This window comes from Hyla sarda, chromosome 9 (genome assembly GCF_029499605.1).
Source record: "Hyla sarda isolate aHylSar1 chromosome 9, aHylSar1.hap1, whole genome shotgun sequence".
Lineage (NCBI taxonomy): Eukaryota > Metazoa > Chordata > Amphibia > Anura > Hylidae > Hyla > Hyla sarda.
Window position 1 is genome coordinate 173,552,840 of NC_079197.1, and position 113,231 is coordinate 173,666,070.

Here is a 113,231-nt window from a genome sequence, read left to right on the forward strand (position 1 = left end):
CCACCTGTGGACATCGGGCCCTCATACCACCCTCATGGAGTCTGTTTCTGACCGTTTGAGTGGACACATGCACATTTGTGGCCTGCTGGAGGCCATTTTGCAGGGCTCTGGCAGTGCTCTTCCTGCTCCTCCTTGCACAAAGTCAGAGGTAGCGGTCCTGCTGCTGAGTTGTTGCCCTTTTAAGGCCTCCTCCACATCTCCTGGTAGCGCCTCCATGCTCTGGACACTACACTGACAGACACACCAAAACTTCTTGCCACAGCTCGCATTGATGTGCCATCCTGGATGAGGTGCACTACCTGAGCCACTTGTGTGGGTTGTAGACTCCGTCTCATGCTACCACTAGAGTGAAAGCACCGCCAGCATTCAAAAGTGACCAAAACATCAGCCAGGAAGCATAGGAACTGAGAAGTGGTCTGTGGTCACCACCTGCAGAACCACTCCTTTATTGGGGGGGGGTGTCATAATTATAATCATGTATGGTATCGTCGTGTGCAAGTGTCTGAACTATTAAAATATAACATTTATTAATCTGCAAGCTCAATGGCGTAAATATAAAAAAATAATAAATAAATAAAAAACACGTTTAGAATTGCGGCACTTTATATTAGACAACAATATATAGAGAGTAACCTAAAAGTCGCATTAAAAACAAAAAAGCTCCCAAGAAAAATCATGGCGCAAAAACTGACCCTCATACAGCCGCGTATACATAAAAATAAGAAGTTATAGGGGTCAGATTTTAAACCAAATTTAAACCTAAATTGTTTCGTCCAAAAAGTTGGACTCTTTAACCCCTAAGGACACAGGAAATTTTCATTTTCGAGTTTTCCTCCCCACACAACAAACTTAATATATTCAAAGATTTCCCTATATCTTTCTTATTTTTCCATATATGGTGCTGTATGCGCAGTGTTTTGCACGGTGATCTGTTGGTACCACTTTTGCATATATGTGACTTTTTGATCACTTTTTATTCCCTTTCTTTCAGGGATGTGATGTGACCAAAAAAAAAAAATTTAGACTTATTTTTGGACATTTTTTTTATTTATTTATTTTTTTTATACATTTTTCACCGTATGGGATCATTACATTATATTAACATTATATTTTAATAGTTCGAACAGTTGTGCATTCGGCAATACTAAATACATTTAGTTATTTTTTTTACATTGTTTTGTTATATGGAAAAAAGAAGGGGGGGGGGGGGCTTATACACTTTTTGAAAAAAAACATTCCTTTTTTAATTTTTTTATTTTACAGGGGACTATTTATAGCAATTGATTGCTATTACAGTTCAGTGCTATGCAGAGGTATAACACTGATCAGTAATATTGGCGATCTGCTTGTATAGCAGAACTTTGGCCGCCATTTTGACCCATCGGTCCCCCCGCAATTGTGCTGCGGGTGGTCCGACGAGTCTCTCAAAGTTCCAAATGTTTTAGATGCCGTGATCAGTATTGATCATGGCATCTAAAGGGTTAATGGGGGGGGGGGAGAAAGGACATCAGTGGGACCCCCTGATGTCCACCATTATCCCATGAGCTTGTTCTGCTCACCGCGTCGGGAGAAGTCCCGTGTCCTTCAGGGGTTAAAGGGGTATTCCAGGCAAAAACTTTTTTATATATATCAACTAGCTCCAGAAAGTTACAGATTTGTAAATTACTTCTATTAAAAAATCTTAATCCTTCCAGTAGTTATTAGCTTCTGAAGTTTTCTGTCTAACTGCTCTATGATGATGTCACGTCCCGGGAGCTGTGCATGATGGGAAAATATCCCCATAGGAACTGCACAGCTCCCGAGACGTGAGTCTTCATTGAGCAGTTAGACAGAAAACAACAACACAACTTCATAAGCTAATAACTATTGGAAGGATTAAGATTTTTTTAATAGAAGTAATTTACAAATCTGGAAAAAACTATGTAGGTGTGTGCAGCTAACAACTATTACGCACCGAGGTCAAACTGGGCAAGCAACTATACCTTAATTGCTAGAAAAGGAAAACCAAAAAATACAGTGTAGCCCGGACCTTCTAGGTGAGTATAAAATGGATAAACGTGGATCGTGCTTCAATAATAATTATCATTTATTTATAAAATATAGATAAGATTTCGACACTTCTCACAGGGCCCTTGTGAGAAGAACATACATATAAAAAGGCAACCTAACAATGTATTAGGCAATAGTATAAAATTATATTAAAGTTATAAACTTGGCATAGAGTAATAGAATGAAATAGTAAAGTAAGATCTGTACCATGCAAATATATTAGAGAGTTGCTCTTCTAAATATTTAGGGTAAATATGTCCCTTTTAAATACAGTAGCAAACAGTCTGTGTTATTAGAAATTGTTACCGGTCTGTAAATGGTAACTCAGGCGATGGGTGTTGTTCCCGCAATGGCTGAGTGTCCGTGGTGTGCACAGTTCTCTGTGCGGTGCTTCCAATTGTGAGCCTGGTCCAGTAGGATCTGAGCGTGGTGGCAGTCGCTGTCGGCTAAGGCGCTGGCAGGCGCCGAAGATCGTAGTGATGTCCGGGGACTGCTGGCGCTGGCGTGCGCTGGAGTTGGTATTCCTCACTGCTTTGTTAGTTGGTAGACAGGACCATATACTGGATGGCTGGAAGTTCACCTCGTGGTGCCGGCGTCTGACGTCAGAGCCGGGATGGCTACACCAGGATAGTTGCACCGGGATGGATCTGAACTGCTGAACCGGGTGGGTAGCAGAGTGAGAGCGCTAATGATGGTACAGTTCATGAAGGGTAACTGGCCATAAAATTTGGGCACAGTTCAAATACTACTATGCCAGTAGATAACGACTAGACGCGTTTCAGGGTTGTATAATATAACCCTTTCCTCAGTAGTCATGATGACTACTGAGGAAAGGGTTATATTATACAACCCTAAAACGCGTCTAGTCGTTATCTACTGGCATAGTAGTATTTGAACTGTGCCCAAATTTTATGGCCAGTTACCCTTCATGAACTGTACCATCATTAGCGCTCTCACTCTGCTACCCACCCGGTTCAGCAGTTCAGATCCATCCCGGTGCAACTATCCTGGTGTAGCCATCCCGGCTCTGACGTCAGACGCCGGCACCACGAGGTGAACTTCCAGCCATCCAGTATATGGTCCTGTCTACCAACTAACAAAGCAGTGAGGAATACCAACTCCAGCGCACGCCAGCGCCAGCAGTCCCCGGACATCACTACGATCTTCGGCGCCTGCCAGCGCCTTAGCCGACAGCGACTGCCACCACGCTCAGATCCTACTGGACCAGGCTCACGATTGGAAGCACCGCACAGAGAACTGTGCACACCACGGACACTCAGCCATTGCGGGAACAACACCCATCGCCTGAGTTACAATTTACAGACCGGTAACAATTTCTAATAACACAGACTGTTTGCTACTGTATTTAAAAGGGACATATCTACCCTAAATATTTAGAAGAGCAACTCTCTAATATATTTGCATGGTACAGATCTTACTTTACTATTTCATTCTATTACTCTATGCCAAGTTTATAACTTTAATATAATTTTAATACTATTGCCTAATACATTGTTAGGTTGCCTTTTTATATGTATGTTCTTCTCACAAGGGCCCTGTGAGAAGTGTCGAAATCTTATCTATATTTTATAAATAAATGATAATTATTATTGAAGCACGATCCACGTTTATCCATTTTATACTCACCTAGAAGGTCCGGGCTACACTGTATTTTTTAATTTACAAATCTGTTTAACTTTCCGGAGCCAGTTGATATATAAAAAAAAAAGTTTTTGCCTGGAATACCCCTTTAAAGCAGTACAATAACAGAAAAGCACGTACATATGGGTTACGTTGTAATCGTATTGACCCACAGAATAAAGGTCACATGTCTGTTTACCCGTAAAGCGCCCTGCGTTAAAACAAAACCCTCCAAAAGTTACAAAATTGCATGTTTTTTTTTTTCCTTAAATTTCTGGCCATAAATATTTTTTTTTTGTTGCGTCGTACATTTTATGTTAAAATGAAAGGTGTATTTACAAAGTACAAATGGTTGCGCAAAAAAAATTAAAAAAATTTAAAAATAAAAATCCCTCATATGGGTCTGCGGATGGAAAAAAAAAAAATTGAGTTTTAGCTCTTAAAAAGCTAAGAGAAAAAAAAAAAACGAAAAAAAAAAAGTTAAATCAATCATCATCCCACATTTTCATATGACACATTTCCTTTAATACATACGACCTTTGTGCAGTGTTTTCCAACCAGGGTGCCTCCAGCTGTTGCAAAACTACAACTCCCAGCATGCCCGGACAACCAACGGCTGTCCGGGCATGCCGGGAGTTGTAGTTTTGCAACAGCTGGAGGCGCCCTGGTTGGGAAACACTGACCTATACTATATACTACTATATAGTCCAACATGCTGGGAGTTGTAGTTTTGCAACAGCTGGAGGCACCCCTGGTTGGGAAACACTGACCTATACTATATACTATTATATAGTCCAACATGCTGGGAGTTGTAGTTTTGCAACAGCTGGAGGCGCCCTGGTTGGGAAACACTGACCTATACTATATATTCCAACATACTGGGAGTTGTAGTTTTGCAACAGCTGGAGGCACCCTGGTTGGAAAACACTGATCTATACTATATACTACTATATAGTCCAACATGCTGGGAGTTGTAGTTTTGCAACAGCTGGAGGCACCCCTGGTTGGGAAACACTGACCTATACTATATACTATTATATAGTCCAACATGCTGGGAGTTGTAGTTTTGCAACAGCTGGAGGCGCCCTGGTTGGGAAACACTGACCTATACTATATATTCCAACATACTGGGAGTTGTAGTTTTGCAACAGCTGGAGGCACCCTGGTTGGAAAACACTGATCTATACTATATACTACTATATAGTCCAACATGCTGGGAGTTGTAGTTTTGCAACAGCTGGAGGCACCCTGGTTGGGAAACACTGACCTATACTTTATACTACTATATAGTGCAACATGCTGGGAGTTGTAGTTTTGCAACAGCTGGAGGCGCTCTGGTTGGGTAACACCAGTCTTTTGGATGCCCAAACACTCAGTGTGTATAAATCGTTTTTTATACCGCACTATACTAGACAGATTTTAGTCATCGACCAAAATAGAAGCAGCGCTATTAACCCTCTGGTTGCCAGTAATTTTTGAAAATCTCCTACCTCCAGTGGCCAGGAACGATTTCCAAATGCACAAGGAAAACTGAAAATTATAAGATTAAAAATAAATAAATAAATAAAAATTTGCAATAAAACTCCGTACCCATATATTTTCTAAAATTAGACGCCTGGCGCATTCTTACTTCGCAACTCAACATCAATCCGCAGCCTATTTTTAAAATTCCTATGGAATAATGAACACCCTGGTCTAGACTACTCCCAAAGCGAGAGGCGGATTCGCTCTACCAGACGTCTCTCTGCTTATTAGACGATAAACCATCTCTGGCGTTGGCTTCAATTAGTCTCCAGGGCTGCGCCCAGTACTGAGGGGGAGGAGCACCTTCTGGGACAAGATCATCGACATCACACAGTTCCCCCATATAGACATGATGACATCACACAGTTCCCCCATATGGACATTATGACATCACACAGTTCCCCCATATGGACATGATGACATCACACAGTTCCTCCATATGGACATGATGACATCACACAGTTCCCCCATATGGACATGATGACATCACCCAGTTCCCCCATATGGACATGATGACATCACACAGTTCCTCCATATAGACATGATGACATCACACAGTTCCTCCATATAGACATGATGACATCACATAGTTCTTCCATATGGACATGATGACATCACACAGTTCCTCCATATGGACATGATGACATCACACAGTTCCCCCATATGGACATGATGACATCACACAGTTCCCCCATATAGACATGATGACATCACACAGTTCCCCCATATAGACATGATGACATCACACAGTTCCCCCATATAGACATGACGACATCACACAGTTCTTCCATATGGACATGACGACATCACACAGTTACCCCATATAGACATGACGACATCACACAGTTCCCCCATATAGACATGATGACATCACACAGTTCCTCCATATAGACATGATGACATCACACAGTTCCTCCATATGGACATGACGACATCACACAGTTCCTCCATATGGACATGACGACTAGTGTTGCTTGCGAATATTCGCAATGCGAATTTTATTTGCGAATATCGCATATTCGCGAATTCGCGAATATAGCACTATATATTCGTAATTACGAATATTCGTTTTTTTTTTTCACAGTACACGTGATGTACTGTGAAAAAAGTGATCACCCCTCTCTGCTTCCAGCTTGTATGGTGTAAAGAAGGCTCTAATACTACTGTGTGAGACTGGTGTGCGAATTTTCACATATGCTAATTTTTGCTTATGCTAATTTTTTTATATGCTACTTTTCGCATATGCTAATTTTCGCATACGCAAATTTTCACATATGCGAAAATAAAATGTGAATATTTCAAATATGCGAATATTCGTCCATATATTCACGAATATTCGCGAATTCGAATATGGCCTATGCCGCTCAACACTAATGACGACATCACACAGTTCCTCCATATGGACATGACGACATCACACAGTTCCTCCATATGGACATGACGACATCACACAGTTCCTCCATATGGACATGATGACATCACACAGTTCCTCCATATGGACATGATGACATCACACAGTTCCTCCATATGGACATGATGACATCACACAGTTCCTCCATATGGACATGATGACATCACACAGTTCCTCCATATAGACATGATGACATCACACAGTTCCTCCATATAGACATGATGACATCACACAGTTCCTCCATATAGACATGATGACATCACACAGTTCCTCCATATGGACATGACGACATCACACAGTTCCCCATATGGACATGATGACATCACACAGTTCCCCATATGGACATGATGACATCACACAGTTCCTCCATATAGACATGACGACATCACACAGTTCCCCCATATGGACATGATGACATCACACAGTTCCCCCATATGGACATGATGACATCACACAGTTCCCCCATATGGACATGACGACATCACACAGTTCTCCATATGGACATGATGACATCACACAGTTCCCCCATATGGACATGATGACATCACACAGTTCCCCCATATGGACATGACGACATCACACAGTTCTCCATATGGACATGATGACATCACACAGTTCCCCCATATGGACATGATGACATCACACAGTTCCCCCATATGGACATGATGACATCACACAGTTCCCCCATATGGACATGATGACATCACACAGTTCCCCCATATAGACATGATGACATCACACAGTTCTTCCATATAGACATGATGACATCACACAGTTCCTCCATATAGACATGATGACATCACACAGTTCCTCCATATGGACATGATGACATCACATAGTTCTTCCACATGGACATGATGGTCATCTACATCCCTCACGTCATCCATATTACTATGATGTACAGTCCTATCATGTTGTATGGTCCTTAGTATGTTGTATGTGTGGTGTCCCGGTACTGTATTGCATACCGTACGTAGTGTAGAGGTCCCCAAAGTCAGAGTAACTACATTCAGGTAGGGTTCCTCAGGTGGGACAGCCCCTAGTCGCCTCTCCTTAAGTCTAACTCATTTATTAATATTAATAAATGTATATATTTAATAATTATATATATTCTATAGGAATGTATAGTACTTACCTTGTTCGGCATCGCAGGACCTTCGGTCATGTGACCATGCTAGTAACTTCTATGGTATGTTGCAGGACCTTTGGAGGTACTTGGGTCACGTGTTACCCACAATTCTCTGTAATGGTGATTGACATCCGTATGGACCAATTATAGTTAGTCCAGCCCCTGCCCATATAAGGGAGCTGCGTCCAATTATCGCTCTCTTGGGTTGCTGCTCTCGTGGATGCCGGACTAACAGGATGGTGCTACGCAACTTTCAATGACACGCTAGGCCTCAAAACCTACGGCCTCAGCAGAACCAAAACCGTGAGTCTTATACTAATTCCTGCTAATACTAGTCTGACTACTGGACCGCAACTAATTCCCCTAAATCCAGTGGAACAGCGCAATAGACTAAAAGACTCTTAATGCTAAAGTCCCAACCATTGTCAATCTCCAAAAGAAACGGTTGTTATGCTTAGAGACTTATGTTAATGAAGTGTACAGAAAATCTTCAGTAAAAGTTAACGCAGTTTACAGAAACTCTCCGGATGTGGACAATCCATTATTATCTACCTCTACTCTATTATCAAATACCTCCCTATCATTCCTGGGAAGGGCAGCGGTAGGAAAAGCTTTGAGGAGACCTCACCCTGGCGTCACGAATAGCAAGGAATGATCAATTTCCCCCAATATTACTATGACATATGATCTGGAGTAGAGATGAGCGAACTTACAGTAAATTCGATTCGTCACAAACTTCTCGGCTCGGCAGTTGATGACTTTTCCTGCATAAATTAGTTCAGCTTTCAGGTGCTCCCGTGGGCTGGAAAAGGTGGATACAGTCCTAGGAGACTCTTTCCTAGAAATGTATCCACCTTTTCCAGCCCATCGGAGCACCTGAAAGCTGAACTAATTTATGCAGGATAAGTCATCAACTGCCGAGCCGAGTAGTTCGTGACGAATCGAATTTACTGTAAATCCGCTCATCTCTAATCTGGAGCCCTGCGTGGGACTGTTTTCTTAAAGGGGTACTCCACTGGAAAAATATTTATTAAAATAAACTGGTGCCAGAAAGTTAAAACAGATTTGTATATTACTTCTATTAGAAAAAAAAATCTTAATCCGTCCAGTACTTATCAGCTGCTGTTACGATCCACAGGAAGTTCTTTTCCTTTTTGAATTTCCTTTCTGTCTGAACACAGTGCTCTCTGCTGACATCTCTGTCCATTTTAGGAACTGTCCAGAGCAGGAGAGGTTTTCTATGGGGATTTGCTCCTGCTCTGGACAGTTCGTAAAATGGACAGAGGTGTCAGCAGAGAGCACTGTGGTCAGACAGAAAGGAAATTCAAAAAGGAAAAGAACTTCCTGTGGATCATAACAGCAGCTGATAAGTACCGGAAGGATTAAGATTTTTAAAAGAAGTTATTTACAAATCTGATTAATTTTCTGGCACCAGTTGATTTAAAAAAAAAAAAAAGTGTTCCAGCGGAGTCCCCCTTTAATTCCGCTCCCGCTGGATTTATGATCATTACCGCCCACTCCCGCAACACCTGTGTCTAAATCCCGCAACACCTGTGTTTCTCCAGATCTGAGCCTCCACACAATCCTGTTTCTGATCTCTACAGGCAGTTCTTTCCACCTCATGCCTTGGCTTTTGTTCTGATATACAATGTCAGCTGTGAGACCTTATATCAGTTTCCCAAACAGGGCACCTCCAGCTGTTGCAAAACTACAACTCCCAGCATGCCCGGACAGCCTTCGGCTGTCCGGGCATGCTGGGAGTTGTAGTTTTGCAACAGCTGGAGGCCCCTGGTTGGGAAACACTGGTGTAGAATTTTGTAGGACCCGCAGGATCCCAATCCCATTGCAGCTCTCTAGTGTGGCCCTTGTCTGTATCCCTCATCTATGTTACAATGATGTATAACTGTAGGATTAGATACAGTGGCTCGGCAGCTAGTATGACACATAACAGGATTAGATACAGTGGCTGAGTAGTCAGTATTACAGGATAAGATTAGATACAATGGCTCTGTAATCAGTATCACACATGATAGGATTAGATACAGTGGCTCAACACTGGGAATCACACGGTAGGCTTAGATACAGGGGCTCAGCAGTCAGTATCACACGTAGGATTAGATGCAGTGGATCTACAGTCAGTATCATATATGATAAGCTTAGATACAGTGACCCAGCAGTCAGGATCACACATTGTAGGATTAGATACAGCGGTTCTGCAGTCAGTATCACATTGTAGGATTAGATACAGTGGTTCTGCAGTCAGTATCACACATTGTAGGATTAGATACAGCAGTTATGCAGTCAGTTTCACACATTGTAGGATTAGATACAGCGGTTCTGCAGTCAGTATCACCTTGTAGGATTAGATATAGCGGTTCTGCAGTCAGTATCACACATTGTAGGATTAGATACAGCGGTTATGCAGTCAGTATCACACATTATAGGATTAGATACAGCGGTTCTGCAGTCAGTATCACACATTGTAGGATTAGATACAGCGGTTCTGCAGTCAGTATCACACATTGTAGGATTAGATACAGCGGTTCTACAGTCAGTATCACACATTGTAGGATTAGATACAGTGGTTCTGCAGTCAGTTTCACACATTGTAGGATTAGATACAGCGGTTCTGCAGTCAGTATCACCTTGTAGGATTAGATACAGTGGTTCTGCAGTCAGTTTCACACATTGTAGGATTAGATACAGTGGTTCTGCAGTCAGTATCACATTGTAGGATTAGATACAGCGGTTATGCAGTCAGTATCACATTGTAGGATTAGATACAGTGGTTATGCAGTCAGTATCACATTGTAGGATTAGATACAGTGGTTATGCAGTCAGTATCACATTGTAGGATTAGATACATCACATCTATGGTAGATGGTATCACACAAGTTTAGATACTGCAGCTCAGCAAGCAGTTTCACACAACAGGATTAAATGCACCACAGTTCATCACAGTATCACTCACGACAAGAGCGATTCTATCGTGATACAACATAGGATTAGATACATAAACCTGCAGTATAAACACACGATACAATATTCCTGAGTACAATCGCCCAAACCTTTCAGTAATTATCGTTCAGAGATTGTTGTTACAAGATTCAAAAATTGTTACGTATAAATAAATGGTCGTGCTGCCACACTGAAGCATTCCTTGCACACACCCCTCCTTCAATCATGGTACTTTCCACTCAGCTGCTGTTTTCCGATGCCTAATTTTTCTCGGGTCATTCCAACAGGCATAAAGGAGGGGGGCGTCACTGTCCTATATGCATATATTACCCTTCGCTTTTACGTATGCGCAAACATAACTCCTCCCCTGTGGGCGGGATTACCAGGCTTCACTCACTCGAGGGCTCCAGACAGTTTAGCCCCGCCTGCTGTTCATGATTGGGTCAAGGGCTGTCGCTAGGACCATCCTATAACCAATCATAGGCTACGGCTGTCTCTGGCCCCTCCCACATCACAATGACTTGAACCAAAACTGAGGTAACCCCTTCTCTGCCAAATCCATGAAAACAGATACAGAACTGGGCACAGGAGTGTAGTGTATGTCTACAGATTAACCCCTCCTGTGCCAGGCTCTCTGTGTCCCCAGATTAACTCCTCCTGTGCCAGGCTCTAGGTTCTCTCAGATTGGCAGACTATATCTATCCCCCAATCATCCCCACCTGTGCCAGGCTCTGTGTACGCAGATTAACCCCTCTTGTGCTAGAATATATGTGTCCCCAGATTAACCCCTCCTGTGCCAGGCTCTCTGTGTCCCCAGATTAACCCCTCGTGTGTCAGGTGCCACATGTCCCCAGATTAACTCCTTCTGTGCTAGGCTCTGTGGTCCCAATTTAACCCCTCCTGTGCTAGGCTCTGTGTCCCTATATTAACCCCTCCTGTGCCAGGCTCTATGTGTCCCCATATTAACCCCTCCTGTGCCAGGCTCTATGTGTCCCTATATTAACCCCTCCTGTGCCAGGCTCTATGTGTCCCCCATATTAACCCCTCCTGTGCCAGGCTGTATATGTCCCAAGATTAAACTCTTCTGTGTCAGATTCTATATGTTGTCCACAGATTAACCCCTCCTGTGCTAGGCTCTGTGTCCCCATATTAACTCCTTCTGTGTCAGATTCTATGTGTGCCCAGATTAACTCCTCCTGTGCCAGGCTCTAGGTTCTCTCAGATTGGCAGACTATATCTATCCCCCAATCATCCCCACCTGTGCCAGGCTCTGTGTACGCAGATTAACCCATCTTGTGCTAGAATATGTGTCCCCACATTAACCCCTTCTGTGCCAGGCTCTATGTATTCCTAAAATAACCCCTTCTGTGCCAAGCTGTATCTATAACGCATCATGTGTCAGGCTCTAGGTGTCCCCACTTTGTGCCAGGCTCTATTTATGCCAGATAACCCTTGATGTGCCAGGCTCTATTTATGCCAGATAACCCTTGATGTGCCAGGCTCTATGGTTGCCATATTCACCGCTATTGTAGTGTCCCCACATTAACTCCATTAACCCCTCTTGTGCCAGACTCTGTCTTACATGAACCCCTCTTTACCAGGCTCTGTATGTCTTAATAAATAAATATATATATATATATATATATATATATATATATAAACTTCTCCTGTGATAGGTCCGAAAAGAAACCTCTGTGTCCCATATTAACCTCATCTTTAGCCAAGATCTATGTATTGGCAGATTAACCCCTCCTGTGCCTAGACCCACTTTGCCTCACTTTCCTGTTATTACCAGGAATTGACCCTTTCCTTCCCCTTCTGCTCCCCCCACCTTCCCTGCACTGCACCCGCCTCCCATTCATTGTCAGTGGTGAGGGGGGACTGTCTGTTTAAGAGGCAGGAGGGGGGAGGGAGCAGTCGGAGAGCTGACCCCGCCCAGAGAGACAGCTGCCAGGACACCATGGAGAGACAGCTAGAGACAGCCTGAGACTGAAGGTCCAGGTGGGAGAGCTCAGGCCTCTGAGACATCCACAGACAGGGAGGAGAAGACTGCAGGGCCTGAGCTGGCGAGAGGGCGGACGATGGGGCGAGCTGCCTGCTGCTGCTGAGAAAAAACCACCCCCATCCTCCTTCATTATACCCCCATCTTCCTCTCTATACCCTCACCTCCATCCTTCTCATCCTCACCCCCATCATCCTCCTTCTGTACACCCCCACCCTCCTTCATTTTACCCCCCATCACCCTCCTGGCAGACCCCTCTAGAGTGCAGAGGAATGCTGTGAGGGCGCTGGGCAGACCACCATAGGGGAGCAGGATGTCTCATTGACACTGGGCTGGAGCTGTCTCTTCTGGCCTGAACATGTCTCGTGCTTCCACCGGCAGCGAGAGGATAAATGACACGGTGAGTGGTCTCGACCCTAATTCATGTTCGTGTGCTGTCTTATTGGTGGGGGTCACATTTGTGGGTGTCATTCTTTTTCTCCGCACCTTTCCGCCTTGGCGACACATTTGCGCCGGTGCAGTGGGTGTGATCCATTGATGTTGCCGGTTGGTCTGGCTTTCTGCGCTCCCAGACATTAATCAATGTTTTACTGTCTCTTTAATTAGGGCGGGGGGCTTCTATCACCTTGGGGTCTCTATCTGTCTGTCTATCTGTCTAAATATCTATTAACCGAGATCTAGGCCGTAGTCATTCTCATTGAGGACCTGACAGGAGGCCTTACTGTCACCTGGTCTGGGGTCCCTCATATTGGTATTGTAGGGTGGGGGGCCTATATCTCTTTGGGATCTATCTATCTATCTATCTATCTATCTATCTACCTACCTATCTATTGTATAGTGTTATAGGAGATCTAGGCCGTATTCATTCTTACCGAGAACCTGACAGGAGGAGGAGGCCTTACTGTCACCTGGTCTGGGGTCCCTCATATTGGTATTGTAGGGTGGGGGGCCTATATCTCGTTGGGATCTCTCTATCTATCTATCTACCTACCTATCTATTGTATAGTGTTATAGGAGATCTAGGCCGTATTCATTCTTACCAAGAACCTGACAGGAGGAGGAGGCCTTACTGTCACCTGGTCGGGGGTCCCTCATATTGGTATTGTGGGGGTCATGTACTTGTGGCGTCTCTCTTGTTTATCAGAAATTTCCTATTCAATGAACATTTTGTGAGGGGGAGGCCAGGGTGTTAATTGATAAGCGGCGGCGGAGGAGGATCTCGCTTGGGCTGGCGCCATTGTCAAAGCAGTCGGGGGAGGATAATTTGCGAAGGGAAGTTTTTAATTCAGCATCTTATTTATAGCGACTCCATTCATAGCCGATAACGTAAGACGCCGTTTGCTTTCTTCTTCTTCTTTATTTTTTTTAAAATTCTATTTCAGACCGGTTCTACCCGCTCCGAGAAAGGCTCGACCACCTCCTCTTCCTCTGCCTCCTGGCCGTCCCGCCCCCCAGGAGCTCGATCACGGAGCTCCGCCCCCGATGAGCCTCATGTAGGCAATTACAGACTCCTGAGGACCATTGGCAAGGGCAACTTTGCTAAAGTCAAGCTGGCGAGACATGTCCTGACCGGGAGAGAGGTGAGAGTCCCAAAGCGTGTGCTTGTCTACACGTATGTTTTGGTTTGTCACATGATCACAGTTTTTTATTTACATTTGTTTCTTTCACTTTCAGGTTGCTATAAAAATCATTGATAAAACTCAGCTGAACCCCAGCAGCCTCCAAAAGGTGAGATGTGTGTGGGGTTGTGCCAGCTTCTGATGTTTTAGATGTGGGGGAACAGCTGCACAGAGTGAAGGATTATGGGAAACTCAGCTGTTGACCCTATAGAGCAGTGTTTCCTAAGCAAGGTGCCTCCAGCTGTTGCAAAACTACAATTTCCAGCGTGCCCGGACACCCGCTGTCCGATCATGCTAGGAGTTGTCATTTTTTAACAGCTGGAGGCACCCTGGTTGGGAAACACTGCATTAAGGCATCATGACTGATCGCTTAGGACTGTCCCCTGTGGTGCAGAGCATGCTGAGAGTTGTAGTACCACAGCTAAGCACATTGTAGCGGGTACATTGTGATGAATTTCTGCATGGCGGCATGCTTACTGCTGGGCTATAACTCGCCACGGGATCCTACCACAGCTCACGTGACCGCCCATAATAACCGGGAGACTTGTGCATGCGGTGGATTGTCTCCATGTAGCCGGCAGGAAGTGCTCTTCAATGAGATTCCTGACAGGAAGCCTGCCGTGTCCTCCCCGTCTTGGAGGGTGCAGCCTATGGCGGTGGGGGTTCTTTGTAGCTGCGGGGCCCCACTGTACACGGTAACCGCACCACCTCCTGTGGGACCCGTATGCCAGTGTCCAGGTGGGTCAGTCCCTTGTTGTCAGACCAATCCTGAAGGTGTCGGCTTGGATCCTAACATATACTGAGGAGACGTTAATCCGCACTGTCGCACCTGTGACCAGAGACATGGACTCTTTTGGTTCCGCAAAACGCAGCCTGAAGTGACTGCCATACGTTTGGCCCATAAAAGTCTATAGATACCATATAGTTCGCAGATCTCCAGCTGTTGCAAAATTACAACTCCCAGCATGCCCGAACAATTTTGCAACAAATGGAGGTTCGAAGTTTGGAGACCACTGCTGTACAGGATACGTACAGTCACGGCCGTAAATGTTTGCACCCTTGACATTTTTCTAATAAATGAAGTATTTCTCCCAGAAAAGGATTGCAGTAACACAGGTTTTGCTATACACATGTTTATTCCCTTTGTGTGTATTGGAACTAAACCAAAAAAGGGAGGAAAAAAAAAAAGGAAATTGGACATAATGTCACCAAACTCCAAAAATGGGCTGGACAAAATTATTGGCACCCTTTCCAAATTGTGGAAAAATAAGATTGTTGCAAGCATGTGATGCTCCTTTAAACTCAACTGGAGCAAGTAACAGGTGTGGGCAATATAAAAATCACACCTGAAAGCAGATATAAAGGAGAGAAGTTCACTTAGTCTTTGCATTGTGTGTCTGTGTGTGCCACACTAAGCATGGACAACAGAAAGAGGAGAAGAGAACTGTCTGAGGACTTGAGAACCAAAATTGGTAAAAAATATCAACAATCTCCAGGTTACAAGTCCATCTCCAGAGATCTAGATTTGCCTTTGTCCACAGTGCGCAACATTATCAAGACGTTTACAACCCATGGCACTGTAGATAATCTCCCTGGGCGTGGACAAAAGAGAAAAATTGATGAAAGGTGTCAACGCAGGATACTCCAGATGGTGGATAAGCAGCCCCAAACAAGTTCCAAAGATATTCAAGCTGTCCTGCAGGTTCAGGGAGCATCAGCGTCGGCACCAACTATCTGTCGGCATTTAAATGAAATGAAACGCTATGGAGGAGACCCAGGAGGACCCCACTATGGAGGAGACCCAGGAGGACCCCACTATGGAGGAGACCCAGGAGGACCCCACTATGGAGGAGACCCAGGAGGACCCCACTATGGAGGAGACCCGGGAGGACCCCACTGCTCACACGGACATAATAAAGCAAGACTACATTTTGCCAAAATGAACTTGAGTAACCAAAATCCTTCTGGGAAAACGTCTTGTGGACAGATGAGACCAAGATAGAGCTTTTTGGTAAAGCACATCATTCTACTGTTTACCGAAAACGGAATGAGGTCTACGAAGAAAAGAATACAGTACCGACAGTGAAATATGGTGGAGGTCAATGTTTTGGGTTGTTTTGCTGCCTCTGGCACTGGGGGCCTTGAATGTGTACAAGTCATTGTGAAATCTGAGGATTACCAATGGATTTTGGGTCGCACTGTACAGCCCAGTATCAGAAAGCTGTGTTTGTGTCCGACATCTTGGATCTTCCAGCAGGACAATGACCCCAAACATACGCCAAAAAGCACCCAGAAATGGATGGCAACAAAGAACTGGAGAGTTCTGAAGTGGCAGCAATGAGTCCAGATCTAAATCCCATTGATCACCTGTGGAGAGATCTTAAAATTGCTGTTGGGAAAAAGGCGCCTTCCAATAAGAGAGACCTGGAGCAGTTTGCAAAGTAAGAGTGCTTTTTTTCCTTTCATTTTTGGTTACTGCAATCCCTTTTCTGTGAGAAATACTTCATTTTCTGGAAAAATTTCAGGGGTGCCAACATTAACGGCCATGACTGTAAGAGCCTATAGATACTGGAAAGCATAGGTGCCTAACCTTTTGTCCCTTGTAAGCCACAGTCAACGTTGAGCAATGGTAGGGCACCATGTTAAACTAAAAAATTGAGGAAATATCATGAATTTGGAAACATTTGCTTAATCGATGTTCTGCACTAGCATTATACCATTTAAGATGACATGTTCGGTGGGTAGCATATGTCTGCAATAATGTATATCGCCAGTAAAAATGATCATAAGTCCAGACTAATATAGGGAGAAATCCTTGACTCTTGGTGGCCTTGAGGACTGTATTGGGGCCCTTTTCTCTATAGTACCTGTGCTATAGAGAGCACCATAGTTGGATCTGGTTGTCTAGACTGTCTCTATAGCAGTGCTCCTCAACCCAGGTCTCAAGGCCCACCAACGTTCCTGTTTTTTTTTAAAGCTACTCCATTGAAAGGTTGGTTGACTTTGAGAACTTGGTTGGGGATCACTGCTATAGAGGCAGTCTCGACAACTGAGTCTACCTATGGTGGTCTCCCTAGCACAGGTACTGAAAAGCAAAGGTCCACAAGGTCCCCAGGAGTCCAGAATTTGGACTTTTCCCTCTTGTATTCCAATGAAGTAACTGAAAAACCTGAAATGTTTGTGGACATTGAGAACTGAGTTGAGGACCTCTGCTCTATAGAACCTGTGCTCTGGCGAGCACCATAGATAGATGCAGTTGTCTAGGCTGCCTCTATAGCAGTGTTTCCCAACCCAGTCCTCAAGGCACACAAACATTCTGGGTTTTTTCAATTAATCCATTGGAGTTGAAAGGGAAAAATAAAAAACCCGGAATGTTGGTGGGTTGAGAACTGGGTTGCAGAACACTGCTGTAGAGGCAGTGTAGACAACCAGATCTAACTATGGTGCTCTCCATAGCATGGGTACGGGTAGAGAAGAGGGCCCCAATCCAGTCCTCAAGGCCACCAAGAGTCCAGGATTTGGACTTTTCCCTGTTGTATTCCAATGGAGTAACTGAAAAAACCCGGAGCATTGGTGGACTTTGACGACTTGGTTGGGCAACACTGCTATAGAGGCAGTCTCGACAACTCTGTCTACTTATGGACGTCTCCATAGCACAAGTACTATAGAGCAAAGGTCCGCAAGGCCCACCACAAGTCCTCTATTTGGGCTTTTCCCTGTGCCCTATTCCAATAGAGTAACTGAAAAAAAAGGAATGTTGGTAGGCCTTGAGAACTGTGTTGGGGAACACTGGTATAGAGGCAGCCTTTACAACTGGATCTAACTATGGTGGTTTCCATGGCATTGGTACTATAGAGTGGAGGTCCCCAACCCAGTCCTTAAGGTTCACCAACATTCCAGGATTAGAATTGTTCCCTGTTCTCTTAGAATGGGTAACTGAGAAAACCAGAAATGTTGGTGGACCTTGAGGACCAGGTTGGGGACCTCTGTTCTATAGTACCTGTGCTATAGAGCTCACTATAGGTGTATCCAGATGTCGAGGCTGCTTCTATAACCTTGTTCCTAAACCCATTCCAGTCAAGGAGGTCCATCAACATTCCCTGTGTCTGAGTACTCTGAGTAGTCTGAGTACTCTGTTAGAATAGAATAGGGAAAAAGGCATATCGCGAAATGATGGTGGTCTTGAGGACTGGGTTGGGGATACTTACTGCTTAAGGAAATCTTTTAGTCCACAAAAGTCTATAGATGGTGTATTGTATACATCTGATCCATAGAAATCTAAAGATACTGTACAAATGACATTTTCTCCATAATATATTGTACAGGATCTGTCTGGTCCTTAGCTGTCTAGAGCTATTGTAAAGTTTACACATATCTTATAGAAGCCTATAGTGCTGTATAGGATACATCTACCTCTGAGAAGAGTAAAGATACCCTATACAGTATGTCGGCTCTAAGGGTATCCTATAGATACTGTAATCTATAGAACAGACCTATTCTGTACAGTATATATAAGCTTCTGAGGGGTAGACTTATCCTGTACAATATCTATAAAGCAGACATATCGTACACAATCTATAGGCTTCTAGAGAACAAATAAATCCTGCAGGATACGTCTACTCCTTACAAGCTTATATATTCTGTACAGGATATACTGTACAGTACATAGATGTGAGCCCTATAAAAGCCCTTAGATACTGTACAGGATACATGTGTCCTGTAGAAGCCTATAGATACTGTATATATGTTTGCCTGTGAAAGTCCATAGACATTGTAGAGAAAGTATCTTCCATTATAGGAGCCTAAAGATACTGTATAAAGCATATAACAATGTAGAGAATATACAGGGAATGGTGCGATTGAGGGAAAACATCCAGAGCAAGGGGTCAGAGGAGGATGTCAGGAATCGTGTACAGCTAGGAAACTGCAGCCGAATAAAACCCTGGTGTCCAACTATTGTGTCTGAAACCACAACTTGCCACTCCTTTGCATTGATGGAATATAACAGCAGAAGACCAGCTCCAGCACCACTGTGTCTAAGGGAAAGAGGCAAGACTTCAAGGGGCAAAAGAATGAAAATGTTATCACTGATCAGTGGAGAAACATGTCCTGGTCAGATGGATCCAGATCTCTATAGAGAAACATGTCCTGGTCAGATGGATCCAGATCTCTATAGATAAACATGGTCTGTTCAAATCCAGATCTCTATATAGAAACATGGTCTGGTCAGATGGATCCAGATCTCTGTGGAGAAACCATGGCCTGGTCAGATGGATCCAGATCTCTGTGGAGAAACCATGGCCTGGTCAGATGGATCCAGATCTCTGTGGAGAAACATGACCTGGTCAGATGGATCCAGATCTCTGTGGAGAAACATGGCCTGGTCAGATGGATCCAGATTTCTGTGGAGAAACATGGCCTGGTCAGATGGATCCAGATCTCTGTGGAAAAACATGGCCTGGTCAGATGGATCCAGATCTCTATATAGAAACATGGTCTGGTCAGATGGATCTAGATCTCTGTGGAGAAACATGGCCTGGTCAGATGTATCCAGATCTCTATATAGAAACATGGCCTGGTCAGATGGATCCAGATCTCTGTGGAGAAACATGGCCTGGTCAGATGGATCCCACTTTCTGTGAAGAAACATGGCCTGGACAGATGGATCCAGATTTCTGTGAAGAAACATGGCCTGGTCAGATAGATCCAGATCTCTGTGGAGAAACATGGCCTGGTCAGATGGATCCAGATCTCTGTGAAGAAACATGGCCTGGTCAGATAGATCCAGATCTCTGTGGAGAAACATGGCCTGGTCAGATGGATCCAGCTTTCTGTGAAGAAACATGGCCTGGACAGATGGATCCAGATTTCTGGGAAGAAACATGGCCTGGTCAGATGGATCCAGATCTCTATAGAGAAACATGGCCTGGTACGATGGATCCAGATCTCTGTGGAGAAACATGGCCTTTCAGATGGATCCAGATCTCTGTGGAGAAACATGGCCTTTCAGATGGATCCAGATCTCTATAGAGAAACATGTCCTGGTCAGATGGATCCAAACCTCTATTGAGAAACCTGGCCTGGTCAGATGGATCCAAACCTCTATTGAGAAACCTGGCCTGGTCAGATGGATCCAGATCTCTGTGAGAGAAACATGGCCTGGTTAGATGGATCCAGATCTCTGTGGCACCATGCTGATGAGGAGGTCAGAAGTTGGCACAAGACTGGATCTGTCTGTCCTATTGTAGCTCTTATATAAAAAATAGTATAGAGATGTGCAGGTCGTCTCCTCTCCATAGAAACAATTATTGTTTAGGATCCATATTCTCTATAGGAGCCTATAGATACTATACAGAACAAATCACTCTCATAGATTCCCATAGATGTCTATAGATACTGTATGGCAAACATCTACCCTATGAAAGTCTTAGGATTCTTTTCAGGATCTGTCTGCCCCATAGAAGCCTATAGATACAGTACAGGATTCTTCTGCAACATATAAGCCTATAGATACTGTATGGGATATGTCTCTCCCTTCTGTAGAAGTCTACAAATACTTTACAGAATACATCTCCCCTATAGATATTGAAAATGACACATCTGAACGATAGAAATGTATAGACACTGTATATTGTTCTTCGGCCGGAAAGGAACTTGTAGATGTTGATTGGGATTTGCCCCACAAAGCTTACACAATGCATTCAGAAGGTTTCAGACCCTTTTCACTTTCTTCACATTTTGTTCTGTTGCGCCTCGTTTTCCCCATCATTCTGCCCTCAACATCCCATAATGACAAATCATGATCACAGAATTTTACAAATCTTTACTAATTTATTGAAAAGAAAAAACTATAATCTTGCAGTGACATAAGTATTCATACCCTTTACTCAGGACTTAGGTAAAGCCCCTTTTGAGAATGGTTCCCACCTCCAGTCTTCTTGAGGATTTTCTGCCATTTTTCTCTGTAGATCCTTTCAGCTCTGTCAGGTTGGATGGGAACCGTCAGTGGAAGCCATTTTCAGGTCTCTCCAGAGATGTTTCATTTGGTTCGGGCTCTAGCTGGGCCACTCAATGACATTCCCAGAGTTGTCCTTAAGCTGCTCCTGTGATGTCTTGGCCATGTGCTTATGGTCATTGTCTTGTCATTGACATGATGCTGCCCTCACCATGCTTCACTGTAGGGATGGTATTGGGCAGGTGATGGGCAGTGCCTGGTTTCCTCCAGACATGATGCTGCCTCCACCATGATCACTGTAGGGATGGTATTGGGCAGATGATGGGCAGTGCCTGGTTTCCTCCAGACATGATGCTGCCCCCACCATGATCAATGTAGGGATGGTATTGGGCAGGTGAAGGGCATGTACCTGGTTTCCCACTGACATGATGCTGCCCCCACCATGATCACTGTAGGGATGGTATTGGGCAGGTGATGGGCAGTGCCTGGTTTCCTCTAGGCATAACACCTAAAATTGAGTTTACAAAGTTCCATTTTGGTTTCCTCAGACCAGAGAATCTTGTTCCTTTCCATCTGATCCTTTAGATCCTTCTATGTAATCTCTGGAATCTTCCATGTGTTATTACTTCGGAGGCTTCTATCTGCCATAAAGCCCAGATTGTGGAGGCTGCAGTGATGGTTCTGGACCTTCTGGAAGTTTCTCTCATCTGCACACAGGATCTTAGGAACTCAGCCAGAGTGACCATTGGGTTCTTGTCCCCTTTCTTACCAAGTCCCTTCTCCCCCCCCCCCCCCCCCCCCCCCATTACTTAGTTTGGTGGGCGGCAGCTCTTGGAACAGTCCTGGTTGTTCTTCTTCTTCCATATAAGAATGATGGAGGCCACTGAGCTCCTGGGAACTTTCAGTGCAGCAGATTGTCCCCTTCTCCAGACCTGTGGCTCCACACAATCCTGTCTCTGAGCTCTACAGGCAGTTCTTTCTATCTCATGGCTTTGTTTTTTGCCCTGATATACATTGTTCAGCTGTGAGACCTTTTTATATAGACAGAGCTCTGTCCTTCCAAATCCTGTCCAATCAGATGAATTTACCACAGGTGACTCCAATCAAGGTGGAGAAACATTTCAGAGATAATCAAGAAAATTAGGAGAAGCCAGAGCTAAATATCATGTGTCATAGTAAAGGGCCTGAATACATAATAAAAAATAAAATGTTTTCCTTTTTAATTTGCAAAAACTATATTCTGCTTTTGCTTTGTCATTATGGGATAGTGAGTGCAGAATGTGAAAAAAGTGATCCTAAAGGGTCCTAAAATTTTCGAATGTATTGTAAATAGTAATGCATTAGAAGGTATTGTACTGGATAAATCTGCCCTATAGAAGGCTATAGATGTTCTACTGGATTAGTTCCTTCCTGAGCTCTTTCCATTCCAGCATTGTTGAATTGGTCCAGTTTTAAATGGCTCTGCCTTTAGGAGCATTTCTACTATATAAAACATAGTCAGATGTGGCTCTCTCTTTGTGGCCCTCCCCTAGTTGTTAACTTCTGTCAGTCACTCGTGGCATCATGGAAGTCTCAGAATTTACAGTGGGGATCAAAAGTTTGGGCACCCCTCGTAAAAATTTGTATTAATGTGCATAAAGAAGCCAAGGAAAGATGGAAAAATCTCCTAAAGGCATCAAATTACAGATTAGACATTCTTATAATATGTCAACAAAAGTTAGATTTTATTTCCATCATTTACACTTTCAAAATAACAGAAAACAAAAAAATGGTGTCTGCAAAAGTTTGGGCACCCTGCAGAATTTATAGCATGCACTGCCCCCTTTGCAAAGTTGAGACCTGCCAGTGTCATGGATTGTTCTCAGTCATCATCTGGGAAGACCGGGTGATGTCAATCTCAAAGGTTTTAAATGCCCAGACTCATCTGACCTTGCCCCAACAATCAGCACCATGGGTTCTTCTAAGCAGTTGTCTAGAAATCTGAAACTGAAAATAGTTGACACTCACAAAGCTGGAGAAGGCTATAAGAAGATAGCAAAACGTTTTCAGATGTCAATATCCTCTGTTCAGAATGTAATTAAGAAATGGCAGTCATCAGGAACAGTGGAAGTTAAAGCAAGATCTGGAAGACCAAGAAAAATATCAGACAGAACAGCTTGCAGGATTGTGAGAAAAACAATTGCAAACCCATGTTTGACTGCACAATCCCTCCAGAAAGATCTGGCAGACAGTGGAGTTGTGGTCCACTATTCCACTATAAAGAGATACATGTACAAATATGGTCTTCATGGAAGAGTCATCAGAAGAAAACCTCTTCTACGTCCTCGCCACAAAAATCAGCGTTTGAACTTTGCAAATGAACATATACACAAGCCTGATTCAATTTTTACCTCATCGCTCCACAGAACTTGTTTCCAAAATGCACTTTTTGGCCGGAATGAGCAAAGGTATGTTTGGAGAAGAAGGGGAACAGAATTTAATGAAAAGAACCTCTGTCCAACTGTTAAGCATGGGGGTGGATCAATCATGCTTTGGGGTTGTATTGGTCTTCCCAGATGATGATTGAGAACCATCCATGACACTGGCAGGTCTCATGCTATAAATTCTGCAGGGTGCCCAAACTTTTGCAGACGCCATTTTTTTAATGTTATTTTGAAAGTGTAAATGATGGAAATAAAATCTAACTTTTGTTGACATATTATAAGAATGTCTAATCTGTAATTTGATGCCTTTTGGAGATTTTTTCCATCTTTCCTTGGCTTCTTTGGGCACCCCAGGTAAAAATTTGCATTAATGTGCATAAACTTTTGATCCCCACTGTATATATCTTGTTATACGGCAAGAACTTGAAAGCTCAGAAGAGAGAGGTGAGGCTTTGAGGTATTCAGATGAAGGATCGATCAATACTTGTGTCTAACAACGCATCGAACAATAACAAGGTAAAAATAGCTGAACACGGCTTATAAGTGGTATCTGCAGATTCAACACAAAATGCCACTTTTAATGCTGCTGCAGCCTAAGAATTATTCAGTCCCTTCATGACAAGAGTCTTTCGTACTTAGAAGAGCCCCTTCTAAAAATGTGATGTGTGGACAGATTCCAGCTTCTGTCCTCTTCCTCATGGCCAATGGCCTCCAGTTTCTTCAAAACCCACAAACATTTTTTTTGCATGGAGTTCAGTTGTGATGGGCACTCCGGAGCACTCCAGGAGTTCTTCTGAAATAATGCCTGGGTGGACATGGAGATATGCTGGGGTCACTATCCTGTTGGAAGGTCGAGATTTATCAAAACTTGTCCAGAGGAAAAGTTGCCCATAGCAACCAATCAGATTTCTTCTTTCATTTTTAACAAGGCCTCTGCAAAATGAAAGCAGCAATCTGATTGGTTGCTATGGGCAACTCGACAACTTTTCCTCTGGACAGGTTTTGATAAATCCCCCCCCCCCCCCCCCCCCCTTTGAGTCAACACACAAAGGGCGTATATATAGGAAATGTACCATCATTGTCACAATTAAACTGTGTTCTGCCCATTGAACTTAACTAAAGGGGTATTCCAGTGTGGGGGGGGGGGGAAATATATATATAATATGGATTATTATTATTTTTTATTCAACTGGTGCCAGAAAGTTAAAGGGCTACTCTGCTGCTCAGCGTTTGGAACAAACTGTTCTGAATGCTGGAGCCGGGAGCTTGTGACGTCATGGCCCCGCCCCTTATGACATCACGACCCGCCCCCTCAATGCAAGTCTATGGGAGGGGGCGTGACGGCTGTCGCGCCCCCTCCCATAGACTTGCATTGAGGGGGCGGGGCGTGATGTCATGAGGGGCAGGGCTATAACGTTACCAGCTCCCGGCTCCAGCATTCAGAACAGTTTGTTCCAAGGGTTGAGCAGCAAAGTAGCCCTTTTTAAACAGATTTGTAAATTACTTCTATATGAAAATCTTAATCCTTCCAGTACTTATCAGCTGCTGTATGCTCCACAGAAAGTTGTGTGGTTCTTTCCAGTCTGACCACAGTGCTCTCTACTGCCATCTCTGTCCGTGTCAGGAACTGTCCAGAGCAGGAGCAAATCGCCATAGCAAACCTATGCTGCTCTGGATAGTTCTTGACATGGACAGAGGGGTCAGCAGAGAGCACTGTGGACAGACTGGAAAGAACTACTCAACTTCCTCTGCAGCATACAGCAGCTGATAAGTACTGGAAGGATTAAGATTTTTAAATAGAAGTCATTTACAAATCTAGGTATAATAAAATTAAACTGTCTGCGCATATAGGGACTTTGCAAAGGGGTCTATTATACTAAAAAGAATAAAGTTGTTGTTGTTGTACCTTAAAGGATAATAGATGGATGAACTGATTAGAATGAAGTAGTGTCACTAGTTATTACAGGCTTGATGGCTGGTACTGAATTGGAATCCAAAAAACTAAAATGATACCAAAATAGAATTATTCCTTATATGTTGAATTGACTTTACATAAAATAGTACGCTTCAATACAGTATACGCTACCTATATTGCTTTACGTGATGTACTTTCTTCTAGGTATGGGTTTTTCCAATGAATTAGTTGGATACACGCGTTTAGTCTATTCAGGAGTCAGTGTTTAGTATTGCAGTTGAAATTAACGATAATCGTTACAATCTTATTATTTTGTATAAACGGTACCTTTTCCGGAGAGTTTCATAAAAGTGGATATTGAACCGCAGAGGTCCGGTGTCCAGATCAATAAGTGTCCTGGTGAGGTTTTTCGGGAGAACGCCCCGGCCGGTGGCGTCTCAACCGTAATCGCCTCCGTTCCCGGCTCTTTCGATGGTGGTAAGTTCCGGTTTGTGACATCACAGTGGAACTAGCTACGGATGAAGCAGAGGTCCAAAATTCCTCTTTTGGACCTCTGCTGCATCCGTAGCTAGTTCCCCTGTGACTTACCACCATCGAAAGAGCCGGGAACGGAGGCGATTACGGTTGAGACGCCACCGGCCGGGGCGTTCTCCCGAAAAACCTCACCAGGACACTTATTGATCTGGACACCGGACCTCTGCTGTTCAATATCGACTTTTATGAAACTCTCCGGAAAAGGTACCGTTTATACAAAATAATAAGATTGTAACGATTATCGTTAATTTCAACTGCAATACTAAACACTGACTCCTGAATAGACTCAACGCGTGTATCCAACTTATTCATTGGAAAAACCCATACCTAGAAGAAAGTACATCACGTAAAGCAATATAGGTAGCGTATACTGTATTGAAGCGTACTATTTTATGTAAAGTCAATTCAACATATAAGGAATAATTCTATTTGGTATCATTTTAGTTTTTTGGATTCCAATACAGTACCAACCATCAAGCCTGTAATAACTAGTGACACTACTTCATTCTAATCAGTTCATCCATCTATTATCCTTTAAGGTACGACAACAACTTTATTCTTTTTAGTATAATAGACCCCTATATGCGCAGACAGTTTAATTTTCTTATACCTATCTTTACACAGGAGCCACATTAACTGTATTGCAGCTTGGGCATACCACTCTGCTTTTTCCTATTGCAACGTGCTTTTTTTCTCTAATAAATCATATAATTTACAAATCTGTTTAACTTTCTAGCACCAGCTGTTTTCCACCGGAGGACCCCTTTTTAAATGTTCTGTCGGTAAAACGTGTGTTCATTAGCAACAGGCAGCCCGACGTAGACCTAAAAACGCGGTCTGAATGCAGCCTAACTTTAAGCTTGCAAACTGCATTTGGAACTGTATCTCTAGGAACATTATTCCTGGGCATCCTCAGGGTTTTCAGGGTTTTTAATGCTGGGAGTTGATTTGCCAGCTTGAGGTGATCACACTCCATGTAAATAGTTTGGTGCCAGGACGGGTGTCCACTGGTCCAGAGATTTCACCAGTCAAAAGATGTATTACAGTCCCTATTGTCCCCATTGATCACATCCTTATGGCTGACTGCTTCAGTTTTCCTCTCCTACAATGTCTTCCAATGTGTGTGGTGGCCCAGTACAGGAGGTGTTACCCCGTACCCTCTCTGTCCTGTCAGGCAGCCTCCCTTCAGTGTCCCCTGGGCCCCTTGTACTTGTTTCCCCCCTGTGTGTGTGTGTGTGTATATATAATATATATAGTGTGTGTGTGTGTTATATGCTTTGCTATGTATTATAAGATATAATGTGTTGTTGCGTCAAGAAATGTACCATGTGATTGTGACCCAGGAGGTACCAGTGATCAGGATATCCCAGAGTGACCTATGGGCTCCCTGCTAGTCTCCCCTATATAAGCCCTGGGTGGAGCTTCTCTCTTGTTGCTGAGGTCCAGTGCAGTGAAGTCGTGTTGTAGTGTGAGTGTCCAGAGTCATTGGAGGCCTCAGGTCCAGTCTGCAGCCACAGTCAATTGCAAGCAATCTACAGTCATAGCTTTGTCAGTCGTCAGTCAAGTCAGTCCTTGTCAGCAACTGTCGAATCACGTGGTCTGCATTAAATTGTCCAATCCTACTACAAGTCCCAGCAAGCCCTTAAGGTCTCTGAGTCACTGGTCACCTCCTTGGGCCCTGGCTGAACTGTATATACTTTACCATCTGTCTACCCTCAGTAAAGCTTCCATTGTCTGTAACTTGGCGTCAGAGTCATTATTTGCCCCCCGTGCCTAGCCCAGGATCTAGCGATATACTTTCGGGTGGTATTGAGGATAAACCACACCCTGGCGTCACAAACACAAGGGGTTAATGCCATCTGCGCCTAGGGTAATTCCTTCTGCCCTCATCACACCACGATACCACATGTAGATTCTACAGGATAGATGATGGAATAGCTGGTGACAGCAGGTGGATGATCGAGGTTTTGGATGTGTAGCTAGGGGCAGGTGGATGTTGGAGAGGATGAATATTTAGTTTAAGCAGGTGGATGATAGAGCTGCCGAATATGTAGCTGGGGGCAGGTGGATGATGGAGGTGCTGAATATGTAGCTGGGGGCAGGTGGATGATGCTGCTGGATGTGTAGCTGAGGGCAGGTGGATGATGGAGGTTCTGGGTGTGGAGCTGGGGGCAGGTGGATGATGGAGGTGCTGGATGTGTAGCTGGGGGCAGGTGGATGATGGAGGTGCTGGGTGTGTAGCTGAGGGCAGGTAGGTGCTGGATGTGTAGCTGAGGGCAGGTGGATGATGGAGGTGCTGGATGTGTAGCTGGGGGCAAGTGGATGATGGAGGTGCTGGATGTGTATCTGAGGGCAGGTGGATGATGGAGGGTATTTGGATGTGGAGCTGAGGGCAGGTGGATGATGGAGGTGATGGGTGTGTAGCTGAGGGCAGGTGGATGATGGAGGGTATTTGGATGTGGAGCTGAGGGCAGGTGGATGATGGAGGTGCTGGGTGTGTAGCTGAGGGCAGGTGGATGATGGAGGTGCTGGATGTGTATCTGAGGGCAGGTGGATGATGGAGGGTATTTGAATGTGGAGCTGAGGGCAGGTGGATGATGGAGGTGATGGGTGTGTAGCTGAGGGCAGGTGGATGATGGAGGTGCTGGATGTGTAGCTGGGGCAGGTGGATGATGGAGGTGATGGGTGTGTAGCTGAGGGCAGGTGGATGATGGAGGTGATGGGTGTGTAGCTGAGGGCAGGTGGATGATGGAGGTGCTGAATGTGTAGCTTGGGGGCAGGTAGGTGATGGAGGTGCTGGATGTGTAGCTGAGTGCAGGTGGATGATGGAGGTGCTGGATGTGTAGCTGGAGCAGGTGGATGATGGAGGTGATGGGTGTGTAGCTGGGGCAGGTGGATGATGGAGGTGCTGGGTGTGTAGCTGGGGGCAGGTGGATGATGGAGGTGCTGGGTGTGTAGCTGGGGGCAGGTGGATGATGGAGGTGCTGGGTGTGTAGCTGGGGGCAGGTGAATGATGGAGGTGATGGATGTGTAGCTGGGGGCAGGTGGATGATGGAGGTGCTGGATGTTTAGCTGGGGGCAGGTGGATGATGGAGGTGCTGGATGTGTAGCTGAGGGCAGGTGGATGATGGAGGTGCTGGGTGTGTAGCTGAGGGCAGGTGGATGATGGAGGTGCTGGGTGTGTAGCTGGGGCAGGTGGATGATGGAGGTGCTGGGTGTGTAGCTGGGGCAGGTGGATGATGGAGGTGCTAGATGTGTAGCTGGGGCAGGTGGATGATGGAGGTGATGGGTGTGTAGCTGGGGGCAGGTGGATGATGGAGGTGCTGGATGTGTAGCTGGGGGCAGGTGGATGATGGAGGTGCTGGATGTGTAGCTGGGGGCAGGTGGATGATGGAGGTGCTGGATGTGTAGCTGGGGGCAGGTGGATGATGGAGGTGCTGGATGTGTAGCTGGGGGCAGGTGAATGATGGGGGTGCTGGGTGTGTAGCTGAGGGCAGGTGGATGATGGAGGTGCTGGGTGTGTAGCTGGGGCAGGTGAATGATGGAGGTGCTGGGTGTTAGCTGGGGGCAGGTGGATGATGGAGGTGCTGGATGTGTAGCTGGGGGCAGGTGAATGATGGAGGTGCTGGGTGTGTAGCTGGGGCAGGTGGATGATGGAGGTGATGGGTGTGTAGCTGGGGGCAGGTGGATGATGGAGGTGCTGGATGTGTAGCTGGAGCAGGTGGATGATGGAGGTGCTGGATGTGTAGCTGGGGGCAGGTGGATGATGGAGGTGCTGGATGTGTAGCTGGGGGCAGGTGGATGATGGAGGTGCTGGATGTGTAGCTGGGGGCAGGTGAATGATGGAGGTGCTGGGTGTGTAGCTGAGGGCAGGTGGATGATGGAGGTGCTGGGTGTGTAGCTGGGGCAGGTGGATGATGGAGGTGCTGGGTGTTAGCTGGGGGCAGGTGGATGATGGAGGTGCTGGATGTGTAGCTGGGGGCAGGTGAATGATGGAGGTGCTGGGTGTGTAGCTGGGGCAGGTGGATGATGGAGGTGCTGGATGTGTAGCTGGAGCAGGTGGATGATGGAGGTGCTGGATGTGTAGCTGGAGCAGGTGGATGATGGAGGTGCTGGGTGTGTAGCTGGGGGCAGGTGGATGATGGAGGTGCTGGATGTGTAGCTGGGGGCAGGTGAATGATGGAGGTGCTGAATGTGTAGCTGGGGGCAGGTGGATGATGGAGGTGCTGGATGTGTAGCTGGGGGCAGGTGGATGATGGAGGTGCTGGATGTGTAGCTGGGGGCAGGTGGATGATGGAGGTGCTGGGTGTGTAGCTGAGGGCAGGTGGATGATGGAGGTGCTGGATGTGTATCTGGGGGCAGGTGGATGATGGAGGTGATGGATGTGTAGCTGGGGGCAGGTGGATGATGGAGGTGCTGGATGTGTAGCTGGGGGCAGGTGAATGATGGAGGTGCTGAATGTGTAGCTGGGGGCAGGTGGATGATGGAGGTGCTGAATGTGTAGCTGGGGGCAGGTGGATGATGGAGGTGCTGGATGTGTAGCTGGGGGCAGGTGGATGATGGAGGTGCTGGGTGTGTAGCTGGGGCAGGTGGATGATGGAGGTGCTGGATGTGTAGCTGGGGGCAGGTGGATGATGGAGGTGCTGGGTGTGTAGCTGGGGGCAGGTGGATGATGGAGGTGCTGGGTGTGTAGCTGAGGGCAGGTAGATGATGGAGGTGCTGGGTGTGTAGTTGGAGCAGGTGGATGATGGAGGTGATGGGTGTGTAGCTGAGGGCAGGTGGATGATGGAGGTGCTGGGTGTGTAGCTGGGGCAGGTGGATGATGGAGGTGCTAGATGTGTAGTTGGAGCAGGTGGATGATGGAGGTGCTGGGTGTGTAGCTGGGGGCAGGTGGATGATGGAGGTGCTGGGTGTGTAGCTGAGGGCAGGTAGATGATGGAGGTGCTGGGTGTGTAGTTGGAGCAGGTGGATGATGGAGGTGATGGGTGTGTAGCTGAGGGCAGGTGGATGATGGAGGTGCTGGGTGTGTAGCTGGGGCAGGTGGATGATGGAGGTGCTAGATGTGTAGTTGGAGCAGGTGGATGATGGAGGTGCTGGGTGTGTAGCTGGGGGCAGGTGGATGATGGAGGTGCTGGGTGTGTAGCTGAGGGCAGGTAGATGATGGAGGTGCTGGGTGTGTAGTTGGAGCAGGTGGATGATGGAGGTGATGGGTGTGTAGCTGAGGGCAGGTGGATGATGGAGGTGCTGGGTGTGTAGCTGGGGCAGGTGGATGATGGAGGTGCTAGATGTGTAGTTGGAGCAGGTGGATGATGGAGGTGCTGGGTGTGTAGCTGGGGGCAGGTGGATGATGGAGGTGCTGGGTGTGTAGCTGAGGGCAGGTAGATGATGGAGGTGCTGGGTGTGTAGTTGGAGCAGGTGGATGATGGAGGTGATGGGTGTGTAGCTGAGGGCAGGTGGATGATGGAGGTGCTGGGTGTGTAGCTGGGGCAGGTGGATGATGGAGGTGCTAGATGTGTAGTTGGAGCAGGTGGATGATGGAGGTGCTGGGTGTGTAGCTGGGGGCAGGTGGATGATGGAGGTGCTGGATGTGTAGCTGGGGGCAGGTGGATGATGGAGGTGCTGGATGTGTAGCTGGGGGCAGGTGGATGATGGAGGTGCTGGGTGTGTAGCTGGGGCAGGTGGATGATGGAGGTGCTGGATGTGTAGCTGGGGGCAGGTGGATGATGGAGGTGCTGGAACAGGTAGATAATGGGTAATATTTGGATGTGTATCTGGAGCAGAAGGGCTGTCCCATCTCTCTGTAATGGTCATGGACTCTCTCGTGCGTGCGGCTCGTTTCCGGCCCGGACACCATGTGCTTTATTGAACATCAATTGTAAATATCTGGGACGTGATCCGGGATCTTTGCTCCATGATGAACTAGGTCAAGGTCTTGTGCTCTGTCCCAGCGATCAGAATCTGTCAGCACTTGTTACCACACGGGCCGTACTGAGTGAGGGGAGACCTCGCAGCCCCCCTGAAAGAAATGATAGCCTGGAGTTAAGAATAATCCGTATTTAGATTGTGCAGCATCGTACAACATGGAGGAGCATTGAGAGGCCTAGTCACAGGAGCTTACAACCCATTAGGACAGGGTTTCCCAACCAGGGTGCCTCCAGCTGTTGCAAAACTACAACTCCCAGCATGTTGGACTATATAGTAGTATATAGTATAGGTCCGTGTTTCCCAACAGAGCGCCTTCAGCTGTTGCAAAACTACAACTCCCAGCATGTTGGACTATATAGTAGTATATAGTATAGGACAGTGTTTCCCAACCAGAGCGCCTCCAGCTGTTGCAAAACTACAACTCCCAGCATGCTGGACTATATAGTAGTATATAGTACAAGTCAGTGTTTCCCAACCAGGGTGCCTCCAGCTGTTGCAAAACTACAACTCCCAGCATGTTGGACTATATAGTGGTATATAGTATAGGTCAGTGTTTCCCAACCAGGGGTGCCTCCAGCTGTTGCAAAACTACAACTCCCAGCATGTTGGACTATATAGTAGTATATAGTACAGGTCAGTGTTTCCCAACCAGGGTGCCTCCAGCTGTTGCAAAACTACATCTCCCAGCATGTTGGACTATATAGTACTATATAGTATAGGTCAGTGTTTCCCAACCTGAGCGCCTCCAGCTGTTGCAAAACTACAACTCCCAGCATGTTGGACTATATAGTACTATATAGTATAGGTCAGTGTTTCCCAACCAGAGCGCCTCCAGCTGTTGCAAAACTACAACTCCCAGCATGTTGGACTATATAGTACTATATAGTATAGGTCAGTGTTTCCCAACCAGAGCGCCTCCAGCTGTTGCAAAACTACAACTCCCAGCATGTTGGACTATATAGTAGTATATAGTACAGGTCAGTGTTTCCTAACCAGAGCGCCTCCAGCTGTTGCAAAACTACAACTCCCAGCATGCCCGGACAGCCGTTGGCTGTCCGGGCATGCTGGGAGTTGTAGTTTTGCAACAGCTGGAGGCAGCCTGATTGGGAAACAATGTATTAGGAGATGTGGGGGCACAGGACCTAAAATACTTGCTCTGTACAATGGTCTGGTCATCTGTTATACTATATAATGTAGTGCACATAGAGGTGGGTGAGGCTGTCACCAACCAGGGTCTATAGGGGTGATTTATCAAAACCTGTGTAGAGGAACAATGGCGCAGTTGCCCATAGCAACCAATCAGATTGCTTCTTTCATTTTTCACAGGCTTCTTTAAAGGGGTATTCCAGGCCAAAACTTGTTTTTATATATCAACTGGCTCCGTAAAGTTAGACAGATTTGTAAATTACTTCTATTAAAAAATCTTAATCCTTCCAATAGTTATTAGCGTCTGAAGTTGAGTTGTTGTTTTCTGTCTAACTGCTTTCTGATGACTCACGGCCCGGATGTGACATCATCATTGAGCAGTTAGACAGAAAACTTCAGAAGCTAATAACTATTGGAAGGATTAAGATTTTTTTAATAGAAGTAATTTACAAATCTGTTTAACTTTCCGGAGCCAGTTGATAGATAAATAAGTTTTTTCCCGGATAACCCATTTAATTCTACTTCTCTGAATTCCACTTGAAAATGATGTCAGGCGGAACATTTTTTTTTTACCATGGACTTCTATTGGATTTTGCTCGCGGATTCCGCTTGAAGAATGAACATGTTCTTTCTTCAAGTGGAAAGGAATTTAGCGTTGGAATTCCGCTAGCAGTGGGAACAGGACAGCAGAAAAAAACATTAAAGGGGTATTCCAGGCAAAACCTTTTTTTTTTATATATCAACTGGCTCCGGAAAGTTAAACAGATTTGTAAATTACTTCTATTAAAAAATCTTAATCCTTCCAATAGTTATTAGCTTCTGAAGTTTTCTGTGTAACTGCTCAATGATGATGTCACGTCACGGGAGCTGTGCATGATGGGAGAATATCCCCATAGGAACTGCACAGCTCCCGGGACGTGAGTCAGAGAGCAGTTAGACAGAAAACAACAACTCAACTTCAGAAGCTAATAACTATTGGAAGGATTAAGATTTTTTAATAGAAGTAATTTACAAATCTGTTTAACTTTCCGGAGCCAGTTGATATATATAAAAAAAAGTTTTTGCCTGGAATACCCCTTTAAAGTCAATGGGCAGAGGAGATTGCATTTATTTGGAGCGGAGAATTCAAGAGGAATTACTCAAGTAAATTCCTCTTGAATTGCTCAATGTGAACGCACCGAAAAAATGAAAGAAGCGATCTGATTGGTTGCTATGGGCAACTGCACCGCTCTTACTCTACACAGGTTTTCATAAATCTCCCCCTAGGTGTACAGGTATGAATATAGGGCAGTGTTTCCCAACCAGGGTGCCTCCAGCTGTTGCAAAACTACAACTCCCAACATGCCCGGACAGCCGTTGGCTGTCTGGGCATACTGTGAGTTGTAGTTTTGCAACAGCTGGAGGCACCCTGGTTGGGAAACACTTATATAGGGGGAGATTTATCAAAACCTGTCCAGAGGAAAAGTTGCCGAGTTGCCCATAGCAACCAATCAGGTGGCTTCTTTCATTTTTCAGACTCCTTTTCAAAAATGAAAGTAGCGATCTGATTGGTTGCTATGGGCAACTTGGCAACTTTTACTCTAGACAGGTTTTGATAAATCTCCCCCATAGTGTCTGGAGGAGCCTCAGGATGTGATTTCCGCAGGACGTTATGGGGGAGATTTATCAAAAACTGTGCAGAGAAAAACTTGCCCAGTTGTCCTTAGCAACCAATCAGCTTGCTCCTTACAGGCCTGTCAAAAATAAAAGAAGCGATCTGATTGGTTGCTATGGGCAACTGCACCGCTCTTCCTCTATACAGGTTTTCATAAATCTCCCCCTATGTGTACAGGTATGAATATAGGGCAGTGTTTCCCAACCAGGGAGCCTCCAGCTGTTGCAAAACTACAACTCCCAGCATGCCCGGACAGCCAACGGCTGTCCGGGCATGCTGGGAGTTGTAGTTTTGCATCAGCTGGAGGCTCCCTGGTTGGGAAACATCTATATACCTATCCAGAGGAAAAGTTGCCGAGTTGCCCGTAGCAACCAATTTGCCCATAGCAACCAATCAGATGGCTTCTTTCATTTTTCAGACTCGTTTTCAAATATGAAAGTAGCGATCTGATTGGTTGCTATGGGCAACTCGGCAACTTTTACTCTAGACAGGTTTTGATAAATCTCCCCCATAGTGTCTGGAGGAGCCTCAGGATGTGATTTCCGCAGGACGTTATGGGGGAGATTTATCAAAAACTGTGCAGAGAAAAACTTGCCCAGTTTGTCCATAGCAACCAATCAGCTTGCTCCTTACAGGCCTGTCAAAAATGAAAGCAGCGATCTGATTGGTTGCTATGGGCAACTGGACAACTTTTTCCTCTGCACAGGTTTTAATAAATCTCTCCCATTACTTGTATAGGAGAACTTTGGGCGGAGGGTCAGTATATACAAAGTACAGGCTCTCCGGTGTATCCTTCTCTTCTATATCCCGTATTTGGGGGATCTTCTTCAGCTGTGGGTGTAGAATGGACCTTCCATGTTGCAGGTGGAGTCTAAACTCTGCGCCGGTTGTCATCACTCTTTATAATATGGTCGCTGCTTTATCAGTTATTTATGGGGCCCCTGCAGCTGCACGGATGGAACACGCTCCGCAATGAATAAATCATACAAGCAGCTTCTTCCCTCGAGTCAGACTCATCGGACGCACCACCATTCATGGATCCCCCCCCCCACTTGGCATGAGTGAATGTTCTGTATTAACCATAGTAATAATCATAGGATACTGGTGTCCAAAGAGCGTCCATGTGAGATGAGGCGGTATCTTCTCCAATGTCCTCTGATCTGTTCACTGCAAGTAAATAAAAATAAAAAAACAGATTTTTTCTGCAGTGTTGGACCAAGTGGATTAAAAGAGACCAAGCTCTTAAAAAGTATATCGGATATCGTTTATTTAAAGCACCTCAACGCGTTTCTAGTCCAGAGTGGGCCCTTCATCAGGACAAGGTGCTAGCCCTTTCACCTATAAAATAAATCTCCAGATGATCAACCACGGTTTTGACCATACTGCAACCGCATACGTTTTTTATAACATGGAAGTCAATGGGAAACGCACATGTATACAGTGCCATACGGGAAAACGTGTACGGTTTTTACTTTGCACATGCGAATTTGCATCCTAAAGTCCCCACCCAAAACCCCTCCCATTAAAAATGGACAAAATTATCAAAAACGTATCTTTTTTTTTTTTTTTTAAATAAAAATGGACGGAACTGTATGCACTTTTAAAAACTGTATACAGTTTAAAAACGCATACGGTTTACTTTTGGCCATACTGTTCCATCCGTTTTTTTGCCATACGGTTTTCTTTAGAAAAACTGATTGAAAGCAGTATGGCAAAAACTCGATGGGAACCCAGCCTAAGGCTGCATTCACACCTCGTTTTTCAGCCTTCAGTTGCCGGATCCGGCTGGGGGAGGAGAAAACAGGGCGCTACTGTACCCTAGCCGGACCAGTGCTGAAATCCATTTACTTTATTGAGCAGGCCGTAGTGAGACGGTGACTCCGGTCGGCTCATTTTTGACCCAGATCCGGTTTCCTGACCGGACCTAAAACCGTTGTATACTACGGTTTTAGGTCCGGTCACAAAACCGGATATGGGTAAAAAATGAGCCGACCGGAGTCACCGTTTGATTCCGGTCGGCTCATTAAAGTAAATGGATTTCAGCGCTGGTCCGGCTGGGGTGCGGGAGTGCCCGGTTTTCCCCTCCCCCAGCCAGATTCGGCAACCATAGGCTGAAAACGAGGTGTGAATGCAGCCTACGGCTTGGTTCACACCATGTTTTTGCAATACAGTTCCCGTATCAGGTTTTTGATTAAAAAAAACAAAACAGATTCCTCAAAACCTGACTAAACTGTGTCAAACCCTGTGTACAAATTTGAATCCGTATACGGTTGAAAACTGTATACAGTTTGAAGAATGATGTCCTGTTGCATCCATTTTTTTAAGAAAAAAACTTTTCATTCCATTATGAATAAAGTTTCACTTGTTTGATTGAAAAAACCGTATGGTGAAACCCGGATGGAACCGTACGCACATATCCGTTACAATACGGTTTTTCACCCGGAGCAAAAACCATGGTAGGCTACGGTTTTGGGTCCGGGAAAAAAACGGACAAAACTGTACAGGGTGCAAAACGGACACAACCAGATGCATCTTTTGGCGTATGGTTTTCAGTGGAGAGTCAATGCATACTGTTTGCAATACGGTTCTGTACGGTTTTCAAATTGAAAACGTATACGGGAACTAAATGGCAAAAACGTGGTATGAACCCAGCCTAATCCTTCTTCCTTTTCACTTTTTGGCTCTTTTTTTAATGGGCATTGGCCAGGATCCTTCCTGTCTTCCCTTCCCCTCCCGATATGCAAGTTTCCCCATTATCCTTCAGTGCTTAAAGGAAATCTGTCATAAGAATCACCCGCACTAAACCTGTTACACAGGCTTGTAGTGCGGGTGATCCTGATTAAAACGCTTCTTACCCGGTTAAAAATGGTTCAGCGGTTCTTAAGATATCTATATTTTTAGTTTTCTGTTATTCCCTGGCTTGGGACTCAGTGGGAGGAGTTATCATCTCGGACTCGGCTACACGTCATTCTAGTTGGGTGGAGCGGCCGCCCGCTCATGAATATTCATGAACTTATCCTCGTGGTCTAACTCCTTTTTCTAGGTCTGGTGGGGAGGGCCGCACATGCGCCGCGTTCCGTACACCCGGAAGTGGCGTTCTCCCCCCGGCTTTTCACTCATGCAGCCCGTCTTCTTACTTGTATAGGGCCGCAGCTCGAGTGAAGCCGGGGGGAGAACGCCGCTTCCGGGTGTACGGAACGCGGCGCATGTGCGGCCCTCCCCACCAGACCTAGAAAAAGGAGTTAGACCACGAGGATAAGTTCATGAATATTCATGAGCCGGGCAGCCGCTCCACCCAGCTAGAATGACGTGTAGCCGAGTCCGAGATGATAACACCTCCCACTGAGTCCCAAGCCAGGGAATAACAGAAAACTAAAGATATAGAGATCTTAAGAACCGCTGAACCATTTTTAACTGGGTAAGAAGCGTTTTAATCAGGATCACCCGCACTACAAGCCCGTGTAACAGGTTTAGTGCGGGTGATTCTGATGACAGATTTCCTTTAATCCTGGCACAGTTGGTCAACCCGCTTCCTAATCCCCTTCATATACTGTGTATAAACAACATATGGCTTAAAGTATGTGCCCCTCCTCTATGTAACAAGTGGGGATCATCCTCACCGGAAGATAAGCTGCAGCTATCACCCAACCTTCATCCACCCATTACCCCCTGGTCTCTTATAAAAGCTGATACTTCTGAGAAGTCCAAGAGTAACAAGAGGTGACCAGACAGAGCATATTACTGACAAGACTTGAAACGCGTAGGACATGAGATTACTATGACAATCCATCAGCACCAGGACTGTTCATCTGGGACATCAGCACCAGGACTGTTCATCTGGGTCATCAGCACCAGGACTGTTCATCTGGGTCATCAGCACCAGGACTGTTCATCTGGGACATCAGCACCAGGACTGTTCATCTGGGGCATCAGCACCAGGACTGTTCATCTGGGTCATCAGCACCAGGACTGTTCATCTGGGGCATCAGCACCAGGACTGTTCATCTGGGGCATCAGCACCAGGACTGTTCATCTAGGGCAGTGTTTTCCAACCAGGCTGCCCCTAGCTGTTGCAAAACTACAACTCCCAGCATGCCCGGACAACCGAAGGTGTTTCCCAACCAGGGTGCCTCTAGCTGTTGCAAAACTACAACTCCCAGTCTGCCTGGACAGCCGAAGGCTGTATATCCTTGACTTGTAGTTTTGCTAAAGCTGGAGGCACCCTGGTTGGCAAAGACTGATCTAGGGCATTAACACCAGGACTGTTCATCAGGGGATTTGAACCCAAGACCCCAGTGTTGGAAGACAACAATGCTAGCCACTGAGCCACTGTGCTGCCCCACATGCTATATAGTGGCATCCATTACTCATTGGCCAATATGGGTTCTGTGTGATAGGAATATTTCTGTAGTGACTTCACCTGTCCATGTTTTGCATGTTGGGCTTTGGTCAGTGAGGAATTACAGGCCTGGACCAATCAGCAGCCGAGGTGGGGTATTTAATTCCTCCTCAGCCTTCTGGCTCTTGCTCTTAATTTTTAGCTTTGTTAGTTTTTTCTGTGTTAGTTCTGACTTGTTAGCTTGCCATAGCTTTGCTGTCCTGACCCATTTATCTAGTTTTTCGTATTGTCCTGTCTCTCTTGTGATCTGTCTGTACTATTGGTTGGTTTTATCCTGTCTAGTTTGCATCTGTTACACGAACCTGTATCCAGACTTGTATTCTGACCTGTTTGTGTTTTGTACATCCATTCCTTTTTGCCTTGTGCGTTGTACTTCTTGTGTGATCCTGTTCCTGTGTTTCCTGATCTGTATAGTGTCCTTACTTCAGTTACCTGTTCACTCACCTTCATTCCTGGTAAACCTGCAGCTATGTCTTTCTGGTTAACCTGTTTGTCATTACTCTCCTACCTGCCATATTATTTTGGTCCTGAATCTGTTAATCAGTACTCTATATACCCGTTATTATATTTTCCTGATTACCTGCTTTTTTTTACTAATTTGCATATTTTCTGATATATATTACCTTGCTCCCCTATTTGTGTGTTCTTGCCTGTTAATCTTTTGTGTCCTGACCTGATCTCCGACCTCCGTACAGTTCTGTTTGTTATTTTGACTAGTGTTGCCCCTGCACCTTATATATATCGCAGGGACCGCCGTCCAGTTGTGGATCTGTTGTCTAGTGTCATTTCATCAATGTTGTCACAGGAAAAGATAGAATTAGATATTTACAAAAAATGTGAGGGGTGGACTTGCTTATGGGAGATACAATATATATAATGTGAAGGATGTATTCACTTATGGAAGATAATATAAAATATAGGATGTATAGGGGGGACCCGCTTATGGGAAATTATATAAATAAATAAATATATATATATATATATATATATATATATATATATATATTATAGTGAGGGGTGGACTCACTTATGGGAGATACCGTATATATAATGTGAGGGGTGGACTCAGTTATGGGAGATACTGTATATATAATGTGAGGGGTGGACTCACTTATGGGATATACTGTATATATAATGTGAGGGGTGGACTCACTTATGGGATATACTGTATATATAATGTGAGGGGTGGACTCACTTATGGGATATACTGTATATATAATGTGAGGGGTGGAGTCACTTATGGGATATACTGTATATATAATGTGAGGGGTGGACTCACTTATGGGATATACTGTATATATAATGTGAGGGGTGGACTCACTTATGGGAGATACTGTATATATAATGTGAGGGGTGGAGTCACTTATGGGATACACTGTATATAATGTGAGGGGTGGACTCACTTATGGGAGATACTGTATATAATGTGAGGGGTGGACTCACTTATGGGAGATGCTGTATATATAATGTGAGGGGTGGACTCTCTTATGGGAGATACTGTATATATAATGTGAGGGGTGGACTCACTTATGGGAGATACTGTATATATAATGTGAGGGGTGGACTCACTTATGGGATATACTGTATATATAATGTGAGGGGTGGAGTCACTTATGGGAGATACTGTATATATAATGTGAGGGGTGGACTCCCTTATGGGATATACTGTATATATAATGTGAGGGGTGGACTCACTTATGGGATATACTGTATATATAATGTGAGGGGTGGACTCACTTATGGGATATACTGTATATATAATGTGAGGGGTGGAGTCACTTATGGGATATACTGTATATATAATGTGAGGGGTGGACTCACTTATGGGATATACTGTATATATAATGTGAGGGGTGGACTCACTTATTGGATATACTGTATATATAATGTGAGGGGTGGACTCACTTATGGGAGATACTGTATATAATGTGAGGGGTGGACTCACTTATGGGATATACTGTATATATAATGTGAGGGTGGAATCACTTATGGGATATACTGTATATATAATGTGAGGGGTGGACTCACTTATGGGATATACTGTTTATAATGTGAGGGGTGGAGTCACTTATGGGATATACTGTATATATAATGTGAGGGGTGGAATCACTTATGGGATATACTGTATATATAATGTGAGGGGTGGACTCACTTATTGGATATACTGTATATAATGTGAGGGGTGGACTCACTTATGGGAGATACTGTATATATAATGTGAGGGGTGGAATCACTTATGGGATATACTGTATATATAATGTGAGGGGTGGACTCACTTATGGGATATACTGTATATAATGTGAGGGGTGGAATCACTTATGGGATATACTGTATATATATAATGTGAGGGGTGGACTCACTTATGGGATATACTGTATATATAATGTGAGGGGTGGAGTCACTTATGGGAGATACTGTATATATAATGTGAGGGGTGGACTCACTTATGGGATATACTGTATATATAATGTGAGGGGTGGACACACTTATGGGATATACTGTATATATAATGTGAGGGGTGGAGTCCCTTATGGGATATACTGTATATATAATGTGAGGGGTGGACTCACTTATGGGATATACTATATATAAGGTGAGGGGTGGACTCACTTATGGGATATACTGTATATATAATGTGAGGGGTGGACTCACTTATGGGATATACTGTATATAATGTGAGGGGTGGAGTCACTTATGGGATATACTGTATATATAATGTGAGGGGTGGACTCACTTATGGGAGATACTGTATATATAATGTGGGGGTGGACTCACTTATGGGATATACTGTATATATAATGTGAGGGGTGGACTCACTTATGGGAGATACTGTATATATAATGTGAGGGGTGGACTCACTTATGGGAGATACTGTATATATAATGTGAGGGATGGACTCACTTATGGGATATACTGTATATATAATGTGAGAGGTGGACTCACTTATGGGATATACTGTATATATAATGTGAGGGGTGGACTCACTTATGGGAGATACTGTATATATAATGTGAGGGGTGGACTCACTTATGGGATATACTGTATATATAATGTGAGGGATGGACTCACTTATGGGATATACTGTATATAATGTGAGGGGTGGAGTCACTTATGGGATATACTGTATATATAATGTGAGGGGTGGACTCACTTATGGGAGATACTGTATATATAATGTGAGGGATGGACTCACTTATGGGATATACTGTATATATAATGTGAGGGGTGGACTCACTTATGGGATATACTGTATATAATGTGAGGGGTGGAGTCACTTATGGGATATACTGTATATATAATGTGAGGGGTTGGCTCACTTATGGGATATACTGTATATATAATGTGAGGGGTGGACTCACTTATGGGAGATACTGTATATATAATGTGAGGGGTGGACTCACTTATGGGATATACTGTATATATAATGTGAGGGATGGACTCACTTATGGGATATACTGTATATATAATGTGAGGGGTGGACTCACTTATGGGATATACTGTATATAATGTGAGGGGTGGAGTCACTTATGGGATATACTGTATATATAATGTGAGGGGTGGACTCACTTATGGGATATACTGTATATATAATGTGAGGGGTGGAGTCACTTATGGGAGATACTGTATATATAATGTGAGGGGTGGAGTCACTTATGGGATATACTGTATATATAATGTGAGGGGTGGACTCACTTATAGGATATACTGTAAATATAATGTGAGGGGTGGAATCACTTATGGGATATACTGTATATAATGTGAGGGGTGGACTCACTTATGGGATATACTGTATATATAATGTGAGGGGTGGAGTCACTTATGGGAGATACTGTATATATAATGTGAGGGGTGGACTCACTTATGGGAGATACTGTATATATAATGTGAGGGGTGGACTCACTTATGGGATATACTATATATATGATGTGAGGGGTGGAGTCACTTATGGGATATACTGTATATATAATGTGAGGGGTGGACTCACTTATAGGAGATACTGTATATATAATGTGAGGGGTGGACTCACTTATGGGATATACTGTATATATAATGTGGGGGGTGGAGTCACTTATAGGAGATACTGTATATATAATGTGAGGGGTGGACTCTCTTATAAGAGTGGCTTTATGTATGATATCAATGCCATCTCCTCACTGCTCTCATTATGATGTCACATCACTGCTTCCTCTCTATGTCATGTCACTGCTGGGTGATATCTGACATCACTTCCTGATCTTTTAGATTTGAGTAATTTACTAAAATATCAGATATAGTGACAACCATAAAACTATTTTTTTTAATGAGATCATGGATGTAGAATCTGATCTGTTATGAGATCATGGATGTAGAATGTGATCTGTTATGAGATCATGGATGTAGAATCTGATCTGTTATGAGATCATGGATGTAGAATCTGATCTGTTATGAGATCATGGATGTAGAATCTGATCTGTTATGCATGGGGTGTGCCTGGGCACACCCTAATCAAGCCCAGGGAGGGGATCCGCGGCCACCATTGAGCAGCCCGCAGGGGGCCCCTGTCTCATTCTGGACATCCCTGTGTCCCGAAAGATCTTTTCAAGACAAAAGGATGTCTTGGTTACCTTTCTGCAGTGGCCCCCACGTTAACTTTAAAAACGCAGGTTCCACCGGGAGGTAGCGCACGCAGAGACGTCACTGACTTCCCGTACGTGCGCCCATAGCAACAGGAGCGGAGCATAGACGAGGAGGACGCGCCGGCTGGCATGGTAAGGCACCAGCTGGCAGCACGTCATCTTAAGTTTTACGACTATCGCTCCTCAGACCTACTGCTATGGTCTATAGGCCATAGCAGTAGATCGTGACCCCGGACCGGAGGAGCGGTGGTCGGAACACTGAAGTGGGGTAGTACACAGGCATACAACCTCCAGCCATATGCTGTATATGGCTGAAGGCTGTATGTCTGTGGGGGAACTATACTGCACCTAATGTGGGGAACTATACTGCACCTAATATGGAGAACAACTATACTGCACATAATGTGGGGGAACTATAATGCACCTAATGTGGGGGAACTATACTGCACCTAATGTGGGGGAACTATACTGCACCTAATGATGGAGAACTGTACTGCACCTAATGTGGGGGAACTATACTGCACCTAATGTGGGGGAACTATACTGCCAACCTAATGTGGGGGAACTATACTGCCAACCTAATGTGGGGGAACTATACTGCACCTAATGTGGAGAACTATACTGTACTTAATGTGGGGGAACTGTACTGCACCTAATGTGGGGGAACTGTGCTGCACCAGTACAGTTCCCCCATGTTAGGTGCAGTATAGTCCCCCCACTTTAGGTGCAGTACAGATCCCATACATTAGGTGCAGTACAGATCCCATACATTAGGTGCAGTACAGTTCCCCCACATTAGGTGCAGTACAGATCCCATACATTAGGTAAAGTACAGTTCCCCCATGTTAGGTGCAGTACAGTTCCCCCAAATTAGGTGCAGTATAGTTCCCCCACATTAGGGGCAGTACAGATCCCATACATTAGGTGCAGTACAGTTCCCCCACATTAGGTGCAGTACAGTTCCCTCACATTAAGTGGCACCTAATTTGGGGGAACTGTACTGCACCTAATGTGGTGGGAACTGTACTGCACCTAATGTGGTGGGAACTGTACTGCACCTAATGTGGGGGAACTGTACTGCACCTAATGTGGGGGAACTGTGCTGCACCTAATGTGGGGGAACTGTACTGCCAACCTAATGTGGGGGAGACTGTACTGCCAACCTAATGTGGGGGAGACTGTACTGCCAACCTAATGTGGGTGGGAACTGTACTGCCAACCTAATGTGGGTGGGAACTGTACTTCCAACCTAATGTGGGGGGAACTGTACTGCAAACCTAATGTGGGGGAACTGTACTGCAAACCTAATGTGGGGGAACTGTACTGCACCTAATGTGGGGGAACTGTACTGCACCTAATGTGGGGGAACTGTACGGCACCTAATGTAGGGGAACTGTACTGCCAACCTAATGTGGGGGAACTGTACTGCCAACCTAATGTGGGGGAACTGTACTGCCAACCTAATGTGGGGGAACTATACTGCACCTAATGTGGGGGAACTGTACTGCACCTAATGTGGGGGAACTGTACAGCACCTAATGTAGGGGAACTGTACTGCCAACCTAATGTGGGGAAACTGTACTGCCAACCTAATGTGGGGGGAACTGTACTGCACTTAATGTGGGGAAACTGTACTGCCAATATAATGTGGGGGGAACTGTACTCCCAACCTAATGTGGGGGACTTATACTGCAACTATATGAGTGAAGGTCTGTTTATGTATGTGTGCATGCAAGCAAGAGTGTATTTGTGTGTGTGTGAATTTATATAGATATATACGCACGCGCGCGGCGTGAGTTTGTGCTTTAGGGTGCACACCCTAATGCAATAGGCTGCGCACGCCTATGCTGTTATGAGGTCATGTATGTGGAATCTGATCTGTTATGAGATCATGGATGTAGAATCTGATCTGTTATGAGATCATGTATGTAGAATCTGATCTGTTATGAGATCATGGATGTAGAATCTGATCTGTTATGAGATTATGTGGCGATTGCTCTATAATTTTTTTTTCTCTTAAACTTGTGTCTCTTCAGCTTTTTCGTGAAGTTCGAATCATGAAAGGATTGAACCATCCGAATATTGGTAAGTGAAGAATACTATGGGCGCAGCCTCCGTCCTCCACTTCTCGCCTCCTTACTCTCTTGTCTCTTCCTTACAGTGAAGCTCTTTGAGGTGATAGAGACAGAGAAGACGCTCTACCTGATCATGGAGTACGCCAGTGGAGGTACAGAGTGTCTTCTTTGCCTGTCCCATAGATCAGCCCCTCCATACTTTGTGTAATCGTCTTCCTCCTACTCCCTCATGTTAAGGGGCACCTAATGTGGGGGAACTGTACTGCACCTAATGTGGGGGGAACTGTACTGCCAACCTAATGTGGGGGGAACTGTACTGCCAACCTAATGTGGGGGGAACTGTACTGCCAACCTAATGTGGGGAACTGTACTGCACCTAATGTGGGGGAACTGTACTGCACCTAATGTGGGGAAACTGTACTGCACACCTAATGTGGGGGGAACTGTACTGCCAACCTAATGTGGGGGGAACTGTACTTCTCCTAATGTGGGGGGGGGGGAACTGTACTGCACCTAATGTGAGGGGAACTGTACTGCACCTAATGTGGGGGGAATTGTATTGCCAACCTAATGTGGGGGGGACTGTACTGCCAACCTAATGTGGGGGAACTGTTCTGCACCTAATGTGGGGGAAACTGTACTGCCAACCTAATGTGGGGGGAACTGTACTGCCAACCTAATGTGGGGGAACTGTACTGCCAACCTAATGTGGGGGGAACTGTACTGCCAACCTAATGTGGGGGGAACTGTACTGCCAACCTAATGTGGGGGGAACTGTACTACCAACCTAATGTGGGGGGACTATACTGGCAACCTAATGTGGGGAACTATACTGGCAACCTAATGTGGGGGACTTATACTGCACCTATATGAGTGAAGGTCTGTTTATGTATGTGTGCATGCAAGCAAGAGTGTATTTGTGTGTGTGTGTATTTATATAGATATATACGCACACGCGCGGCGTGAGTTTGTGCTTTAGGGTGCACACCCTGATGCAGTAGGCTGCGCACGCCTATGCTGTTATGAGATCATGTATGTAGAATCTGATCTGTTATGAGATCATGGATGTAGAATGTGATCTGTTATGAGATCATGGATGTAGAATCTGATCTGTTATGAGATCATGGATGTAGAATGTGATCTGTTATGAGATCATGGATGTAGAATGTGATCTGTTATGAGATCATGTATGTAGAATCTGATCTGTTATGAGGTCATGTATGTAGAATCTGATCTGTTATGAGATCATGTATGTAGAATCTGATCTGTTATGAGGTCATGGATGTAGAATCTGATCTGTTATGAGATCATGGATGTAGAATCTGATCTGTTATGAGATCATGTATGTAGAATCTGATCTGTTATGAGATCATGGATGTAGAATCTGAAGGTGTAATCGTCTTCCTCCTGCTCCCTCAGGTGAAGTCTTCGATTACCTGGTATCTCACGGCCGGATGAAGGAGAAGGAAGCACGCGCTAAATTTCGTCAGGTAAGTAGTTGTAGTAGCACCTCTTATGTGTTCATATGTCTCCTGTGTGACATCTGCTCAGATCAGTCAGATATAGGGACATATTATACAGGACAATTAAGACCAATATTTCGACTGCAATGAGCTGATGATCAGGCACGTGCTCGGGTCGTGGGGACCGGTCAAGGAATTATTGGTTGTTGGTCGCTCATCTCCCCCGTCACGCCCCCTCCCACAGACTTGCATTGAGGGGGCGTGGCTGTGATCTCACGAGCCTCCTGGCCTGCACCTGACTCTCTTAACAAACGCCGGGTGCGGCAGGGAGATCGCGGGGGATCCCAAGCGGCAGGATCCCCACGATCAGCCATCTTATCCCCTATCATTTGGATAGGGAATAACATGTCTAGGGGACGGAGTACCCCTTTAAGTCATATAAAGGCATTGTAAATGGGCACCCAGTTTGTGTCCATCCAAGTGTGACCTAGTTTTACCCTTCTTTCCTTCCTGAGTCCCACCATCAAGTCAAGCCAAGTCTAACACTCCTTGTCTCCCAGTCAGCCCTCCCCCCCCCATCCAACCCAGCCAGATCCAGTCCCACCATCCTTTCCTCCCAGTTAGGCCCAGACTTGGCCTCCATCCCTCCCAGTCAGATCCTTCTTTCCTCCCAGTCAGACCAAGTCTCACCACCCTTGCCTCCCATTTAGACCCAGACCCACCCTCAATCCCTCCCAGTCAGGTCTAGTCCCACTATTCTTCCCTCCCAGTCAGATTTAGTCTTCTTCCCTTTTAGTCAGACCCAGTCCCACCCTCCTTCCTGTACAGTATGAATGAGCTACATATTGTAATGCATTAAGTGACAGACTGGAGCCATCTTGCTTTTGGGGACTGGGAGGCCTCTTTCTAACCCGCTTCCAGATGCCACCACTAGTGCGATCAATTTCTGGCATAGCAACTGTGCTCCCATATGCCACTGGCCCACATCCCTGTTAGGTGCATCATTGATGAGGGAGTTTCTTCTTTCTCTTTGTCACTCCATTTTATCCATTGGCTTATTATCTTATCTCCACATGATGCCTGAACTTGGCTTGGCACATAATAATACCCACTGTGGGAAACACTGCTCTAGGCAATGTCAACCAGGGCGCCTCCAGCTGTTGCAAAACTACAACTCCCAACATGCCCGGACAGCCTTCGGCTCATGGAGGATTGCAGAGGCTATGACATTGATTCACTCCAACCATTAACATGGGGGGGAGTAATCTAATGACCCCAGTGGATCGGGGGTGAACTCTCTCTACATATAATATTATACGTTGGGTTGACGTACCCTATTGGCGAAGGGAGCACATATTTATTTATTATCTATTAATATAAAAAAAAAATTCTATCACTATTTTATTTTTTTAAATTTATTTTTTATTTTCACAGTATTTCTGTATCTATGATAATTTGATTATATAGTTGTTTTTCTTTTTTTCCCCCCTTCTTTTTCTTATTATAATTCATTATTATTTTCTATTTTTGGTTATACACATTTAATCAGTGAGTTGGTTCATTACCGTTTCTCCTTTACTCCATCATTTATTATACTTACACTTTAGGGCTAGGCTATCTTGGAATGGTTAATATAGTGTTAATGTCAGGATCCGGAGTGGTATGCAGGGATGACACAGGTAGTGGATCCTCTATGTCAGTGAGGTGATGGCGTGGGCCGTACCAGGGGAACGGAATCTAAGGGGTTACAAGGCGGGATGGACTTGCTGTGGCAGGTAACCCCCAGGTCGTTCCACCCAATAGCGACTCAACCTCACTGACTGCTGAGTCAGGCGCGGTACACAAGGACTAGGCAAAAGGCAAGGTCAGACGTAGCAGAAGGTCAAGGCAGGCAGCAACGGTTCGTGGTCAAGGGCAACGGCAAAGGTCTGGATACACAGGCAATGGACACACGGGAACGCTTTCACTGGCACAAGGCAACAAGATCCGGCAAGGACAGGAAGAGGAAGTGGGTTTTTATGTGTTTGGGCGTGATTAGCACTGATTGGGCCAGGCACCAGAGAGCGGGGCCGTGCGCGCCGGGACCTGACAGCAGGGGAACGGGGCAGGTGAGAGGACTGGGATGCGACCCGCGGGCGGGCACGTCCCGCCACGTGGATCGCATCCCCACCGGTGACAGCAGAGCAGCGCTCCCGGTCAGCGGGTCTTACCGGGGCGCTGCGAGCAGACAAGCGCCGCAAGCATTCCGGGAGGGAGCAGGGACCCGGAGCGCTCGGCGTGACAGTACCCCCCCCCCCCCCCTTGGATCCCCCCTTCTTTTTGGAACCGAGGAATCTGTAGATGAGTTTCTTGTCTAAAATATTGGCCTTGGGTTCCCATGATCTTTCTTCAGGACCAATATTCTCCCAATCCACCCCAAATTTTTTTTTACCTCGGACGATCTTGGAGGCGAGGATTTCCTTGACTGAGAAGACATGAGAGGAGCCAGAGATAGGAACAGGAACAGTGACCTTGGGAGAAAAGCGGTTAAGTACGAGAGGTTTGAGAAGAGAAACATGGAAAGAGTTAGGAATACGAAGAGAAGGGGGAAGATGAAGCTTGAAGGAGGCAGAATTGATTTGATTCTTGATTTTAAAAGGCCCGAGGTACCGAAGACAAAGCTTGAAGCTAGGGACACGGAAACGTATGTATTTGGCGGAGAGCCATACTTTGTCACCGGGGGGCAGGAACAGGAGGAATTCTTCTCTTTTTATCGGCATGTCTCTTCATGCGAGATGAGGCCAGTAGGAGCGACTTTTGAGTCTCCTTCCAGAGGGAGGAGAAATCTTGTGTCAGTTCATCCACGGCAGGAACTCCAGATGAAGTGGGAATGGGGAGGGGGGGAAGCGGGTAACGGCCGTAAACCACAAAAAATGGAGATTTGGAGGAAGACTCAGAATTCTTGAAGTTGTACGAGAATTCAGCCCAGGACAGAAGGTCGACCCAATAATCTTGACGGGAGGAGACAAAATGCCGTAAGTAGTCGCCAAGAATCCGGTTTACTCTTTCCACTTGTCCATTGGATTGGGGGTGATAGGAGGAAGAGAAATTCAATTTGATCTTTAATTGACTGCAGAGTGCTCTCCAAAATTTTGAAACAAATTGAACACCTCTATCAGAGACAATATGCGTGGGAAGCCCGTGGAGACGAAAAATTTATAGAAAAAATTGTTTCGCCAATTGTGGCGCAGAAGGTAGACCCGGAAGCGGGACAAAATGAGCCATTTTGGAAAAGCGATCAATGACCACCCAAATGACAGTGTTGCCATGAGATGAAGGTAGGTTAGTTATAAAGTCCATAGCTATATGAGACCATGGCTGTTCAGGCACAGGCAGGAAGGAGAAGACCAGCCGGCTTCTGGCGTGGAGTCTTGTCACGTGCGCACGCTGTACAGGCCCGTACGAAATCGGTCACATCTTTCTCCAAGGAAGACCACCAATAGTGTCTGGCAATTAGCTGTATGGACTTTTTGATTCCAGCATGAACCGCCAGGTGGGAGTAAGGACCCCATTTGAGAGTCTGGAGGCGAAGACGTGGAGGAACATATATCTTTCCGGGAGAAATTGGTACCAAAGAAGCTGGGGCGGAGACGACCAGACACTCAGGAGGTATGATGTGTTGAGGAAGAATTTCTGATTCCGAGGCATCGGTGGTACGTGATAGAGCATCAGCCCTGACATTCTTATCTGCAGGACGAAAATGAATTTGAAAATTGAAACGGGCAAAGAACAATGACCATCTAGCTTGGCAAAGATTTAAAGGGGCATTCCAGGCAAAACCTTTTTTTAGATATATCAACTGGCTCCGGAAAGTTAAACAGATTTGTAAATTACTTCTATTAAAAAATCTTAATCCTTCCAATAGTTATTAGCTTCTGAAGTTGAGTTGCTGTTTTCTGTCTAACTGCTCAATGATGATGTCACGTCCCAGGAGCTGTGCATGATGGGAGAATATCCCCATAGGAACTGCACAGCTCCCGGGACATGAGTCATCAGAGAGCAGTTAGACAGAAAACAACAACTCAACTTCAGAAGCTAATAACTATTGGAAGGAGTAAGATTTTTTTAATAGAAGTAATTTACAAATCTGTTTAACTTTCCGGAGCCAGTTGATATATAAAAAAAAGTTTTTACCTGGAATACCCCTTTAACCGCTGGGCGGATTGAAGGTAAGACACATTTTTGTGGTCAGTGTAGATGGTGATGGGATGCAAGGATCCTTCTAGAAGATGTCTCCACTCCTCAAGTGCCAACTTAATGGCCAATAGTTCCCGGTCTCCAATGGAATAGTTATTTTCAGGAGAGAAAGTCTTGGAGAAAAATCTGCAAGTGATATTTTTTCCTTTAGCGGTTTTTTGAAGAAGGACAGCTCCGGCACCAACTGAGGAGGTGTCAACCTCAGGGAAGAAGGGCTTCAGAGGATCTGGCCTGGACAGGACTGGAGCAGAAGTGAAGGCGGCTTTGAGGTGTTTAAAGGCCTCCTCCGCCTGCGGAGGCCAGGATTTCGGATTAGCATTTTTCTTGGTCAAGGCCACAATAAGCACAACAATGGTGGAGAATTGGGGAATGAATTGACGATAATAATTAGCAAATCCGAGAAATCATTGGATGGCTCGCAAACCAGTGGGACGTGGCCAATCTACTACTGCTGATAGTTTATCAGGGTGCATTTAAAGACCTTGACCTGAGACTATGTACCCCAAGAAGGGAAGACTGCTGCGCTCAAAAAGACATTTCTCAATCTTGGCATAAAGATGATTTTTGCGTAGGCGCTGAAGCACTTGATGGACATGGAGCCGATGTTCCTCTAGGTTGGAAGAAAAAATGAGAATGTCATCAAGATAGACCACCACACAGGAATACAGCATGTCCCAGAAAATCTCGTTGACAAAGTCCTGGAAGACTACTGGGGCGTTGCACAGACCAAAGGGCATGACAATATATTCAAAGTGTCCATCTCTGGTATTGAAGGCGGTTTTCCATTCATCACCTTCACGAATACGGATGAGATTATAGGCGCCCCTTAGATCAAGTTTGGTGAAGATCTTAGCTCCACGCAATCGATCAAATAGTTCAGAGATGAGTGGTAGAGGATAGCGGTTTTTCACTGTGATCTTATTAGGACCGCGGTAGTCAATACAAGGGCGTAGAGAGCCGTCCTTCTTGGCAACGAAGAAGAATCCAGCTCCGGCTGGAGAAGAAGATTTCTGGATAAACCCTCTTTTGAGGTTTTCCTGAATGTACTCTGTCATGGCTTGTGTTTCCGGGGCAGAAAGTGGGTAAATCCTACCACGGAGCGGTGTGGTACCAGGGAGAAAATCGATAGGGCAGTCATAAGGTCTATGTGGAGGTAAGACCTCTGCTTGCTTTTTACAAAAGATGTCAGAATAGTTCTGATAGGCCTTAGGAAGACCTGGCAATGGAGTAGCAATGGAGACTTGGCAGGAAGGAACTGGTTGGAGACATCGCTTGTGGCAAGAAGATCCCCAACTCTTAATGTCCCCGGTGGCCCAGTCAAGGCTAGGCGAGTGACGTTGGAGCCAGGGCAAGCACAGAAGAATTTCTGAAGTACAGTTGGGCAGCACAAAAAATTCAATATGTTCATGATGGTGAACCCCAACACTCATGAGTAGCGGTTGAGTGCGGTAACGCACAGTGCAGACCAGCCTCTCTCCATTGACGGATGAAGTGAAGAGAGGTTTGACAAGACAGGTAACTGGAATATTGAATCTGTTAATTAGGGAGGCTTCAATGAAACTTCCTGCTGAACCAGAGTTCAAGAAGGCCACAGCGTAGAAGGAAGTATTAGTATTAGCGGGTATAGCAATCCGCACAGGTATAGTCAGTCGTGGAGAGGAAGAATTCACACCTAGCAACGCCTCTCCTACGTAAACTAGGTGCGAGTGTTTCCCTGACGTGGAGGACGAATAGGACAGTCCTTTAGGAAATGTTCGGTGCTAGCACAGTACAGGCACAGGTTTTCATTCCTACGGCTAGTCCTCTCTTGTTGGGTCAGACGAGACCGATCCACTTGCATAGCCTCCTCGGCGGAAGGCACAGGAACAGATTGCAAAGGACGCTGGAAGAGAGGTGCCAGGGGAGGAAACCGCCTTGTGCGAACATGATCCTTTTCCTGACGAAGCTCCAGGCGTCTTTCAGTGAAACGCATATCGATGCGGGTGGCCAAATGGATGAGTTCAGACAGGGTAGCAGGAATTTCTCGTGCGGCCAGAACATCTTTGATGTGACTGGATAAGCCTTTCTTGAAGGTCACGCAGAGGGCCTAATTATTCCAGGATAGCTCAGAGGCGAGGGTGCGGAACTGAATGGCGTATTCGCCCACTGAAGAACTCCCTTGGACAAGATTCAATAGGGCTGTCTCGGCTGAGGAAGCCCGGGCTGGCTCCTCAAAGACACTGCGTACTTCTGTGAAGAAGGACTGGATAGTAGCAGTGGCAGGATCGTTGTGGTCCCAAAGCGGTGTGGCCCAGGACAAAGCCTTTCCAGACAGCAGGCTGACCACGAACGCCACCTTAGACCGTTCTGTAAGAAATTGGTCTGACCTCATCTCCAGGTGTAGGGAACACTGGGACAGGAAACCACGGCACAGTTTAGAGTCCCCATCAAACTTGTCAGGTAGGGACAGGCGGAGTCTGGGAGCGGCCACTCGCTGCGGAGGTGATGCAGGAGCTGGCGGAGGAGATGGTTGCTGTTGTTGAGGCAGAAGCTGTTGTGGCATAGCAGTCAACTGAGTCAACTGCTGTCCTTGTAGCGCGATCTGCTGTGATTGCTGGGCGATCACGGAGGTTAGGTCAGCGACACTGGGCAGCGGGACCTCAGCGGGATCCATGGTCGGATCTACTGTCAGGATCCGGAGTGGTATGCAGGGATGACACAGGTAGTGGATCCTCTGTCAGTGAGGTGATGGTGTGGGCCGTACCAGGGGAACGGAATCTACTGGTTACTGGTTTTTACCAGAGCCCGCCGCAAGGCAGGATGGACTTGCTGCGGCAGGTAACCCCCAGGTCGTTCCACCCAATGGCGACTCAACCTCACTGACTGCTGAGTCAGGCGTGGTACACAAGGACTAGGCAAAAGGCAAGGTCAGACATAGCAGAAGGTCAGGGCAGGCAGCAACGGTTAGTAGTCAAGGGCAACGGCAAAGGTCTGGATACACAGGCAATGGACACACGGGAATGCTTTCACTGGCACAAGGCAACAAGATCCGGCAAGGACAGGAAGGGGAAGGGGTTTTTTATGTGTTTGGGAGTGATTAGCACTGATTGGGCCAGGCACCAATTAGTGGTGCACTGGCCCTTTAAATTTCAGAGAGCCGGCGCTCTGAATGAGAAGGTGTCCAAACTTTTGGTCTGTACTGTGTGTATGTATACATATATATATATTATATAGAAATTTGCAGCACTACTTATCCAATGTCCAGTGTGGTCCAGCGCCCTGGACTTGATCAAGGTCCCATTAATAGTAGAAGACAACAATGGCACAGCTCTCTCAAAAGTAGTGAAAAAAATAAGTTGTGGATTTATTGGCTCACATCACAGCAGCAATATGTCAGTCCTACTATAGGACCATTTTCAAGCTTAGTGACCAATACAAAGTAGGGGGTATTTATATCCAGAACACATCAGTGCAAACAATAAAGTGCTCATAATCATCAATTAATTCATTATATATATACATAGTGTAATAATACAAAGTACTGACAAAGTATTGTGCATAAAAATCCATACATTAAGTGCATATATTGATATTCCATACATAAAAGAAAGTGCCAAATGCATAATGGTAGAAACCAGCTTGAAAATAAATATCACCAATTTAATAGGTGAAATGATCACAAGTATACAGCACCTGTTTATGTATAATTAATAACCTGAGTGAACATACCAGAGAAGGCACGTATCCGCTCTGTATAATACTGTCATGGCGCCTGAGGCGTGGGACGCCTAACACTGCCTGTATCACTAGTGTGTGTGTGTGTGTGTGTGTGTGTGTGTGTATGTGTATATATATATACTGTATATGCCGAGTTTTTCAGCACGATTTTTCGTGCTGAAAACACCCCCCTCGGCTTATACTCGAGTGAACAAAAAAAAAAGTTTCTGGCTTTAGCTGTGAGGGGATGGTCCCGGCTGTCCATCTCCGCCTGTCAATCCCTTCTCAGTGGTCTTCAACCTGTGGACCTCCAGATGTTGCAAAACTACAACTCCCAGCATGCCCGGACAGCATGCTGGGAGTTGTAGTTTTGAAACATCTGGAGGTCCACAGGTTGAAGACCACTGTGGCCTTCGTCATCATCCAGACCCCCCTTTTGTTTTCTTCTCACCTCCCCTCGGTGGGACGTTAGGGTGAGCTGGTCCGGGTAATCTATGCTGCAGGGACCATCCGGTGGGGAGGGTTAGTCGTTCCGGGCTGTCCATCTTCACCGGGAGGCCCTCTTCTCCGCTCCGGGCCGGCGCCGGATTAGTGACGTTGCCTTGACGATGACGCGCAGGAACGATGGCTGTCCGGGCATGCTGGGAGTTGTAGTTTTGCAACATCTGGAGGTCCGCAGGTTGAAGACCACTGAGAAGGGATTGACAGGCGGTGATGATGAAGGTGGGGGGTGATGATAAAGGGGGGGGTGAGTGATGATGAAGGGGGGGGGGTGATGATGAAGGGGGTCTGGATGATGACGGGGGGATGATGTATTTCCCACCCTAGGCTTATAGTCGAGTCAATAACTTTTCCTGTGTTTTTGGGGTGAAATTAGGGGGCTCATATTCGGGACGGCTAATACTCGAGTATATACGGTGTGTGTGTGTGTGTGTGTGTGTGTTTGTGTGTGTGTGTGTATATAAATATATATATATATATATATATATATATATATATTATGCTCAGTTAGTTATTGTGACCATGTGTCTCTTCTTCCTTCAGATTGTATCCGCCGTCCATTACTGTCATCAGAAGAACATCGTCCACCGAGATCTGAAGGTGAGGAGGTCTCCTGGGCCCGGGTCTGCTCCTCTGCTGACTCTGCCCTCTCTATTATATGATGCCCGTTTGGTCCCATCATCCCGCTTGTTCTTTTAGGCTGAGAACCTCCTGCTTGACGCTGAGGCCAATATAAAGATTGCGGACTTTGGGTTCAGTAATGAATTCACACCTGGGGGAAAACTGGACACGTTTTGCGGGAGCCCTCCGTATGCCGCACCCGAACTGTTCCAAGGCAAGAGATACAATGGTCCCGAGGTGGATGTATGGAGCCTGGGGGTCATTCTCTACACGCTGGTCAGTGGGTCGCTGCCGTTTGATGGACAGAACCTCAAGGTAAGACTGTGTGATGGGGTTTTGAGATCTTTTGTGGGTGGAGAATGAGGAAGGTGCTATAAGCATGGGCACTTCATCCCCCAGGACTCTACGATGCGTGTGGATAATTTTCAGACCCTTTTATTTCCCCCCCCCCCCCCCCCCATTTTGTTCTGCACTTAGTACCGCAATGACAAAGGGAAACGTTTTGCTCATTTATTAGAAAGGAAAAAATTTTAAAAAAAAATTCACATGTACATAAGTATTCAGACCCTTTACTATGACACGTGACATTTATCTCTGGCTCCTCCCATTTCTTCTGATCATCTCTGAGATGTTTCTCCACCTTGATTGGAGTCACCTGTGGTAAATTTACCTGATTGGACAAGACTCAGCCCGGTCTATATAGGTGACAATGTATATCAGAGCCAAGACATGAGGGGAAAGAACTGACTGTAGAGCTCAGAGACAGGATTGTATGGAGCCACATATGGAGCCACAGATCTGGAGAAGGGGACAAAATCCTATCTGCTGCACTGAAAGTTCCCAAGAGCTCAGAGGCCTCCATAATTCTTATATGGAAGAAGGAACAACCAGGACTCTTCCTTGAGATGCTGCCCACCAAACTAAGTAATAGGGGAGAAGGGACTTGGTAAGAGAGGAGACCAAGAACCCAATGGTCACTCTGGCTGAGCTCCAAAGCTCCTGTGTGCAGATGAGAGAAACTTCTAGAAGGTCCAGAACCATCTCTGCAGCCTCCACAATCTGGGCTTTATGGCAGAAAGAAGCCTCCTAAGTAATAACACATGGAAGATGCTGGAGGTTAAAAAAAACACATCTGAAGGATCAGACGGAGAGGAACAAGATTGTCTGGTCTAATGAAACAAGGTACTGCCCATCACCTGTCCAATACCAACCCTACAGTGATCATGGTGGGGGCAGCATCATATCTGGAGGAAACCAAGCACTGCCCATCACCTGCCCAATACCATCCCTACAGTGATCATGGTGGGGACAGCATCATGTCTGGAGGAAACCAGGTACTGCCCAATACCATCCCTACAGTGATCATGGTGGGGGCAGCATCATGTCTGGGGGAAACCAGGTACTGTCCATCACCTGCCCAATACCATCCCTACAGTGATCATGGTGGGGACAGCATCATGTCTGGAGGAAACCAGGCACTGCCCATCACCTGCCCAATACCATCCCTACAGTGATCATGGTGGGGCAGCATCATGTCTGGAGGAAACCAGGCACTGCCCATCACCTGCCCAATACCATCCCTACAGTGATCATGGTGGGGGCCGCATCATGTCTGGAGGAAACCAGTCACTGCCCATCACCCTTGCCCAATACCATCCCTACAGTGATCATGGTGGGGACAGCATCATGTCTGGAGGAAACCAGGCACTGCCCATCACCTGCCCAATACCATCCCTACAGTGATCATGGTGTGGGCAGCATCATGTCTGGAGGAGACCGGTACTGCCCATCACCTGCCCAATACCATCCCTACAGTGATCATGGTGGGGGCAGCATCATATCTGGGGGAAACCAGGCACTGCCCATCACCTGCCCAATACCATCCCTACAGTGATCATGGTGGGGGCAGCATCATGTCTGGGGGAAACCAGGCACTGCCCATCACCTGCCCAATACCATCCCTACAGTGATCATGGTGGGGGCAGCATCATGTCTGGAGGAAACCAGGCACTGCCCATCACCTGCCCAATACCATCCCTACAGTGATCACGGTGGGGGCAGCATCATGTCTGGGGGAAACCAGGCACTGCCCATCACCTGCCCAATACCATCCCCTACAGTGATCATGGTGGGGGCAGCATCATGTCTGGAGGAAACCAGGCACTGCCCATCATCTGCCCAATACCATCCCTACAGTGATCATGGTGGGGGCAGCATCATGTCTGGGGGAAACCAGGTACTGCCCATCACTGCCAAAGGGGCTTCACCTCAGCCCTGAGTAAAGGGTATGAATACTTATGTCACATGTGATAGTAAAGGGTATGAATACTTATGTCACTGAGATTGTAGTTTTCCCTTTTTAATACATTAGTAAAGATTTGTAACATTTTGTTATCACTTTGTTATTATGGGGTGTCGGGGCAGAATAATGGGAGAACTTAGGTGTTTTTTTGTTTTAGCAGAAGGAGCAACAACAGAATGTGAAAATGTAGAAGGATCTGAAGACTTTGTGAATATATTGTATAAAGCAGTGTTCCCAAACCAGGGTGCCTCCAGCTGTTGTTTGGCAACAGCTGGAGGTACCCTGGTTGGGAAACACTGGTATAAAGTATACAAATCCTGGGACGCTGCTCATTGTTGCTGATCGCTGTTTTTTATGGTCTGACTCCTATGATGCTGTTAGTCTCCCGGAATGGGGCTCCCAGAACTACACGGGGGACCTAGTGAATGACCTGCAGAGAGCTGGGACCAAAATAACAAAGGCTACCATCAGTAACAGACTACGCCACCAGGGACTCAAATCATGCAGTGCCAGTACATGTCCGAGCCCGTCTGAAGTTTGCTAGAGAGCATTTGAGAACCTGGGGGTGCCCGTTCTAGGGTGCCACTTGTCAGTTATAGGGGTGTGGTTCCTTTTGCCGCTGCTTGTTGGTCTCCTGGGGTGCGACTCCAGAGACATTGGGGGAGATTTATCAATATGTGTCTGTGTGCAGCCACTTCACAGCCTTTTTGTTTTTTACTTTGTTTTTGGCATACATTCGCTAAATTAAAGGGATACTCTGCTGCCCCTGCGTTTGGAACATTTTGTTCTGTTCTGAACGCTGGCTGCGTTGGTCATGATGTCACTGCATTTTACAGTCACGTCTGCTAAACGTTGTCTATTTTGAAAGGGCGCAAAATGTTTGCGCAAATACTCATCTCTGCAAAATAAATGCGCCAAGTTACAGCCAAAAAAAGTAGCAGGAATGCATTGATAAATCTCCCTCATTGATCTTGATGAATTAAAGGGGTACTCCAGTGGAAACCACATTTTATTTTCATATCAACTGGTGCCAGAAAGACCGTAATATTGAATACTGTTTTGTAAATGACTTCTGTTTTAAAAGTCTTAAAGGGGTACTCCGGTGGAAAACCTTTTTTTTAATTATGTTTTTGTTTTTTGTTTTTAATCAACTGGTGCCAGAAAGTTAAACAGATTTGTAAATTACTTCAATTAAAAAATCTTAATCATTCCAGTACTTATTAGCTGCTGAATACTGCCGAGGAAATTCTTTTCTTTTTGGAACACAGTGCTCTCTGCTGACATCACGAGCACAGTGCTCTCTGCTGACATCATGAGCACAGTGCTCTCTGCTGACATCGCTGTCCATTTTAGGAACTATATCCCTATAGCAAACATATGCCGCTCTGGACAGTTCCCAAAATGGACAGAGATGTCAGCAGAGAGCACTGTGCTTGTGATGTCGGAAGAGAGCTCTGTGTTGCAAAAAGAAAATAATTTCCTCTGTAGTATACAGCAGCTAATAAGTACTGGAAGGATTAAGATTTGTTAATAGAAGTAATTTACAAATCTGTTTAACTTTCTGGCACCAGTTGATTAAAAAAATTTAAAAAAAAGTTTTCCACCGGAGTACCCCCTTTAATCTTATGCTCCAGAGGAAGTTGTATACAGTATTTCTTTCCAGTGTGACCACAGTGCTCTATGCTGACACCTCTGTCTGTGTCAGGAACTGTCCAGAAAAGGAGAAAATCCTCATAGCAAACCCCTCCTGCTCTGGACAGTTCCTGACATAGACAGAGGTGTCAGCAGAGAGCACTGTGGTCAGACTGGAAAGAACTACACAACTTACTCTGCAGCATACAGCAGCCGATAAGTACTAGAAGGATTAAGATTTTTTTTAATAGAAGTAATTTACAAATCTGTATAACTTTCTGGCACCAGTTGATTTGAGAAAATTCTTTTCCACCGGAGTACCCCTTTAAGAACTGACAAATCTGTGATATTTTTTTCCCTTTATCAGGAGCTGAGAGAACGCGTCCTCCGTGGTAAATACAGAGTCCCCTTCTACATGAGCACAGACTGTGAGAGTGTCCTGCGCAGGTTCCTGGTGCTGAACCCCACCAAACGCTGCACCCTGGAGGTGACCACCCATCCATCTCCTCCGACCCCATTCTTAGTTTAGGGGCCCATGTCCTGACTCTATTTTCCTTACTTTTTTTTAGCAAATAATGAATGATAAATGGATGAACATTGGGTATGATAGTGATGATCTGAAGCCATACAAGGAGCCGGAGGAAGACCATGCCGATCCCAAGCGAATTGGTGAGGACTATGGCCAATAATAGCCCCGGACTACTCCTCCCATCAGATTCCGATCACATAATTTCTTCAAATACATGATGGGAATTTCACAGGCACAGGATCTAAGGGGGCTCCAGTCTGTTTCTGGACCAATGCCTTAAGGTGGTACTCTGCCCCTAGATATCTTATCCCCTATCCAAAGCATAGGGGATAAGATGTCTGATCGTGGGGGTCCCACCGTCGGGACCCCCGTGATTTCTGTGCAGCACCCGGCATTCATTTAGAATGTTAGGTGCGGGCGACGGGTTGGGACGTCACGATCACGCCCCTCGTGACATCATGCCACGCCCCCTCAATGCAAGTCTTTGGAAGGGGGCGTGGCAACGCCACGCCCCCTCCCATAGACTTGCATTGAGGGGGCGTGGCGTGATGAAACATCACAGGGGGCGTGGCTGTGATGTGACAACCCCCCACTGCCCACTTCAAGCGTTCAGAACAAAATCTTCTAAACACTGGGGCAGCGGGGTACCCCTTTAATCATCTAGACCCCAAGTCTCCTGAGCCGCAGGTCCTTGTGTGGGTACTTTGAACATCTTAAAGGGGTATTCCAGGAAAAAACTTTTTATATATATATATATATATATATATCAACTGGCTCCAGAAAGTTAAACAGATTTGTAAATTACTTCTATTAAAAAATCTTAATCCTTTCAGTACTTATGAGCTTCTGAAGTTAAGGTGGTTCTTTTTTTTGTCTAAATCCTCTCTGATGACACCTGTCTCGGGAAACGCCCAGTTTAGAAGCAAATCCCCATAGCAAACCTCTTCTAAACTGGGTGTTTCCCGAGACAGGTGTCATCAGAGAGGATTTAGACAGAAAAGAACCACCTTAACTTCAGAAGCTCATAAGTACTGAAAGGATTAAGATTTTTTAATAGAAGTAATTTACAAATCTGTTTAACTTTCTGGAGCCAGTTGATATATATAAAAAAAAGTTTTTTCCTGGAATATCCCTTTAAACTGTGTGTAAGTCTTAAAGGTGTCTCTTTGTTCTCCTCCTCAGAGATCATGCTGGAGATGGGATATTCCAGGGAGGAGATTAAAGACGCTTTAAACTCTAATAAGTACAATGAAGTTATGGCGACTTACCTGCTGCTAGGGCGGAAGGCCGAGGTAAGTCCAGACACTGTGCCATGCTGATGTTACCCACTGGTACCAGGTTAGAGAGACTGACATCTTCCCTGTCTGCAGAATGAAGGAGGGGAGTCTCGCTCTGACAGCACACTGTCCCTATCTCGGAGCAGAGTCACCTCAGATGTCACCAATGGTGCCACCAAGTCATCATCAACCCACAGCAAGAACCAGCGAGGGTACCAGAGGCAGAGGAGGCACAGCGATTTTTGTGAGTACCCACAGGGGTGTTGGATGGCGCAGGACACTTGGGGTACAGGATGATGACACTTGGGGTACAGGATAATAAAACTTGGGGTACAGGATAATGACACTTGGGGTACAGGATGATGACACTTGGGGTACAGGATGATGACACTTGGGGTACAGGATGATGGACACTTTGGGTACAGGATGATGACACTTGGGGTACAGGATGATGACACTTGGAGTACAGGATAATAACACTTGGGGTACAGGATGATGACACTTGGGGTACAGGATAATAAAACTTGGGGTACAGAATGATAACACTTGGGGTACAGGATAATGACACTTGGGGGTACAGGATAATAACACTTGGGGGTACAGGATGATGACACTTGGGGGTACAGGAGGAGGACACTTGGGGGTACAGGAGGAGGACACTTGGGGGTACAGGAGGAGGACACTTGGGGGACAGGATGATGACACTTGGGGGACAGGATGATGACACTTGGGGGACAGGATGATGACACTTGGGGGACAGGATGATGACACTTGGGGGACAGGATGATGACACTTGGGGGACAGGATGATGACACTTGGGGGACAGGATGATGACACTTGGGGGACAGGATGATGACACTTGGGGGACAGGATGATGACACGCTGACACTTCTGTGATGATGTCCTCTCTCCCCCACAGGTGGTCCAGCACCCACTCCCTCTCAAGCCAAGCGCAGTCCTCCTGGGGCAGTGGATGATGGTGCAGTTGGGGAACGTCTTACCCCCAGGAGGGGCAGTGGATCTGTGGGTGGGGGTAGCCGGCCTCCCCCTCCCTCCAGCCCTATGGTTAGCCATGCCCACAACCCGAACAAGGCGGAAATTCCAGAGCCACGCAAAGAGGCCCCACCCACAACTGTGAGCACATGACCGATTCCTTTATGATCGGTGGGGCGGGGAGTCAGATCTGGGGTGTAACTTCCATATTGGGCTCTGCGAAGTATTAACCTGGATTGAGGGGTGGTAAATGACTATGGCTGTGACACAATGGGAAATAAAGTGTTAATGGGGGATTTATTAGAACATGTGAAAAGAAAAATATTGCCCTGTTGCCCATAGCAACTAATCAGATCGCATTTTTCATTTTTAACAAGGCCTCTGCAAAATGAAAGAAGCGATCTGATTGGTTGCTATGGGCAACTCGGCAACTTTTCCTCTGCACAGGTTTTGATTTAATCTCCCCCAATGTCTCTTAGAACAACCAATCAGACTCGAGCTTATTGTTAGATTATTGTCTAAATCGGATACAATGGGGGAAATTTATCAGAACCTGGGCAGAGGAAAAGTTGACCAGTTGCCCATAGCAACCATTTAGATGAATAGTTTCATTTTAATAAAGGCCTCTAAAAAATGAAAGCAGCGATTTGATTGGTTGCTATGGGCAACTGGTTAACTTTTCGTCTGCACAGGTTTTGACAAATCTACCCCACACTGTAACAAACCGTCAGCTGTGAGAAGGTCAGTGCAGTTTTTCGTGTGGTAATTTCTATTGTCTGTCCGTCAGATGAACACTCCTCCAGGTGTGATGGGCCGCAGGAACACGTACGTGTGCACCGATCGCCATGCCTCAGAGCGCCATTCCCTGCTCCATAACGGAAAGGAGAACAGGTAAGTTGGGGGGGACCTGATGGGTGACCACCATCCCCCTACTGACCGCCATCCCCCTACTGACCGCCATCCCCCTACTGACCGCCATCCCCCTACTGACCGCCATCCCCCTACTGACCGCCATCCCCCTACTTGACCGCCATCCCCCTACTTGACCGCCATCCCCCTACTTGACCGCCATCCCCCTACTTGACCGCCATCCCCCTACTTGACCGCCATCCCCCTACTTGACTGCCATTTCCTTACTTGATCGCCATTTCCCTTCTGACCGCCATTTCCCTACTGACCGCCATTTCCCTACTGACCGACCGCCATCCCCTTCTGACCACCTTCTCCCTATTAATCGTCATCTCCCTACTGACCGCCGTCTCCCTCTTCTCGCTCAGCTCCACTCCCTCTCGCCCGCCTGCACCATCGCCCTCAACACAGAGCATCGCAGAGCGCAGCTGCCTCTCCCGAGGATCCAATGTCCGCAGCACTTTCCATGGCGGCCATGTCCGAGATAGGAGGGGTCAGAACCCACCTCCCAGCTCCCCCACACACCCTCATGAAGGGTTAAACCAGAGCCGGTCCCGAGCCACCTCCAACCTGTTCAGCAAGCTGACCTCCAAACTGACCCGCAGGTGAGTGAGAATGTGGAGGGGCCCCGGAGACCGAAATACCCCTACTGGCTGGGGGGGGGGGGGGGGGGGAGGGTAGATAGAGCAGTGTTTTCCAAAAAGTGTGTTTCCAGCTGTTGCAAAACTACAACTCCCAGCAGCCTTTGGCTGTCCGGGCATGCTGGGAGTTGTAGTTTTGCAAGAACTGGAGACGCACTGTTTGGGAAACACTGATACGGAGGTATATTGGGGCAGAGCATGATGGGAGCATTATTGGGGCCACATCTTCCAGCCAGTTAAACCACCCCCCCTTTCTGTGGTCCCATAAGTCTACACCCCAGTACAGGTATGCTTCAGTCTCCACTCCCACTCCCACCCAGCTGGGTACAGGTGTGTCCATACGTTTACACCCCCCTTCCTGGTACTATGGTTAGATGCAGATGGGCCTATAAGTTTACACCCCCCAGCTGTGGGCCGATACAGGTCTGACTATAAGTTTACACCCCCCAGTTATGGTCAGGTACAGGTGATCCTAAAAGTTTACACCCCCCCCCCCCCCCCCAGTTATGGTCAGGTATAGGTGATCCTAAAAGTTTACACCCCCCAGTTATGGTCAGGTACAGGTGATCCTAAAAGTTTACACACACACACACACACCCCCAGTTATGGTCAGGTACAGGTGATCCTAAAAGTTTACACCCCCCAGTTATGGTCAGGTACTGGTGATCCTAAAAGTTTACACCCCCCAGCTATGGTCAGGTACAGGTGATCCTAAAAGTTTACACCCCCCCAGTTATGGTCAGGTACAGGTGATCCTAAAAGTTTACACCCCCCAGCTATGGTCAGGTACAGGTGATCCTAAAAGTTTACACCCCCCCAGTTATGGTCAGGTACAGGTGATCCTAAAAGTTTACACACACACCCCGCCCCCCCCCCCCCCCCCCCCAGTTATGGTCAGGTACTGGTGATCCTAAAAGTTTACACCCCCCAGTTATGGTCAGGTACAGGTGATCCTAAAAGTTTACACCCCCAAGTTATGGTCAGGTACAGGTGATCCTAAAAGTTTACACCCCCCCCCCCCCCCAGTTATGGTCAGGTACAGGTGATCCTAAAAGTTTACACACACCCCCCAGTTATGGTCAGGTACAGGTGATCCTAAAAGTTTACACACACACCCCATTTATGGTCAGGTACTGGTGATCCTAAAAGTTTTCACCCCCACCCCAGTTATGGGTTATGGTCACGGTCAGGTGATCCTAAAAGTTTAAACCCCCCCTCCGCTGTAGTCAGGCACTGATGTGCCTATAGGTTTACACACACACACCCCCCCCCCCCCAGCTGTGGTCAGATACAGGTTTACATACAGACCCTTCAGTACCCTGTGTATATATAATCAGGAACATTCCGGGGTGGAAAGCTGTGACCACTTTGTGATGTCGCAATGGACAGGGGCGGACATAGTGATGACCAATAATCTAACATTTACCAGTCAAGTTTTACAGGATCTTTCGTATTTTCAAGAAATGTACTAATCCTACCCTGGGTGTGTAAACTTATCAGTATTGTGTATCCGACGCTGTCAGTCACAGCTACAACAAAAAGCAGGTGAATTCCCTGGATTTCGTCTCTTAAGTCACAATTGTACCATTCATGTCCTTTTTACTGAGTAAACATCCACAGTGCAGGGAGAAATGTAGATGAAGTTTTAGTGAAATGTTGAAGTATTAGCGAAGGGGGTGAGAGGTGAAGTGCAGGAATGACAGGGGCTTTACCTAATAAATGAAGAGATCAAAATCTGTGCCCATAGCAACCAGATCACTTCTTTCACTTTTGAAAAAGCCACTGAAAAATGAAAGAAATGATCTGATTGGTTTGCTATGGGCAACTGGTCGACCCCATAAAGCCTTGAAGAAGAAAAAAACACAAGGAAATCAACAAAAGGATAGAGGAAAAATATTTGTGGTTTGGAGTCCTGGGCTGAAACAAGTATTCTAAACTAACCTATCCCCTATCCTTGATCTCCAGAATAGTGTTATCTTTTCTCCCTGCACTGTGGATGTTTACTCAATGTCTATGTGGTTATTTAGTTACATCATGTTTGTCTACAATTGGGACTTAGAGAACAAGCAGACCACATTATTGATCAATGTAGGATATTGGTGGTCTGGAATGGTCATTTCTCCCCTTTCTGCCTTCTTCCTTTCCTTTCACCCGTCTTCTCATGTTTTTTTTTCTCCCTCTCCCCTTTGTCTTTCTTTGTCTTTCTCTTTCTGACTTTCTCTCCAGGGTCGCTCTTGACCCCTCTAAGAGACAGGCATCTCACCGCTGTGTGTCTGGAGTGTCTCTCCCTCAGGACAGCAAGATCAGTAAGTGTCTCCTGTCCCTCTATTAACCAGTAGCAGTGGGTGAGGCTTGTGTGGGAGGAACGCCATTGTCCTGCCACAGTGTGATGTCCAGCTTATCTATATAGTGACCATTACACCTCTTTACCACATCTCTGCACCATCACACCTCCTCACCACCACTCTGCACCATCACACCTCCTCACCACCTCTCTGCACCATCACACCTCCTCACCACCTCTCTGCACCATCACACCTCCTCCCCACCTCTATGCACCATCACACCTCCTCCCCACCTCTCTGCACCATCACACCTCCTCCCCACCTCTCTGCACCATTACACCTCCTCACCACCTCTCTGCACCATCACACCTCCTCCCCACCTCTCTGCACCATCACACCTCCTCCCCACCTCTCTGCACCATTACACCTCCTCACCACCTTTCTGCACCATCACACCTCCTCACTGCACCATCACATCTCCTCACTGCAACATCACACCTCCTCACCACCTCTCTACACCATCACACCTCCTCACCACCTCTCTGCACCATCACACCACCTCTCTGCACCATCACACCTCCTCACTGCAACATCACACCTCCTCACCACCTCTCTGCACCATCAGACCTCCTCAGTGCACCATCACACCTCTTCACCACCTCTCTGCACCATCACACGTCCTCCCCACCTCTCTGCACCATCACACCTCCTCACCACCTCTCTGCACCATCACACCTCCTCACCACCTCTCTGCACCATCACAACTCCTCACCACCTCTCTGCACCATCACAACTCCTCACCACCTCTCTGCACCATCACAACTCCTCACCACCTCTCTGCACCATCACAACTCCTCACCACCTCTCTGCACCATCACAACTCCTCACCACCTCTCTGCACCATCACAACTCCTCACTGCACCATCACACCTCCTCACCACCTCTCTGCACCATCACAACTCCTCACTGCACCATCACACCTCCTCACCACCTCTCTGCACCATCACACCTCCTCCCCACCTCTCTGCACCATCACACCTCCTCCCCACCTCTCTGCACCATCACACCTTCTCCCCACCTCTCTGCACCATCACACCTCCTCACCACCTCTCTGCACCATCACACCTCCTCACTGCACCATCACACCTCCTCACTGCTCCATCACACCTCCTCACCACCTCTCTGCTCCATCACACCTCCTCCCCACCTCTCTGCACCATCACACCTCCTCACCACCTCTCTGCACCATCACACCTTCTCACCACCTCTCTGCACCATCACACCTCCTCCCCACCTCTCTGCACCATCACACCTCCTCCCCACCTCTCTGCACCATCACACCTCCTCCCCACCTCTCTGCACCATCACACCTCCTCCCCACCTCTCTGCACCATCACACCTCCTCACCACCTCTCTGCTCCATCACACCTCCTCACCACCTCTCTGCTCCATCACACCTCCTCACCACCTCTCTGCACCATCACACCTCCTCACTGCACCATCACACCTCCTCACTGCACCATCACACCTCCTCACTGCACCATCACACCTCCTCACTGCACCATCACACCTCCTCTCTGCACCATCACACCTCCTCACCAACTCTCTGCACCATCACACCTCCTCACCACGTCTCTGCACCATCACACCTCCTCACCACGTCTCTGCACCATCACACCTCCTCACCACCTCTCTGCACCATCACACCTCCTCACTGCACCATCACACCTCCTCACTGCACCATCACACCTCCTCACTGTACCATCACACCTCCTCACCACCACTCTGCACCATCACACCTACTCACCACGTCTCTGCACCATCACACCTCCTCACCACGTTTCTGCACCATCACACCTCCTCACCACGTCTCTGCACCATCACACCTCCTCACCACGTCTCTGCACCATCACACCTCCTCACCACCTCTCTGCACCATCACACCTCCTCACTGCACCAACACACACCCTCACTGCACCATCACACCTCCTCAGCACCTCTCTGCACCATCGCACCTCTCTGCACCATCACACCTCCTCACTGCACCATCACACCTCCTCACCACCTCTCTGCACCATCACACCTCCTCACCACCTCCCTGCATCAACACACCCCCTCACTGCACCATCACACTTCCTCAGCACTTCTCTGCACCATCACACCTCCTCACTGGACCATCACACCTCCTCACCACCTCTCTGCACCATCACACCTCCTCACCACCTCTCTGCACCATCACACCTCCTCACCACCTCTCTGCACCATCACACCTCCTCACCACCTCTCTGCACCATCACACCTCCTCACCACCTCTCTGCACCATCACACCTCCTCTCTGCACCATCACACCTCCTCACCACCTCTCTGCACCATCACACCTCCTCACCACCTCTCTGCACCATCACACCTCCTCACCACCACTCTGCACCATCACACCTCCTCACCACCACTCTGCACCATCACACCTCCTCACCACCACTCTGCACCATCACACCTCCTCTCTGCACCATCACACCTCCTCACTGCACCCTCACACCTCCTCACCACCTCTCTGCACATCACACCTCCTCACCACCCCCCTGCATCAACACACCCCCTCACTGCACCATCACACCTCCTCAGCACTTCTCTGCACCATCACACCTCCTCACTGGACCATCACACCTCCTCACCACCTCTCTGCACCATCACACCTCCTCACCACCTCTCTGCACCATCACACCTCCTCACCACCTCTCTGCACCATCACACCTCCTCACCACCTCACTGCACCATCACACCTCCTCACCACCTCACTGCACCATCACACCTCCTCACCACCTCTCTGCACCATCACACCTCCTCTCTGCACCATCACACCTCCTCTCTGCACCATCACACCTCCTCACCACCTCTCTGCACCATCACACCTCCTCACCACCTCTCTGCACCATCACACCTCCTCACCACCTCTCTGCACCATCACACCTCCTCACCACCTCTCTGCACCATCACACCTCCTCACCACCACTCTGCACCATCACACCTCCTCACCACCTCACTGCACCATCACACCTCCTCACCACCTCTCTGCACCATCACACCTCCTCACCACCTCTCTGCACCATCACACCTCCTCACCACCTCTCTGCACCATCACACCTCCTCACCACCTCTCTGCACCATCACACCTCCTCACCACCTCACTGCACCATCACACCTCCTCACCACCTCTCTGCACCATCACACCTCCTCACCACCTCTTTGCACCATCACACTTCTACATTTACCATTTCTCCACACACCATTATAAACAATAAAAGGGCAGCGCTGTAGAGCAGGAGATCGCTCACTTCATTCTGTCTGATACATCATGGTAACAGCTGGCTATTATTTTTAGGGTCACAGACGAATCTGAGAGAGTCTGGAGACCTGCGGTCACAAGGTCAGTACTGCGTCCTTCATTCCTGTCTTGTATATAGCATGATAATGTATATATTACGTATTACTCCTATCATCCCTGACCCAGGAGCTCACACTCTAATCTCCCTATCACACAGTGTATCACTCCCATCATCATCCATTTGTACATGGTAGTAGTGTCAGGAGGTGGCTGGTCAGTCTCGATTATTCACCAGGGTTAGCAGATAAGTCTCATCCATTGTGTCATGCAGGGTAGTTCTCCCTCCTTTTCCCTCTCACTTCTCTCTTTTTTTTTTTCTTTCTGCAGTAGCTATATACCTTGGTATAAAGCGTCGACCCACTCCAGCCTGCTCGGACCTTCCAGGGATGTGACGAAATCCATCCGCGCCCCCCCCTTGAATTCGCCAGCCCCCTCGACTGCTCCCAGTGAATCTTACCCAGTGGGAAGACCGCAGCCCTTACCAGGCAAGCTCCGCCCACTTGTCACTGTTGGGACACTGGGACTTTAAGAAGGGGATATATATAGATATATACGTTCTGTGGAAATCCATTAGGATGCTGCTGTAGCTTTTTAAAGCTGGGACAAGCCCCATTGGGGGCCAACCATGCCTAGTCCTGGGCAGCCACACCCTCTTTACCATTGGGATGCTGTGCCTTTATGACGGACACCTCCTTATCTGGATTGCCACATCTTTAGGGATTGGTCTGTGGCGCAAGAGGAAGGAGCACGTCCACTCCGCCCATAAGACACGCCCCTTTTTGGATGTGCCATGCCCACTCGTGAGACGGAGAGCTGTGACATCACATGGGGAGGGGGCGGTCATTTTTACTTGGGGTCCTGCGCAGTGTGGACAGATACAATGCTGGATCCCTGACCTTATAATATTAACACTTTCCTTCCTGACTGGGTCATGTCCTTAAATTCTTGCCCCATCTCTGACTCCACCCATTCTGATGATGGACATTATATAAGCTCCCCCCCTTTTCAACATATGTGCTATGTTAATGAGTTTCATGATGCCCCCCAGCCACGTCACAGGCCCCACCCCCATCATGACGTACACACCGTGTATTAACCAGTCTGTGTCCTCCAGGTGTGTATCTTATAAAATTCCCTCACCTCCTGATGGATCGGAGGCCCCTCCCCCTGCGCTGCCGCTCTTACTCATAGGTTGCTCGTCATCTAGGTCTTTGTATATATAATATATTTGTGCAGGTCACGCAGATTCCTGTACTTTTTAAAGACTGTAGGGGGGGGGAGGTGTCCTATTGTTGCCGCCCTACTTTAAAACCCATCAATAATGGTAGAGCCCAACGTTGTGCGCCCACTTATTAAATTATGGTAAGCACAGAGAAGATCACTGCAGCAAGACCCCCAGAATCAACCAAGCCCACTCAAAATACTGCAGCACACTGGGACCTCATCATCACTGCAACAAGACCCCCAGAATCAACCAAGCCCACCCAAAATACTGCAGCACACTGGGACCTCATCACTGCAACGAGACCCCCAGAATCAACCAAGCCCACCCAAAATACTGCAGCACACTGGGACCTCATCACTGCAACGAGACCCCCAGAATCAACCAAGCCCACCCAAAATACTGCAGCACACTGGGACCTCATCACTGCAACGAGACCCCCAGAATCAACCAAGCCCACCCAAAATACTGCAGCACACTGGGACCTCATCATCACTGCAACAAGACCCCCAGAATCAACCAAGCCCACCCAAAATACTGCAGCACATTGGGACCTCATCATCACTGCAACAAGACCCCCAGAATCAACCAAGCCCACCCAAAATACTGCAGCACACTGGGACCTCATCATCACTGCAACGAGACCTGCGGAATTATCCAAACCCTACACACAATACTGCAGCACTGGAACCTCATCATCACTGCAGGAAGACCCCTGGAATCAATCAAACCCACCCAAAATACTGCATCACTGCATCAAAGCCATTGGCACCATCTAAAACCCCCCACACCCTGCACTGCTACACTGCACCCCCATCATGGCTCTAAGTCTTCTGGCACCATTTAAACCGCACATCTGATGATGCTGATCTGCATCCTCACACCATACTAATACTTCTGCACTGCATCCTTGTCCCTGCACCTAGTACCAGACACTATCTAAGCTTTGTGCCAACACTGCTACACTGCATCCTTATTACTGCAGCCTGTCCCGGCTCCATCTTGACTCCACACCCCATGCTGCAGCTCTGCAACCTCATCATTACTGAATGAAGTCTTCTGGTACCATCTAAATTCTACATCTGATGCTGCTACACGACATTTTCATCACTACAGCTAGTCCTGGCACCATCTTAGCCACCTACCAATACAACTGAACTGCAACTTGATAACTGCAGACAGTCACACCAATACTGCATCCTCTTCACTACAGTCTAGCGGCCCATTACACCATCTAAGCTCCATGCCTACACTGCTGCCTTGCATCCCTATCCTCAATGCATCAAGTCCTCTGTCACCATGTAGCTGGCATCCTCATCCCCGCAGCCAGTCCATGGAACCATCTAAGTTTCATGCCAATCCTGCTGTCATGCTTCCTCCTCTTCACTGCATCAATTCCTCTGACACCATGTAAATCCCACATCTGATGTTTACTACACTGCATCCTCATCACTACAGCTTGTCCCCGACACCCTCTCATCCCCATACCAATACTGCTGCACTGCATCTTATTACTACAGCCATTCCTCAACACCATCTAATCCCCATGCCAATAATGCATCCTTGTAACTGCAGCCTGTCTTCAGCACCATCTAAGCTCCGTGCTAAGCTCCATGCCAATACTGCTGCTCTGCATTCTCATCTTCACTGCGTTAAGTCCTCTGGCACCATCTAAACCCTATATCTGATGCTGCTACACTACATCCTCGTCACTACTGCTAGTCCCCGGCACCATCTAATCCCCATACTAATACTGTCATTCGTCAACTATATTACTGCAACTAGTCCATGGAACCATTTAAACTCCATACTGATCTTGCTGAATGCATTCTCATCTCTGCAGCCAGTCCCTGACACCATCTAAACCATACACTCAATACTGCTATTCTGCATTTTCATCACTGCAGCCAATCCCTCCTGACACCATTTAAGTCCCACAGACAATACTGCTGTACTGCCCTCTCATCAAATCCTCATCAATGCAACAAGGCCCCCAAACCCCGACACCATCTAAGCCTCACAGCTGCACGGATTTATCCGACACTGCGTAGGTGTTGCCTTGGAGCTGCTGTATTTTTTTCCGCATGGGAACCTGCACTAAATTGTTGGTATCAGCTCCTTATTTCTCTGCGGGGTGGTCTGACAGTAGTCTACTGGCACCATCGCAGCAACGAGTAACACCCTCAGACGTCATCCGGTGATGAGGGGGGCAGTCTAACATTATGACAGTGTTCAGAATGGGTCTTCTTTTTTTTTGGGGGGGGGGGGGGAATTCAGCCCGTTCTCCTCACACACCCACAGTGCCGAGTCTAGAAAGCAGAGTGCAGGCGGTGTCATGTACCCAGCACACACGCTAGTAGTGTAGACTGTCAGCAGTGAACCCTCCTCCCCGACAGTGTACCCCCAAGACTATTTATTAAAATCACCCTATGAAACCCAATTGTGTGTGGTGTCTTGTCTACTTTGCAGTCTGGAGCAGACATTTACTTCAGTGTTTCTCAACCAGTCTGCCTCCAGCTGTTGCAAAACTACAACTTCCAGCATGCCCCGAAAGCCAAAGGCTGTCCGGGCATGCTGGTAGTTGCAGTTTTGCAACAGCATGAGGCACCCTGGTTGGAAAACGCCGATTAATTGGACATCCTTAAGAATATACGGTAGTCAAAAAGTTTTTGCAATATGCAAAAATAAAACAATCACAAACTGGGAACCCCAACAAAACAGTTCCCGATGTGTTTCCCATGCATTCTAGTAATGAGGGTCATCAGGGGACAAAGACCAAACAGAAGTGGTCCATATATAGTCCTGTGGTATCATATATCCCTATTTCTGCTTGGTGGTCTGGTTTACAAAATGTATAACCATGTTATTTGTTCTGTATAGAATGTTTTTGATCCTGATGAACCCCATTATTAGGTGGGAAACACGTCGGGAGGCTGTAACTCTGTAACAGGAGCTGCTCTGTTGGGGGTCTCAACATTACACTGGGGGTTGCATTAGAGTTAGCGTATTATGTCTAAGCATCCTTGGTGTTTGTTGTGGTTTATTGTGTGATTATTATTTGTTTTTTTATCTTGTTTACACATCTGTGTTTTGAGGGCTTTTTGACTGTATTTTAAGGATATCCAATAAATGTTACATTTTTTAATTCTGGAGTATTAGTCCTGCTCAAATAAGCTCTGGTTCGACTATCTTTATTTATTACCCTACTGTGAGTCCGTTACGGCTGAGTGTATCCCAATGTGTTATTTACAGCCATCATATTGGCATAGTAATATAATATTGGTATAGCGCACCCCACCTGTATATTTCACCGCCAGGTTGATATAGTTTACCTCTCTAGGTCATAATGCACCATCACACTGGTATATTGTACCCCTCTACCTGTATAATGGACCATCTCACTGGTATATTGTATCCCTCTACCTGTATAATGGACCATCTCACTGGTATATTGTGCCCCTACATGTATAATGGAACATCTCACTGGTATATTGTGCCCCTACATGTATAATGGAACATCTCACTGGTATATTGTACCTTTCTACCTGTATAATGGACCATCTCACTGGTATATTGTACCTCACTAGGTGTATAATGGACCATTACACTGGTAAATTGTACCCCACTAGGTGTGTAATGGACCATCACACTGGTATATTATACCCCACTAGGTGTGTAATGGACCATCACACTGGTATATTGTACCCCACTAGGCATGTAATGGACCATTACACTGGTATATTGTACCCAACTAGGCATGTAATGGACCGTCACACTGGTGTTTTGTACCCCACTAGGCATGTAATGGACCATCACACTGGTATATTGTACCCCACTAGGCATGTAATGGACCATCACACTGGTATATTGTAGCTCACTAGGCATGTGATGGACCATCACACTGTTTTGTACCCCACTAGGCATGTAATGGACCATTACACTGGTATATTGTACCCCACTAGGCGTGTAATGGACCATCACACTGGTATATTGTACCTCACTAGGTGTGTAATGGACCATCACATTGGTGTATTGTACTCCACTAGGTGTGTAATGGACCATCACATTGGTATATTGTACCCCACTAGGCATGTAATGGACCATTACACTGGTATATCATACCCCACTAGGCGTGTAATGGACCATCACACTTGTATAGTTCACCCCTCTACCTGTTTAATCCATTCTTACTGGTACTTTGTACCTTCTCTCGCTTTCATTCTTGAACACTTTAAATAATGCATAGAGGAATCAGAGGTTAAATTCTCCTTTATTGTCTTCGGATGATATCGGGGACACAGAAGTAAATGGGGGGAACCTGGTGTTCAACAATATATACAATGAAACCATCAGGATGTGAGCCGTACACAAGCTGCTCCTGCCGCTGATTTCTTCTCTTGTTCATCATCTCTCCCTCATTTCTAACGGCTCCCCACAATGATGTATCGTCCAACCTCTAAAGATCTTAATGGGGTCTCTGGGGCTCCCCTCTATTGGTGGCTCTGAGGGGACCTGTAAGGCTCTGTCTCTATTGCGCGCTCTACTTCTGGGCTGGTATCAAGTCATCAATAGTTCCTGACTTCTCCAGCTTCTTCTCCATCTCGACCATCAGCTTCACACCATCAACCACCATCTGGACCTGCTCCACCTCAGAGAAGCCCAGTCTATCAGCGTTGGAAATGTCGAAGGTGCCACCAACTGCAGCGGTGTCTACTCCACCTGTGGAAGAGAGAGCCCCGAGGTTTGAGTGCTGGACATGACCAACCCTGAGCTTCATGCATCACCCCTGACTAAAGTTTATAGGATCTTGTATGTGTTCCTCTCTACTACATATTTACCCCCTGTGGATGCTCCATATTGAGTCCTCATTTAGGTTGAACTATGGTTCCATGTCATGTCACCATGGAGTTGGCTCCTGGAGAACTGTACGTGGCCCCATCTACTTTATGTAAACATGTCTCATGAGGCCCCATGTCCACTGTACGAACCTGACTTGTGGCGGATTATTCATGGATTATTGCCTCATCTCCTATGTGTTATTAAAGGGGTATTCCGGCCAAATTCATCTTATCTCCTATCCAAAGGATAGGGGATAAGATGTCTGATCGCGGGGGGCCCGCCGCTGGGACTCCCCGCGATCTTCGTGCAGCACCCACATTCTATGCGGGGTTGCGTCTCCAGTCTCGGAAACCTCTTTGTTTCATGGACTGTAGATGTGAGGTCACACCACGCCCCCTCCATTCAGGTCTATGGGATGGGGCGTGACTGTCATCACGCCCCCTCCCATAGACATGAATGGAGGGGGCACAGTGTGACGTCACATCTCCAGACCCGGAAACAAAGAGGTTTCCGAGACTGGAGACACAGCCCCGCATAGAAGGTGGGTGTTGCACAGAGATCGGGGTCCCCAGCGGTGGGCCCCCCACCATCAGACAACTTATCCCCTATACTTTGGATAGGGGATAAGATGTATTTGGCCAGAATACCCCTTTAAGGGCAGCTGTAGAGTAGTTGCATGGACCATACTCACCAGTTCCTCTCTTCTGTAGACGGAGTCTGGTCAGGATCTCCTCAAATTTGGCGTGCTTGCTGAGGTTGGGGAGTTTTACATGGACACCACCTCTAAGACCTGTGCCCAAGTTGGATGGGCAGGTCAAGACGTAACCAAGATGCTCGTTCCAGCTGAAGGGATGGCCGGCAGCCTTGAAGATCTCTTCAATCTGTGTGGGATGAACAAAGGTGAGAACAGAAGCCACAGATATGTTTGGAGGAGAATGGGAGTGGCGGTCCAGGCAGCTTTTACCTTTGTCAGACCAACACAGAAGCGCTGGAAGACTTCCTTCATGTTACCACCGTGCTGCATGGAAATGACTCTCAAGTGGTCCTCCTCATTCACCCAGACCAGGAAAGTCTTGTTGTCGTTGTGCCTGGAAGAGAAGAAAGAAGCCTTCAGCGGTCACTATCCGTACCCGCGGGGGAAGCTTCTGAAATCTTGTGGTGCCGCCCATGAAGGATGACAAGGACAATGCTTTATGATATATAGAGTAGACAACTGCTCACAGACGCCCAGAACAAGGTCACAATGTCCTTGTGCCGTGTCTATGATGTTACTGGAAACTTTATGGGTTGGTGTGACTATGAGCGGCCCCTGAAAGTCTCTTGGCACCTATTAAATGACCTGGATTGTATCCCAGCTAGATTGGGGAGTCACGTACCAGATACCGCGGGCATCGGGCCAGTCACGAGCCATGCCAGCAGCCAGCAGCAGAGGAGACACGGGCTTGTCAAACAGGAAGTGGTCAGCGATGAGCTGGTCCTGCTCGGCATCGGTCATGTCCTTCAGGGGGTAGTACTTGCCCTTGAATTCTCCTGTCAAGCTGCTGAGAGCTGAAAAGAGAGACAGATGGGTTTAACTACACTGGAGGCCACGTGTTACCTTCAGGGACATATAAAGACACCTGATTATGGCTACTTACCCTTGATGGACAGGTTCTCAATGGCACGACGCTCACCACGGCTGCAGTGGGGGGGCAGGGTGTATCCCTTGATGCTACGGCCGGTTCTCACACGGCTACTCAGGACGTAGTTTGGGTCCAGATCATCACCTCCCTGCGAAAACAAGCAACTGCATGAGTTTGTGGCCCCTGGAGATGGTTCGTTGTAGGTTATCAATTATAGGAGCCTTGGGTATATGGGGTCACCATGCTTTTCCATTCCCTTCCTTACCTTCAGGTTCTGATGGTTGAGGTCAGTCTTGTGCTTGTCTGTGGGCTTGTAGCCATTGTGACGATCCTCGATGACTGGGTCAAACAGCTCCCTGAAAACATCGTAGGATTCTTCATCTCCGGCAACACAGCCGACAGTCATGATGTAGGGGTGTCCTAAAGAAAAGAGGAGGAAAAAGAGGAGTCAGATGTCTCTGCAGCACCCATGCTGATCAGCTGGGCTGGGGGGCACTAGTTTGTTTGGGGGTTTGTCCAGGACAGTCCCTAGATAAAGATTTTACCCGTATCCTGTGAATAAGTGCCCAGCCCCCCCACCCCCAACCAGTGGCTCTCCAGCTGTTGCAACAATGTCAGTGAATGATGGGGGTTGACGTTTTGCAACAGCTGAAGAAACGCAGATTGGGGAATACTGTCGTAATGCTATTTCCCATCATCCTAGAAGATAACTCACTGGAATGTGCACATGGACATTCTATCTAATATTGTGGCTGCAGCCATCTTGTCTCCACTGACAACCAAAGATGAACCTGGTGTTCATTAGCCCTGTGATGACAATAGCTCCCCTAGAGTACCACAGCCTGAGAATAAACCATCAAGACTACAGCTCTGGATGTGACCGGAGTAGAAGACCTAATGGAACTTTAGAGCAGTACAAGGTATTTCTAAGGGTCCTGGGACTAGTGGCCCTGGTTGGTCCCTGTTCTCTGGGTTGAGACCCTCATGACTGCTGCAGAACTTCTATCAGAAAAGATTTCTACAGAAACATCATCAGTAAAGGAGTAGACTTGCAATGCAGTGCAGTGATTGCAATATCCTAATGCCCCCCATGTTCAGTTCACGGGATGTGTGATGCCCCCCAGTCTGGTGCACAGGACATGTAATGCCCTCAATGTGCAGTTCACAGGATATGTGATGCCCAAGTCTAGTGCAAATGCTATGGGATAGCCTCCCTGTCTGGTGCACAGGACAGGTGATGTCCCCAGTCTAGTGCAGAAGACAAAGGATGCCCTCCTTGTCTGGTGTGCAGGACACATGATTCCCCCTGGTGTGGTGCACAGGACATGTGATTACCCATTCTATCGGAGAAGTCATGGCATGGCCTCCTTGTCTGGTTCACAGGACTGTGGTGGCCCCTGGTCTAATGCAGAAGACATAGGATGGCCTCCTTGTCTGGTTCACAGGACTGTGGTGGCCCCTGGTCTAATGCAGAAGACATAGGATGGCCTCCTTGTCTGGTTCACAGGACTGTGGTGGCCCCTGGTCTAATGCAGAAGACATAGGATGGCCTACTTGTGTGGTGCACAGGACGTGTGATGGCCCCTGGTTTAGTGCCTAGAACATGTAATGACCCTAATCTGGTGCACTTACCTGGGTTGTCCACACCGGTCTGGATTGCATCGTCCACGGTGAAGCCACTTGGTGTCTGCCTTTCACGGAGCTTCTTGTAGATGTCCAGAGTCAGGACTTTGGCCATGTGGTTGTTGTGCTTGGTGAGGTCGGGGAACTCCTCCTCAGGGGTGAATTTCAGCTTGAAGTTGTTGTGGGTGTTTCCGAAAGGCATGGTGAGAGATCGGGCTGGACCTGCGGAAGTAAACAATGAGTTTAAGGAGGAACCTGCTGGCTGGATCTACAGTGGTCCCCAGTATTAGGGTCTGCTTATGTGTCCCTATCAGTGAACGGACCCCATGCTGCCGGAGCCCCCCTCCTAGCAGCTGCACAAGTGGTGGACGTGAAAGCCTTGTTGACTCTTTGTAGTAGCCGGAGGGTCATATTATGTAGCAGTGGGGGTGTAGTATGTCACCCGGTGCGTGAGTGACCCCACAAGTGACAATCTATCAGTGCAGTGACAGCACATTCTGAGTATATATAGATCGGCAGGCACTGACAGGTGGTGGCAGCTGCTGACATGAGATGGGCAGGAGGCGATGGTGCCAGGGGTAGGGTATGTGGAGGGGGGGGGGGTAGTCAGACGGTAGTAAACAGCAAAAGGAAGGGGGGGGAGGAGGGTAGGCGCTGTCCCAACTAGTAAACTTTCCCATCTCATAAGAGACAGCAGAGACATGGAGAAGACATCTCCTATCCTAAGCTGAACATAGTCTACAAGGAGTGAATGTTCTGCAGCAGGGGGTGAATTCTCTGCAGAAAGGAGTGAATGCTCTGCAGCAGGGGGTGAATACTTTGGCAATTCCCAGTCTTATGTTGTGATCCTGCATTGAAGCTGTTGCATCTGATAAAGCAGAGTTGGGTGGCTGCATCACAGACATGTCATTCTGCTTTAATGTTTCCCAACAGGGTGCCTCCAGCTGTTGCAAAACTACAACTCCCAGCATGCCCGGACAGCCGTTGGCTGTCCGGGCATGCTGGGAGATGTAGTTTTGCAACAGCTGTAGGCACCCTGGTTGGGAAACACTGTCCTACTGGATATACAGACTCATTCTTCCTTACCTTTTTCTCTTGGCTCAACGTATCCAGAGGTGAGAGGTGCCATATTAGGAAACGCGATTTCCAAAAATTCATGAAAAGGTAAGGGAGGACGTGTCTGACATTGGCGCAATGGCCCAGATGTATGAATCTGCCTGAAAACCTAGATCTGTTGGGCTCATGTTGGGTGTAATGTTGGCTGTAGGGGCTCATGTTGGGTGCAATGTTGGCTACAGGGGCTCATGTTGGGTGTAATGTTGGCTGCAGGGGCTCATGTTGGGTATTGCACCCAACAGGAGCCCCTTTAGCCAACATTACACCCAACAGGAGCCCCTGCAGCCAACATTCTAGATCTGTTGGGCTCATGTTGGGTGTAATGTTGGCTGCAGGGGCTCCTGTTGGGTGCAATGTTGGCTACAGGGGCTCCTGTTGGGTGCAATGTTGGCTGCAGAGGCTCCTGTTGGGTGTAATGTTAGCTGCAGGGGCTCATGTTGGGTGTAATGTTGGCTGCAGGGGCTCCTGTTGTGTATTTCACCCAACAGGAGCCCCTGCAGCCAACATTACACCCTACAGGAGCCCCTGCAGCCAACATTCTAGATCTGTTGGGCTCATGTTGGGTGTAATGTTAGCTGCAGGGGCTCATGTTGGGTGTAATGTTAGCTGCAGGGGCTCATGTTTGGTGTAATGTTGGCTGCAGGGGCTCCTGTTGGGTGCAATGTTAGCTGCAGGGGCTCATGTTGGGTGCAATGTTGGTTGCAGGGGCTCATGTTGGGTGCAATGTTGGCTGCAGGGGCTCATGTTGGGTGCAATGTTGGCTGCAGGGGCTAATGTTGGGTGCAATGTTGGCTGCAGGGGCTCATGTTGGGTGCAATGTTGGCTGCAGGGGCTCATGTTGGCTGTAATGTTGGCTGTAGGGGCTCATGTTGGCTGTAATGTTGGGTGTAATGTTGGCTGTAGGGGCTCATGTTGAGTGTAATGTTGGCTGCAGGGGCTCATGTTGGGTGTAATGTTGGCTGCAGCGGCTCATGTTGGGTATTGCACCCAACAGGAGCCCCTGCAGCCAACATTCTAGATCTGTTGGGCTCATGTTGAGTGTAATGTTGGCTGCAGGGGCTCATGTTGGGTGTAATGTGAGCTGCAGGGGCTCATGTTGGGTGTAATGTTGGCTGCAGGGGCTCATGTTGGGTGTAATGTTGGCTACAGGGGCTCATGTTGAGTGTAATGTTGGCTGCAGGGGCTCATGTTGAGTGTAATGTTGGCTGCAGGTGCTCATGTTGAGTGTAATGTTGGCTGCAGGGGCTCATGTTGGGTGTAATGTTGGCTGCAGGGGCTCATGTTGGGTGTAATGTTGGCTGCAGGGGCTCATGTTGGGTGTAATGTTGGCTGCAGGGGCTCATGTTGGGTGCAATGTTGGCTGCAGGGGGTTAAAGCTGGGTCCAGTGCAAAGGATAGTGCTAAGTTACAGGAGGCTCTGCAGTTTGGGGTTAGTGTTGGTGCAGAGGTAAGAAGCAGAGTTAACTCTGCAATGTTGGGGTTACAGCTAAATTGGGGGGGGGGGGGTGCTCACTAGATCTGCAGGGGCATTTCCTAGGGGTCATGTGATAAATGCCCCTTCAGGGCCTGTATTCTCCTGGGTAGTGAAGGGGTGGGAGGACCCTTGCAGGGAAAGGGATAAGAAGAAACTTTACCTGCTGTAGAGACTGAGCAAACTTCAGGGTGACCCGTCTTTTCCTTCTCAAATCTCCCAATATATAATAGCAGGAGCCGTCCTATTGGCCGCAGCGGAGAGGCGTGAATTATGTCACAGTGATGTCATCAGGCCGGTCACCTGCTCATTGGCTGCTGCTCTGTCTGTGAAGATGCCTTTATCTGGAGGAGAAGAGCTCAGCTTACAGGGAGTTATAATTAGAGGGGACGGAGGAGGGGGGGGGGGAGACGCCCTGCCGGGTGATATTCACCGCACACTGTCCCCACCCTATGTCACCTTGCAGGGGTCGGAAGAGTGGGGGGCACATATACCTGCAGAGTGCCATGTGGGGGGCACATATACCTGCAGAGTGCCATGTAGGTGGCACATATACCTGCAGAGTGCCATGTAGGGGGCACATATACCTGCAGAGTGCCATGTGGGGGGCACATATACCTGCAGATTGACATAAGGCTAGTACCTGTGGGCAGAGTCCATAGCTTCCATGTACCCATAGCAGCCGCCATGATGCCGACCTGAAGAGCTGACAATCTACTTAAGATCTGTGCAACCTACTACTGTAAGAAAAGTGCAGCAGCCCCACACAAAGAGAACGATCCACAAGGCACCTGTGCCTCCTCTCCCCCCCCCCCAAACAAGCCCTTATGGCCCCTATAGCACCATGCAATGACTCTGTGGCCCCTCTACAGCATGCACAATGACTCTGTGGCCCTCTGCAGCATGCACAATCACTCTGTGGCCCCGCTGCAGCATGCACGATGACTCTGTGGCCCTCTGCAGCATGCACGATGACTCTGTGGCCCTCTGCAGCATGCACAATGACTCTGTGGCCCTCTGCAGCATGCACAATGACTCCGTGGCCCCTCTGCAGCATGCACAATGACTCCGTGGCCCCTCTGCAGCATGCACAATGACTCCGTGGCCCCTCTGCAGCATGCACAATGACTCTGTGGCCCCTCTGCAGCATGCACAATGACTCTGTGGCCCTCTGCAGCATGCACAATGACTCCGTGGCCCCTCTGCAGCATGCACAATGACTCTGTGGCCCTCTGCAGCATGCACAATGACTCCGTGGCCCCTCTGCAGCATGCACAATGACTCCGTGGCCCCTCTGCAGCATGCACAATGACTCTGCGGCCCCTCTGCAGCATGCACAATGACTCCGTGGCCCCTCTGCAGCATGCACAATGACTCTGTGGCCCCTCTGCAGAATGCACAATGACTCTGCGGCCCCTCTGCAGCATACACAATGACTCTGTGGCCCCTCTGCAGCATGCACAATGACTCCGTGGCCCCTCTGCAGCAATAAGACATGATGTAACTACAGGATAGTGAGTGCAATTCTGGAGGATAATTCATGTTGTAACAGCAGAATAGTGAGTGCAGCTTTGGATGTGAGTGGGGGAAAAGACATAATGTAACTGCACAATATTGGGTGCAGCTCTGGAGGATAATACATGTAACATGTAACTGCAGATGAGTGCAGCTCTGGAGGTGACTGGAGGATAAGATCTATTAGGTTAATTATACATGATAAGCACCACTAACGCTGTGATCTGGATTTGATGCCTTTGTTGCTCAGGGTCCTATACATTCCCCCCATACACTCCTCCATACATTCCCCCCGTATACTCCTCCATACATTCCCCCCGTATACTCCTCCATACATTCCCCCCGTATACTCCTCCATATATTCCCCCCATACATTCCCCCCATACACTCCTCCATACATTCCCCCCATATACTCCTCCATACATTCCCCCTGTATACTCCTCCATACATTCCCCGTATACTCCTCCATATATTCCTCAATACATTCCCCCATACATTCCTCCATGCATTCCCCCTGTAAACTCCTCCATACATTCCCCCGTACACTCCTCCATACATTCCCCCCGTACACTCCTCCATACATTCCCCCCGTATACTCCTCCATACATTCCCCCTGTATACTCCTCCATACATTCCCCCATATATTCCTCCATACATTCCCCCGTATATTCCTCCATACATTCCCCCCGTATACTCCTCCATACATTCCCCCGTACACTCCTCCATACATTCCCCCGGTATACTCCTCCATACATTCCCCTGTACATTCCTCCATACATTCCCCCGTACATTCCTCCATACATTCCCCCGTACACTCCTCCATACATTCCCCCGTACACTCCACCATACATTCCTCCATACATTCTCCCATACATTCCTGCATACATTCCCCCGTACACTCCTCCATACATTCCCCCGTACACTCCTCCATACATTCCTCCATACATTCTCCCGTACACTCCTCCATACATTCCCCCGTTCACTCCTCCATACATTCCCCCGTTCACTCCTCCATACATTCCTCCATACATTCTCCCGTACACTCCTCCATACATTCCTCCATACATTCCCCGTACACTCCTCCATACATTCTCCCGTACACTCCTTAATGCATTCCTCCATACATTCCCCATACACTCCTTCATACATTCTCCCGTATACTCCTCCATACATTCCCCCCGTATACTCTTCCATATATTCCCCCTATGCATTCCCCCCATACACTCCTCCATACATTCCCCCAATATACTCCTCCATACATTCCCCCCCATACACTCCTCCATACATTCCCCCGTATACTCCTCCATACATTCCCCCTCTATACTCCTCCATACATTCCCCGTATACTCCTCCATATATTCCTCAATACATTCCCCCGTACATTCCTCCATACATTCCCCCCGTATACTCCTCCATACATTCCCCCTGTAAACTCCTCCATACATTCCCCCTGTAAACTCCTCCATACATTCCCCCGTACACTCCTCCATACATTCCCCCGTACACTCCTCCATACGTTCCTCCGTACATTCCTCCATACATTCCCCTGTACATCCCTCCATACATTCCCCCGTACACTCGTCCATACATTCCCCCGTACACTCCTCCATACGTTCCCCCGTACATTCCTCCATACATTCCCCCCGTATACTCCTCCATATATTCCTCCATACATTCCCCCGTACACTCCCCCATACATTCCTGCATACATTCCCCCGTACACTCCTCCATACATTCCCCTGTACACTCCTCCATACATTCCTGCATACATTCCCCCGTACACTCCTCCATACATTCCTCCATACATTCTCCCGTACACTCCTCCATACATTCTCCCGTACACTCCTCCATACATTCCTCCATACATTCCCCCGTACACTCCTCCATACATTCCCCCGTACATTCCTCCATACATTCCCCCGTTCACTCCTCCATACATTCCTCCATACATTCTCCCGTACACTCCTCCATACATTCCCCGTACACTCCTCCATACATTCTCCCGTACACTCCTTAATGCATTCCTCCATACATTCCCCATACACTCCTTCATACATTCTCCCGTATACTCCTCCATACATTCCCCCCGTATACTCTTCCATATATTCCCCCTATGCATTCCCCCCATACACTCCTCCATACATTCCCCCAATATACTCCTCCATACATTCCCCCCCATACACTCCTCCATACATTCCCCCGTATACTCCTCCATACATTCCCCCTCTATACTCCTCCATACATTCCCCGTATACTCCTCCATATATTCCTCAATACATTCCCCCGTACATTCCTCCATACATTCCCCCCGTATACTCCTCCATACATTCCCCCTGTAAACTCCTCCATACATTCCCCCTGTAAACTCCTCCATACATTCCCCCGTACACTCCTCCATACATTCCCCCGTACACTCCTCCATACGTTCCTCCGTACATTCCTCCATACATTCCCCTGTACATCCCTCCATACATTCCCCCGTACACTCGTCCATACATTCCCCCGTACACTCCTCCATACATTCCCCCCGTATACTCCTCCATATATTCCTCCATACATTCCCCCGTACACTCCCCCATACATTCCTGCATACATTCCCCCGTACACTCCTCCATACATTCCCCTGTACACTCCTCCATACATTCCTGCATACATTCCCCCGTACACTCCTCCATACATTCCTCCATACATTCTCCCGTACACTCCTCCATACATTCTCCCGTACACTCCTCCATACATTCCTCCATACATTCCCCCGTACACTCCTCCATACATTCCCCCGTACATTCCTCCATACATTCTCCCGTACACTCCTCCATATATTCCTCCATACATTCCCCCGTACACTCCTCCCGTACATTCCTCCTTACATTTCCCTGTACACTCCTCCATACATTCCTCCATACATTCCCCCGTACACTCCGCCATACATTCCTCCAAACATTCTCCCGTACACTCCTCCATACATTCCCCCGTACACTCCTCCATACATTCCTCCATACATTCTCCCGTACACTCCTCCATACATTCTCCCGTACACTCCTCCATACATTCCCCCATAAACTCCTCCATACATTCCTCCATACATTCCCCCGTACACTCCTCCATACATTCCTCCATACATTCTCCCGTACACTCCTCTATACATTCTCCCGTACACTCCTCCATACATTCCTCCATACATTCTCCCGTACACTCCTCCATACATTCCCCCATACATTCCTCCATACATTCCCCCGTACACTCCTCCCGTACATTCCTCCATACACTCCTCCCGTACATTCCTCCATACATTCCCCCGTACACTCCTCCATACATTCCTCCATACATTCCCCCGTACACTCCTCCATACATTCCTCCATACATTCTCCCGTACACTCCTCCATACATTCCTCCATACATTCTCCCGTACACTCCTCCATACATTCCCCCGTTCACTCCTCCATACATTCCTCCATACATTCTCCCGTACACTCCTCCATACATTCCTCCATACATTCCCCGTACACTCCTCCATACATTCTCCCGTACACTCCTCCATACATTCCTCCATACATTCCCCGTACACTCCTCCATACATTCTCCCGTACACTCCTCCATACATTCCTCCATACATTCCCCCGTACACTCCTCCATACATTCCCCCGTACACTCCTCCATATATTCCTCCATACATTCCCCCGTACACTCCTCCCGTACATTCCTCCATACATTCTCCCGTACACTCCTCCATATATTCCTCCATACATTCCCCCGTACACTCCTCCCGTACATTCCTCCATACATTCCCCCGCACACTCCTCCATACATTCCTCCTTACATTCCTCCGTACACTCCTCCATACATTCCTCCATACATTCTCCCGTACACTCCTCCATACATTCCCCCGTACACTCCTCCATACATTCCTCCATACATTCTCCCGTACACTCCTCCATACATTCTCCCGTACACTCCTCCATACATTCCCCCATAAACTCCTCCATACATTCCTCCATACATTCCCCCGTACACTCCTCCATACATTCCCCCATAAACTCCTCCATACATTCCTCCATACATTCTCCTGTACACTCCTCCATACATTTCCCCATACACTCCTCCATACATTCCTCCATACATTCCCCCGTACACTCCTCCTGTACATTCCTCCATACATTCCCCCGTACACTCCTCCGTACACTCCTCCATATATTTGTGGTGCAGGACTGTGTGGGAAAAGCCTTGTGGGGATGTAGGGTAGTTGGGGTGTTGCTGTTCTTGATAATAAAAGGGCGCTGTTAACCCAAAAGAGATAGGTGCGTGCGTAATAATTAGATTGTCCACAACCCCTGTTGAAATTAAAACTTGCAGGAACTTTTACTGCAGAATTTCTGAAGCAGGCAATATCAATTACAGTCCAGATAACAAAGTCCGTTTATAGCTGGGCAGCGATTGACGATTGGGATCAGATAAGCTTAATGTAGTTTCTCATAGATTCTGTAGCATAGATCCGCTGGATTTAGGGGTGCGTTTAGGTCCAGTGATCTTGCAGAGATAACTGAGAATTGTAAATCTAATAGTCTCTAGCATAGGCCGCAGCCGCAAGTCTTTGGGCCTAGTTCTTGTCTTTGTAAGTTGCAGAGGTCTTACCTTATCCAGAGTCAGCAACCCAAGAGAGAGAATCATGGCCGCAGCTCCCCAGTGGCGTTGCTAGGGTTGGTGTCACCCGGTGCGGTAGAAAATGGTGTCACCCCCCTACCTACCCCCTACCCCCAGTAAGTTTTTAGCCTGTTGTGACAGACACCACTGTTGTAGAGCATTGTGAGAAATTCCAGTATAATAATCAGATATACCAGTTGCCACAGAATGGGAAAGTGTTAAAGAAGTTTTCACCATTTAAATATACAGCTCCCAGAATTACTTAAAGGGGTACTCCACTGGAAAACATTTTCTTTTATATCAACTGGTGCCAGAAAGTTAAACAGATTTTTTAATTCTATTTAAAATCTTAATCCTTACAGTACTGGTGTATGCTCCACAGGAAGTTGTGTAGTTCTTTCCAGTCTGATCACAGTGCTCTCTGCTGACACCTCTGTCCATGTCAGGAACTGTCCAGAGCAGGATAGGTTTGCTATGGGGATTTGCTCCTACTATGGACAGTTCTTGACATGGACAGAGGTGTCAGCACAGAGCACTGTGGTCAGACAGAAAAGAAATTAAAAAAGAAAATAACTTCCTGTGAATCGCTTATACAGCAGCTAATGAGTACTGGAAGGATTACGATTTTTAAATAGAAGTAATTTACAAATCTGTTTAACTTTGTAGCACCAGTTGATTAAAAAAAATGTTTTCCAGTAGAGTACCCCTTTAGCAGTGGTGAGGTTATGCTGGGAGTTGTAGTTTCACTGACCATAACTGTAGAACTGACAAGCGACTACAGCTCTGACATAGAGAGGAGAATGTACAATGATATCAGTGACTACAGGTGACATCTTCTCTATAGTGAGGAGAATACACAATGATATCAGTGACTACAGGTGACGTCTTATCATTGTGTATTCTCCTCACTATAGAGAAGATGTCACCTGTAGTCACTGATATCATTGTGTATCCTCCTCACTATAGAGAAGATGTCACCTGTAGTCACTGATATCATTGTGTATTCTCCTCACTATAGAGAAGACGTCACCTGTAGTCACTGATATCATTGTGTATTCTCCTCACTATAGAGATGTCACCTGTAGTCACTGATATCATTGTGTATTCTCCTCACTATAGAGATCAGTGAATACAGGTGACGTCTTCTCTATAGTGAGGAGAATACACAATGATATCAGTGACTACAGGTGACATCTTCTCTATAGAGAGGAGAATACACAATGATATCAGTGACTACAGGTGACGTCTTCTCTATAGAGAGGAGAATACACGATGATATCAGTTATTACAGGTGACGTCTTCTCTATAGTGAGGAGAATACACGATGATATCAGTGACTACAGGTGATGTATTCTCTATAGTGAGGAGAATACACAATGATATCAGTGACTACAGGTGACGTCTTCTCTATAGTGAGGAGAATACACAATGATATCAGTGACTACAGGTGACGTCTTCTCTATAGTCTTCCCTTATCTAATTCAGATGGTACATACCGCCTCGTCCAGCTAAAACATCTCTCTGCAGAATGTGACGCCCAGACGTCTCCTCACTATGTCAGCGCATTCTCATCCTCTATATGAAAACAAGTATTATTATAAACCTGCCAGACACTGTATCCTCTAAATATAATACTACTATACACTATACTCTTTGATTATAAACCTTCCATACACTGTACCCACTGAATATAATACTACCACACATCTGTACATTCTGAATATAATACCAACACATACTGTACACTCTGAATATAAATCTGCCACATACTGTACCCCTGAATATAATACCGCCACACACTGTACCCTCTGAATATAATACTACCACCCACTGCGTCCTCTGAATATAATAATACCACAAACTGCGCCCTCTGAATATAACGTTGCTGTCACGAAGCCGGCTGGCAGGAGGTGGATCCTCTGTGCCAGAGAGGGATTGGCGTGGACCGTGCTAGTGGACCGGTTCTAAGTTACTACTGGTGTTCACCAGAGCCCGCCGCAAAGCGGGATGGTCTTGCTGCGGCGGTAGTAACCAGGTCGTATCCACTAGCAACGGCTCAACCTCTCTGACTGCTGAAGATAGGCGCGGTACAAGGGAGTAGACAAAAGCAAGGTCGGACGTAGCAGAAGGTCGGGGCAGGCAGCAAGGATCGTAGTCAGGGGCAACGACAGGAGGTCTGGAACACAGGCTAGGAACACACAAGGGAACGCTTTCACTGGCACAATGGCAACAAGATCCGGCAAGGAAGTGCAGGGGAAGTGAGGTATTAATAGGGAAGTGCACAGGTGAACACACTAATTGGAACCACTGCGCCAATCAGTCGCGCAGTGGCCCTTTAAATCGCAGAGACCCGGCGCGCGCGCGCCCTAGGGAGCGGGGCCGCGCGCGCCGGGACAGGACCGAGGGAGAGCGAGTCAGGTACGGAAGCCGGGGTGCGCATCGCGAGCGGGCGCCACCCGCATCGCGAATCGCATCCCGGCTGGAGGCGGTATCGCAGCGCACCCGGTCAGTGGATCTGACCGGGGCGCTGCCGTAGCGAGGATGTTGCGAGCGCTCCGGGGAGGAGCGGGGACCCGGAGCGCTCGGCGTAACAGTACCCCCCCCCCCTTGGGTCTCCCCCTCTTCTTAGAGCCTGAGAACCTGAGGACCAGACTTTTATCTAGGATATTGTCCTCAGGTTCCCAGGATCTCTCTTCAGGACCACAGCCCTCCCAGTCCACTAAAAAGAAAGTTTTTCCTCTGACCTTTTTGGAGGCCAGTATCTCCTTTACGGTGAAGATGTCTGAAGAACCGGAGACAGGAGTAGGAGAAATAAGTTTGGGAGAGAAACGGTTGATGATGAGTGGTTTAAGAAGAGAGACATGAAAGGCATTAGGAATACGAAGAGAAGGAGGAAGAAGAAGTTTGTAAGAGACAGGATTAATTTGGCACAAGATTTTGAAAGGACCAAGATAGCGTGGTCCCAATTTGTAGCTGGGAACACGGAAGCGGACATATTTAGCGGAGAGCCATACCTTGTCTCCGGGAGAAAAAATGGGGGGAGCTCTTCTTTTCTTATCAGCAAACTTCTTCATGCGTGATGAAGCCTGTAAGAGAGAATTTTGGGTCTCTTTCCATATGGTGGAAAGATCACGAGTTATTTCATCCACAGCGGGCAAACCAGAGGGCAAGGGAGTAGGGAGGGGGGGAAGAGGGTGACGGCCGTACACCACGAAAAATGGGGATTTGGAAGAAGATTCAGAGACTCTGAAGTTGTACGAGAATTCGGCCCATGGAAGAAGATCTGCCCAGTCATCCTGGCGGGAGGAAACAAAATGCCGTAAATAATCACCCAGGACCTGGTTAATTCTTTCTACTTGCCCATTGGATTGAGGATGATAAGCAGAAGAAAAGTTTAATTTAATCTTGAGTTGTTTACAGAGAGCCCTCCAGAATTTTGACACGAATTGGACGCCTCTATCCGAGACGATCTGCGTGGGCAACCCGTGAAGACGAAAAATGTGTACAAAAAATTGTTTTGCCAACTGAGGCGCTGAAGGAAGACCAGGAAGAGGAATAAAATGTGCCATCTTGGAAAATCGATCAACGACCACCCAAACAACAGTGTTGCCACGGGATGGGGGTAAGTCTGTAATAAAGTCCATACCAATCAGAGACCAAGGCTGTTCGGGGACAGGCAGAGGATGAAGAAGACCAGCAGGCTTCTGGCGAGGAGTCTTATCCCGGGCACAGACAGTGCAGGCCCGCACAAAATCAACAACATCCGTTTCCAGAGTCGGCCACCAATAGAAACGAGAGATGAGTTGCAAGGATTTCTTGATGCCCGCATGGCCTGCGAGATGGGAGGAGTGACCCCATTTGAGGATTCCGAGGCGTTGGCGTGGAGAGACGAAGGTCTTCCCTGGAGGAGTTTGCCTGATGGAGGCTGGAGAAGTGGAGATCAGGCAGTCAGGAGGAATGATGTGTTGCGGAGAGAGCTCTACTTCCGAGGCATCCGAGGAACAAGAGAGAGCATCGGCCCTAATGTTCTTATCGGCAGGGCGAAAGTGAATTTCAAAATTAAACCGGGCAAAGAACAGAGACCACCTGGCCTGGCGAGGGTTCAGCCGTTGGGCAGACTGGAGATAGGAGAGATTCTTGTGATCGGTGTAAATAATAACTGGAAATTTTGATCCCTCCAGCAGATGCCTCCATTCCTCAAGTGCTAATTTAATGGCCAGTAGCTCTCGATCCCCGATGGAGTAGTTCCTCTCCGCCGGAGAGAAGGTCCTAGAAAAAAACCCACAAGTAACAGCATGCCCAGAAGAATTTTTTTGTAGAAGAACCGCTCCAGCTCCTACTGAGGAGGCATCAACCTCCAATAGGAAGGGTTTAGATGGGTCAGGTCTGGAGAGCACGGGAGCAGAAGAAAAGGCAGACCTTGAAACAAGAGGTACCCCAGCTCTTGATCTCCCCTGTGGACCAATCCAGGGTTGGGGAATGGCGTTGAAGCCACGGTAGTCCAAGGAGAATTTCGGAAGTGCAATTGGAGAGGACCAAAAACTCAATTTTTTCATGATGAGGTCCGATGCACATTAGAAGGGGCTCCGTGCGGTAACGTATGGTACAGTCCAATCTTTCATTGTTAACACAATTGATGTAGAGGGGTCTGGCGAGACTGGTTACCGGGATGTTGAACCTGTTGATGAGAGAGGCCAAAATAAAGTTTCCTGCAGATCCGGAATCCAAGAAGGCCATAGTAGAGAAGGAGAAGGTAGATGCAGATATCCGCACAGGCACAGTAAGACGTGGAGAAGCAGAGTTGACATCAAGGACTGTCTCACCTTTGTGCGGAGTCAGCGTGCGTCTTTCCAGGCGGGGAGGACGGATAGGACAATCCTTCAGGAAGTATTCGGTACCGGCACAGTACAGGCAGAGATTCTCCATGCGGCGTCGTGTCCTCTCTTGAGGTGTCAGGCGAGACCGGTCAACTTGCATAGCCTCCACGGCGGGAGGCACAGGAACGGATTGCAGAGGACCAGAGGAGAGAGGAGCCGGGGAGAAAAAACGCCTAGAGCGAACAAAGTCCATATCCTGGCGGAGCTCCTGACGCCTTTCGGAAAAACGCATGTCAATGCGAGTGGCAAGATGAATGAGTTCATGTAGATTAGCAGGAATTTCTCGTGCGGCCAGAACATCTTTAATGTTGCTGGATAGGCCTTTTTTAAAGGTCGCGCAGAGGGCCTCATTATTCCAGGATAGTTCAGAAGCAAGAGTACGGAATTGTATGGCGTACTCGCCAACAGAAGAATTACCCTGGACCAGGTTCAGCAGGGCAGTCTCAGCAGAAGAGGCTTGGGCAGGTTCCTCAAAGATACTACGAATTTCCGAGAAGAAGGAGTGTACAGAGGCAGTGACGGGGTCATTGCGGTCCCAGAGCGGTGTGGCCCATGACAGAGCTTTTCCAGACAGAAGACTGACTACGAAAGCCACCTTAGACCTTTCAGTAGGAAACTGGTCCGACATCATCTCCAAGTGCAGGGAACATTGTGAAAGAAAGCCACGGCAAAACTTAGAGTCCCCATCAAATTTATCCGGCAAGGATAGTCGTAGGCCTGAAGCGGCCACTCGCTGCGGAGGAGGTGCAGGAGCTGGCGGAGGAGATGATTGCTGAAGCTGTGGTAGTAGCTGCTGTAGCATCACGGTCAGTTGAGACAGCTGGTGGCCTTGTTGCGCTATCTGTTGTGACTGCTGGGCGACCACCGTGGTGAGGTCGGCGACAACTGGCAGAGGTACTTCAGCGGGATCCATGGCCGGATCTACTGTCACGATGCCGGCTGGCAGGAGGTGGATCCTCTGTGCCAGAGAGGGATTGGCGTGGACCGTGCTAGTGGACCGGTTCTAAGTTACTACTGGTGTTCACCAGAGCCCGCCGCAAAGCGGGATGGTCTTGCTGCGGCGGTAGTAACCAGGTCGTATCCACTAGCAATGGCTCAACCTCTCTGACTGCTGAAGATAGGCGCGGTACAAGGGAGTAGACAAAAGCAAGGTCGGACGTAGCAGAAGGTCGGGGCAGGCAGCAAGGATCGTAGTCAGGGGCAACGGCAGGAGGTCTGGAACACAGGCTAGGAACACACAAGGGAACGCTTTCACTAGGCACAAGGGCAACAAGATCCGGCGAGGGAGTGCAGGGGAAGTGAGGTATACATAGGGAGTGCACAGGTGAAGACACTAATTGGAACCACTGCGCCAATCAGTGGCGCAGTGGCCCTTTAAATCGCAGAGACCCGGCGCGCGCGCGCCGGGACAGGACCGAGGGAGAGCGAGTCAGGTACGGAAGCCGGGGTGCGCATCGCGAGCGGGCGCCACCCGCATCGCGAATCGCATCCCGGCTGGAGGCGGTATCGCAGCGCACCCGGTCAGTGGATCTGACCGGGGCGCTGCCGTAGCGAGGATGTTGCGAGCGCTCCGGGGAGGAGCGGGGACCCGGAGCGCTCGGCGTAACAGTTGCCATACAGTGCACCCTCTGAATATAATACCACAACCGCAGTAACACCCCTCAACATCCGTTAGCTGATGCTATTACCACGGGAGGGAGGTATTGGTGGTGATGCTAGTGGATAATGGGGGTGCTACTACTGGGGGGGTGTTGCTGGAGGATGATGAGGGTGCTACTGGCCATCCCCCTGGCAGTATCACCCCCATCATCCATCGGCAGGATCATCCTCCTGACAGGAGCACCACCATCATCCACCATCAGGATCTGCTGATGGAGGTGCTACTGCTGGGGGGGGGGGGGTGTTGCTGGTGGATGATGAGGGTGCTACTGCCAGGGGGAGACATTAGGTAGGCAGCAGTTCCCCCACTTTAGGTAGGCAGCAGTTCCCCCAGATTAGGTAGGTAGCAGTTTCCCCACATTAGGTAGCATATTTTCCCCACATTAGGCAGCATAGATTCCCCACATTTGGTGCCAGTTCCCCCACATTAGGTAGGTACCAGTTACCCCACATTAGGTAGCAATTTCCCCACATTAGGTAGCGCAGATTCCCCACATTAGGTAGCAATTTCCCCACATTAGGTAGCGCAGATTCTCCACATTAGGTAGCATAGATTCCCCACATTCGGTAGCACAGATTCCCCACATTAGGTAGCATAGACTCCCCACATTTGGTAGCACAGATTCCCCACATTAGGTAGCAGTTTCCCCACATTAGGTAGCGTAGACGCCCCACATTAGGTAGCATAGACTCCGCACATTTGGTAGTAGTTTCCCCACATTAGGCCGCAGGTTCCCTTGCAGGTTCCCCACAATGGGTCAAAGTCTCCCCACATTAGATGGCTGGTTCCTCCCCCCACACACACACACACACAAAAAAAACATAGACAACACAGAGACACACACACAAACACACACACAGAGTCAGAGAGACACACACTCACAGACACACACACAGTCACAGTCACACACACACACAGTCACACAAACACACAGAGTCACACACACACAGAGTCACACACACAAACACACAGTCACACACACAGAGTCACACACACAAACACACACACAGTCACACACACACACAGTCACACACACACACACAGTCACAGTCGCACACACAGTCACACAAACACACAGAGTCACACACACACAGAGTCACACACAGAGTCACACACACAGAGTCACACAGTCACATACACACAGTCACACATACACACACACACACAGAGTCACACACAGACAGAGACGGATGGGCACACAGCGGCGATGAAGGCCGGGGGGGGGGGGGTGCTGGCGGACGGGAGGCCGGTCGGGCACAGATGGGGGTGTCGGTGTAGCTGGGGAGGGGGGGTGCTGCGGAGCGGATCGCAATGCCACTGCAGCTCCCTTATATGGGCAGGGGCTGGCCGTTTTGGATTGGTCTATAACAACTGTCACTCACCGTTACATTGCATTGTGGGTGAACACGTGACATGAGAACCACCAAAGGTCCTTCAGCAAACCATAGAGTTCTGAACTAAGTCACATGACCTGCAGGTCCTGCGACGCGAACAAGGTAGGAATCTTTAATAGACATATTTACATTCTTATTTACATAAATACTAGCTAACTAAGGGGTGACGAGGGGCTAGCTAAGGTAGAGGACCCCTACTGTTCCTAAGGACTCTGACTTTGGGGACCTCACCACAAGGTAACGTATGAAATTCCGGACCGTGACACCACATATTCCTCCATACATTCCCCGTACACTCCTTCATACATTCCCCGTACACTCCTTCATACATTCCTCCATACGTTCCCCCGTACACTCCTCCATACATTCCTCCATACATTCCCCTGTACACTCCTCCATACATTCCCCTGTACACTCCTCCATACATTCCTCCGTACACTCCTCCATACATTCCTCCATACATTCCCCTGTACATTCCTCCATACATTCCTCCATACATTCCTCTGTACACTCCTATATACATTCCCCCGTACACTCCTTCATACATTCCTCCATACATTCCCCCGTACACTCCTCCATACATTCCCCTGTACACTCCTCCATACATTCCCCCTGTATACTCCTCCATACATTCCCCCTGTATACTCCTCCATACATTCCCCCGTACACTCCTCCATACATTTCCCCCTGTATACTCCTCTATACATTCCCCCGTACACTCCTCCATACATTTCCCCCGTACACTCCTCCATACATTCCCCCGTACATTCCTCCATACATTCCCCTGTACACTCCTTCATACATTCCCCTGTACACTCCTCCATACATTCCCCCGTACATTCCTCCATACATTCCCCTGTACACTCCTCCATACATTCCCCCGTACATTCCTCCATACATTCCCCTGTACACTCCTTCATACATTCCCCTGTACACTCCTCCATACATTCCCCCGTACATTCCTCCATACATTCTCCCGTACACTCCTCCATACATTCCTCCATACATTCTCCCGTACACTCCTCCATACATTCCTCCATACATTCCCCAGTACATTCCTCCATACATTCCCCCGTACATTCCTTCATACATTTCCCTGTACACTCCTCCATATATTCCTCCATACATTTCCCTGTACACTCCTCCATATATTCCTCCATACATTCCCCCGTACACTCCTCCATACATTCCCCCGTACACGCCTCCATACATTCCCCTGTACACGCCTCCATACATTCCCCCGTACACTCCTCCATACATTCTCCCGTACATTCCCCCGTACACTCCTCCATACATTCTCCCGTACACTCCTCCATACATTCCCCCGTACACTCCTCCATACATTCTCCCGTACACTCCTCCGTATATTTCTCCATACATTCCTCCGTACACTCCGCCATACATTCCCCCGTACACTCCTCCATACATTCCTCCATACATTCCCCTGTACATTCCTCCATACATTCCCCTGTACACTCCTCCATACATTCCCCCGTACACTCCTCCATATACTCCTCCATACATTCCCCCGTACACTCCTCCATACATTCCTCCATACATTCCCCCGTACACTCCGCCATACATTCCACCGTACATTCCTCCATACGTTCCTCCATACATTCCTCCATACATTCCCCTGTACATTCCTCCATACATTCCCCTGTACACTCCTCCATACATTCCCCCGTACACTCCTCCATATATTCCTCCATACATTCCCCCGTACACTCCTCCATATATTCCTCCATACATTCCCCCGTACACTCCTCCATATATTCCTCCATACATTCCCCCGTACACTCCTCCATACATTCCCCCGTACATTCCTTCATACATTCCCCCGTACATTCCTTCATACACTCCTGCATACATTCCCCCGTACACTTCTTCATACATTCCCCCATACATTCATCCATACGCTCCTCCATATATTCCTCCATACGCTCCTCCATACATTCCCCCATACACTCCCCCATACACTCCTCCGTACATTCCCCATTACACTCCTCCATATATTCCCCCGTACATTCCTCCGTACATTTCCCCCATACACTCCTCCATACATTCCCCCATACACTCCTCCGTAAATTCCCCCTTACACTCCTCCATACATTCCTCTGTACACTCCTCCACACATTCCTCTGTACACTCCTCCATACATTCCCCCATATACTCCTTCATACATTCCTCCATACGTTCCCCCATACACTTCTCCATACATTCCCTCGTACACTCCTACATGAATTCCTCCATACATCCCCCCCCGTACACTCTTCCATACATTTCCCCGTACACTCCTCCATACATTCCTCCATACATTCCCCCCCTTTACACTCCTCCATATATTCCTCCATACATTTCCCCCGTACACTCCTCCATACATTTCCCCCCCCCCGTACACTCCTTTATACACTTCTCCATACATTCCCCCCCCCCCCTGTACACTCCTCCATACATTCCCTCCCATACACTCCTCCATACATTCCCTCCCATACACTCCTCCATACATTCCCCCGTACACTCCCCCATACACTCCTCCATACATTCGGGGCCATTTCTGAGAATCTTCAGTGCAGCCACATTGTGAAGTTTATCTCATCCCTTGAGAGGAGATCAGGTTTGATCCGTCCACCACATGTGAACAGTGACATATGTCGCCCATTGGTCACTGGAGCCGGTCAGAACGCCTCCTCTGCTGGTGTGAACTCTGCAGAATGTAATAGTAAAACCATATGTGCCTCAGGCACTGTTCACATCATGATTATGCAATCCGCCCATCATACATATCTGTCTTATGTTCCATATGTCTGACTAATTCTGCTGTTATTTTCAGGCCTATACAGGACTGGAATTGAAAAGGAAAATATGTAAAAGAAAAAATGTATATGGTGTATGAGTAATGTAAAAAAAACATAAAATGTCTAAAAATGTACAGGAATACATTTAATGTATTCATATGAAAAAGTAGCCAGCTGTGTAAAGTTCCATTTATTTGTGTCTTTTATGTAAAACACCAAAAAATAAAATAAAATGTAAAAAAATGCACAATAGCACAAAGGATATATTAAAACAGTAATGCTTCATGAACACATGTTAAAGTTACATACATACGTAAAAAGGAAAAAATTGCTACGCCCTACCCACCTCCACAAGAACCCCGCACATCTGAGGAAGAAGAAACAAGAAGTCATAGGCGTAGACCATGAACTACCCACAGGTAGGAAAGAGACATGTGTACTAGTATAAAAAACAACATGAACATAAATCCAGCCAACACAAAGAGAACCCCAATGATGTAAACTACCAAATATTTGCCATGTGAGAATCCTTACCAAATAGTGCGTGTACCCCAACACATGTTTCACCCCTACTAAGCTTCCTCAGGGGGCATCACTGTTTGCGTATCATGTCGTGATGTGAACAGTCCTTTAGACTTAGAGGAGCAGAAACCTCACAATGCAGGTGCAATAAAGTGCTAAACAGAATCATTGTATGGATCCTATATGTACAAAGCTGAAATCTGACACATGGATGAGGGAGAGGAGAGATATTATGGAGTGTAGGTTCTTATGGTCAGTGGGGTCCTCTACTGTAGAGTATAAGCTCGTATCGTCAGTGGGGTCCTCTACTGTAGAGTGTAGGTTCTTATGGTCAGTGGGGTCCTCTACTGTAGAGTGTAAGTTCTTATGGTCAGTGGGGTCCTCTACTGTAGAGTGTAGGCCTTTATGGTCAGTGGGGTCCTCTACTGTAGAGTCTAGGTTCTTATGGTCAGTGGGGTCCTCTACTGTAGAGTGTAGGCCCTTATGGTCAGTGGGGTCCTCTACTGTAGAGTCTAGGTTCTTATGGTCAGTGGGGTCCTCTACTGTAGAGTGTAGGCCCTTATGGTCAGTGGGGTCCTCTACTGTAGAGTCTAGGTTCTTATGGTCAGTGGGGTCCTCTACTGTAGAGTCTAGGTTCTTATGGTCAGTGGGGTCCTCTACTGTAGAGTGTAGGTTATTATGGTCAGTGGGGTCCTCTACTGTAGAGTCTAGGTTCTTATGGTCAGTGGGGTCCTCTACTGTAGAGTGTAGGTTATTATGGTCAGTGGGGTCCTCTACTGTAGAGTCTAGGTTCTTATGGTCAGTGGGGTCCTCTACTGTAGAGTGTAGGCCTTTATGGTCAGTGGGGTCCTCTACTGTAGAGTCTAGGTTCTTATGGTCAGTGGGGTCCTCTACTGTAGAATGTAGGTTCTTATGGTCAGTGGGGTTCTCTACTGTAGTGGTCAGTGAGGTCTCTCTCTCTCCTGTAGAATGTAAGCTCCTATGGCCAGTGGGATCCTGGCTCACTCTACAGGAGAGGGGACCATATTTAAAGGGGTACTCCGGTGAAAACCTTTTTTCTTTTAAATCAACTGGTGGAAGAAAGTTAAACATATTTGTAAATTACTTCTATTAAAAAATCTTAATCCTTCCAGTACTTATTAGCTGCTGAATGCTACAGAGGAAATTCCTTTCTTTTTGGAACACTGATGACATCACGAGCACAGTGCTCTCTGCTGACATCTCTGTCCATTTTAGCAACCATGCACAGCAGATGTATGCTAAGGGCAGCATGGTGGCTCAGTGGTTAACACTGCTGCCTTGCAGTGCTAGGGACTTGGGTTCAAATCCCACTAAGGACAACAATAAATAAAGTGTTATTATTATTATTATTATCACGAGCACAATTCTCTCTGCTGACGTTATGTCAGCAGAGAGAACTGTGCTCGTGATGTCATCAGAGAGCATTCCAAAAAGAAAAGAATTTCCTCTGTAGTATTCAGCAGCTAATAAGTACAGGAAGGATTAAGATTTTTTAATAGAAGTAATTTACAAATATGTTTAACTTTCTGCCACCAGTTGATTTAAAAGAAAAAAGATTTTCACCGGAGTACCCCTTTAACATCCAAGAGCTTGGACTCTACAGAGCGAAGACCCCACTCATCCTATGAGCTTACACTCTACAGGAGAGAGGACCCTGCCCATAAGAGCTTACACTCTACAGGAGAGAGGACCCTGCCCATAAGAGCTTACACTCTACAGGAGAGAGGACCCTGCCCATAAGAGCTTACACTCTACAGGAGAGAGGACCCTGCCCATAAGAGCTTACACTCTACAGGAGAGAGGACCCTGCCCATAAGAGATTATACTCTACAGGAGAGAAGACCCTGTCCATAAGAGCTTACACTCTACAGGAGAGAGGACCCTGCCCATAAGAGCTTACACTCTACAGGAGAGAGGGCCCTGCCCATAAGAGCTTACACTCTACAGGAGAGAGGGCCCTGCCCATAAGCGCTTACACTCTACAGGAGAGAGGACCCTGCCCATAAGAGCTTACACTCTACAGGAGAGAGGACCCTGCCCATAAGAGCTTACACTCTACAGGAGAGAGGACCCTGCCCATAAGAGCTTACACTCTACAGGAGAGAGGACCCTGCACATAAGAGCTTACACTCTACAGGAGAGAGGGCCTTGCCCATAAGAGCTTACACTCTACAGGAGAGAGGGCCCTGCCCATAAGAGCTTACACTCTACAGGAGAGAGGACCCTGCCCATAAGAGCTTACACTCTACAGGAGAGAGGACCCTGCCCATAAGAGCTTACACTCTACAGGAGAGAGGACCCTGCCCATAAGAGCTTACACTCTACAGGAGAGAGGACCCTGCCCATAAGAGATTATACTCTACAGGAGAGAAGACCCTGTCCATAAGAGCTTACACTCTACAGGAGAGAGGACCCTGCCCATAAGAGCTTACACTCTACAGGAGAGAGGGCCCTGCCCATAAGAGCTTACACTCTACAGGAGAGAGGGCCCTGCCCATAAGCGCTTACACTCTACAGGAGAGAGGACCCTGCCCATAAGAGCTTACACTCTACAGGAGAGAGGACCCTGCCCATAAGAGCTTACACTCTACAGGAGAGAGGACCCTGCCCATAAGAGCTTACACTCTACAGGAGAGAGGACCCTGCACATAAGAGCTTACACTCTACAGGAGAGAGGGCCTTGCCCATAAGAGCTTACACTCTACAGGAGAGAGGGCCCTGCCCATAAGAGCTTACACTCTACAGGAGAGAGGACCCTGTACATAAGAGCTTACACTCTACAGGAGAGAGGACCCTGCCCATAAGAGCTTACACTCTACAGGAGAGAGGACCCTGCCCATAAGAGCTTACACTCTACAGGAGAGAGGACCCTGCCCATAAGAGCTTACACTCTACAAGAGAGAGGACCCTGTCCATAAGAGCTTACACTCTACAGGAGAGAGGGCCCTGTACATAAGAGCTTACACTCTACAGGAGAGAGGGCCTTGCCCATAAGAGCTTACACTCTACAGGAGAGAGGGCCCTGCCCATAAGAGCTTACACTCTACAGGAGAGAGGACCCTGCCCATAAGAGCTTACACTCTACAGGAGAGAGGACCCTGCCCATAAGAGCTTACACTCTACAGGAGAGAGGACCCTGCACATAAGAGCTTACACTCTACAGGAGAGAGGACCCTGCCCATAAGAGCTTACACTCTACAAGAGAGAGGACCCTGCCCATAAGAGCTTACACTCTACAGGAGAGAGGACCCTGCCCATAAGAGCTTACACTCTACAAGAGAGAAGACCCTGTCCATAAGAGCTTACACTCTACAGGAGAGAGGACCCAGTACATAAGAGCTTACACTCTACAGGAGAGAGGACCCTGCCCATAAGAGCTTACACTCTACAAGAGAGAGGGCCCTGCTCATCCTAAGAGCTTACACTTTACTGGCGAGTGCCCTCTGACCATCCTCTCCAGGCAGCACAGGGTTAAAGTTGATGTAGTGTAATGCTGATACCCTCAGCACTTGTGAGCACATATTTTATACTGTCACACAGATGTAGCGGCTGTCAGTCTTCCCAGTTCTGTCCCCTCCTCCGCCCCATCTGTGGTGTCCCTAGGTCTCCTGTAATCCATTATATCCTGGCAGCTGCCACCAGCCCTGAGGAGCCTCCCCCAGGGGTGAAGAGGTCTCAGGATGACAACCTCCATGACCTGTACAGGGGGCAGAGAGTGACCAGTCACAGGGATGAGCGCAATTTTAGGTTCAATGTAAATTTAGCGTGAGGGGCGGGGGAATAGTGACGGGTTATTTTCACTTTCTTAATTCAGTGCAGACACCGTGTCACATCTTTTGCAGCCAAGAAGTTATTGATTTCTCCATAATGTGAGACCCAAGTACATGTCTGGATTGTGTCGTATCAGATCCACAGACATCGGGGGGCACCTGCTAGGGTTGTGTGGAGTGCTGTAGCCATTTGGCACCTTCTGTGGGTTTATTCTGTGGAAGACGTGGCCTAAAATACAATGGTCTCCACTAGTGGTTCCTGTGGCTACAGGTGTGTAGAGATGTATACTGGTGGTGAGTGATGGAGTCTACTCCCAGAGGATGACACCAAATATTTCAGCGGGAACTTCCGCACCTCCTCCAGCAAAGTAGATGGCCCCACCAAGGTCATAGAGCAAAATGGAAGCTCTGTCCAAACCATAGTGCGAAGTGGACAAAGGTCATACAGCAAAGCAGAAGCTCCACACAAGTTATGGAGCTAAGACCCCCCCCCCCGACTATGGATCAAAACCGAAAAGGCTCCATTCAGGTCACAGAGTAGGGTAGAGGCTCCACTCATGTCACAGAGTATTGTAGAGGCTCCACTAACCCCCCGACTATAGAACAAAACCGAGATACTCTCCACGTCAGAGAAAATAGTGTCAGCCAGGTCACAGAACAAGAAAGAGTATGATAGAGGCTCCATTCAGGTCACAGAGTATGGTAGAGGCTCCACTCAGGTCACAGAGTATGGTAGAGGCTCCACTCAGGTCACAGAGTATGGTAGAGGCTCCATTCAGGTCACAGAGTATGGTAGAGGCTCCATTCAGGACACAGAGTATGGTAGAGGCTCCATTCAGGACACAGAGTATGGTAGAGGCTCCATTCAGGACACAGAGTATGGTAGAGGCTCCACTCAGGTCACAGAGTATGGTAGAGGCTCCACTCAGGTCACATAGTATGGTAGAGGCTCCACTCAGGTCACAGATTAGGACAGACTCGCTCAAAGACCAAAGCAGAGGCCACATTAATAGGTCAACAGATTGATCATTGGTTTATGTAACCAGAACAACAGTGAACAAAACATAAAGAAATGTATAACCGCCATTTTACAAACTGAGCATCAAGGTCCACCACATGGTTTCATAAATCCATTGCCATAACAATGTAAGCTATTGATGGCCCATCCTGAGGAGAGCACATTGATTCATTTTACCTGGAAAGTTTGTCCATTAAAGGATGAAGTCAAAATATCTTGAAGATTCTGTTTCTAGTAGATCAGGGCCTGAGACAACTATGTGATCAGTCACACGGATCTACTTCTGCTATTGGTTTTTTTTCTCCTCAACGTAACGAAATTAGAACAGGTGGCTTAGAAACAACCTAAGGCTAATTCCAATATAGCTTCACACCGAGCAGACGAGGGGGGCTCAATTGTGTGTTCAGATGCTCCACGAGTCACAGTCATGCTACAGAATACAAACAGGCATTGAAGTCCACCATGTGATCCGACATAAGCGCATTCAGCTCTGAGGTCACTTCTGAAAGACTCAGCTCTGTTATTTGTGGGACAGAAAGGAAGTATGACAACTTTATAGAACATCAGGGGGAGAAGGTTCCATTGGGTGGTATCGGACATGAAATTCATGTGTTCCTAATTCCAGAACCACTAAAGATGTCGTAGTTATTTTGGAGAGACATTTAGTTTATTGCTATGGTCATTGATTTATTATTGTGTCATCATTTTAAGGGTCTTAGTGTCTTGAAATTGAAGGTGCCTCCTTGGTGTCCAAAATCTCCCAGTCTTTAGCAAAACTTCATCTTCACATTTGATTTTTTTGAACGTATAGGCCGTTCTTATAGTGCATCAGATGGTAGGGACGCTACATTGACGACTTTTTTATTTTTATTTGGCAATTTGGCCTAGTAATGAAAATGATATGAAATTCTCTGGTCCTTCTTCTGATGGTGAGAAACACTTTCCTGACCTTACTCTCATGGGAGATGCTGATTCTTGTTTGGTGACATCTTTATATAGTAAACCTCATTCTGGAAGCTTCTTCATGCCATCATCTCACCATTAAATCAATACCTGTGTGAGAATATGTGAGAGCAGACCGTGGGTTTTCTGGTCCTGCAGATCCGGCAATGGGCTCATGATGGGTTCATGGTAGACTATCGAAGTGAGGTTACAAACATTGGATGGTGGAGATAAAGGAGAATTTGTGAGAGCAGTGTGGGGGGGAATTAATCAAAAGATTTAGGCTTTTTTTTCTGCTGTGGTTTGGCGCAAAAAAGTCACACTTGCATTACTTTGCGACTTTTTGAGAGAAAACAGTATGACAGTCAAATGTCTGTCGGCAGATGCAGTGGTCAGGGATTTATCGTTGCATCCTTTTCTAAAGGTCCCTCCCAAAACACCTGGAGTCTACCCCAGGCCAATCCTGGCTTACAAAACTGCCTTTGAACAGCTTGTTTAAAAAGTCGCACATTTTGGCGCAACCAGTAAATAAGTCCCAGAGGAGGCACCATACAAAGGGATGTACTGAAGTAAATTGTACCACCCCATATTTATCACATGCCCTGCACCATTTCATAAATTTGATGCATGTACACATTTCGAACACCACAAATTAAAGGGGTACTCCGCCCCTAGACATCTTATCCCCTATCCAAAAGGGACTCCCCGTGATATTTGCTGTGGCACCACAGTCATCCGGTGCAGGGAGCGAAGTTCGCTCTGTGCCTGATGACTAGCAATGCGGCGCTGACGTCACGGCCACACCCCCCTTGTGACATCATGCCCTCCCTCTCAGTGCAAGTATATGGAAGGAAACGTGATGGCCGCCACGCCCCCTCACATAGACTTGCATTGAGGGGGCATGGCCGTGACATCACATCCTTTAGATAGGGAATAAGATGTCTAGGGGCAGAGTACCCCTTTAAATGTGTAAAAAATGTTCTCCTATATGGTACACATCTACAATTCCCAGCACGTCCTGACAGTAAGGACATGCTGGGAGATGGGCAACCATCAGGACCCTGCAATCGCATTGTGGGGTTGCTGATGGGGTAAGAGGTAGTCCGCTCTCCCTGTCAGTTAAACAGATGGCGTGATCAGTACTGACCACAGCATCTATAGGGTTAATACTGCCGAGTCCCGGTGATGGGTGGGATTACGCAGTCAGGGGGTGTGTATTAGGCATCTACGCCCCTCAATGTACAATATTTACACCACCTGACTGTATAACCCCGCCCATCACCAGTTTTTTTTTTTTAAATTAAGTTCACACCCATCTGACTTTTAACTGAAGTGTCAGGCAAATTATAAATCCACATATCTCAGGAACAAGAGGGCAAATCAAGAAACTGTAAAAGGGTGTGTGATCAGGGCACCCCCTTAAAGGGGTACTCCGGTGAAATATCCATATATATATATATATATATATATATATATATATATATGTATATATTATTATTTTTTTTTTATACAACTGGTGCCAGAAAGTTATACACATTTGTAAGTTACTTCTATTTAAATATCGTAATCCTTCCAGTACTTATCAGCTGCTCTATGCTCCAGAGGAAGTTCTTTTCTTTTTGAATTTCCTTTCTGTCTGACCACAGTGCTCTCTGCTGACACCTCTGTCCATGTCAGGAATTGTCCAGAGCAGGAGCAAATCCCCATAGCAAACCTCTCCTGCTCTGGACAGTTCCTGACATGGACAGAGGTGTCAGCAGAGAGCACTGTGGTCAGACTGAAAAGAAATTCAAAAAGAAAAGAACTTCCTCTGGAGCATACAGCAGCTGATAAGTACTGGAAGGATTAAGATATTTAAATAGAAGTAACTTACAAATCTGTTGAACTTTCTGGCACCAGTTGTATAAAAAAAAAGTAAAAATTTTCAGTTTCTTGATACGCCCTCTTGTTCCTGAGATATATAGGTTTATAGTTTGCCTGACACTTTAGTTAAAAGTCAGATGGGCGTGAACTTAATTTAAAAAAATCAGGTGATGGGCGGGGTATAAAAAAAATGTTTTTTTCACTGGAGTACCCTTTTAATTCTGGTCCTCATTAAAGGGGTTCCCCCGCTGCTCAGCATTTGGAACAAACTGTTCCGAACGCTGGAGCTTGTGACGCCATAGCCTCTCCCCCTCATGATGTCACGCCCCGCCCCCTCAATGCAAGTCTATGGGAGGGGGCGTGACAGTCGTCATGCCCCCTCCCATAGACTTGCATTGAGGGGGCGGGCATGACGTCACGAGCTCCCGGCGCCTGCTCCAGCGTTCGGAACAGTTTGTTCCAAGCCTTGAGCAGCGGAGAACCCCTTTAAGTAAGATGTGAATGGTAGAAGTTCAGCCGCTGAGACCCCACAGACCAGAACGATGACCCTATTATGGGATAGCTGACCGCATATGTGTGTTAGGGTGTCCACCATTGGCGTCTCAGCTTAGGCACTGCTCACAATCCAAGATGGTGGCCGGTGTAGTCTGTATTTTATTATTTTGGCTATAGATTTTTGGAGACCTCACAGGTTAATCCCGAGTTTGCAGGATGACACAGAGAGAACTAGTTACATTAAAAGGGAGTCAAAGTGGCAGGAAGAGGCAAATAGATGTCATATTCCCGAGTGGTAACTATTGTCCGTTCTCCGCCCTGGTGCATGATGGGTATTTAGAGGATTCATTTCACTGTAGGCTTATATTGGGAAATTCCATGCGCTTTGTCTTACTGGTATCGCACACAGCAAAATATAAAAGGTGAAAGGTCAGAACCTAGTAGGAGACGAGACACCGACACATGACGATATATATATAGACCAGTGTACGGTTTGGCATTACTGAGATTGTTTATTGCAGGTGTTTCTAGTGGGGGGGATGGGGGATGGGGGGGGGACGACAATATTGCTCATTGTACACTTGGATAAAAAGAGGCCGCTTCTACAAGCCATCAGATGCACATCCTCTAGGACAGTTTTTCCCAACCAGGAAGCCTCCAGCTGTTGCAAAACTACAACTCCCAGCATTCCCGGACAGCCAACGACTGGAGGCTTACTGGCTGGGAAACACTGCTCTAAATAATGGTCATTGAGTTACTAAATAACACCACTATACAAGAAGCGAATATTATCACAATACATTCTACCACCACACAATGACCAGATAATACCTCCATGCTGTTACTGAAAAGAACCCACTAAACAAAGACCAATATTCCCATCTATACATTGACTAATAGTGGTAGACACAGGCTCTACAGACCATATCAGGGATTACAGTGCAGTGTCATCTTCTTGGGAGTTGTTCCCTTTTCTTTTCTCTTCCTGACAATTTATTTTCCACAGCTTTACCGCTCTTACAGTAAAGAAGCTTGTTCAACTTTGGAGACTGAACCTATTGTAAATTGTAAATCACTTCCTCTCCTGTAGTGATCTTGCCTGCTCCATAGATACACAGCTCTTACAGTAAAGAAGTCTGGTCCCTGATTGCTTTAGCATGGCAAGGCACTCATGTATTCTATATATTCACATCAGAGTTCATCACTGAATCATCTTGTCCTCTCCTGTAGTGAATCCTCCTGAGGTGATTCCACCACAGCTTCACCGCTTTTACAGTAAAGAAGCTTTTTTACCTTTGGAGACTGAACCTATATTTCTTCAGCAGGCAGGGGGCATCCTTGTATTCTATACATACAGTCTATCAGTAAATTATCACTTCCTTTCTTGTAGTGATCTCTCCTGAGGTAAGTCCACCACAGCTTCACTGCTCTTGGAGTAAAGAATCCTGGTCACCTCCTTGCTGCAGCATAACAAGGCATTCATACATTCTATACATACACATCAGAGTTAATCATGGAATCATCTTGTCCTCTCCTAAAGTGACCTCTCCTGAGGTTACTCCCCCACAGCTTCACAAGCTCTTACAGTAAAGAAGCTTATTCACCTTTAGAGACTAAGTCTACATTCCTCCAGCAGAAGCAAGTGTACTTGTATGCTATATACACAGTTTATCAGTAAATTACTAATTCCTTTGCTGCAGGGGTCTCTTCTGAAGTGACTCCATCTCAGATTCACTGCTCTTACAGTAAAGAATCCTGTTCACCTTTGGAGAGTGAAACTACGTTCCTCCAGCAGAAGGGGACATCCTTGTATTACATACATACAGTATAACAGTAAATGATCACTTCCTTTCCTAAAGTGATCTCTCCTTAGATGACTCCACCACAGATTCACTGCTCTTACAGTAAAGAAGCCTGGTCACCTTTTCAGACTGAACCTACTTTCCTCAATCAGAAGAGGACATCCTTGTATTTCATACATACTGTAGAACAGTAAATTATCACTTCCTTTCCTAAAGTGATCTCTCCTTAGACTCCACCACAGATTCACTGCTCTTACAGTAAAGAAGCCTGGTCACCTCATTGCTTCGGCATGACTGGGCACTCATGTATGCTATACATTTACATCAGAGTTTATCATTGAACCATCTTGTCCTCTCCTGTAGTGATCTCTCTTAAAGTAACTCCAAAGTTTTACTGCTCTCACAGTAAAGAAGCCTGATCACCTCATTGCTTCGGTATGACAGGAAACCCATGTATCCTATACATTCACATCAGAGTTCGACACTGAATCATCTGGTCCCCACCTATAGTGATCCCTCCTGAGCTATCTATCCTATTCTATTGCATCCCTGCTTTTACAGTAAAGAAGCCTGGTCACCTCTGGAGACTGAACTTTCCTTTCTCTAGGCTAGGGGACACTACATGGAACAGTTTTGTATACAGGTCATTCCGATAGAGATTTATTCTGGATTCTCAGACGTCTCTTCCCTGTAATTCCCGGATAATCCCCCGGTTCCTGCGGCCTCTTCGCCGTTTCGTGGCTCTTCTTCTTCCTACTCTCTCCAGGACTTGGAAGACCAAAGTGGCAGATTCCAGATGAGGCGGCACTAATGCTTTATAATCAGTTATAATACCGCCCGTGGCTTAATGCGTGGCATTATCCTGCCGGCCTTGGCAGCAGCTGACTGGCATTGTGCTCTATGATCTAGCCCTACACCCAGATCCTTCTCCACCACGGACTCTCTTAGTGCCTCAGCAGCTCGTAAATCATAGACATCTCCCCCCATAGACTTTGCTGGTTCAGATTCATCTTGGGAATATGTTTGAGGTGGCATGTGGGTGGCACTGGGGGGGGGCACAGGTCAGCCATGTGGGGGGCCGCCACAGCCTTGTGCTGCTGGGATCCTCCTTCTAAGTCCTGCAATCGGTATCTGTCTGCCGAGGCTTTATTTAGACTCCTGACTCTGCCAAGTATTGAGTGTCCGGAGAGTGCCAACCCATGCCGGCCCGCACAATATATACACCGCACAGCTGAAAAAGTTTGTGCCCCCCCCCTCCCCCTCTTATTGTGTAACATTGGTGTAAAAAGCGATGTCCACATGGTGATCAACATTCATTACCCTCCAATTGGAATAGTTGGGGAAACTCTAAACCTCACTCCACTTTACCCTATGCCGCACACTTAACCTTGCTTAGCCCCGTCAGCAAACCTGGACGAAGCCCTCATGTCCTGCAGACTTTACGGGAGTGTTTTCCAAGCAGGGTGCCTCCAGCTGTTTCAAAACTACAACTCCCAGCATGCCCGGACAGCCGAAGGCTGTCCGGGCATGCTGGGAGTTGTAGTTTTGAAACAGCTGGAGACACACTATTTGAAAAACACTGCTTCACGGGATGACATCTATTTACCCCTTTAAACTTTTTGCCCATTTTGTTATGGATACAAGATGGAATTCAAATAGATTTAAAGGGGTACTCCAAAAAAATTATAATAATAATAAAATTCAAATTAAAGGGGTTATCCAGGAAAAAAAAACTTTATATATAAATATAAATCAACTGGCTCCAGAAAGTTAATCAGATTTGTAAATTACTTCTATAAAAAAAAAATCATAATCCTTTCAGTACTTATGAGCTGCTGAAGTTGAGTTGTTCTTTTCTGTCTAAGTCCTCTCTGATGACACCTGTCTCGGGAAGTGTCCAGAGTAGAAGCAAATCCCAACTCTTCTACTCTGTGCAGTTCCCGAGACAAGCAGAGATGTCAGCAGAGAGCACTGTTGCCAGACAGAAAAGAACAACTCAACTTCAGCAGCTGATAATTATTGGAAGGATTAAGATTTTTTTTTTATAGAAGTAATTTACAAATCTGTTTAACTTTGTGGAGCCAGTTGAGTGTGTATATTTATATATAATTTTTTTTTCTTCCTGGAATACCCCTTTAAATGGTGACAAAAAGTTAAACAGATTTGTAAATGAATTCTATATAAATATCTTAATCCTTAGAGTACTTATCAGTTGCTGTATGCTCCAGAGGAAGTCTGAGCACAGTGCTCTCTGCTGCACCTCTGTCCGTGTCAGGAACTGTCCAGAGGAGGAGAAAACAGTTCCTGACACGGACAGAGGTGGCAGCAGAGAGCATTTTGTTCAGAATGGAAAGAACTACACAACTTCCTCTGGAGCATACAGCAGCTGATAAGTACTGGAAGGATTAAAGGGGTAGCCCGGTGGGAAAAAATGTTTTAGGCTCAAACGGTGTCAGAAAGTTAAACAGATTTGTTAATTCTATTCTATTTAAAAATCTTAAAGGGGTTCTCCACCATAAGGTGATTTTAGTACATACCTGGCAGGCAGTAATGGACATGCTTAGGAAGGATTTGCGCTTGTCTTGGGGATAAATGGCTATGTTGTGAGATTACCATAACACTGTGGCTAGCTATTTGTGAACCGGTATTTCCTGTTTGACTTTTCTTTTTCTGACTACAAATCCCACAATTCCATTTCCCTCCCTCCCACACATCAGCCACCCCACCCATTGAAACATAAATGAGCTGCATCCATTCAAATATGTGCGGTTTTCAATCAGGGTGCCTACAGCTGTTGCAGATTGATCTCTCTCCCACCAAGCGATTGCTCCACCCATTGAAGCAGACAGGCTCCTTGTCATCAGCTGACTAGTGATGTCAGGTCTCGGCCGCATTGCAAGCTGGGAAAAATCTGAGACAACAGTCATTTTGTATGCTGGTAAAAATAAATATTGGGGTGAAAATCACAGAAGAATTGTGAGAAAACCGTCACACACAGGTACAGACACTATATTATGAACTACACTAACTGTACAGTCAAATAAAAAAAATCCTGGAATACCCCTTTAATCCTTCCAGTACTTATCAGCTGCTGTATTCTACAGAGAAAGTTGTGTAGTTCTTTTCAGTCTAACCACAGTGCTCTCTGCTGACACCTCTGTCCATGTCAAGAACTGTCCAGAGCAGGAGAGGTTTGCTACAGGAATTTGTTTGTACTCTGGACAGTTCCTGACACAGACAGAGGTGTCAGCAGAGAGCACTGTGGTCAGACTGGAAAGAACTACACAACTTCCTCTAGAGCATACAGCAGCTGATAAGTACTGGAAGGATTAAAGGGGTACTCTGGTGTAATGTTTTAAACTCAACTGGTGCCAGAAAGTCAAACAGATTTTTAAATAACTTCTATTTAAAAATCTTAATCCTTCCAGTACTTATCAGCTGCTGTATGCTCTAGAGGAAGTTGTGTAGTTCTTTCCAGTCTGACCACAGTGCTCTCTGCTGACACCTCTGTCCATGTCAAGAACTGTCCAGAGAAGGAGAGGTTTGCTACAGGAATTTGTTTGTACTCTGGACAGTTC

At 47.1% G+C, this 113,231-nt stretch overlaps 2 protein-coding genes and 1 long non-coding RNA gene across 6 annotated transcripts; 1 reads left to right on the forward strand and 2 right to left on the reverse strand.

Moving 5' to 3' along the window:
• The first annotated feature begins 12,410 nt into the window (after positions 1-12,410).
• On the forward strand, positions 12,411-74,104 carry MARK4 (microtubule affinity regulating kinase 4). 3 transcript variants are annotated; one of them, XM_056538415.1, is made up of 18 exons: positions 12,413-13,114; positions 14,097-14,294; positions 14,389-14,442; positions 45,937-45,985; positions 46,062-46,127; positions 47,395-47,465; positions 56,415-56,471; positions 56,571-56,807; positions 60,794-60,913; positions 60,996-61,095; positions 62,138-62,247; positions 62,326-62,476; positions 63,152-63,366; positions 64,013-64,116; positions 64,503-64,739; positions 67,002-67,081; positions 70,440-70,484; positions 70,770-70,977. In XM_056538415.1, exons 1-18 carry the CDS (start codon positions 13,073-13,075, stop codon positions 70,832-70,834), a joined length of 2,001 nt encoding a protein of 666 aa, XP_056394390.1. In that variant the 5' UTR covers positions 12,413-13,072; the 3' UTR covers positions 70,835-70,977. The 3 variants fall into 3 exon arrangements, with proteins under 3 accessions (XP_056394389.1, XP_056394390.1, XP_056394391.1); XM_056538414.1 differs by lacking the exon at positions 67,002-67,081 and having other exon boundaries at positions 12,411-13,114; positions 70,770-74,104; XM_056538416.1 differs by lacking the exons at positions 12,413-13,114; positions 14,097-14,294; positions 14,389-14,442; positions 67,002-67,081 and adding an exon at positions 39,166-39,374 and having other exon boundaries at positions 70,770-74,104.
• On the reverse strand, positions 24,090-26,072 carry LOC130290587 (uncharacterized). 2 transcript variants are annotated; one of them, XR_008847640.1, is made up of 3 exons: positions 25,954-26,072; positions 25,618-25,712; positions 24,090-24,551 (listed from the first exon to the last, which is right to left on the reverse strand). It is a non-coding gene; the product is annotated as an uncharacterized LOC130290587 (long non-coding RNA). The 2 variants fall into 2 exon arrangements; XR_008847641.1 differs by lacking the exon at positions 25,954-26,072 and adding an exon at positions 25,798-25,879.
• Positions 74,105-75,935: 1,831 nt separating the features above from the next.
• Positions 75,936-82,573, reverse strand: CKM (creatine kinase, M-type). Its single transcript, XM_056538707.1, has 8 exons — positions 82,499-82,573; positions 79,758-79,970; positions 78,391-78,545; positions 78,141-78,273; positions 77,880-78,051; positions 77,468-77,591; positions 77,195-77,384; positions 75,936-76,383 (listed from the first exon to the last, which is right to left on the reverse strand). The coding sequence occupies exons 2-8, from the start codon at positions 79,948-79,950 to the stop codon at positions 76,205-76,207; spliced, it is 1,146 nt and encodes a 381-aa protein (XP_056394682.1). The 5' UTR covers positions 79,951-79,970; positions 82,499-82,573; the 3' UTR covers positions 75,936-76,204.
• Positions 82,574-113,231: the final 30,658 nt, after the last annotated feature.

Bases quoted from the DNA above. Each gene is read 5' to 3' on its own strand.
- MARK4 (XM_056538414.1), top strand. From the start codon at position 13,073: ATGTCTCGTGCTTCCACCGGCAGCGAGAGGATAAATGACACG. The intron at 14,443-45,936 runs GTGAGATGTGTG...GTGTCTCTTCAG, and splicing joins ACCCCAGCAGCCTCCAAAAG to CTTTTTCGTGAAGTTCGAAT. The intron at 63,367-64,012 runs GTGAGCACATGA...TCTGTCCGTCAG, and splicing joins AAGAGGCCCCACCCACAACT to ATGAACACTCCTCCAGGTGT.
- CKM (XM_056538707.1), bottom strand. From the start codon at position 79,950: ATGCCTTTCGGAAACACCCACAACAACTTCAAGCTGAAATTCACCCCT. The intron at 78,546-79,757 runs GTAAGTGCACCA...TCTTTTCTTTAG, and splicing joins GACCGGTGTGGACAACCCAG to GACACCCCTACATCATGACT. The intron at 77,385-77,467 runs GTAAAAGCTGCC...CATCCCACACAG, and splicing joins TCTGTGTTGGTCTGACAAAG to ATTGAAGAGATCTTCAAGGC.